At 44.2% G+C, this 121,896-nt stretch overlaps 1 protein-coding gene across 1 annotated transcript; it reads right to left on the bottom strand.

Moving 5' to 3' along the window:
• Positions 1-24,469: 24,469 nt before the first annotated feature.
• On the bottom strand, positions 24,470-60,713 carry fam20ca (FAM20C golgi associated secretory pathway kinase a). Its single transcript, XM_084570962.1, has 10 exons — positions 59,446-60,713; positions 58,627-58,811; positions 55,174-55,252; positions 31,636-31,728; positions 29,052-29,167; positions 27,709-27,889; positions 27,501-27,610; positions 27,276-27,357; positions 27,110-27,169; positions 24,470-26,900 (listed from the first exon to the last, which is right to left on the bottom strand). The coding sequence occupies exons 1-10, from the start codon at positions 59,994-59,996 to the stop codon at positions 26,642-26,644; spliced, it is 1,716 nt and encodes a 571-aa protein (XP_084427088.1). The 5' UTR covers positions 59,997-60,713; the 3' UTR covers positions 24,470-26,641.
• Between the last annotated feature and the right edge of the window lie 61,183 nt (positions 60,714-121,896).

Here is a 121,896-nt window from a genome sequence, read left to right as displayed (position 1 = left end):
TAACGAGCCTGTTTTTGGACAGGTAACCACTGCACCACTGTACTGCCCATCTCAAGAAGCATACAACTGAAATACTCACATTTTAAATTGTCCCTAAACATCTTATTCTGACTTTTTGGCGGATTAGCAGTTGTTATGGCAAATAGATCATGGAGCAATGGTAACGTTCATTTTGGATGTGTGTTTTGATCCACCTGATGCACTGGTTTGGTCTCCACCACCTCGTGAACAAAGCAAAACAAAAACACCACGAAGTCGAAGGGAACAAGACAGGTGTTATTCATGGGTGGGTGCATCGCGACAAGTGACACACAGGTAGCCCTGCCTTCCGCTGTTAGCGTAAAATAATTTTACATGAAACATTCTACACGAGCAAATCTACTGTACTCACTGTATTTACCTGACAGTTGCTCCCTCAACGACTGTCTGTCCCCTTGTCTCTCTTGCCTACTCTGTGAGACTGCACAAAGCCTCAAACAATCATTCTGTCCTGAACGCGTGCAAGAAGGCAAGGGGGAAAGGGAGAGGGGGGAGAGAGAGCTGTCAGCCACTCTGGCTAACCGTCTAATAGGTTGCCATACTGAACTGACATTTGAAGGCAACGGGAGCATTAGTCCTGAAATGAAAAAAAAAAAAAAAAGGACGGGAGAGGGAGAGGGAGAGAAATTGGCTATGCAGCAAGTGTGCCATGCAGTCGGCAGCCTTTATCAATGCATCTGTCTATCCATCCGCACCACACGGCCTCATCTCCTCTGTGATCTCCTCACGCCATCCCTTACCCCCCGCCCCCCCTCTCTCGCTCTCTCTCCCCCTCTCTAGCCCAGAGAGAAGACAGGGGAAGGACACAGATGAAAGGAAGAAACCCAGTCTGGAGAGAGCCAGGGAGGCCCGAGCGAGCACTAAAAATGGATTGAAAGTAAGGGGAACAGAGCAAATGGGTAAGAGCAAAGGTAGAGGGAATCTTAAATGTTCAATTTGCGGCCTTTCCCGCTGCTGGCAGATGTGTGAGGCTGGGGAAAGACAGATAAACAGGCAGCAAGATGGTCATCAAGAAAAGCCAGATGCATGGACAGGCATGCAGAGAGACAGCCATACGGACAGGCAGACGGGCGAGAAATAGGCGGGATGTCTCGCATATTCTCCTCTCTGACAGCAGCCATTTACGAAGTGGAGTGACACCAAAGACTTGAACCTCTCACTGTCCTTTTACCCTCAATTCATCTTGTGTCATTTGCCAGTTCTTTTTTTTTTTTTGAGTCTAGTACTGTTTCAGAGCTCCCATTTCAATCTATTGTCAGCCATCTAAGGTAATTTACTTTATATTGCTCCACGACCGTGAACTGAGGGAAAAACTGCATTTCTGAGTTGGTGTTGGGTCGGTTACAAGCACTGAATGGCTTCTGGAGCTGAAAAATCATTCTGGTGAAAGTAGGGGACACCGTTTTAGGGGTCCCAAGGCAAACATTTCCAGTTAACAGTTAATTAACATTATAGAAAAAAAGTATTGTCCAAATGATCTTATTTTCCCCCTCTGGCGTCCTATAAAACGACCAGCAAAACCCTAGAAATGGCAGACACGGTGTGTATTAGGTACCTTATTTGACTGGTTATTAATTGTTAATACTTTAAGTACCCAAGTAGTTGCATGTCTTGCCTGTTGACAAGCTGTGCCGCTGCTTTATGCTCCTGGCTATCACGCTAACTTGGCAATGCTACATGCTGTAGCTAACCGGGAGCAGCGCCGCAAGCAATACAACTGCAACCTCAACGTTTGTTTGCGTCAGACTACACGTCTATTTACCAAAAACAAAATTACCAAAGTCACGTGAGACCATGCTCATTGGTTTGTGGGATGGGGCAAGAAGGTAAACACAGATGGAAGTCCAAATATGAAGAAGACAACAAACTCCTTTGCTTGTCCAGATCAGAGCTCAATTCACTCTATGTCTGGCTGCTATGGGCAGCTGTTGGTTTCACTTATCTGCCTCCCAGTATCCCGCAAACAAACTGATCCAGATTTCAAATAACAGTTTTGAACATGCCCTCTGTCAAACATACACCGATCAACATTATGACCACCTTCCTAATATTGTGTAGGTCTCCCTTGAGCCTCCAAAACAGTTCTGTCTCATCAGAGAGTGGACGTGGGCCTTCTGAGGGCGTCCTGTGGTGTCTGGGAACAGAATGTTGGGTCCTATTGAGGGGAAGGGTCTCTGTGGATCAGGCTTGTTCCAGTGCATCCCACAGATACTTGATCAGTTCGGGATCTAGTGAATTTGGAGGCCAGGTCAACACCTTGTGCAGTTCTTCATGTTTTCTGAGTTGTTCCTAAACTGCTGCTGCCATCAAGGAGTGTCATTGCTATGGGGTGGGGGTGCCTGGTCTGGTCTAGGTGGGTGCTACATGTCTAAGTAACATCCACACGAATGACAGATCCAAAAGTTTCCCAGCAGAACATTGTATTGCCCCAAGATGGTCAATGTTATTTACTTCTCCTGTCAGTGGTTTTAGTGTTGTGGTGGATTGGTGTATAGTATGAATGAACGCCTCAAGATGGACTTCTGAACTGTTGGGCTAATTAAGCTAATTGAAATGTGGTTTGGCTTTTCCTGTTGAACAGCATTCATGGAAAACATGTTGGCTAATTCATGTGGAACAAAAGGGCAGAACAATTTAAAACTGACTACTTATAATCAGGAAATGTTAACATTTTCGACATTAAGAATTTACTGCGATGAGCTCGCATCAAACGGCAAATCTCAGCGTGCAGCCCGGCCACGGTGAGGATGCAAAAATAACTAAACCGTTGTGCATGAACGAGCAGTTATCCATGATGTCTCAAAGTCATACAGAACCCATTTGGGCATGCCTCATGCCTCGATTGTGAACTGATATTATATTGAACAACTGGGAGGTCATTACCACATCCAGAAAACTCAAGCATTCATACAAAGTCTTGATTGACATGCAAATGTAAATAGCCTGACCTTTGCAAAAAAAATAATGTTGTTCCCCCCGTGTATGTTTGTAGTGGTCCAACTGCCACTTATGCTGTAATTAATTGTCAATGATTGTCTTAGGAAGAGAATGCAAACTCTAATTTCCCCATTCCCACCTGCCCCGGGCTATAATTATTGCTCCCCGACTCAGACGTACAAACGCACACAACCCTGCAGAATGGTGTGAGTGTGCGGCTGGCGTTAGGTGGACAGACAAACAGACAGATAGTATATGCAGCAGCGTCGCCTGAGATTTTGATAATTAAGTTTGTAATAAAGTAGAAGAGGCAGAGTGCGTTTAAGTGCGGTGCGGACGTGTGTGTGTGTCACCCAAGTGAGCACTCGTCTCCGGCTTCATGCGTACGTCCGCACATTCGCGCGTTTGTGCAGGGGCCGCAAAAAGTTCACACATCTGCATGCGCGCGAATGTGCCTATAAATCTGCGGCCGCGCGAGGGGCGGTACGTGCATGTGTGCGGGGAGGTGATAAGCACCTGAGCCCCCGAGGCAGCCTTCAGATTTCCCCTCACGTCCTCGGCGAAATCAGCCCAATCACTGCACTGTCATCTGGCTGCCACCAGAGAGGAGCCTGCGCCGCATACTGACAAGCTCATTTGCCTAGCAGTGCACACACACACGCACAAGCACACGCCCAGTAGGCCTTCCACTTTCTCCCAAAATTGAGTTCAAACTAAACCACGGTGGGAGCCATTTGTTGGATTATATATATATATATATATATATATATATATACACATATATATATTTTTTTGCATCAGAGGAAATGCCCCCATCTGCTTTCAGAGCCAAACTGAAGCGTTATTGTTCGTGAAAAGGATGAGGCCCGAGTGCCAGCTAAACGCTCTAACCCCAAACACATCATCAAATATAACTTAATACTGTTCAGATAAATGCCCTTGCCTGTATGAGTTGCATTAATAATTTATCCATTGGGAAATGCGGGGGAGGTTGTGCATTGATTTTAAACAACTGACACGATTCTGTTAGTATTATTACCACGTTGAGAAACTTAAATGAGGAAATAAAAAAAAAAAAACCTTCAGACCTACGGGGAAAAACACAAGATATTCTTCCACTACCAGGTAAGACGGTTTAACTCTTTATCAGCATTAACCGTGGTCTCGGGTGTTTTTCGAGGGGAGAGGGGGGTTTATTAGCAGTTTACTCAGCACAGATACACAAACCACAAGCGCACATGACATAGTCACAGGCAGCAGGCTAACACATTCTCAGACACAAACACACGGAGCGCGGCGTGACATCCCCGTGACCTCGAAACGTCCCCAAAGCAAAACAGCAGAGCACGTTAATGACTGAAGGATGCGAGGCTCGTCGTGTTATCGTTTCTGGGAGGTCGCAGGTGTGTGCGCGCGGTATGGGAAGACAAAACAAGGCGAATATAAATATGAATCCTGCATGTGTTTATTTCCTCTGTGCGTCGTTACCGTACATGCACGGTGGCAGAAGCCGCGCAGAGCTGCTGTTCTCCCGTCAGTGCGATTAGAGGGGTGCGCTATTATAATACGGTGAGAGATGAGAGGTGGTGAGAACAGAGGGAGGGAGAGATCGGGGTTATGGGGAAAGATGTTCAAGGGAAACGGAGGAGTAGAGGGAGGGATTCTTGAAAGAGCCGGGCAGACACATTCAGTATTTTTCTCTCTCTCTCTCTCGCACACACAAACATCCACGCATGCCCAAGGGTACGGCGAGGTCATTCCAGCCCCAGCTAGCCCGCACGCCGCCGTCAAAGTTTCGGTCTCAAATGACACACACACACACGCTTCACCTTGCCTCCCCTTCCCAACTCCGAAGGAGGCCCGTCTCCCGTTTGACGAGATGTTTCCATGACAACAGCAACAGCAGCCGGCAACCCCCATGGGTTCGTTTACATATTCAAGTGCAACGGCGTAGTTGAATTACAGCCGGAAATTGAATGGCTCAATCAATAGAGTGGCTGTGAGGGGAGGGGGGAGAGGTGCGTAATGGATGGACGGATGGAAGGAAGGAAGGAAGGAAGGGAGGGAGGGAGGACAGACAGAGGAGGAGGAGGAGGAGGCAGAGGAGGAGGAAGAGGAGGAGGGAGTGTTAGCTGATGGGAAAGGGAGACGCAGATGATGCAATGGGCCTTCATTTTGTGTACAGCCGTGTGCGCGCGAGCGTGTGTGTCTGTCAGTGCTTGCCCCCCTTTTTTCGGACGACCCATTTTTATTGTCCTTCAGTGTTTAAAAGGAACCTAAAATGGATTGTGAAGCGTTTGTGTGGTTTTGTGTGTATGTGTGTGTATGTGTGTGTGTGTGTGTGTGGTGGCAGAGACAGCTGTCATCTCGCCGCCAAAGCCGGCAGACATTCAACTGCGCCCGACCATCTCCGCGCTGCACACACACACGCGCAATCACGCCCACCCCAGACACACAGACACACACACTTACGTGCATCGAGCGTACATAATGAAGGCGAACGCGCTCACACTGGAAGGGACATGAAGGGGAGAAAAATAAAGACAATGAAACAGAATGCAGTCTCCACGGAACGCTTTTTGGACCATTCAGCGTAGTCATTTTTAACCCTCAAGTCATGTCGTCTAATCTACGTTTAGCACCTGTTAGGCAACGCAACAATACAGCATGAGATGGAAGAAACGTAGACGTAACAGTACCGTGAATTTTCAGCTGTTTAAATGTCTGAATATGTCATATGTTTAATTTATTTTCCAGATCTGATTCCATCGTTTGAGCTGTCTGAATCACTAGATATGTTTACGTCAGTGAAGCTTCTCATTCATTCAGGTGATGGTATTTCCTAAAAAGCAAAGCTGAAACAGGCAACGGGACTGTTGCGTTTTCTTGAAGATGTTTCGCCACTCATCCAAGTAGCTACTTCAGCTCTACGCAACTTGTGTGGACGAATTCCTCCCATCCAAGGTGAGCATCCGGTGACCCTACTGGTGTGAGTTGCAGATGTTCCTAAGGAAACCCCAACTCCCCACCAGTCATTTAGGACTGAAGCAGATAGTTACAGGAGTGGTGAAAGTCTTAAAGAAACTTTGTTTTGCTTTGTTGTTTTTGGATATCTTAGGGCCACTGTTGATGTTATGTTTTAAGGAAATGTGCTTTTTGAATGAAGTCACCACCTAGTGATGTTAGCAACCTGCAATGATTGGTTGCAAGTAGTAATCGCAATCTACAAAGCTTGCAATCAACAGAAATCCTCCTTATAAATCTCCTATATTATAGTGCCAGTCACTGTACACTCATTTTCTTTAACCCCGACTTTGGCGGTATACGAATCGAAGCTGCTGCAATCCTGCTCTAATTTCAATCATTTGAAAAAAAAAAAGAGGATGACACAGTAATCACCATCTGCACAACAAGCGCCCTGGCCCCTGCTCTCCTCTGCTGACCGCGCTGGATTCACCGGGGACGCGATACCCGTGGCCCACTTCCTCAAAGGCGGCCTGCTCTCCCCGCTCCAGTGCACGTTCAAGACTACGTTAGCGCCGGTGAGCCACTTGGAAAGTGGATCAATCACGGTTTTATTATGACGAGCGAGCGAGGGCGGGCGCTGTAGAAAAGTAAATGGCTCCGCATTATGCAGCGCAATAACTTTTCATATCGGGAGACGGCCGCGAGAGGCTAGCAGCACAATAAGGTGTTTACATAAACATAAAAGGGAGGATGCTGACTGTGGAGTTCTGGTGGATTAGCGCGTTGCAATAGCGAGTTTGTGTTTATGCTATCTGCTGTATGAATAACCTTTAGATGTGCTTTTGCTGGTGCACGCTTGCCGATGTGTGCGCACATTTCCCTTTGACTTTTGATGTTTACAGATGCGTCCCTGTGCAAATAATCTACGTCTGGTGCAGTGGTGTGAGGGAATGCTGGGCCGAAAGGCTGTTATCGGCAGTCGCTGTGACAATGGAGCCCCAGTGGTCACAGGGACGGAGGACGGAAGGAGGGCTAGAGAGGGACTAGAGAGGAGGAGAGAGAGCAAGATGGAGGAGGAGGAGGGGGTGCGGGGTAAGGTCTGCTGGAGGAATCAGCGATGGGGAAAATGGATGGAGGGGGTGGGGGCACTAATGGCCCGCAGACACAGCTGACTGCAGACACCCAAGGACAGAGAGACGGAAACAGCGAGAGACAGACAGTAAGAGTGAGAGAGAGGACGAGAGAGAGGGAGAGAGAGAGAGAGAGAGAGACCGAGGCAATGGGGGTTGTAAAGATGATAAAAATAGAGTGAGGGGAGGCGCAAGGGAGGCGTCTCGTCATCGCCAGAGACGAAGGAGGGAAGGTTATTTTCTTGTCATGCGTTTTGCATCTGTTTGCCTGGCGTGGTAAACACACACACACACACACACACACAAACACACACCCAAACAAACACAGGGAGGCTGCTGCCGTCCATGTCAATGAATTATCCATGGAACAATGGCAGCTCTTCCTAATAATAAACATAAATGAGGGGCACAAAGATGGAGGGCTGAGGCTAAAACGGCATGAAATTCTCTTGATTGCCTTCAGTTCCAAACACTCGCGACAATTATTTCCATTTAATTAGAGGATCTCCGGTTATCCTTCAATATTTTCCTTGATGTGTACCAAAAAAAATAAAATAAAATCATTAATCAGAATGTATTTCCTACATTACCCATAACCCCTGAATCTCTCTCTCTCGCCATTGCACCTCAGCTGTTAACCTTGACGGTGACATTATGCACGCTGAATACATTAACGGGGATGTGTGCGCGTGTCTGTGTGTGAGCGTGTGGCTGCCTGAATGAGACGGGAATATGCAATCATGCGTCATAACCGAAAGTGAGAAGGGGGCGGAGAGGGGAAGAGTGATAAAAAAGAACAGACCCAGTAATGAAGTGTAATGGGGAGCGGGGTGGGGGGTGAAGGGGGGTGGGGGGAGCGAGGGGAGCGTGCCGAAAAGGGAGGCGATTGGTGTTAGACTAGCAGATGTGAGCCGAAGATCGAAAAAGGCGGAAGGGGAAGAAGGGAGGGAGAAGGGAAAGAGGCAGGGACGAGAGGGAGGAGGTGTGGTGTAGGATGCTGAGGGAGCAGGGGGCAGAATAATGGAAGGAGCGAAACAGAGCAGAAAACTGAAAAAGAGGAAGAGAGGGAGAGAGAGGGAGCGAGGGAGGGAGAGACGTCTGAGCACGAGGAATAAGTGGAGAGCATAAAGAGGAGCAGGGGGAGAGAGAGAGATGGGGAACGGAAGAGGCTCGGAGAAGCAGTGAAAGATGGAGGCTCTGAGGGAGAAGATAAAGAGAGAGTGAGATGGGGATAACTCAAAGGAGGAGGGGAAGTGGCAGCAAAGCAGAAAGCCATATTGAAAGACGGAGCTGTTACGGCGAAGAGGAGGTACAAAGACGGATGAAAAGAAATGCAAGGGGAAAGAAGGGAGATGTCAGGAGAGAGAGAGAGAGACAGAGAGAGGGATATGAAAGGATGACAAAACGTCCACTTCCTCTTCTTCCTGAGAGGGCACAGGCTTCACGTCTTGAAAAAAACATAACTCATTGCTCATGTGATGCTGTGTGTTTTGGTGTTTGCGCCGGACTCGTTGACACCGACAAGATTAACTAATATCGCCAGCATTGTCCTTGAAACACACATCTGACGCTCATCTGCGCTCCCTCCTCTGTCCAAGCCTTTATTAATCGTGTGTGTGTGTGTGTTTGTGTGTGTGTGTGTGTGTGTTCGCGGCCGTCAAAACCACATGAATAAATATGGCCACGGAGATAGCCCAGGGTTTGTTGACTGCTCTGATGTTTAAATTTGTGCAGCGGCTTCTCCCAGCAAAGCCAGTGACTCACTCACTCGCAGGCTAACGCGCTAAAAGCAACGCTGGGGTAAAACTATTCTAATTTAATACGGAGGGGGGGGGGGGGGGCGCGCTTAGGTGGCGGTGATTTGCGGCCAGCCCGAGCTAATTCCTCCCCCCGAGACGGCTGCGGCGGTTGTTTTTCAGCAGGATCAAGGATGCGCTAGACTGCTAGACGTGGCTTCATGCTAATAACATTGACACAGATTTTGATATTAGCTAGCCGGGCTAATGCAGGCTGATGCATTCCCCCTTGCCTCTGTGTTATCCAGCTAGGATAAGTGTGTAGCTTCCTGTCTGAGTCACCAAGATTTCATTACAGATCCTCCTGGATGTACAAACCCCCCTCCTTCCCTTTCATTCAACCCGTTTTGCTCTTTGCCCCTTTTCCAACCAGTTATTTTTTTCTCAGTACGCACTGCTATGTAGCCTACGGCTGCAGGTGAGAGCCTCTGTGTGGATGTGTGTGCGCTTGTCGGCATGGATTGGTGAGCATGGGCGTGTTGGCAAATGAGCGCCTGTAAATTCCAGACCCGTGTTTCTCCACGGTAAGGAGCGACGCGGTTGAGCGAAGCCGGAGGCCGATCTTGATTCTTGCACATGCGTGCAGGTACAAACATTAGGGCGAATGCTAATTCTCACACACAAACGCGGACATGCATGCGTGCACCAAGTGGTATATCGCGGTGTTACAGATGGCTTCTTTGCAGCCCAGCTGTGCTACGCGCATGTTTGCCTCGGTGTGCTTGTGCATGTATGTGTGCGCGCCATGTGATTGATTACTATTCTTATTCTCTCCCAGGTGCTTCCACTGTTCAGCAGCCTTCACTCCATTTCCCCCTTTCTTTCTCTTTTTTCCTTCCTTCTTTGTGGAAACGCTCAACGCTCATGGTTTTATCTCCACCAAAGAGGCGATAGGTATAATAAGGCAATATTGTTGCTCAGAATAGCCTGGCAGTTCCATTCTCGGCATTCATTATGTTACGCTCAACATAGCGGAAATACACCCTAACAAGTGCGATAATTGATGATATCAAATTATAATTTAATTTCAAATTTTGGCTCCGGCTTTATCCCTCATCTGAGCCTCAGGTGACTTTGTGTTTTGCGAGAGTGAATTTGCGGGCGCATGTGTGCGCTTTCATCCCGGCTACCATGGCTACAGATAGGCCCGTCGATAGACATCTGAGAGAGGGGTCATTAGCATCTCCCTCATGTTTTGCTCTGCATGAGAACATCAGCAATTAGCCACATCCCAGCTACGCCCCCTGCTCACGCTGCTGTCTGGGAGACTGAGCACCGCACCTTGGGACGTGGCTATCGTCTAGATCACAAGGCAACGTGAAGTCCATCTCTGACGTCTGTGCCATGATTGTTTTGTCCGTGTTTGTGTTGTTTTCGCTTGGTGTTTTGTCCTTTCTCTGGAACTCTTCGGCTGATTTAGCGCAGCCCACCGCGTGAGTTGTGTTGGGCCCAGCTTCTGAGAGCACTTTTTTTGTTTTGTGCGGAGGCTCGACTGTTAGTTGCTAGCTTTTGACGTGCGTTTGACGTCTTGAGTGTGTGTATGTGTGTGTGTGGGGGGGGGGGTTGCATATGTGAATGTATCCAAGGTGATGGGCCAGCTCCTACAATAACATTCTGATAAAAAAAAACTCCTCTGCCCCCGCACTACACCCACCTCCGCAATGCCGCAACCTCTTTCTCAGAGACGCAGAGAGAGAATAGAGGAGAGAGGAGAAAGCAAACAGAGAGAGAGAGATAAGAGTAGGAAAGCAAACAGAGAGAGAGAACAGGGGATGAAATGCTGAGAGGTACTGAGCAACAAACAAAAATAGCGATGGAGGAAGAGACACAGTTGGAAAACAAACTGAAGGAGTGTTAGGCAGAATGACTCCAATATCGCAGCCCTTTTGACATTGTCTGCCATCCACATACCAGTGCACCCCAACACCCACCTAACAGTCCTCCTGTCACCACAGCAACACCTAGATGTCTGGGCCCACCGGCGTGCCTGCGTGCCCACTGTACCCAGATTTGGCATCGGGCCTGCACCCTGATCGCACAAGCAGTGCGGCGTTCATTCACTTCAGCGGCCCGGCTGGTCTGTCTGCGTGGCACCGGTTGCTATGGAAGCTAATTCACAGGAGGAGAACTCACTTTTTGACCGCGACACCGAGCCAATCAAGCAAAACATATATGTGCATGCAGGCACATGCACATGCATGTAAGCAAACACAAAATGTGCAACCTGGCAACAGTGCTGCCAGAATATGGGGTGGGGGTAATGCACTCAGCAGGGGCCGAGATGAGGATCCTGATTGTGACATCGCCATGATAGAAATTAAGGTTTTGCAAATTTGAAATTTGTTGTGCTGTAATTGGTCGGGGACATTTTTATTTATTAATGTTTGTGCACCTGAGCTATGGTATGTTACCCATTGACCCTTATCCTGCTGTTTCAATGGAAGAAGGCATATCTACTTGAATTTCTTTAGTTGTGTAGGTCTCCTTTGTGTCTCCAAAACAGTTGACTCATCAGAGAATGGACATGGGCCTTATGAGGGTGTCCTGTGGTGTCTGGCACAGAATGTTGTTATTGGGGGCCTTAGGGTCCTATGGGTTGAGGGGAGGGACCTCTGTGGATCATCCCACAGATACTTGATCAGTTTGGGATCTAGTGAATTTGGAGGCCAGGTCAACACCTTGTGTTGTCTTTTATGTTTTTTTAGTTGTTCCTAAAACGTTTTTGTGTGTGTGCCTGTGTCAGGCTGCGTCCTGCTGGGGATGGCTGCTGCCATCAAGCAGTGTCATTGCTATGGGGTCGGGGTCCCTGGTCTGGTCTAGGTGGGTGGTACATGTCTAAGTAACATCCACATGAATGCCAGGTCCAAAAGTTTAGTTTCTAAAATATAGTTTTATAGTTTTAAATCATATGGGAAAAATATTATTTCATAAGGAATCTGTGTTTTAAGACATTTCGGAACAAATATTGGATGCAGTTAGGTTATCTTTTAGGTTGCATGTTTGTGATGTGCATTACTTGGAATGAAATCAGAGTTAGACTGACAGTCTGCTACTGTACATCTTAATTTTAGTCTTACACCCACAACGAACACCTACACACACTCATATGCACATGCCTGTTCACAATACACTCAACGGCTTGACATATGAGCATGCCCCCACAGTCTATACTAAGAAATGTAGCTCAGGTGTGATCATGAGTTCTACTATCTTTCTGCAAGTCTTCTTCTGTCATTGCCATAAATTTAGCAATAATATCAGCAGCATAATTAAACTGCCAAAACAGTAAAGAAACAAAACTGTACTCATCTGCATGAGAATCCTTTTCAGGCTGCGGCATCTGAATGTGTGCGTGTTTTGTGTAGCATGTCATGTTCAGTAACACTTCTCCCTCTTGGTTCCTTCATCTCCCTCTTCACTTTTCCTCAGCCTAGCATTATGTAACTCCGGCAGCTGTTTGAAGGCGCAGGAGGAGGATAGAAAACTTTTCAAAGTACCGCTGATGCCGTGTGATCAGCACACAGACGAGGAACCGGTGACAGTTTCTAGCTCCGGCGCGATCCTTGACGGTTGCCTGGTCCTATTGCGCACGCTTCCTGTGAGCTCTAATGGTTGTTATTTCCTCCTCTCTGTTTCTCCCACATAACGTATGGAAAACAATCTCGGTGTCTGACTCATAGCTGTTTCTCCATTTTGTTCAGATTTTCCACATGGCATTGTGATTTCCATTTGGGTTTCTCTGTTCCAAAACTGTTTTATTCTCTCCCTGTGCATCCCCCTGATGCATTTGCCTGACTCTTTATTTGTTTCCTTCTCTTTGCCTCTCTTCTTAGTTTCTCCATCTGCCTCTCTGCCATCCCTATTCACTCCTTTCAGCAGGATAAAAACCTATCCAGTTGCCTGCCTAATTTGTTTATTTCTTCCTAATTTATTTTCTTTCCCTGTATAAGACATCAAAACTGCAGCAGAACTCATTTAGCTGAACACGCACATGAGCAACCCTAACCCTAACCCAGTCCTTTAAAATGCACCACATTCGCAACAGCTGTGCGGGCGAATAAAACTTTGCCCCGCAATTGCACACTCATCCAAAAAGAGCCAAAAAACTTAATAATAAAGTTAATAATGAGCTGATATCAGTTCTCCATGCTTGCAAAACGGAGAGTGGGCTTGAAGTCAGTGTAGTCGGGAGCATAATCACCCAAACCCTGGCTGATGTTGAGTGAAAGCCCTGATCATGCATTTTGCCAGCGACGCCGCATATCAACAGCACTGTTAGTCTCTGCTGTTAACAGCACACATACCTGGGCTCGTTCTCACAGGAGCAGTGAATTTTTTAATTTCAATATTTTACAATTGCAAAACAGTGGTATTCTCCTAACAAGGTGTGAGTCTCAGAGAGCACATAAACACAACTTGATGAAAAAACAAAAAAATAAATCATTCATCTGGACCTAAAGTGTCTGGGAGACCTCACACTCGCGCGTGCACTGTGTGGATAGAAGCAAATGTGCTCGTTACTGATCTTTTACAAGTCCTATTTAGTCGCCCCTAATGAGGCAAGTGATCGAATGCACTTCAGTGACGAAAGATGTCACCCACTGCCCTTGTTTCCGCCTCTCTGTCTGTCAGCAGCACCGTTGCAAAGCAGTGGTTTGTTGCAGCAACACTGGAATAGCACGATAAAGTGCAGAACACAGAGAAGAGAAGAGAAGAAAAAGGGATAAGGAGAGAGAAAATATGAGATGATGTGGATGAGGAAGGGAATGAGAGGACAGATGAGAGGAGAGAGGAGGAAGTGGATGAGAGACACGAAGGACAGTTGATGAACTGCACGGGGTTGGACACCAGCCAGATCCCTTTAATGAGCAAAGTGCTGCACCCAGCACCTCGCACCTAATTACACGCACAAACACTCTTTCTTTCATGCACACACACACACACACACGCAGAATCCTTATTTTTGCCTTCCCTACGCTGCAGCATCCCACCATCCAGCACTAAGTACTCCCTCCAGATCAAACAAGCAGCTCGCAGTAACCAGCATACAGATGAGCCTTCCCTCTTCCCGCCTCTTCTCCCCCTCCTCTCTCTCTCCCTCTCGCTCTCCTCCTCTCATCACATCCCCTGTCTTCTCTCTCCCCTGCAGTAACCTCTTGCTCTTCCTCTGCCCCATCCCCCTCTTCCTACCCCCATCCATCTCTATCTCTGATGTTCCTCGCCCTCGCAGGGGGGAATGCATCAGGCGTCGCCCGACAAACACACTGCGCCGCCGCTGTCCCGGCTAGTCCAATAATAAAAAAAATAATAAAAATCTGCATTAGGGCCCGAGCGCAGGCTAGACACACACTGACACGTATGAATGCACACACGCAGTTGTGCACGCGAGGAGCGACTGTGTGTAATCAGATCTAGGTTAGCTGCCGTTGTACGCTGTTCGCCGGAACAGCGTGTACCCGCCCTGTCACACTGAACCCAAGCTGAGCGACTGGAAATACGCGGTGTGTGAGGTCTGATGATGCTAAGTGTAGAAGCAGGGAAGATGAGAGGCAAAAAAAATTGGAGTCTGCATTAGAGTTGTATGTAGGCGTCAGGTAAGGTCGCACTCCATGTGTTAACGCCTTTGTGAGCATGCAGGCTTTACCACATGTACGTGTCCGCAATAATCCGGGCAGGTATAGGAAATTCTGTTTGATGCAACAAATTTTCAGACAACGGAGACAAAGTGGTACAAATTGTGCCATTTGCTAACTGCAACTAAACACCTGTAGAATTAGGCACACATAAAACCCTGGATTACAATTTACCAGGGTCCTTAGATCTTGAATAACCCCGATTTTGCATTTGTGTGGCAAATTGCAGATAAAAGGGCAACTGCGCTAAGGTGGCTAGCTTCCAGGGAAGCTATATGTGTGAGACAGTGCGAGTAGGGAACTAAGCAGGGCCTCACATCCCATATTTGCCCCTGCATCCCTTAGCGGGTCATTCAGTCCATCCGGTTCATGCTATGTTGCCGAGGTGCTGTTGAATAAAAAAACAAAACAAAGCAAAAAAAGCCCGCCGTCTCAGATATGTAACAAAAATCACAACAGCAGCGATTTAAGGAAGATTCGCGGCTATTTATAGAAGGAAACACGAACTGCCACTCAGTGTGAATACAAATGACACGCTATGAGTCATAGGTGGAGAGTCCACATTCATTAGCTGACAGTGTGTGTGTGTCTGTGCTTCCAGTGATGGTGCTATAGTCTGGTTGCTTTTAATGAGGGACAAACATTCTCTGTCTCTAACTCTCTCTCTGTCTGCCTAATAACCCCCCCATAGTAAATAACCATGAGCCTCCAGGGCAATTAGGTCGGCACTTGGGGCTTACAGTGAGTTGCTTGGAAACTCAGGGGCACACGTGTGGCGCAAACTGAAAGCATAAACGTCTAGTTAAAAAAAACTAACTCAGAATAACTCAGATAATAATAGGATACAAACGAAGGGGCTGATCAACAAGGTTAAAAGAAAGTAAGACCATTACACGGCTTTCCTGTTTCTTAAGGTTTTGTTTCTTGTTGCAGCCTTTATCCCGCTTTCCCCCCTCTCCTCCCCTCGACCTCACATATTTGTTGTGGTCCGGGAGAGACGGAGAGGGGAAGGAAGACAGACAGAGAGAAACAAGGGAAGGAGAAAGACTCAGAGGGAAGCGTTCACCTTTCATTTCACCACAACAATGAGTTGCCAATTTCAGTACGCCCTTTACTGACCATCACACACACACACACACACACACACAAACACACACACACACACACACAGAAACCTGCTCTCCACACGCCTCCCAATCTCCATGATAATCGACTTCCTTTCATTGTGTTGCATCATGCAGGAAACCCACTGTTGGGCTGAATATGAGTGTGTGAAGGAGAAAACGTCAGAGGAAAAGGAGTACAAACTTCACTTTCTCGTCTCTGTAGCGGTGATTTGTGTATCTGAGCTACGCTGCCTCACTGTGTCTTGTCTGTTTCTTTTGACTACAGAACCCATTCCTTTTAGACACATGCACACAGACATAACTCAAAACACATTCTGCAACAGATATTTGTAGCCGTAGATATTTTGAACTTTTATTATAATTGTGTGTGCGATTGTGGAGGTGTATCTTTGAGTTACACCAATCAGGCATAACATTATGACCTCCTTCCTAACATTGTGTAGGTCTCCCTTGTGTCTCCAAAACAGTTGTGACTCATCAGAAAATGGACATGGGTCTTCTGAGGGTGTCCTGTGGTGTCTGGCAACATAATGTTGTTAATGGGGGCCTTTGGGTCCTATGGGTTGAGGGGAGGGGCCTCTGTGGATCATCCCACAGATACTTGATCAGTTTGGGATCTAGTCAATTTGGAGGCCAGGTCAACACCTTTTGTTGTTTTTCATGTTTTTTGAGTTGTCATTGCTATGGGGTGGGGGTGCCTGGTCTGGTCTAGGTGGGTGGTACATGTCTAAGTAACATCCACATGAATGCCAGGTCCAAAAGTTTCCCAGCAGAACACTGAATTGTGACAAGATGGTCAATGTCATTTACTTATGGCTGATCGGTGTACAGCTTGTGTTACTATATTTGTGAGGATCTTCCATTGACATAATGCTTCCATTGACCCTAATCTTTACCATAACCCAGTTGTAACCTTTACCCTAAGGGTTAGGCCTAACTCTAATACTAACCCAGAAAATAGGACCCCATAACGACAAAATGTCCCCATAGCGTGAGTGCTCCAAGAAACACTGGTCCCCACAACTTCATATAAACAAGACCACACACATATACACACCTTATCCTGGTGCAAGTGTTTATGTGTTGACAGCAGCCACGCCGCTGCACCGCTATAGGAGCTCAGCCACTCATCTTCCATTCATATATTCTTCCTGCTCCTCAGTTCTTATCGCCGTCCCTCTCCCGCTCTATCATTCTCTTATTCTTACTTTTGTGCGCACATTGCCGCTATCTTTCCAGGCGCACGCACACACACACACGCAGGCCACAGCCGCTTTCTATCTCACCTCTGTTTTCTCTCCCTGACACCTCTCTACACCCTCTGAGCGTTATCTTTGTCATTACCCCTCCTCCCTGTTGCTCTCTCTCTCTCTCTCTCTCACACACACACACACACACCGTGCACAAACACTCATGCATGAACACATATTGCCGTCTTTCTCCACCTCCCCCTTGCTTTATTTACTCTTCCTCTCTCTCTCTCTGTCACACACCTCTCTCTCTCTATCTCTCTCTCTCAGCCCTCCTCCCTTCCTCCCTCCCGTCCTCTCTCACTCTCAATCCATCTCCCTCTATCTCCCTCTCTCATCCGCTCTCCCCCTCTCCTCAAGGCTGTTGGTAGCATCACATTCAGTCAGCAGTGACACTGCAGTCTTAGTGCATCTTTAAATGGCACGCTGTGGCAAAGCCGCCTCTGAAGTGAGCCCGTGCAGCATGTTACATGCGAAAACGCACGCCCTCACGCACGTACGGGACCTGTACGCATCCTGGGACGGAGCAAATGAAGCAACGTCGCACTAAAAATAACATGTGAACTTTAGTTGCACTGAAAACATGCAAGCGAAATAAAAAAAAAAATACACAAATAGAGGTAGAATAACGAAACCATATACCACAAATAAACACAGATTACAAGATGTCTTCATCTCTGGTTTGATAATATTAATATTTGTGTTTGTGTGCAAGTGTGTGTGCGTGCATTTCAGTTTTCTCCTTATGCAATAGGTAGAGTAAACAGCGTGCTATGACACGCCACCGCTCAGACATAGTGTCCCGTTATAAGACTACGCAGCACATCCTCAGGCTCGCAACGCTGAACGCAGCAAGGGAGGAAAAAGACAAACAAGCCCCCCCCCCCCCATGTATCCCATGTGTTCTGACAGGAGACGCAGTTTTGTTTTGGACTCTGATTTGTTTTTCCTTGCTGCTGCTGTTTGGACAGATGCTGGTTGGAAAACAGGGTTGAGGCAGGTGTTGGGAGTGTGTGTGTTTTTGTGTTTCTGTGCGTGTGTGTGTGTGTGTGTGTGGGAGGCAAATGTTCTTCCCCTACGAAAGAACACCCAGCAAATGAAAATAGCACGCAGTCCCATGAGAGATCCTGCTCTCCCCTGTTCGGCATGCACGCGCAGACCTACACACACACAGGCACACACACACACACACACACCCCCTTTTTGCCATTCCCCCTTTTGCTCTCACTTCCATCTGCACTGTGCTCCTGTCCAACTTGCCTTACAAGAGAAACAAATGACGGGAAAAGCAAGGTACCTGTGTTAGGGGTCGGCCGTTCCCTCCTCTTTTTGTTGTCCCTCCAATTCCCCTCCTGTTCAGCTGGTCTGAGCTGAGGCGAGCTGAACTGAGCCGTACAGCGTACAGCGGTGAGGCTCAATCCTTTTACCCTGCGATGCTGAAAATGGCACCAGCTCCCTGATAGCGGCAGTCTGCCTGCCTCTCTCTCCTCTCGCTCTCTCTCTCTCTCTCTCTCTCTCTCCCCCCCCCTCTCTTGCTCTCTAGCTTGCCTCCCTCATCTGCTTGTCTGCTGCCATGTTGAGTGCACGTAGGGCGAGGGGCGGGCTGCAAGGAAGGGAGGGGAGGGGAGGAGGGAGGAGGATGATGATGGTGGTGGAGGAGAGGGGAAGGAGAGAGTGAGGGGGGGACTCAGGGGGATAAGAAAGCAATTAGAAGACAGCCCCTCTTCCTTCCAGTCGGGGATGTATAATGGAATTAGCTTGAGGTGGGGAGGGCGGGGGGCGGCGGCGGTGGTGGTGGGTTACGGTGGGAGGTGAGGGGAGGGGTGTTGGGGTGCCTCGTCCGGCAGCCTCTGCTGGGCAGTGTAGCAGCCTGTCCGACAGCCACCGCTCTCTCAGATGTGTGTGTGTGTGTGACGAAGAGAAGATGGGGGTGCTATCCTGGAGTGATTGCCATTGCCCTCTGTGTGTGTAGGGGTGTATGTGTGTGTGTGTGTCAGGCCTAAAAAGAGCTGAGGCAGAGAGAGAGAAGGAGAGAGAGAGAGAGTATGAAGGAGAGGAATGGTTGAGCTGTGGGACCACCTGCTCCTTCTCTCTCTCTCTCTCTCTCTCTCTCTCTCTCTCTCTCTCTCTTGCACTCAGAAGCACCCTGCAGGAGAGAAAAAGGGCGAACGGCAGCTTCAAAGCCTTCTCTATCTCAGGTTTTGCTCTCCCTCCTTCACCCCTCCCTCTCTTGCTCCATCTCTCCCTTCTCTCTCCGGCTGAGTGGGTGGCGAGCGAGCTGCATGTGTGTCTGGGAAGACAACGGTGTGTGCGTGTGTGTGTGTGTGTGTGTGTGTGTGCAAAGGAGGAGAGAGGGAGAGAGAATTTAACACGCACTTTCCAGCGTGCGTCCGTGTTTGTTCCGTCGTGTCCTTCTTTTTCTTTATCTTGTTCGGCTTAGATGTGTCCCCCTCTCTCTCTCTTCCTCTCCCTCTGCTGTTTGTTATTAGTGTCTGCCGTGTGCCTGCGCGTTAAGGCGCGTTTTGTGTGTTTACCCGTGTATGAAAAGAGGCGACCGAAATCCCAGTGTGAGAGACAGTGATAGGAAAAAGATGCTCCGGCGCGCGTGTTTGTGTTTATGGGGAAATTAGATAACGAGAGAAAAAGAGAAAGAGAGAGAGAGAGAAGAAAAAGTGTGTTTGCTCCCACGTGAAAGTGGGTCTGCGTGCGTGCGTGTGAACGAGAGAATGGTCTTTTGATGGAGAGGGGCTGAGCCAGGCGCTGCATGGGGGAGATATGTGCATGCGTGTGTCGCCGATTGTGCCATGAATGAAAATAAGGAGAGATGGAGGGGAGGGCGAGGAGGAGGGGGAGGAGGAGGAGGAGGAGGAGGAGGGGGGAGTGGGACTGTGGCTCTCCTCCTCCCATTCAGCCACCTCCTCCTCTCTCTCCCTCTCTCTCCCTCTCTCTCTCTCTCTCTCTCTCTCATCCTCCTCTTGTTGAGTGACAGATGAGGGGCTGAGCAGCTTGCCCGGGCGCGCGTCAATAATTAGCATCCTCTCCTGTTGTTTCCGTGTTCGCGCAAAGAGGAAGCGCTTGCCGCAGCGCACCGAGCAGCCCATCTCGGTCATTCTCCTGTGCATCCAAGGGTGTTTCATATACGCGCGACGCCCCCTCCTCCTTCATCCTCCCCTCCTTGTATGTGTATATATTTATATATATATATATTTCGCGCGCTGTGCAATTACGGCAATGGCCCGTGATTGCTCCAGGCACGCAAGACGCACACGCCAGGGTGGACAGGCGAGGAGAAGACGCTTTTCTTTTTTTCTTTTTTTTCTTCACACGTTCATAAACAAATTCGTCCAAGTGCGCATTTGCAGTCAGGGAGCCGCACGCGAACGCACACACGCGCAGAGGTTCAAGGGCGATTGATTTGGAGTTTAATTTCTCTCCCCGGTGAAGGATGCGCCTCCGTCTGACCTTGACGACAGACAGGGGGAGTTTTGTCTCTGTCGCCAGGCTCGATCGCTCGGGACTCTCTCTCTCTCTCCCTCACCCTCTCTCTCCCTCTCTCTCTCCCTCTCTCCATTTCCCTTTCTCGCGCAGCATCGTCACCTGAAAATGTCAAAATCTTTCATGTGCTATTATAAATGAACGCTTTCCATCTGCTTTCTAATTATAGCCGGCATAAGGCCGTTCCTAATTTTAGCTGCAGCCGCGAAATAGTCGCCTTTTTAATAATTCATGAGTTCAGACACGGAGCCCGCTCCTACTGGCACGCGTAATGCCAGACTGTTGCTCAGCCGACTGCAACAAAAATAAATAAATAAAACAAGGTGGTCAGGCCCGCTGTTTAAAGTGGAACAATGCACCGTTTCCTCGGACGTGACAGTGGCATTAAGCTTGTAAACTTCCCCGCAGCGTGGGGCCGTAAAAGCAATCTGACTCACCGTCGCCTCCGGGGAAAGTAAGGGATGGAGACTTAGTCTGACACCCCCCGCTCGGTTTGGCCTGAGCAGAGGAGACCACGTCGGTCATATTTGAAGGAGATGTGTTGATTCGACAGATTGGAGATGAGGAGCCACCCCCCCCCCCCCCCCCCCCAACCAGATGCACGTAGCCAATCTGTGTGTGCGGCCACGTGATCGCGCCCGTGTGCCCAAATCGCTCCAGTGCAGCTATCCTCTGCGGGGCGTCTTTGTCTTGATCAATGCGGATCTGAGTGAAGCGTGATTTTGCCTACAGCGCAGACATCAGCCGAGATGTACCGGGGTTAAAAACAATTGCCTCTGATAAAAAAAAAAAAAAAAAAGCGTCTCTCATCTCACCTCGATCTGACGCGCATGCACGTCTGTTTCTGGGTGCACCTTTCAGGGGGGTGTGCCTGGATGTAGTTTGTTTTTATACGAAGTGTGTTTTCCATTCTGATAGTGCCTGTGTAATAGATAACAACAAGTGTGTCCACACCATTCAGCAGCTCATCCCTCAACATATTCACATGTATTTTTGGTGATTTCATTTCTGCAATCAAGCAGTCCATATGATGCATATTTAATTACTTTATCGCCATCACCTAGACCCACATGTATCCTTTTTGCTGCTCATTAAATAGTTAAAAAGTTTTCCAAGAAAGATCTATACCAATTTTAAGACATAATTCAAGCTTACCGATCGGGGTCCAGGAGAGGTGTAAGGGTCAGGGTCGCCGAGGACTCACCCACACACACCTTGGATCAATGGGAAGCAAGACAGGATGGGGGGTTGCTCTCTGTTGCCATAGAGACGGGAGGACAGTGGCATTGTATACTGTTGCTAGGCAGGAGAGAGGCTGCCTCTGAGCGAGGTGAGAAAACGTGGGGTGGTCTTCCGATGTGGGTAAAACGGCAAGGGAAGGGGCAGAGAGAGAGATACAGAGAGGGTTATCAAGGATACTGTTAAAAATCCTGCTTGGGATATATATTGTGTGGTCAGTTGGACTAAAATTATCTTCAGTTTAGTTTATGAACGTGTGCCACAACAACTGAAATCAACAAACACGCGTCAGAAGTCGAACATATTATCGCATGTAAACACAAAACTTTTATTTGTCTTGTGATTCTCGGAGGAATTGATAGCAAACGTTTAGAATTGCACCATCTAGCGGCGGTGCTGATTAATGCAACAACACGGTGGACTTTCACACGTTACAGTTCTCTTTTTTTTCCCCCCCACATGGCATCTTTTTTCCTTCACGTGCCCCTTCTTTTACCCCCCCCCCCCCCAACACACACACACACACACACACACACACACACAATTTTTCTACAACAAATGAGCTTTTGTTTTGTTTTTTAAATCGTCACAGACGATTAACTTTTTTTTTCAAGTTAAGTGAAGGCGGTGAAAAATGCCCCAGTCGTTGCTTGTAAATGAAAGTCCATCACTTCGAGGTATGATTCGCCTGCACTAGCTCTTATTCTGAACAGCAAACAGCGTCCTAATTGTGGTAAAAATAAATAAATAAATAAACGTGAACAACTCCAACGCGAGTCTTTACTGCCACCTAGTGGACTTTGGGAGAAACAAATTCTTTAATTGAGGTGGTTTTGATAGATTGAACACTCGCGCCCTCTCCTGGTGAATAATATGGTTTTATTTAGGTAAAATTAAACCAGATGAGATTAGATTAGATTAGATTAAACACATTGCCATTGCGTGTAGTGGGAGATAGTACGAAATGCAGTTTGGTGCAAATTAACCTTATAATAGGGAAATCACAATATATAGCATCATTTTTAATATAACAGTATAACATAGCAGTCCTGCTGTACATTTAACTTCATGAAAGTTACTCATAAATAAATAAATGATATGTGTATGTAATGCATAATAATGACTGCATTGCCAAGAAGTTATGGTCCTTCCTCTGATATCTCCACCACTAAACTACTGAACAGCTGATATCACAGCAAGAAGACAAAGTAGCCCTGAGGGCTCTAAACATGTCATCTGACCTCAAAGCTACCTGGGAAGTTCAAAGTTGTCTTCACCTCCCCCATCCCTGGGACTGCCCACCGGTTTGACCCAGGAGAACATCTCGGCGCTGTCCGTGGTCCCAGTCCCCCACTGGGCTGCCTGTGGCGCACCGGCGACAGTGTAGCGTGATTTCAGCACCACGGACAGCGCCGCTGAAGACGCAGCCACCGTTCGAGTAGCACCACGGACAGCGTTAAACAATGACAGGGTCCCCCCCGGTGCTCCTTCAGCACCGCAGACAGCGCCACGTGTTCCTCTGCCGTGCGGATATGCAATTTAATATTTGTCGTCTTTGGTGTGAGCACTGTATCGCTCTATTTCTAATGAGCCTACTATCAAATTATGTGACCTTCAGGGCATTAAACATTTATTTTGATGCCGTTTTATTTCACCTGCTTACAATTAACATGACTTGAAATTTGAAATTAAAAGCAGGAATTAAACAACGTTGTAAAGAAGGAGAGCATCAGTTAAGTTACAAAGAAGTTTATTGGTTGGCTGAGGGATGAGAGGGGCGGAGGGGACAAGTTCAGACGGCTCGAAGGCAAAGGATGAGAGGGGTCGAAAAGAAGGGTTGAGAGGAATCAAAGCGAAGGGATGAGAGGGAGTTTAAAGATTGTGTTCAGATGCAGAGTAACCCAGGGAGTGAGACTCGGGGTGTGGAAGTCTCAGGAAGCCTTGGCTGCTTGTACCCCTGGTTTCTGTTTCACTTACCCGTGAAGGTCTATCAGACCCCTCTCCCTCAGTTAGTCTCAGTTCTCACCGTCCCACCGTCTAATTTCTCTATTTCCCTTTCCCCCTTTTTCATTGCAGGGACCAGTGGGATGTTTCCTGAGACGTGCCCCCACCTTGTGTCTCACTCCCTCGGTTCCTCATCCATCTCCATATTCGGACACTCTCATCCCTTCCCTTTGACTCCTTTGATTCCTTTTAATCGTCCCCTCAACCCTTCTCATCCCTACCTTGCATCAATTAAGGCATGACCTTTGTGAGTGAGGTGCTTCTCAAGTGATCACGTTTGTTATTTTTGTAAAATTTCATTCATTCATTCATCTTCTGTAACCCCTTATTCCTGTTAAGGGTCGCAGGGTCTGCTGGAGGGCTAACACAGAGAGACAGACAACCACTCACACTCACATGCACACTTATGGTCAATTTAGAATCACCAATGAACCTAACCAGCATGTCTTTGGACGGTGGGAGGAAGCTGGAGTACCTGGAGAGAACCCACGCAGACACAGGGAGAACATGCAAACTCCACACAGAAAGGACCCAGTCGGCCCATGGATTCCAACCCGGGACCTTCTCGCTGTGAGGCATCAGTGCTAGCCACCCCGCCACTGTGCTGCCCTTTTGTAAAATTGTAGAAGCACGTTTCATTTTAAACCAGAGCAGCTCATACTGAATCTCATACTGTATATATACAGTACATGTAGTTATATTTTGTGTGCAAGCTGCATGTGGTGATTGACATGTCGTTCGGTTCCTTAAATGATCACGCTGAAGGCTGCGCTTTCTCTGCAGCTGGACAGGCTCGAGAGAACAATCTGAAACAAAACTTTCATCTGCAGAGAGCTGACGATCCTCCCCCGCTCGCGTGCACAACCTCTGCGGCCACCTGCAAGACACCGAGCGATGCGTCCTCACTTTTGCTTTTATTGCACACTTTAATCGCTTGGTAAACATAACTTCACAGTAACAATGCGAGAGCAGAGAACAGAGGCAAATCACTGTGCAGTGCAGCTTGGTAGATCTTCAAACTATTTATAGGTATTTACATTGAACACGTGAAAATCGAGGGACAGTGCCCGTGGTTATCCCTGTGGTTCGACGAGGCCTTTAACCCCTGTTGTCACCCTCAAGCACTCCTCACACTTGAGACCACTCAGACTTTACACCGCTTGTAGCTTTGTGAATCCTGTCCATACTGCCAACCCATAAACATTCAAGTACTGTATTTCTGTCATTGCACAGTTACTGGGTTAGCCAATGCACAGGACTCTTATTAGGAAACAGAAAATTGCACTGGCACCAAAATCAAACAGCTTTTTTTTTCTTTTTTATCGTCTGAACACAAAAAAAAAAATAGCATTCAAAAGAACACCAATTTTAAATAGTATTAAAATATTAAAGTTTCTAAGGTAGATAGTTCTCAATGTATAAAGCAACATGAAGCCAAACCAGAGCCTAAACGTTACAAAACCACTGCCATTGTTTGTGAATAAATAGAAATTCGGGCGTGAAACCAAAACAAATGAAACGATACATATGCTAACAATTTGCATTATGTAAACTTTGAAATGATATCATAGCAAAAAATGCTTCAACAATATTTAATTTGAATCAGATGACACACCGATGTATCAGTGTGACCTTCGGTCTTTGCACTGAGAGTGTTTTTGGCTTGGTCCGTGTTATTTTAGTGTTGTTCTGTTGCCCTGCGTGTAGCGCAAGCTAGACTTTCAGGGAACAGCGGAAGTACTACTAATGATATGAAAGATATAAAGCTGAACTAAGGCTAAGTGAAAGTACTGTTTGAACTGCAGTCAGTGGTGATCCTAAGGTAGGTCCCAAGCAAAGGCGTATGCACTAGTTCCATAAACAAGTGTCCAAATTAAACTTAATGAACACAGGCATCTGGGGGGCCCTCAGTCTCTTTTCACCGGGCCCCAAACAATTGACTCTCTGCCGGGCTTCCGATTGGTCGGCTGACCTCCAACCAGAGGGAACCTATGTTATTGTTGCAAGGTTAGACAAACATTACCATAAGGAATCATTGTAGATATAGTTAGCATTGAAACTTGTAGGTTTGATTTTTCAAATATGTGAAAAACCTTCAGTCAACAAGTGTGGAAATAAAATAACTATGTAAAAACTGAATGTCCGTTAGCATGGTTAGCTCGCGCGTCTGTTATCGCAGCTTTTCCACATTTCCTATGGGAATCGACCTCCTCATTACTATTGTTTAACTAAGCAACAGTTACATAGAAAGTTACGACTTAACAAAGAGCAGGGGCCCTCTGGTTGGGCCCCTACAGACCAGCCAGAGGGCCAACAAATGGTCAATTGCAAGGTTTGCTGTTCCTGACGGCGCACCCCTGCCTAAAGTGTGATACACACTCCGATTTCCGCTGTGCACGAGAATGTAATAACATTTGACTCTCCTGAAGTCTGTGCCAAGACAAAAAAAAAGCTTATAAAGACAGACTATAAACTGCCGTATAATCCTGGACGTAGTCTGTTCCGATCTTTGTGACATTCAATAAGAACGTTGAATTCTGACATGTTTTACAAAAAAGAAAACAAAACGTCATACAGTTTCTCAACCTCTCCATACATTGCGATAACCGGTAAAGCTTTTTGTCTGACCACTGTGTACGTTCCAGTTTGGTTATGTAGTAATATAATAAAACACACAAAACATACCGATAGCCTCCATATTCAGAACGGGACATGATCTGAACACAGCAGTGGTTCCTTTGTGTCTTATACAACATCTGATAAAACTAAAATACATCTGTAACAAATACAAAGTCTCTGTCTAAGCACAGTCTCGTGTGGCATCCGTAGAGAGTTTCTTCTATATGAACACTTAAAAGCAATTTCCATAGAGGCAATGATGGCAAGTCTTGGAATTCACTGAATTCAGCTTGATATCAGAAGTGGGATTATCCGGCGCAATCCCATCGGTTGAACAGCCACGCGTGTGGTCCATTAGCTATGCGTCACAGGTGGCTCTCGTCGCCCCCTCAGGCCTCGGCCTCACTACCTGTGGCCCGGGCCCCTGTGGGTGGACGTGTCGCCGACTAGGTCCTCCTCCACGACGTTGACGTAGCCCTCCTTCTCTACGCAGCCTCTCAGGACCTGCAGCACCAGTCGGAGCCTGCGGTCCATGGCCTGCAGGTGAGGCTGGATGAGAACGGGGGACAGGCGGTCGCGCAGCAGAGACTCCTCCATCAGGGAGCTCAGCTGGTACTCCTCTTTGGCGAGCAGCTGGAGACGCAGGAAAGTGGACTTCCTCACCCTTAAAACAGAAAAATAGTTGTATTTGTGAGCCACAGACCATATAATATCTCATCTGTAGATATAAATAGTGCATTTCATGGCAATCTGGCCTGAGATTGTTGAGAAATGCTCCTTTTAGCTAGCGTCTTTTGAAGGGTATGCACTGTAGACCTCCTTTGCGACCTGAAGCTAGCAAGGCTAGCATTCATGGACAACCAAAAGTCTAACCTGCAGCACTGGCTGAGAGGGACCAGGATGGACATCTCATCATGGGAGTGTTTTCCAAACCTATGAGGGTGGAGGTAAAGATCTAAGAGTGAGTTATCACAGTTATGGACTCTGGTATATTTATTCCTCAGTCACCGTAAGGGCCCAAGTAGTTAAATGCCTTTACCCTCTTCCGTTATCAAGGTGAATGATGAAGGTGTCGTTTCCAAACTTCTCAAACGTCTCATAATGATGGCGATCCATGTTACCTGCACAAGGTGAGAGGAAATCTAAAATTCAACTGCTCAATAATGCATCTATGTAGACATGGACAAGACTGTCTGCTGACGTTCAAACCGAGCAACTGAACTGTCCGCTAAGTATGTCTGTTAATACTTTCTTTTCCTCTCACCCATTAAAAAGTCAAAGATGGTCATATCCATGACGTCTAGCAGTCGAGTGCCGCGGTCATACGGGGGCGTCTGTTTCACCTCATCGCAGTAATCTGGATCCACCTCCCACCTGAGGACAGCGTATAAAAATGATTCATGAACTTAGCCTGAGACGCTCGTTGTCGTCATCGCTGACCATTTAAATTGAACGCCCCGCGGTTCACTTACTCCGCTTTCTTGCGCTTGTGGTAGGAGCGTCTCCAGGGGTTCCTCCAGGTCTTGCGTTTGGCCAGGTTCAGGTCTGGCAGGAAGGCGGCCAGGGAGCCCTCGATCTGGTCCGGTTTGCCGCACAGAGCGTGCTCGGTGGAGCAGTAGTAGGAGCACTCGCCGTAGAAGCAGATGTTGTTGGCTGACGAGAGAAGAGGGGAGACGCTGATGTTGAAACCAATGATGCCAATGTCTTTCAAGAAATCTATCTGTGTGTATCTTCATCGTTTTCAGAACTTCAACATCGGAAAAATATGTGAAAGATATGAAAGAAATTAAAACTACTGGAGAAAATATATATTACCGGAAAATGATAGAGTACAACTGTATATGGGGTCATTCATCAAATAGGTGGCATTTGCTTGTTGTAACTCTCCAAATTCAAACTTCATTTTTAACCTTTTTTTCAACACTGACTGTAAAACACACACATTTAAAACACAAATTGTGTTTTGTCCAGTCTCAGGCAACCTTGCAGTGTTTTTTCAAGATGTCTGAGCAGAAGGTGGTGGCATTTTCCTCAGACCTGTTGCCAAAACGTGCATGTCTTTTTAAAAGGTGTGTTAAAAAGTGATGTTTTCCCCTCTTTTAAAGACATTTAAAATGAATATCTCTTATTTTAAAGAAATTGCTGCTTACATGTTGAAATAATTGCTATTTATGAACACAAAGAGACAAAAAACTTTAGTTTAATCAGTGTTTTTTTAATAAATGATGGACCAAATAAAATTCTGAATAAATGAAAAAGAAAAGGTGTATTTTAAGTAAGAGTTTTTTAAAGAAAAAAATCTATTAAGAGCAAAGGATAGAGACATACCAATGCACAAAAAATAATATTTTTAAAACATCTGCAACTTAAATATATTACGTTTAATCACTCCCTTGTTGTTGACTATTTTGGTTTTATATGCTTTAATTCTACTATTTTTATTTATTTTTATGATTGATATATGTCCTATCAACCCATTTAATTCGTTTACCACTAAGCCTTTGACTGTCTAATGTCTTACAGTGCCACCATGTGGATGGTTTTGCTATGACTCTGTAATAATATTTCTTATTATAAGAAGTCCTAAAATACGCTCTAGGCATTTCCTTTGCCTTGAAGATCAGACCAGGTCATTATAACTCAGACTACCCTCAGCTACGGTGCATAACCCACTCTGTACATAGCCCAGTTTACTTGAAGCAGAAATGCCTATTAATGTCTGTTACTACTGTATAAGCCAATAAGATATGGTTATTCTGAGCTGGGTGTAAGATGCAGCCAAGTATCTACATCACTCTCTGCCAGGAGGCTCTACCTGGCGAAATGAAGAAGGTCCTCCACAGCTTCTTATCCCGCGTCACATCTCTGATCTCCCTCGTCATGTTGACAAGTCGCCCCGCCACTGGAGGCACTCTCCGGAAGTCAAGGATCCTGCAAAGACAAGAGGGAGAGACGTAAGGCGATCGCTCAATATCTAAACACAGGCGGCCGGACTGCCGGCCAGATTAATATAGCTGCGCCGTTTATATGAAGCAGTGAAGCAGTTCTGTTTGACATTTTCAGATTTGCTTTATTTTTACTCTGAACAGTTGAACATACAAAAGACATTCAGTCTCCCACTCGTTCCCCCATGGTGCACCGAGGAGTGGTAAGTGTTTCCAGCCAAGCAGGAGAGGACTGAATCCTGAGCAGCTGCTCTGTTTGTATGAACTGCTCCGGACTTCTTCTACTTCCCTGATTTTATAATAAGCTTTGATATACACCGATCAGCCACAACATTAAAACCTCTGACAGGAGAAGTAAATAACATTGGCCATCTTGTGACAATACAATGTTCTGATGGGAGACTTCTGGACCTGGCATTTGTGTGGTTATTACTTAGACATGTACCACCCACCTAGACCAGACAAGGCACCCCCACCCCATAGCAATGACACTCCTTGATGGCAGCAGCCATCCCTAGCAGGACTGGCACAGGTACACACTCAAAAACAGTTTAAGAACAACTAAAAAAATATGAAGAACAGCACAAGGTGTTGACCTGGCCTCCAAATTCACTAGATCCCAAACTGATGGGATGATCCACAGAGGCCCCTCCCCTCAACCCATAGGACCCGAAGGCCCCCCACTAACAACATTGTGTTGCCAGACACCACAGGACACCCTCAGAAGGCACATGTCCATTCTCTGATGAGTCACAACTGTTTTGGAGGCACAAGGGAGACCTACACAATATTAGGAAGGTGGTCATAATGTTATGCCTGATCGGTGTAAATCAACTACAAACCTTCATGTTAAGAGATAAATGGATGTGAGGATTATACATTATGAGTCCCATGAGCTAAAACTTTTGTTCCAGTAAAGACGGTTCTGCCATTGAGCACTGATATAACTTAAACAGTGACAAAGACATCTGCATTTGTTTAAAAGAAAAAGCTTTTATTGCGAAATCGTGCGCCGCAGCGCAAGAGAAACACCGAGATACTGTTCTTCACAGAAAAATAATACTTAGAGATTTCCAGTCCAACCTGCCAGTAACCGGATCTGCATGTATTAATAATCCTTCACACTGAATTCTGTCTGCTCGTGTGATTGGCACCAAAAGCAACACATACTTGAAACGTGCGCCCGTTTCTGAGCAAAAAAAACAAGGACGGAGCTGGCGTGTGTTTTGCACAAGCTCCCAAATATATACACAAAATTTGCAACTGCTTAATCTTGATCTCTTCCAACGCTTCACTCGCCGGCCAAAAACTTTCACTCTCTCTCTCTCTATCCATTTCTGTCTCCTCTTCCCTGTCTTTCTTTCTTTTCTTACTCTCCTATGCCAGAACACTATACCTATTCAGCCCCTGTTTAGTCTGTCTCACTGTATGTTTGCTATCCAAGTGACCCTAACCCATTTGAGACTAAAACCAAGCCGCCTGGGAGCAGGCAGACACACAGACAGACTGGCTGAGTGGAACAGGGTTGGAGAAACTTTAGCCTACAGAGGACGGCATTCAGGAGCTGCAAACTGCACTGTCACGTCGGGCCGTGGCGACAAAAGAGCACCTGTATGTGTGTGCCTGTCACACACCCCGGAGTCACGAGGAGTTCACAACAGATGGCAAGATAGTGCACAGGCCGAGAACGGGGGATCCAAAAAAAAAAACCTCCTGAGATTTAGAAGTAATTACTGGAAAGCAGCGGCGTTACCTCCTCCCTGGAATCTTCTGGATATTTTGGTGCGTTTCATCAGAGCCCTCCAGAAGTAGCGCTCAAATTAAAAGAAAGTTTTGGCCGAGCAAAACAACCTCCTACGCCGCATTCCTTGTTCAACGCGAAGTAATAAAATAGCTCACGCTCGACTCCAGAGGCTGCCATGGTTGGGCAATCTGACTGTAATTCATGGTGCACGCAAGCTAAAAACAAACCGCTCTTTAGGGGTAACATGGGAACCTCTTTGCAGCACTAAAACCGTGTTCTGGTGGTAATGGCGAGCCCGTGATATTCTGTTTGTCTCCGTCGTCCTGCCCACGCAAACCATGCGCCGCTGACCTCATCTAGGCGGCGTGTTTGTGAGCATGAGATCCGAAGCATCTCTATATTTCCGTTTATCATCTTCCGCCAGGATCCCGAATGATCATATTTGACGCCTCACGTCCTCAGAGTCCAAGGATCACGCTGAAATCAGTATACTCGGCTGCAAATAGAGGAGACAATCCCTAATCCCCTGTATACTTAATCCCATTCAGATTTTCACAGTTTAGGTCCATTGTGGCACGCCTCCTGTTCACAATGGGGTAAAAAGCGTCGCCATTGGCGCGGCGCGAACCCACGTGGGTGACCTCTTCCTGGAAGAGCACTCAGAGAGGAAAAAAATAACTTAGAGGCGGGGGAAAGGCGGTGACACTCACCTGTCCAAGTGAAAAGCAGCGACCTCCGAGTTGTGCCTCTCAAAGTCGGAGAAGTAGAAGAAGTCCGGAGGCGTTTCTTGCTCCCTGGTCTGCCTGGAAGACAGTGATGAATACAACATTAAACATAACAGATGGAACCCTTTTTTTTTTCAGTGTGATCCATCCCTTTCTTTTTTGACGTGTTTGTGTTGAGATGGTAGAACCGAGGGGGAGTATGTTAATAGCTCTGAACAAAGCTCATTGCAAAGAAATGTGCGTAAACCTTCATTGACCTCCTGAGAGACGAGAAAGCTGAAAATGTGAACTCAGACATCTTGGGGCTCTTCTCTTGAGCACCGATTCACCAGGAAGCGGAGGATCTTATTATTATTATGTGTTTTAATTCTAATTGTGCATCCTTTTTTAAATTTGTGACGTTCCTGCAGGGTGAAACAACATATCAGCATCTGCATTCCTTCTTTCTAGCACAGAACCAGAAGCAGGAGACCAAAGCCCGAGTGGACGAGACTGTTCCTCCCTGCAAACACACAATCGGACGCCCATTTCTGGGAGATGCCAACCGAGCCGTGGATTTGAGTCAGGAAATCCGAGAACCTTCTTTGTCTGTGTCTGCGCCTTTCTCCCCGACTGTCTGCTCACCGGTTTTGCAGCCACATATTATATCTCCTTTTTTACTCAATTGCTTTTGCGTTCTTTCACTCGCACATCCGCTCTGTGTGTGTTGTGATACCGTGTATCGGCACAACAGGCAACAAACTGCACCGTAGCTCTTCTTTCTCACGCTCAGCTAAACCACACACACATCATGCTGCCACTTGCTGTATCGCCTCCTCATCTGCCCTCCCTTATCTTTCCTCCCCTCCTCCTCCTCCTCCTCCCCCTCCTCCTCTCCATTAGTGCAGATTGGACTTGAGGGTGGAGCGGTCCCTCTCCCTCTCCTCTCCTCCTCCCATTTCCTCGAGCAGCCAGAGCCCTGACAACAGAAAATGACCTGTCCTCCCATTCTTTCACGTGTCAGCGGAGCGGCTATTTACCCATAAATCATTTTCCTGCCACTGCAATCCTTTCTTTCCCACCCAGAGCAAAGGAAGCGGTGTTTTGATTTTTAAAGGAGCAGGGCCGGGGGGATAAAAGGCACTGCGCGGATGGAGGGTGGAGCTGAATAAATAGCAGCAAGGGCCCTTGTTTTTTGTTTTTTTTTAAAAGGTGACCTTACGAGCGATATCGCTGAAAGCACCTGTGACGCACCTTGTTATCATTCAGATAAACTGTGATTATGGTTATCGTAGATAATCAGCGTGGCTTTAAAGGCTTGGGAAGTGGGACACTGTTAAGTTCTGACACTGAGATATTTAATTTCTTAATGTTCTACCATGAGCTGAAGTTACTTTTTTGCACTATAAGTCATAAAAGCTGTCAGGTGAAGTTCATATCGTCTCTCTGCAATCAATGAGGAACTCATTTGTCTTGTGACCACATATGGTGTTTCTCCCCCGGGTTACAGATTTCGTTGCCATGGTCACCACGATGCAAAATGCAATTTCCTGTCAGGGAGAAGCCCCTAAGAATTTTGAATGCGGGCAATGACCGGGTTGCTGATGTGAAAAACCATGACACACACACACACACACACACACACAAAAAAACACACACGCGCGCGTGCATGCTTTGCAAAATGACACATTTCCCCTCAGATATGTATGTACCCTTTATCACGGAGTGTCCTTGATAATAATAATAATAAAAAAAAGCTCTTTATCTGAAGTAGATTAGGCTCCCGTATGCAGTTCAGCAGGATCTGAGCGCGTGTGTGTGTGAAGTGATGAAGCCGAGCTGCTCGCCTATGTGGACCCAGTTTGCGCTGACTTGGCAGATTTAATGCTCCTCCGTGAGCCCAGACCTGCACAGTGGAGGGTTATATTAGAGAAGGACGCGAGGGGGGAGGAGGGGAACAGAATAACAGCTGTGACCCAGACTCCGCAGACACACTCGTCTTTTCTCTCTCTCTCTCTCTCTCTTTCTCCCTCCCCCTCTCTTCATCTCTTTCATACACATAAATTTTACTTTACGGAAAAAAAAAAAAAAAAAAAAACGCCCCACAAGGTTAGTATTGCATGAAAACTAGATCACAAACAACCAGGACGAGAATACATGTGGGTGACAGAAAGGTGGAAGCAGAATGGGGATCACCTGCAGGTCAACTTCTGGAATCAAGAGGAAATAAACTATTTTCTGGTGAGTGAAGATGAAACAGTATTTTTTTTTCCCCCCAACCATGTAGCACTGATTTGTTAAAGCACAAGGGCAGTCTGGTGTGATTCAGTCTCACTATCAATGGACAAAATGGACCAAAGCTACAGTCAGAGTTAAGTCCACCCAGTTCTCAGCATGTCAGGCTTTTTCACAGAATCTTTTCGCACGTCGTTATAATTACTTGAATAACCCATATTCGTGTTTAAGACTGCTGTTTTGAAGTACTTACTGGAATTCAAGGCTACCAATTTATTGCAAATTGCCAGAGTAACAACAAATAGTTGTCTCTAAAAGTAAAAGAAGAAATAATTTACACCAAAAAAATTAGCTAAAATGAATTCCAAGTCACAGAAGCAGGAAAAAAAACTATGTTTGTCAAAAGACCTACAGGAGGACCTCATAAAGCAGAATCAGAATATGAAGAACACTAAATAAGCAAAGACTTACTGACTTGTTGCACTGCGCTGTTGATTGAAAAGCCTACAAACACAATACAATAGTCTGCTTTATAGCGAGATGGAGTTAGAAAGGAAATATTTGTGAGAAGTTGCCAATATGACGTCTTTTTTCTGCCGCAAGAACTGCATTATAGGCATCATGCGTGTCTGAAATACTGGGACATTTTAAAGGGGAACTACTGTTTTTTACAACCTGGACCTTATTTCTGGCATAAAATACGATTGTTTACTCAACCATATAACTTTTGTGTAATTTGCAGTCGTTCGGGAGATATTTAGATCAGAGTATATCCATATAGTGGGAGTGACTGGGGCACTGAAACACAGCCTCTAAATAACACATTATCTGCTGCGAAACTCATTAATTTCACCAATATTTTGTTATGATATGCTAGTGCTATTCCTCGTTGAGTCTGGAGTTAGCTGTTATCATCATCTGGGGTCTGTAGATTGAGATTTGAATTTTGAATGCCAGATAATGCATTATTTAGAGGCTGCTTTTCGGTGCCCCAATCACTCCCACTATATGGACATACGCTGATCTAATTATCTCCCGAACGACTGCAAATTACACAAAAGTTATATGGGTGAGTAAACAATCGTATTTTATGCCAGAAATAAGGTCCAGGTTGTAAACAACAGTAGTTCTCCTTTAAAGAAGAATGCAATGCTGTCAGTGCGTTAACTGAAGCTTGGTATGTGTCAGACTTTCCAGTAAGACAAGCGGCTCCTGTAGGCAAACGATGAGCCGGAAGCTTTTGCATATGATTTGTAAAATAACAAAAATAGAGGCATTGAGTACGGCTAAAGGGGTTGAACAAAGGTGCTTATGAGTCTATCAGAAAGCTCACTATTATATTCTTAAAACTCATTCAGTCTTCTTTGACTTTACCAAGGTTTTAGTTGAACACCAGAGTGTCATTCAGGTTAAAGCAGTTGAGTCATTTTTAATTGTGACTGTGGGGTACGCTCCCACTGACACAGTAATGACATCGTAATGCTGATCCAACAGCGGGAGAGAAAGGCAGGGAGGGGCTCAGGGGAGATCTGACATCTACTAATCCGAAGAAGATTTCGCCACCCCCCGCTGGCACGCTCCTTTGTCTCTGTCTGGCTTTTGTCCTGCGCTGTGTGCCGGCGGGTGGCTGAGGAGACACAAGTAAGAGGCCTGGATAAATGTTGGGGACCTGAGCAATGTTTTTGTCAGACTTTGAAAGGTCATTAGGATCCCTGTCCTCTCTTTTTCGAATTTTCCTATTGGCTTTCCAGCTTCAAGCAGAACGAAAATATATCAAGAAAGGCCAAGAAAACAATAGAAAGAAGATGTAAGAATGGCAGACCTTTCTTAGTGTTTTCTAACGTGGTCTGATTTATCAATTGTGTGGTTACCGTTAGTTAAATCAAATTCACTCCTGCATGCCTCACCCTATCTGACATCTTCTCTCTATGAATCCCTCCTCCACTCATTTTTCTCCCAACTTATTATTTGTTTTGTCCATAAAACGTTTCACAAATGCATCCTATCTCTGACATCCCTCCTGTTTTCCCTCCCCTCCTGAAGAAAACAGCTTGATGAACAAACATCACCAGATTCTACAGTATATATTTTTCCTCTCTCTCTCGCGAGTTTGGTGTGTGTTTTCAAAGCAGCTGCATTACAGTAAGCTTTATTCGCGGTGAGAGTAGTCCACAGGGAACCTTTTTAGGGGCTCTGCATTTTGGAGGAAAACAAGCGATTAGCGTGATGTATTCAGGACTCTCTGTCGATAAATGGCACTTTGTTGAGCACTCACGCCGCCTCTCCAGGTGACAGGCAGGTGGAGGGATGGAGGACTGGAATGAAAGATTGGGAGATAAAACCTCTTCAGCCCGGTGATTTGAGTTGGAGTGTGCTTGTCTTTCTGCGGCACCGCATGTAGAAAGTGCTATATCTGGGAGAAAACTGTCAAGGCTGTGCGCACGCACTTGAGTTCACATCTGTAAACAGCAGCTTACTCTGCGGGTATATATATATACAATTTTGCTTGCATTTCTGGCTCAGTGTCTGCTTATTTTTCTTCTTCAACATCCAACTGGCATCGGAGAGGGATCTGAGAACCCGGCCCAGGGCCCTAAGGTAGCTGTCTAGATTGAATTTCAAATCAGCCTTACACAAGTTGTGTTCTAGCCTCAGCTATTTTCAACACGGAGGGTGAGACACTGCCAGGAGGGGAAGGCGAGTCATCTGCATGTGTGGGAAGCGGTATGGGCGATATTATCATAAGAATGCGAAGAAAAAAAAAATTGAAGAAGATGGATGATGGCCTGAGCCAGTGCTTTGATTTCAAAGTTATTAGATACTCGTGTGGTGGGAGAATTAAAATGCAGACTGAGGAAGATTATCAGTGATCTGCATAGCATATATGTGCAGGTCTAATGCAAGTTTGGAAGTATAAATATCTGTTCACTGAGTTCTTATTGTGTTTTGCATGAAATTAATTATTAGAGATTTTAGTACCACAATGAAGCTGAAGTTTTTGCACACAAAACTATAAACTGTTAAAGGGGAACTAACGTTTTTTTTACAACCTGGACCTTATTTCTGGCATATACAGTGGCAAGAAAAAGTATGTGAACCTTTTGGAATTTCATGGTTTTCTGAATAAATTTGTCATAAAATGTGATCTGATCTTCATCTAAGTCAAGGGTATTGACAAACATAATGTGTCTCAAATAATTACACAAAAAAAAATCTGATCTTTCATGTCTTTATTGAGAACAACCAAAAAAAAACTCATAGTGCTTGTGGAAAAAGTATGTGAACCCTTGAGTTAATGACCTCAAAAAACTTAATTGGAGTCAGGTTTTAGCACACCTGGAGTCTCATTAAGATAATAAGTTTGGAGGTGTGGACTACAGCTACTTTGACTGATAAAAACCCCTCAAACTTTTGGAGTTTGGTCTGCACAAGAAGAACACGCTTATGTGAGCCATGCCTCGCCAAAAAGAGCTTTCAGAGGATCTACGATCAAGAATTACTGATTTACATAAAGCTGGCAAGGGTTACAAAGTTATTTCAAAGACTTTAGAAATTCACCAGTCTACAGTTAGGCAAACAATCTACAAATGGAGACACTTTGGGACTGTTGCTACTCTACCAAGAAGTGGGCGCCCAGTCAAAATGACACCAAGAGCACAACGAAGACTCATTAATGAGGTAAAGAAACAAACCCGAATGACAGCCAAAGATTTGAAGGCATCATTGAAACTTGCTAACATCTCTGTTCATGAGTCTACAATACGTAAAACACTGAACAAGCAGGGCATCCACGGCAGGACACCACGAAGGAAGCCCCTGCTTACTAAAAAGAACATTGCTGCACGCCTGAAGTTTGCAAAAGAGCACATTGACACTCCACAGCGGTATTGGCAAAATGTTTTGTGGACTGATGAAACTAAGATTGAACTTTTTGGAAAAAACACACAGCACTACATCTGGCGTAGAAAGGGCACGGCATATCATCATGAAAACATCATCCCAACCGTAAAGTATGGTGGAGGAAACATCATGATTTGGGCCTGCTTTGCTGCATCAGGGCCTGGCCAGCTTGTAATCATTGAGGGGAAGATGAATTCCCAAATATATCAAACAATTCTTCAGGATAACGTAAGAAAGTCTGTACGTCAGCTGAAACTGTGTAGAAGGTGGGTGATGCAACAGGACAACGACCCAAAACACCGGAGCAAGTCCACAACAGAATGGCTTCTGAAAAACAAAATCCGCCTTTTGGAGTGGCCAAGTCAGAGCCCAGACCTCAACCCAATAGAGATGCTATGGATTGACTTGAAAAGGGCCATACACATGAGATGTCCAAAGAATATGACAGAGCTAAAGCAGTTCTGCCAGGAAGAATGGGCTAAAATTCCTCCTCATCCAGTTGTCTATTACAGTCAGCACAAGTTGTTCAAGCTAAATCATAGTCAACACACTAATCAAGACGAGAATACGCTTTCTAAATAAGGGCTACACTGCATAAATCGTATAGCCTGGAAGCCAGTCTGAAGCTTCCCCTCGTACTAAACTTTATTGGGGAAATTTTGCCATTGAGTTGCTCTGATTGGAATCCATCATCCTAGGACTTCACGTACTGATGAACAGAAGATCTACAGTGACACACTTGTGAGTGGCACTTCTTTAGCGACTCTATTTATAACCACCACCACCATTTTGCTCAAGTTAAAGCATATTGCAGACACGTTGACTGGACTTCTCACTATGCGGCATTCTTCTCCTCTCCTTTTATTTGTGCCTTTCTATGCCCTTCATTTAAACCAACAGTAAATATGTATTACTATTCTTTGTAGTCTCCATAAATGTTAATATTGAGATGCCTACTCTCATGCAATGCGTGTGCATCCTTGTGTATGTGCATAAATAATAATTGATAAATAATAATGATAAATAGGGGTAAAAAAGTAACCAGCACACTGCAGTATGCATTAAATGCAGTTATACTGTGGTACAATGCAAAGTGTTGAAATAATGAAGAAAGTAACAAGGGGTCAAAGGTTAGTGTAATCCCTTTAGTGTGACATTCATACACTGTGTTATGTTCTCTATCTTCCAATTATCCCTTTCAGTTGATCTCCCCTCCTTCCTCCCGGTCCAGATATGTCCCTCATTCTTTCATGCGTGTCTGACCTTCTGTCCGCGGCGAGAGCTGCAAGCAGAAACCGAGGCCCAGAATTTAGAATATAAATACAGGGCTTTGGTTGAAGCTGCATAGCTGTGGGCTAGGTCACTATCTGTGACCACCAGAGCTCTCTGGCAGCCCTTGAGGTAGATGACAGAAGCCCTCAGAACCAGAGTAAACTGTGTCTCTTAGTGAGTTCCTGTGTGCGTTTGTGTGCGTGCGCACGAGGTTGAGTCACAACCAAGAGTCAGAGAGAACAAGCGTGCCTATCCAACTGTCTCATCTGGCCAGATGGCTGCAAGTCTCTGTTTGTATTTGTCAGGGATCAGGCCGTGGCTTATAAGTTTGCAAAGGCCTGCTGCTCTCTAACTGCCCTCTGTTTATACAGTCGAACAAGGCAGAATAGACACAGACCCGGAAATAAAACTAGACGTTGGCGTCAATATCTCAATATACGGACAATATACTTTTTTTTAGTAAGGTTTGCCTGCTTCATTATCTGCCTGCTGTTTGGTCGAACTGCACTGGAAGCTTCAATCTTGGTCTAAACCTTTATTGGTCAGAATGCATTGACAGTTTCAATGTAAACTGAAAACACCAGAGAGAGCAGAGGCTCATCATCAGTATGTGTTATCCATCTCTATATCCCAGCAAGAACCACAATCTTCTTCCTACAACGGTACTATCTATCTGTTGTAGGTGTCTGTTATTGTTTCCCTAACCTTATTTAGAAATAGCACGCACAACGTATCGTGCTGGCCGGAGAGTTCCGGTTTGTACACGTGAGTTGCGAGCAGCAGTCTCGCTGCGAGGCTTGCACCTAAATTCCTTCTCGTTGCCGCAGGCTGTTTTTAGCCGCTCCAAATCAGCGGACGGTGGAATCGCGCTGCGGAAGTATCCGAGGAGAACGAGGATCGCTGGTGTGGAAAGACGGCCGCAGACTCAACCACGTTTCTCTCGCGACTGTCAGTTCACTTTTCTGACAGCCCAAGACCACGCTCTGTGAAAGGGGGGCCACAGAGAACGTAGATCCGCTCTCTCAGGTGAGATTTAAAGCGAGCTCCCCTTTAGCCTTTGAATATTAAAGTGAACACTAAGTCCCGCAGCTGCATCTTTCTGGACAGTGAAGCTCGAACATGCAAATTAATTAATTTAAAAATGACAACTTTAATTGGCGAGGAGCATAAAAAGAGCATTTACGTGGTTCAGGTTTTGCAAGATGCAGCAAGTCAGGCCATCGTATATATATATATATACCCTAAAAATTCCCACTGCTGTTAGAGTGGATGATAAATCTACACTGATCAGACATAACATTATGACCATCCTTCTGAGGGTGTCCTGTGGTGTCTGGCAACAGAATGTTGTTAGTGGGGGCCTTTGGGTCCTATGGGTTGAGGGGAGGGTCCTCTGTGGATCAGGCTTGTTCCACAGAGGATCAGTTTTGGATCTAGTGAATCTGGAGGCCAGGTCAACACCTTGTGCTGTTTTTCATGCTTTTTGAGTCGTTCCTAAACCATTTTTGTGCGTGGACCCGTGTCAGGCTGCATCCTGCTGGGGATGGCTGCTGGGTGGGGTGACTAAGTAGCAACCACACGAATGCTAGCAGAACCTCGTATAGTTACAAGATGGTAAATGTTATTTCTTACACACTAGCGAAAACCAATGCACTAAATCCATTCATGGCGGTTCTAATGTTCAATTTATGCTGAAACAGCGTCAGAAAGGTGGTTATTCAACTGTGTGATCAAGTTGGAGGATAGTTTGTGGTGCTGCTAAACTGTTATTTAGCCTAGCCCATTGACTGAAATGTGGTGGCCGAGATAATACAAACACCACACAGTATACCATAATACAATTTAAAACTGCAGACCCCAAAATGAGAAATGAGTTTCCTCTCTGGCGAGTGAGTTGATGTGACAGCTATGTGAATCTCATTTTTTATTTTTATTTTTCTGTCTCAGTGTCCTCCCTGCTGCGCATTACACCATTTCTGAAACTTAATTGACTGGCATGACACACTCAGCCCCGTTCCCCTGGGCTTACGGTGTCAGTGAAAGCCCGGCGTCTAAAGAGCTGGAATGACAGTGAAGAAGCAGAATTATATCTGGGCCTTTTGGGATCCCATCTCCGCCGCTTCCCGTATCTTAAAGGGCTCCCAGAGTCCCCTCAGGCGCGAGCGTGTTTGGAATAAGTATGAAAGACCTGGAACTCTTAATAGTATCCCTATGTTATTTCAGTTTCCACAAAGCTATAGTTTGGTGAATGCATTAGTGCTTTTCCTTTTTAAAACAGCGTGTACTGCAAGCTAAAAATGGTCTGGACCACACTAAAGGCCGTGCATCACTTTTGCGGGGAGAATCTAAACGTGCCAACTAATTGTAGATTTTACTAACATCCTACGAAATTGACAGCACGCTCAGAGCAGATTTATGGGAATTAAATTCAGCGTGTCTCTTTAATCGGATTGGTAGGAGATTAATAAAAGTAATGCACAGTCACAATAGAATTATTAAAAAAAAGTGTGGGTTTTGATGGCTGCAGCGTGGCAGCGACGTGCGTTTGCTACAGGTTCGCAGATTGGCACAATGTGGCTGCTTCTAAGTACGCAACACATGTTGTATGTGTATTCACCAGGGGGATTATACACTCAGAGGATGGGACAGGTCTTTATGCGTATGGTTACATTTTGTCTTGTCTCTGTCTCCCTCTCCCTCTCCCTCTCCCACACTATCACCCACAGCAAACGCACATTGGCTTATCCTCAACAATCAGGAGTGTTCTGGCAACGCAGCGGCACTTCCTCGTATTTACATATCCATCCACAGCGGATTAACTGCCTTCAATAGCGCGAGTCTGAGGCGATTCTTCTCTATTCATGACAGGCTTTTCGCAGAATGTGAAGTATGAATTATGCAGGGGGCGCGCACAAACAGCAAGGTTAGCCTCGGGTCAGCCGCGATTAAATGTCAAAAAGCACAAGCTCGGGGATGTTTGGGACAATAAGCTTCGAAATGCGCCCCCTTGCCAAAACATTAGGTAGACTAGTGAAAGCGAATGCACTCTAATGTAACAGTAAATCCTCCTTCATGACTGTTTTAATGTTCTGTTAACGTTGGAAGAGTGTAAAGTCTCATTTAAAGTACCGCGGGAGGTAGATGGCGTAACCTACACACGTAGCCTACGCCGGTGCAAATTTCGCCAAAGACGAGTCCTACAAATGTTTGTGTCTCCGAACCTCCTCAGTTAACCGTTCCTCCACGTGCTCCATCTTTATTTATTCAAAACAATCAGTTCAAAAAATGCAGAGGCTGAGAAGCAGCCAGAAATACTAAAGCGGAAGTACGCTACTACCAAGCGGTCCAATCACACCTCTTGCGGTCTGCGTCGCTGTGATGTGTAGTTACATTTCCGTCAGGCTACAGCATTAGGGCCTGCATAGGATCTGGGTTGACACTGTAGCTGTGGCATCAGGTGTAATTCAACTGTATGATCATTCTGGCGGATGCAATTTGTGGTGCTGTTAAACTTTCTTGATATAAACACTAAAATACTTCTGTTATTTAGCCTATTCCACTTTCCAAAATGGGGTTGTTAAAATAATAGAAACATGTGTTGATGGCAACGCCACAAACCAGAACAAATGTTCTGGCAACGGGAGCGCCTTCTGGAGTATGTCGACACTGCAGCCTGAGAAAGCGTGCCTTTCCCCTGCAGCATTCCTGCGCAGACTTTCTACATTTTTGGACGGCGGTTCCAAAAACCACCTGTTCCAGAAAAGTGTCCAGCGCTTTGACAGCTACACCAAACTGCATCTGTATCAGGAAATCCACCGTGAAATGATTTATGCGAAAGATTCGCTAGGAAATGAGTTCACTACGAGCACCGGGGATTACTTTCGCTCGTCACACCGCCGTGAGTATCGCACCCAATCACCCGAAAAAGTGCCGGACATCCACTGAGGGGAGGTCAGTCCCTCCGCAATCTACTCCAGCAGGAAATTCCTTCGGAAAGCCTCGACCAGTTGTCTCTATCCCTCACAGCTCCAGGAATTGTGAAGGAAGGAGGGGGAGTGAGGACGTAAAGGGACTAAAAACTTCAAAGAACCAAAGGCTAGATCTGAACCTAATAATGTGGGAAAAAAGTGTAAAAGGCACCCACCTTGACACTCGGTCTTACCGAGGAAACAGAAGATCAGCAAACTCTGCAAAGGCCTACATTACTTTTATAATGAAAACAAACTGTATACCTTTTAGCTCGCTGGGATCGATGGGGATTTCAAGAGCTTTCCGTGCATGCGTGGGCGCACACGTTTTTGTTTATGTAAGCAACACAAAATCAATGAGTATTATACCACAAGTCTTCATCTCACAGGGGCTACTGATTAACAAGCCCCGGCATTCAGTATGAAATGTGAGCCGAAGCTGTTGAGACGAGTGGGAAAAATCCTGGACTGAGCGCGGCGGTAAGGTGCAGAATCTGCTGGGTTAGCAGAAAGTAGCCCCTGTTCTCTGAGCGGGATTTGGGGATGGATACAAAGAGTTGGAGTTACACTTTAGAGTATCTCCTATCAGTTCAAGTTCCCACAGATTTTCCTCTGTCGTCGGGAGCATGATGGGAAAATGAAAGGGTGGAAACTGCCATGCCTTGGCTTCGCACGCATACGGTTTAATTAAAATCGTCTCATTGCAGGACCGTGGCGTGTTTCCTCCCAGTCACAACATAAATTTGAGGTAATTGAAGATTATATTAAAAAAAAAATCTCTGATCATGTTCCACACTTGGGAGAAAGTTCAAAGCAGGTTCCTCGGCTGAAAACTGCCAGGCGGCCGGGCCAGAACGAGCTGAGCGCAGAGGAGGCGGAAACTTAAACACAGCGTTCACCGAAATCACATAAACGGCGAACCTTTCCCGAGACGCTCCGAGAACAGGTCCGTCCTCTAAAAGTAGCGTGGGGCCCGAACCATTAGGAATTCACTTGATTATCGCCATAGCTGCTGAGCAGTAAACACCGATTAGAGAGCATTATGTTAAATCGTGGGAAGCATTAATTTTTCAGGCTCGCTGCCTGCCAGTAAACACACTCACACCAGTCTCGGCTGGGACACGCGGCGAGCCTGTAGAAGTTAATTGGATTGCCTAAACGTTTTGGACATCCATTATCTTTGCATCTGCGACAGCGATTCCCGACATGTCTCACCCAAAACAATCCTATTATGGCGGCAGAAAGATAAGTAACACACACACACTTTTTTCACTCCGTCTCCGGTTACATGCAATTGCTCATTTCTGCCAATCTCCATAAAAAAAAAAAAAAAAAAGGGTGCAAAGTTAGCGCAGAGCCAAAACAGCCACATTAATGGGAACTACACCAGGCTGAAGTAAGCCAAAAATGATCCTTTAAGGGGCTCCCGCTGTAAAGCAGCCAGCCGTGTATCCACAAACACATCTCCATCCCGCTTCCCCTTCTTCCCCCTCCTCCCCCCTTCAGATTTTCTTTTCCTGAAGGACATTGTGGCTGCCGGCCAGTCACTCCCTTCCCCATCTGTGTTTACTTAAACCGAACATGGACGCACCAGAAAAAAAGCGTCAGATGCAAACATGTGCGCACACACACGCGCACGCTAACAGCAGCAAATCCACAGAGAAACTTGTTTATTTTTTGACTGTCTCTTAAGACTTTAATATATAAGAGTTCACAGCAGCTTGGAAGACTTGGCACCATATCTCCTAATGAGACCAACGTGAGACTTGTTAAATTGCCATATTCCAGCAGTGCATGACTGACGACCACAGAGCATTTGATTTAGTAGCTCTGTCTGTCTTTTGGCTCCCTAATGAATCTGTTTATTAATTACCTACGGAGCTTTGGGGGAGTCACAACAACCTGTTCTCTTCAGCGCTAAAAGTTACAAGCTCCAGCAGCTCATCCATCACTGCATTTAACTCGGGGAGGGAACAGCTCAGTACGGGCAGGCTCTCGTTTGTTTTCCGCTTTTCTTCCGCTGGCCCAAAACGGGCCGCACGCCGCAGCACGAAACCCAACTAAACCCAAAGCCCCGATACCTCTCGCGAAGCAGCCAATCAAAACAGTCTATCCAGAAATCCATTTTGCGGGCGAGGCCCTCAAATCCAAGCAAAGAGTGTTTGTGCTTTGTTTTCTCCCACAGCTGAACTTTTCTATTTAGACCTGTCAACAGCCCTGTTGTGCTTAGCGGTTTGCGGTCAAATGCCGTTTCCTAAATAGAAACCATCTATCAGAGGCTAAGTGGTGGCTGAGAGATGTCATTGTGGTCATGAGTGGGTGACGGTGGCACAGGAGGAAGTGGTGAAAGCAAAAAAAAAAAAAGGGTTGTGTTTACCCTTGTGTAATAGCTAAGCGGGATGGAGCGAGTCCAACGCGATTGAGAGTTAAGTCGTGTGTGAAGCCAAGAATACATTTCTGAAATTTCTGTACATTCAAATTTTTGGGGAATCTGAGGAAATGAAAACGGTTAACCGCCTGGAATTTGGACATTGCACTGAAAGGGGCTGACAGTGCGAAGGAGAATGCAACTGAAAACATGCTCAGATGTAAAAAGGCAACTTATCTTCATCATTATAACCTATCACGAAGCACTGGCCGCGCATCATCAAAGCCTGAGAGACAGTCATATATTCTCACATGTTTTTATTTTCATTGCATTGCAAAAGAAATAGTTAAACTACGCTTTGGTTCAGGATATGTCACCAACGATCAGCTTGATTTCCAAGAAATTTTGGATTCCAGTGCAGCTGTCAACTGATAACTAATGCTGTTGGACATGAAGATGTGTTCAATGCAGGGAGAGTTTCATAGCTGTGCATGGCATTGCTACCGCGAAAAATAAATAAATAATACTTTACATTTGGGCACTGAAAATGAAACTCTACTCCGTCTGCATCTACTGTACGTTATATTGGGTCAGGCAGTTGTAAGTCATGCAGAGAAAGTTTAAAGGTTCCAGTATTTTGAGAACAATCTCCCCAGCAGCACCAGCAAAAAGCCTCCCTGCACCTCCAGCACAGAGACTCCTCTGTTTGCATCACTGCTGCAGAGAGCTCAAAAAAAAAAAAAGGACAAAAAAAAGGAAGGCAGGTTGGTGGGAGTGGAGGCGCACCCCAGGCAAACCCCTGGATCAGGTTCCTGCCTCCCTAGCCCCGTGATACCAGACCTGGCCACGACGGCCCCTCCCACATCCTGTAGTGACAATGGGAAAAGCGCGATAGAACCCCCCTCACCCTCCTCTGGTTTAATTGGTAGACAATGATTGCATTCTCCTGCCCCCCCTCCCCTGGCATCTGTCAGGGGGACAGAGGAGTCACGCACAGCCTAATTGCCACCTCGCACGGGACTGGCTTAGACAAGCACAGGCCTGGACCACAATGGACTTATTAACCTCTGAGCATGCTAGCACAAAAGGCCCAAGTTACAGCGCCACAATGCTCTCTCTGTCGAAGAACTGTTCTTTCATTCATTCGGCTCGGGGAGACTTTCAGGTGGACTGTGATAGATCTACCTGGGAAAGGTCGTTATCTAATGACAGCACTCAGTTTTGAGGGGTGGTGCAGTGCGTGTGGTCCCATTGTTTGAGGGCAACGGCTGATTTCGTGACAAAGTAAGAATGAAGCCTGTGTACTCATATTTGGACAAGACGCAAAGAAAACAGAAGTAGAATAGTTGGCACATAACAGCTTTTAGTGCCGCGGGGAGTTGATGTCTCACTGTCAAGATAAATTGCTATAATGCAAAAGACTCGCAATCCGCGTAATCATAGATTGTGGCTTCACCAAAGCTTTTAGTTGGCAAACAGCCTTTGAAAAGCTCCCTCAGCTAAATACAACTCTCCTGCAAGCTCATTTAAGTTTGGTGTAATTTTAGCAGCTACACCGACTCAAATTGCAATAAATATCCTCGCCATGAGAACAGGCATTATTTGGCAGGCTTCTTAAAAAGAAAAGCTCATTTGGGGGGTGTCTAGAATTCACCTCCTGGAGGGAAAGAAATCGTCAGCATTCCAGACAAATGCGGCAGCGACATTCCTATAGCGGGGAGCTCAGGAATTCCCCCCAGCCAGTACTTTCGGCTGTAATGATACGATGCGACGGCTGAACAACACAACCATGCAAGGCGGCGTCAAAGACGGGGTCAGGAGCCACGGCGAGCACGCATAACTGCGGCAATATGACAGACTTGGACGTGGAGTACCGGTCCAAACCACGCGGACGCGGGACACAAATGCACAAAAAAACAAAACACTTTGCTGGGGACAAACCTGACGATTTTCATCCTAAGTTTGTGGCGTGTGTCTGAGGACGGTTGTTGAAAACATGTTTTGACATTTCCAAACCACGAGCTCAGGACATTTTTTTATGTATTTGCTTTGCATAATCCAGCAGGTCCTCACTGCAAAGTTGCAAAATAATCTCCCCTGTATGCACCGTGAATACACTGACTAGCAAATGATAACTGAATTCTGCTGTTTAGGCTTGCCTTGATTAATTAAATACTAAATAAAATTCATTTTTTTCAGATGGCACTGTAGACATCGAGATAAGAGTGGAGATCTTAACATGTGGTCATGTTGCTGCAGAAGGGCATCACTCACATCACTAGTATCATCTCCCGCAACTCAGTCGGACTGCAATCACATTATGATCAGTCTCCTCGCAGCTCTGAGAGTGCATAAACACTTGTTAACCAGAGAGGGAAAACAAGAGTATCTAAAAATACAGAGCGGCGAGGCTCTGAACGGAGGCGAGTGACAAGCCGAGGATTAGTACTGCCTCAGCAAATCGAACAAACAAGTCCAAAAAGGATGCGCGGATGGGAGGTGGAGACGGAGAGGATGACAGACAGCGAGAAGGAGGAAGGGAGGAATGGTGTCGGGGGGGAAAAAAAAAAAAACCACCACTTCCTCAGCAGTTGACCTAGTAAAACATTCATGAGAGATGTGTTTATCTGAAGAGTACACGTGTGTGTGTGTGTGGAGTTGCTGTGATGAGGAGGTGAAGGCTTGGGAGTCTAAAATTAGACCGTCCTCTGTGTTTCGGTGTCTGCGCCGGGAGTGTGTGTGAGAGTGTACCTGTCAAAAAAAAAAAAAAAAAAAGAAAGTTATTCGAGATTTGAGATGTTGAGATGACACACGGGGGATGTTTGGCTGCCAGATGCTGCACTCCTGACCTCTACGAACATCAAGAGCAGGCGTCAAATCGAGACACGGACAGAAAGCATGAAAAGAAATGACTTCTTCAGAGTCATCCTGCAAAAGGAAACGAAAATGAGTCACTGCCAATCATGACAGATGTGAATGATATGAAATAACTGATTGCGGAACACCCCAAAAGTACTCCGAACGCACTCTGACGAGATAATCAGATAATAAGCAGGACACACATGAATGATTGACGCTTGAATTAGAATGCCTCGCGCTGAAATGCAGCCGCAGACTTTATTAGGACTTTGTTGACTCGAATTCTCTAAACTGCGTGCTAATGACTGGGCCGATGTGACAAAAAAACGCCCAGTGCAGCTGGTTTCATGGCTGTTAAAGCGCGGCGCTAATTAACCGGCTCATCTCGCAGGCTGGCGAGAGGTCGACGCATCACAGTGCCCACGCGCTGATTGCACCGGACACACATGCACAATCGCGTTGTTTGCAAAGCAATGCAACCGGCGTGTAACAGCGAGATTAGCGAGAATTTTATCAAGAGGTTTTCCTCACATCAAAGGATTTTGGAAACTTGGTGAGGAACCAGTTTTGAGAGCATCGGAGCCTGGAGCTGGGACGCGCAAAAGTAGTTGATAGAACAAATAAGGGGAAAGGAGGAGGAGAGGGGATAAAAGAGGAGCACGGAGAGGGGGTGTAAGATGAGCAATACTCAGTCCCATTAGAAGAGCTTAAAACAGCTTAAAGACCCACGGAGGGAGTCAGTAATGCTCCGAGCCTAAAGACGAGCTGTTGGGCCTGGCCCTCTCCAACCACCTGGCAGCTACAACAATACTCTATGAGAAACAGATGTAGTGGATGCCTGACACAGGGAATGCTGTGAGTAAAGAGACAATAAAATGGGATACTGTGTTTTCATACGCCATGAACCAGCAAGACAAAAACTAAGCTGATATAAAATAAATAGCAACTGACACATTCTTCGCATTTTCCAAATTCATCTCTTTCGTCGCTGAGTACTACAAGTGTTTTCAAAACCCATTTCGAATGCGTCTGTCTTAAAGGGGAACTACTGTTTTTTTACAACCTGGACCTTATTTCTGCCGTAAAATATGATCGTTTACTCACCCATATAAGTTTGTTGTTATTTGGAGTCCTTCGGAAGATATTTAGCTCCAGTGGAGCGCAGTGTATATCCATATAGTGGGAGTGACTGGGGCACCCGAAATGCAGCCTCTAAATAACACATTATCTGCCGCGAAACGCGTTCATTTCACCAATATTTTGTTATGATACGCTAGTGCTATTCCCCGTTGAGTCTGGAGTTACCTGTTATCATCATCCGGGGTCTGTAGATTGACCGACTAACTTCTGACCTGGATGATGTCATCTCTGAGCGCCACGTGCACCCGCGACGGTCGGCTTGTTTACCTGTAATTTGCTACTGCTAGTTTTTTGCAACATGCCTGAATATTTTTCCGATTCTGAGGTTGTGGACGACGACGTTGTTTATGATGGACGTCCTTACCGCATACGGAGGAGGAGCTTGTTGAAAGGAGGATGTGGAGGCAGAGAGAGGAACAGCTGGCCAAAGAACAACAAATGGCTGCACGTCCGTGAATAGATAACAGGTAACTCTGGACTCAACGGGAAATAGCACTAGCATACGATAACAAAATATTGGAGAAATGAACGAGTTTTGCGGCAGATAATGCGTTATTTAGAGGCTGCGTTTCGGTGCCCCAATCACTCCCACTATATGGATATATGCGGCGCTCCACTGGAGCTAAAGTTATATGGGTGAGTAAACGATCGAATTTTATGCCAGAAATAAGGTCCAGGTTGTAAAAAACAGTAATTCCCCTTTAAATCTAACACCGTCAACCAAAGAAATGTGCCAAATACACTTGTTTCCATTTTGAAACTGCACTATGCAATAATAGGTGGGCCGATTTCACAAGATTACCAAGAAAAAGAAGTGAATCACCTCGACGCAGATGTCATCCGACTCGAATCGTCAGTTGGTTTCATTGGGAAATGCTAGGCGACAGTTAGCGGTTCCTCTTTCTATGAGGCAGACAATACCTAGAGACACAGAGGTATGTGCTCTGAAATGATAGAACCCAAAACAAAACAAAAGAGAAAAAGACACATTTGAAAGAAGATACCTACTGGAAACACACACCTCGCTTGAACTTCATAGCCTCCTCCCACTCACGGGCAAACCACACCTGCTCCCTACAAATCGTCATTGATTTCAAGAGTCGGGTCAGACAAATTGCAAGAAAATTACAGAAACAGCTGAGAATTCTCTCCTCAGCCAAGCACCGTTCGAACCGAAAGGCAGATGAAGCCGCAAAATCACGCAGACAAAGTTTACATAACCTACGGGAAAGTGAAAAGACGGGCACGACAAGTCGGCCTGAACGTTCGAGGTCAGAATCACGACTGAAAACTCCATCGCGGGCTACAAACGAGGACGTTAACGCAAAGAGATTTGACAATTCATCACATTTAAAGTTCCTTCATGCGCTTCAAGGCTTTTCGACTTGTCACAGCGAAAATCATTAGGGGGAATGTTAAATGGTGAGCGGCCGGGAGTGAACGAGCTCCTTTTCTATTGCGCGCGCAGGGCCGTCATCATTCTCCGGGTAATATACCCACGACTCTAAGTGAGCGGCTGCAGCTGCTGCTTGGCTCGCTGCTGGAAGATTCTTTTCCACTACCAGTCGCGGGTGATGAAGGCTGCACAAACTCAATAACCCCCACAGAGTCCTTCTCTTTGCAGCCTGTGAGCGTCTATAAGGGTGTGTGCGCCGCAGCTGTGCGAACAGCTGTCCGTAGTAACATGGTTCATCTGTATTCGTGCGCACGTCCAAAGATGAGTTCAGGCAGCACCTCGTGAAAGTATGTCCATCTTATGAGAGCCAGCAGCGATTTTATGGCCCTCGTGGGAGCATTTGCGTGAAACACTTGACTACCAGAGAAGTTTTTTTTTTTTAATTTATAGCCTTCCATGAACTGTAATATGGAAAAAGATGTCAGTATAACCATGGTGATTAGTTCAAGAGGGGGTTCTCTGAGGCTTTTCTTGCCGTGCAAATAATTACATGCTCATATTGTGAACATGCTCCCATACACAGTAGATGCATGCACTTGTTTACGCTTTAATGTCTCAACGTGTGCATGTAAATGTACTTGTGCTGCATTATTTAAGATTCTTTTCAATGGAAGGTTGGATCCTTTGAAGCTCAATGTGATTTGGCTCCTCTACATAACGCGAGGGCATCATTCTCCTTCTTCTCTGGATTCCCATCAGGAATTCTGCTCACGATCAAATCACGTGCGCAAGTCAACCTGTGGATGTGTTTTTGTTGTGATCTGATCTTCTCTTCTTGCAACGTGTGAGGACTTTTAAACGGTTGAATAGTTCTCGGCAGTGGGCGAACTCTCCGTCAAAACCCCTGTATGAACAGCACCCTTCTGCGCTTTGCAAGAGAACACGTAAATCCATAATGAAATCATTAATCTTTCATGATCGGATCAATAGCCAGGGCAGGAAGAGGGCTTTCTCCGGAGGTCATTAGGTGGCTTCGGCCCTAATGGAGATCTCCATCGGCTAAGGAGATCCATGGAGAAACGTCAGTCATAACCCAACTGCGGGGGCACAGTAGCTATGGTGAGGCCTCCGATGGACGTGCGGTTATAAAACAGCCTGCAGATGATAAAAACAAAACAGCCTCTTGGGTGTTGCAGCTATGAGGCTTCACAGCCAACCCCACTGGCTTTACGAGCGCTAGGAGCCAAAGCTTGTCAAAACTGATTCAGTACATGCAGATGAGTGCATATCTAGATTCCCCACGGTGTTAAGGGATAGGCATGTGTGCCCTACATATACTGTGCTATCGCACGTGTATTTATACGTAACGGATCGTGTACGTTAACTCTTGGCAGATCTGAGGCATGCACACAACAAACAAGGGCAATAAATGGAATTTGTGCTCTTCTTGCCATGCATAAACCATTATGAACTGCAAGACCAAGAACAAAATCAAACGGGGGAGGTGGAAACAGGCTTGTCAAACAGGATGTGATGGAGAAATTATTTTTTTTCCTTTGCATATCAGAGGCTTACACTTCCTCCTTCAAACCCTCAACACTCCATCTGACAAATCCAATTAGCATGGCACGAATAGCATGGTTCTGCGCGCACGCCGCAGCCAGGATCTTGGCAGGGAACGGGAGGGACGGGCGCAAGGGGATGAGGGCCAGGCAGGCAGACACAGGGATCTGGCGTGGAGGCTCCCCGCTCGGCCTGTGACCCGGCTCCAGCTGGAAGACCCAGTTCCTTGACAGGTTTGGCAGCACTAGTTCTCCCCAGCCCTCTTGACTATCGCTTCTTCTCATCTGCCTTCCAAAACTCAGGACCGCCTCTGTTCTCATGCCACTCTTGCCTCCTTCGACAGCCTTTGACCATTTTATCAGACGACCATCTGTTACTCCAAAATTTAGCTTAGTTTATTTTGTATATATTTTTTTAGCCTAAGAGAGCGATAGTGACACCATTAATGTTCCTCTCCGGTCTTACGCTTCAAATAGTTTTTACTTAGAGAATATTTGTGCATGTTTCATTGTCAGATTCAAAGTCTTAAATGCACATACAGTACGCCAAAAGAAGTTATTATTCGAGGGGGACAACAAGTTAGCTAAAAAGGCTAACCCATATTGCACCGCTAAAAATTGACTCGCCTTCTAATCCATTGTGGTCTTACACTCACCGAACACAATCAGGACTTAAATTAGACAACTAAAACAATGTTCCTAGAGCTGCACCCAGAAAACATCTTCAAGCTGTCAGCTTCCACAAAATCACGCCCATGGTAGAGTAGACATTTGCATTTGGCTCAAAGGAGGCCTGAAACCTAAAAAGGCTCTCTGAAGCGCCACTTGATGCTGCAACAACGGAGACAGGTGAACAAAAACAACGCAAACGCCAGAACGCACTGAACTACCGCACCCAGAGTGCACCACGGTTCTTAAAAACAAAAGTGGGACGCGTCGTTGCCGTGGCAGAGACACATAAAAACGTTGCGGCGCGCTTCGACAAAAGCAGAACAAAGGTGACTTAGCGACATAATGTCTCCTTCAGAAAACGGATATTTTTGCATTTCCGCTCCGAGGACCTTTTTTCGTAACGCATCTGTATCTGGAGACAGACGATTGTGACAACCAAAACAAGGAGCTTGAATAAAATGTGACAGGCTAAGTAAAGAGCTGCAGGAATCTGTGGCGTGTGATTCAGGAACTGACATGTAATTACTGTCAAAACAGTTCAATGACAGCAACTGAGAAAGACTGCATAACTTACATCTGCCGTAAGAAATCAGCACTCTTCTTTTGCTTTTTTGAAATTTGACAGACAGCGTAGTACGCCGCGATATACATGTTTGTCATTTCTGTTGAGTCAAATTCTATTTAAACACACTTTCAAATGAAGACACTTGACAGATTCTGATTGGTATTTTGCTCGACAAAACGGAATATGTAACAGGAAACCGCATGACTAATGCTAATGCAACAGCCTCAGAACCTCTCCATCTCTTTTTCTTTCACCCGCAACGCTGTCACACTTACACTCCACTCATTCCGCTCAAGCGTGCGCGCGTATTGGCCCGTGGTCCGCGCAGCCCGGAGCCACCCCCCCGAACTACTCGTCCAGTAATATCAGTTCAAATTAGCCCGCGAGGTCACACGCGAACCCGGAGAAATCTCGGCCCCTGTCCGACGCGGGTACGCTGAAGATGCCTGGTGGGTGTTGTTGTTGACTCGCGATGACAGTAGAAACTCTGGACTGTCACGTCCTCTGAGGCTAATTCTGCAAACAGCGCCTCATGTTCTGAAAGTCACTAACTTGATTGACCTTGGAACGGAAGGACACAGAACGATGAGTTGCTCAGATACGAGTGACTTTGAACTGACGCTGCTTTTGTTTTTTTGTGTGCGTATTGAGGGATAAAGCGTGACTGTAAAGGAAAAACGATGCAACCTTTCCATAAATCAGTCCTCTGGCAGCCTTTCCCAACATTTCAGCATTCAATTCCAAGACAATGTTGAATTAGCATGCCGGAAGCCCTTACCCTCACTCAACTTATGTGACTTTCTCTCGTGTGGTAATGGACCTGAAATAAAGAATCACCACAAACTGCACTAGTGCTGATGTCAAGTTGTGACACCTGAGTATGAGATTTCAAAAGCCTCAGTTGCCACACACCCTCTCTTGGACTGTCTTGATCACCTAACCTCCCTCACCCCCTCTCTCTCTCTTCCAGAATCTAATGTTCTCCATCAGGGCCCTCATGTAGAAACCATTCCACATTTCTTCGCAATCAAACCAGACTCCTGAGCAATTACTTCTGATTGCAGGCCAGTTGGCCCGGACACTGTTCATCCACGCTGGCATGGGATTTCATCGGCAAAACCCAGACAGCTGGGCAGGAGGGCATTGCTTTTTCGAGTGCAATGGGCCTCCGCCAGCATATACGCCTCCCCGAAGACGTCCTGATTATGGCTCAGTGCTCATTTTAATTAACACATAAGCCTGTTGATGTTAATTAAAAAGAAGGCGGACGGTTCCTCGTCAGACAAAGATCACACAAAGGGGAGAGCTGTGTAGATGAACACAAGACGTGGCGCAAGCAGAGCTTGGCACTTATTCACATGAGATTCCAAGTAGCCCTCTTGAAACATGTGAAATATAATTGGGGACATCAAACCAAGTGTATCAAACAGACAGTCGATGATGGTTATTTCATTGTTTAAATACGGATTTGTAAGCAATGCGTGTAAGACAGAGCCTGTTTTAACTCTAACAATGATGAAATAGCCAGATGATGGCCTAATATGTAAATGATGTTTACGCCGTAACAGCGTCGATGACTAATGCCGCCACTTCCTGTGTTTACTTACTTCATGGGCTTGAACAGCGCCTGTCCGTAGTTCTGGAAAGTCATGATCAGCTTCAGCTGGGTGCCTCCTGATTTCATCGCTAGGAGGGAGACAAACGAGATGCTGGATCACAATCTAAACAGTTTAAAGCACAAACACACACACATGTGCAGGCGCAAACAGATGAAGACACTCATGCTAATGCACAGCTGTTTCATTACAGTGGAAAGCCACGAATCTGCGCGAATTCATAACAGAGCTCCGACATCTGCTGACCAATTTACCGGAGACCGTACAATCAAAGGGAGATTGTGGCAGTTAGGAGCTGGGTGTGACTGAGTGCAGGAAAGAAAAAAAAAAAAAAAACGGCATGAAAAAGCATCTGCTGACAACTACACGACTAGTTCGATGTTTCACGGAGGGATGAACTTGAAGTGCACAGAAACGACATGCATCTCCATAACTACACGTGTGAGATCCACAAAAAGTTTCCCTCACTTTGAGCGAGCACATATAAAGTTCACAGAAACTACAGATAAGGCAAATATCACAGCACTGAGACGTCCATGGTTCAACTCCAGGTTCTGCCCCCATCACCACCTGCTACTATCATACGCACAGGCTAGATACTGAATCAAACCGAAAGTTCCTCTCCAAGCCTTCATGGGCTGCACACACTGCCTGTGACTTGCACACTTGACAGACCTCCTGCACCCAGGGACAGGAGCCGGGGGGCACGTGTCTCTGACTATCTATATGTCCACGGCACCTCCCAAAGGGTGACGGAGACTCACTGTGAGCTTCCTGCCCTCTCCGACTGGAACAAAGGGACCGCCAGGGCTGTCAAAATGCCTTGTGTTTCTGTCACAATGGACAGGCTTTCGGGGGATTTGCCCATTTATTACAGCGCATTAACTTGAGCATATTACACAACATGGCGCTTCTGTCTAACCCCAATATCAATATAAGCCCCTTGTAGTGGACCCGCTTACTGACTGGATTGCTGGCTGAGTATCTAGCCGCGCTCTACCCCCCCTCCCGCCCCCTGCGCAGAGATGTCTTCTGCCTTTATTGATTCTCTTGCTGCTCCTCTCAGAGTTCTCAAAGTCTCTTCCTCCCTTTTATTTCTTTTGTGTTTGTTTTTTTCCTTCCCCGCGTTCACGTTCTCTCCGTTCAGCTTCGCTCATCTCAATTCATCTTACTCAGTGCTGGCAAGCGCTCCCCATTCATCGTGACTCATTTTCAAAAGCTTTTGGATTTTACATACACTGTTGCACACAACCCCAGGTCAGCGCCTTTTCTTCGTGGCGGAGGATGGATTCTGAGTGAAATAAAAGCCAGGGAATACACTGAAAGCATTCAGGCCTGCACATGCGACAGATTTGCCGAAGCCAGGTCAAGTGGATAGCGGCCCGGAGTAATCTTTAAACTTGGTAGAGCTATACAGCGAGCGTAAAACCTTTGAGGGATTGCAAACGACTGAACTATGTTTTAATGCCATGACATTGACCCCATAAGCCACAATTCTCGAAGAACTGACCTCAATTCACTGCCCTGTGCCGCCCTTTATAAAATTTGGTTTCCTATCGAAAACTACAAAAGGTAATCCCTTGTAAAAACCCTCGCAAAGCTCGGCTGATTGTTTCCCTGGATTGTATCTCCGCTGGCATGCAACAGCACGTGGCTCGAACCACAGCAAACTCCGACAAGACCTTCCCCAGATTCTCCCATCTGCCTCTTGCGGCTGCGCTTGATCTAAGCATCTATCTGGCTCCCCCGTCTTCTTTCCCCACCCCTTCCCGCTCGCTGGCTCTTTCGGAAAAGGCTCCGGGCCTCACCCGCTACCGCTGGATCCCCCCCACCCCTCCCTCCCCGTGCCGCGATGATAAATCCATCTCGCTCTCACCTGTGCCACCTCACGGCAGTGTGAGTATGATTTATGAGTTTAGCTGATGACTGAATAAAAGGCCATCGCCAGGCCCAACAGAAAAGCAGACACAGAGGAGGGAAGAGAGAGAGAGAGAGAGAGAGAGAGAGGGGGGATGCAATACTGAGACAAAAATGCTGAAGAGGAGAGCTTTCCAGTGCTTTCTCTTTTTTTCCCATTTAAAGTGAGACAGATAAGTAGTAAGTGTGTTCACTAATTACGGGGCACAAATGCTGCAATGGTTTGCCTCCAGACACGCTCACACGAAACTGGCTTTTTCTGCAGACAGTGCTTTTATAGGTGTGTCTGGGCACAGGCTCATTATATGTGTGCATGCATTTTAAATAAATGGGACAAAAACACAATTAAATAAGGTGTTTTCTTTTTTTTCTGATCTGAATGATTGTGAGGCGCCTGCGGGACTACAAGTAATGAGACGGTAGACAAAGCTCCAGGGAAAGTGAATGTTTCTGATTACAAACTAATGCACAAAGAGATAAAATATATATATAATTGTATTTTTTTTTCATTTAGTATTGCTGATATACTAGAGAAAATGCCTTCAACAACACAAGTCGGTCTTGTAACAGACAAATCTTTTGCAAAAAATCTGTTTAAAAAAACAGATGATAGTCAAATATATAAGAAAAAATATTGAAATTTTTTCATTTCAATACATCCCAAAGCAGACAGTGTAATGTCTTGCTCAATCTATTACTTTTGTAAGGAAATTTGCAATCATTAATTGTCTGGTTAAAATGCAAAGCAGCTCCAAATGGCATTCGGACTGGTCAGACTCAACTCAAAACTCTTTCCATTTTTCTTGTGACATTGAAGTCACTCTGATGAAAAGTCCTGGTTCTACAGGTTAACTTATTCGGTTTCAGCAGAGACAATGATGCCATCGCGCTGCTTGTGACAGATAGCTCCCTCATACGCCGTCGCTCGCACATCATTTGATAAACAGTTTGTTATATCACGCACCAGAGGAAATAAAGCCGGCCAGACACAGGTGTACAGTACAAACTTGCAGGCGTGTGCAGATATGCAAATAAAGACAGAGACGCAGGCATTTGCAAACACACAAACTTGTGTTTCTACCTCTATGAGGTCATCCTATTTACATAAAACATTCCCTATCCTCTTACCATAACCCCAACCATCTCAAGTAAGTGCCTAACCTTAACCTAATGGTAACTTTGTAACCTTAGAACACAGTGTTAACGGGCTTTAAACCTCAAACAGGGTCTGGAAAAGTGGCCCCACAAAGTTAGTATTCTGTAAGAAACAACAACAACACACACCTTGTTATATAATACACAGAAGAGGATTCATTATATGATTCATGGTGCACCAGACAAGCCAGCTGCTTTTAACCAGTTTGGGTTTCTATCTCCACAAGTCAAATCATATCACATAAGACAGCTGTCAGGTTTTAAGTTAGTTTGCATGCTGGAGCTAGAGAGAGAGATAATTATCAGTACAGGCCCAGTACTTCACACACACACAGCTTGGTTACATGCATTAGGTCTCCCCGACTGACTCACCCACACTGGTGATCCTCTCTGTGACCAGGTCCTTCAGCAGGGCATCCAGCACAGGACTGTGTCTGGAGTACATCTCGTAGCGGTTGATCCCGATGTGGAAGCGCAGCCAGTTTGGGTAAGATTCTGCCGTCACCTCCGCAGTTGGAGAGAACTCGTCCTCGTCCTCGTTCCCCTCCTCATTGTGCCTAAAAAAAAAAAAAAAAAAAAAAAAAACAGGCAGACAATAGAAGCGATCCTTTGTCAAGAAGTTGTGGTGCAGTCTGATTGTTGCTATGTTCTGGCGTATAAAACTTTTAACGAACACAGCAGACTAGAGGCCCTCGCTATAATTTATACTGACAGAACTGGCCCAGAATGCCAGGCTACTTGTTAACAGATGGTTAAAATGCAACTTAACTGACTAGGGATAACCCATGAACATGTAAGTACATAAATAAATAAATATAAAAATCCAGCAGGATGATAAATCACGCCAAAACAGATAAGGTAGAAAAGATTGCATGACACAGGAGAGATGGGTGGATGCAGGAGATGAACTACTGAGGGAAAAAGAAGAGGCACAAAGTGATATATTGAGACAGGCAGATAGATAGATAGATAGATAGATAGATAGATAGATAGATAGATAGATAGATATCTGGGTGCAACTACTTCATTTGAAAGCAAATAAACAAAGTGAAATGTAATTATGGAGCTGACATGCAGGCCTAATCGTCTTTACTTTTGGTCTTTTTCTTGCACCACCTCCACCTCTAAAGCCCTCTGAAAGCTCCCTGCCTCATTATTAACCTTAAGTTTAATTCATTCTCATCAGCTTACCATCCTTGGTTCCCTGTTGCTCTGGGATAAAATCGGATGTCGGTGTTGACGTTAAACAAAGTGTCATCGTCGGTGAGGGGAGGAAGAGCAACCTTGTACAGGGGATGCTCGAACAGAGCAGACAGCCGGGAGACGCCGTGGGCAGAGACGGTCCGAACGCCGCTCGCGTCCCCGATGAGCGGCTTGTGGTCCCCCGCCCTCCCCGCCGCCGGTCTCGCCCTCCTCGACGACTCCGCTCGGACCCCGGCGGCTGTGATCTTTTCCAGGGAATGCGACGTGAGGTTGGAGCTCGGCTCGTTGCTGAAATCCTGCAGGATCCTCAGCGTGTGCTTGTTAGGCCAGCCCGCTTCGGCCGCCGTCCTGGCGCGCTGCTTCCCCCAGCCCTGCGACTCTCCGCCCGGGTGGTGAGCGCACTGGCAGCCGCCGTCCCCGCCGTCCGACCCCGCCGCTCGCTTCTCGAGTTTGGGCAGCAAGTCTATCATAATGTGCATGGTGCACGCAACCAGGAACACCATGAGTATCAGCACTCTGAATTTGCGAAACAGGATCATGTTTAGCCTCGTTTTTTTTTTTTTCTTTACACGGAGAAAGCTTTGAGCGCAGCGCACCTTACGGCACCGACATTGATGTCAACAGTGTTATGCGATGGCAAGGCAGAGATATGAGTTTGGAGATTCTCTGGGATCATTGCACACACAACAAGACCCAGCCTATGTTAAAAACTCCATGATACGCGCTGTCAAACAATATTTACACGAGTCCCAGATCTTCATTATCAGACAAGTGGTCACACCAACACATTGTGAAAACAGGACACTTCAGCGGCGGCGGCTCAAGAAGTGCTTTTCATTCATTGCGTTGCTGAACAGGATACAGTGTCAGGAGGAAGGAAGAATCTCTGAGAAGAGGCAACAAAAGAAACAGGGTTCCGGTTAAAGGCGTCGATATTCTTCCTCAAACCTGCTTCCTTGTATCTCATCCAGCCCGGAGTGACATGCCAAATGTCTTCTGGGGGGGCAAAAAAGTAACCTGAGAGATTGATGTAACCTAGTCCACAAAGCACAGTCTTCCTTGTATTTTGGATAAATTCCCAATCACAAAAGGGAATCCGTATAAAACACTGCCTAACAGGTGATCCAGTGCGAGATGCTTGGATGCTGCCCCGCTCCTTGACAAAGCCTCCGCCGCCTGCGAGCCTCGCTGAAGTCAAGCGAAAGACTTGGCTGGCAGGTGCGGGGATCCTGGTTGTGATTTGTCCTCTCAACGCAGCCTTGTCCTCCTTCCAAGTGTTCATCCAGGGTGGGTGTGTTAAATATTTTGATCGAAGCCCTCTGAGCCCAGCCTCGGTGGCGTCATGAGGAAGAGATTGGCTGCGTCCGCACATACAAATAGCGCTGGTGACATAAAAGCCGAGCGTCGGGGATGAAAAGCTGCGAGCTGAAAGCCTTTAAGGCTGCAACGGACGTGTCCGCCACAAGAGGGCGTTGGCACAGCCTTAACCATAGAGTGGGTAGACTGATATGTCTTGCGAGGGACAACGTGTAAGTAGTCCTTCTGTATGCTCCTCTTCAAGGTGCACAATAGCCTGTTAGTTCTCCAAGTGGGCCGAGGGGTCCTCGAGGATGAGCCAAGGGGTCACCAGCACAATGAGGAATCGCTGAAATTCACGAGAGGCATTATGAATAGGCTGTACACTCCACAGACTGTTATGTTGGCACATAAATTAGAATTTCTTTAAGAAAACTCTGGAAGAGTGCTACGTGGTCTATTTATGTGAGTCTGAAAGTGTTTGGGGGCTTAATGGGTAGACCACATTGCAGAAAAAAATCAACCATTTTAATACAGTTTTTCAATGCCGCTTGAAAGTTTTTGAGTGCCTCTGAATTTTCTCTATAGGAATGATTCACGTAGGTAACGGTGGGTTTTCACACAAGTTCTGAAAGTAGAAAAAGAGAACCCACTAAAACATGATGAAACCAAATGATTATGTTCATTCATTATATATCTGTAAGTTGCAAAATCCTTGTTTTCAGAATCTGGCATGACAGGAAACTAAATATTTCCAGTAACTGCTGAACAGTCTTCAGACACCAGACACCAGATGGACATATTTTTCTTTTTCTTTATGGGGAGCACTGGCTTTGCCACTTAATAACACTCCAATATTGGCTCATTTTTCATTGGTTTCATTGGGATCTCTGTCTACTTTCTAGACTTTTGTGCAGAAATGTAGAAAATTAAGCTGGAGAGCAAATTAGCCAGTTGAATAGGAGAAAATATAATTTAGATAGCCAATGGGAGGTCATCATCATACATATATATATTTCTTACTATGCAGCATACGCAGACTAACATGGATTTGGAAATGTTCTCATGGCCACCACATGTGGAGTCCAAGCATGAAGTCATGATTAATTGTTTCTCTGTTTTGGTCTCCACCAACCTCTGGGGACAAAAGAAATCAAAATTCAAAATATGTTACATCATAGAACTTGTAAAACCTAGATTGCACACATTAGACAATTGATTTATTGGAATAAAAGTGTTTAAACTTATCAGGGGTGCATTGCTCTATAACGTGGTGCTGTACCCATCCCACATGTGTGTCTTCAACCTTACACGTTTAACTGAGTCATGCGTTGTACACCTTCACATGGCAGTTTAGACAGTGACTATTTTCGGGCCTTGATTCATTTAATTTTAATCAAAGGGTTGTTTGCTGCCCACGAACAGGAGTTCCGCTGCCATGGACATCTCGAAACACACCCGCCTACCTCCTGAGAGACTATTTTAGAGTTTGCTGACAAAGTGAAACACACCTTTCATTTAAGCTGCGGGGGGACGAAACGTTTGAAGCAATTACCGCAGCTGACACGGAATTTTCACTGAATGAAACAAAGAACTTTTTGAGAGCCATAGAGTTTGTTCAAGTTGCCAAGCGCTAGCGATAAAAATAAATAAATAAAAGGTTTGTCACAAAGCAGATATAAGATCCTTGTCCCCCGATGGAGCAAGTGATGTCTCCAGCTCAGTTGCATAACACAAAGTAATAAAATGAACAAATTATACATATATGTTTTGCTCATGTGTGCACGCTGTACAAGCCTCGCCCAGTTGGAAGGGCTCCACTTGGCTTCTGCTCCTCCTCCCAGAGGCACTGAGTTGGAGTTCAAGCCACTGCCAGATTTGTGCATCTAAATAAAACAGGATCTTAGAGCTAACAAGCAAACAAATTGTTCTCCCAAAGGCGAGCCTGCTGTCCTAATTCATCTCATGCTCCAAACAAAACAAACTGGCACGCACAGGCACGTTAGAATCCGCTAATGCTAAAATTACAACTAGATTCAGACCGCGTGCCATTTTCATCTAACAGCATGTGGTATCATAATTACAACAAAATAACAAAAAAAAAGGTAACGTCTCCATTGGACCTGAAGAAAAAAACAAAAATGGTTTGTTTTTGTTTTTTTGTGATGTGGATTTAGATTAACTAATTTCAGTACAGCTAAGAATGGATAGAGTTTGGACTTTTTTTTAATAAAACTTTGTTATAAATCTGATATAATCTTGGAGATATTGAATGAGCTGTTTAAACAATACTGGAACAACAATGCTATCCAGGCAGTTATTTGACAAGCTAACAAGTCACAGCTGCCTGATGCATTTATGCATCACATTAGAGTTTCTTTTTTTAATATGTTATTAAAAGAAAGGGATGAATAAACGACTCAAAATCCTTCAGGTGTATCATAGAAACACAGAAAACAAGTTTCACTTTTTTCACAGAGATGAAAACTAATAAGCCATCGCCACGGCAATAACAACACGTGGTAAGATATACTCTTAAAATATAGGTATGATATTAAACGTTCAGAAAGTGTGACATATGATAGAAATTAACAACTTTTTTTAATCATTTTTTTTTTTACATTTTCACATTTTTGGTTAAGAAATATATTTTACGGCTTTAATATTACCTTTTTAATTTCATCTCAAGCAAATATGGAAGTAGCATTTTCAGGTTACACGGCTCATATTTTTGGCTTCCAGATCATATTTCCCAGGGCAGTTTCTCTGCGTCTAATTTACTTTCTTCTCCGATGAAAGAAATAAGTCAACTTTGACCCAAAAAAGTAAGTAAAGTAAGTGACTGAGGATCGAGTAGTTCTGCATCATACTGACTCAAAGTCTTAGCTGAAGCTGGTGTTCTATCATTTTCATTAGCCTTAGGTATTAAAGAATGAATCACCTTATGTTTAAAAATCTTAAAATGAAGGAAAGGTAAGAGAGGGGGGATATAAGTATATATATATATATATATATATATATATATATATATATATGTATATGTATATATATATATATATATATATATAAAAAATAATCATTGCATACTGGATTCTGGTCTGGTTTTGGCCCGAGTATTTTCTGTCTGTCTGAATGTTTGACCCGAGGGCTCGTCTGTTCCTCAGGTTGGAAGCAGACTTTGCCAAGTTTAACTCACTAAACCAGTCTATGCGAGTCATACTTATATAACAATGCAGACTGACAACCTTAGCAGTAGATTAAGGCAAAATACAGGGCCGCTTAAAAATTATTTTCAATCCCATACTTTTCTACATTTCTGCATAAAAATGACACAAAACAACCTCAGATTTTCACACAAGTCCTGAAACCAGACAAATAGAACCCAAAACAAGCAAGTAAAACGGGAATATTATGCTTTATTTAAGAAAGTGAGCCAATATTACATATCTGTGAGGCGCAAAAGTAATTAGTTAATGTCAAGGCTGTCTTTTCAGAAGTGTTTCCAATCAGTGTGAAGAGGCTCAGGTTTCAACACATCTTTTTGGAAGTGTATGATGGCATGGACAAAGGAGCTTTCTGAGGACCTCAGAAAGCTCTGGAAAAATTGCTTGGTTGGTTGACCAACAGAGATCACTCCAAAAGCAAGACGCATAATAGCACGAGAGGTCACAAAGGAACCCAGGGTAACTTCTTAGCAACTAAAAGCATCTCTCATAGTGGCTGTTGTTAACGTTCATGAATCCACCACCAGGACGACACTGATGAACAATGGTGTGCAGGGCAGAGTGGGAAGGAAAAAAGCCACCACTCTCCAAAAGGAACATTTCCTCCTGTCTGCTGTCTGGTAAACATCATGCGAACAAGCCAGAAGACTACTTGTAAAAAGTTTTGTGGACAGATGAGACAAAAGTAGAATTGCTTGGTTTAAACGAGAGGCAAACAACACTGCATTCCAGAATCAGAACATCATCCCGTCCATGAAACGTGGGGGTGGTAATGTCCTTGTTTGGGCCTGTTTTTTTTTTTTTGCTGCATCTGGGCCAGGACGGCTTGTCATCATTGATGGACAAATGATTTCTAGATTACCAGCGATATCTGAAAGAAAATGTCAGAACATCTGTCTATGAGCTGAATCTTAAGAGAAACTGCGTATATGCAGCAAGACAACAAACCCAAGGTCGTTCAACAAAAGAATGCTTGAAGAAAAATTAATTTTTTGGACTAGCCAAGTCAAAGTCCTTACCTTAACCCAATAGAAATGTCATAGAAGGACCTGAAGCAAGCAGTTCATTTGAGGCAACCAAGCCGCTGTAGACGACTAATTGGAAGTTACCGGAAACGTTTAGTTGCTGGTTTTGCTTGCTTACATTTGTATCTCACAGATATGTTCAAATGATTGATGTTCCTGAATAAACAAACACAAAAGCATGATATTTCTGTTTTATTTGCTTGATCTAATTGCCTGCTTTCAGGACTGCACTGTACTTTTAAGCAACACTGTATTTTTCTGATCCAATTAATCTCCAATCCAATTAGACTCGTAAAATCTTTCTAGAAAGCGAACATACTGTGTACGTGTGTTTTTTTTCCACAAGGTCGTATGAAAGGACATAAGACGAACCAGCTCTTGGGAAGTTTTATGAGCCTGATGATGTGTTAACAGCTAACTTCAGGATGAGGGATGAACGGTACGGCACATGCCACAGGTATAGAAGTTATAATTGGAGACTAATGTGATCAGGTAATAGCACTAAAAATGTTTTGACAAATGGCTTGTCATTGGGCGATGGTGGCAGGGTACAATAAAGGAAGGTGTGGTTGAGGGAGTGAAAATGGAGTGACAAAAAATGAGTGTGAGGGTAGGCGCTGAGTAATGACACATTTATTCACTTGACTGCGAACAAGCCGAAAATGGGGACTTCTTTGGGGACACAATGTGTGAAAAGGGCCCATTATTGACTGAAGCCATCTGTAGTTTAGGCTGAAATAATTCCACCTTCTAACCAGTGAAGGGACGTTTTTCTCAGTTAAAACTATTTTGTCGCAACTCTACAGTCGTAGCGTATGGATTAACAATTTAAAATTGTAAATTATTACACGCTTTCAGTGTCAATTATTGCACAACCATGCAAAATAGAGCATGGTGAATACAGCAATGTTACGGGTCATACTCCCTTTAAAAGTGTAATAGGGATTTCAATATGAGGCATCAGTCTGGTACACGGACTTTATTAGTCTTTCATTTGGACTCTCTGCTAATCACAGCATGACGCAGAGTTGGAATAATGAGACTACTGGCGTCAAGCGCGGCACTACAGTGGCCCTGCTGCGTTGATCTCTTTATCTCAAAGACTCAAAGAGCATGGGGATTTAAAATTTGATGACAGGGGTGCGACCTTGAAGTAAAGGCACAGAAAGGATTGTTATGTATGTTTAATGTGATCTGGTGCTTGGATAACCTATGCTTAAAAGGCACCACCTTTCCATCTATCATCAGAGAGCTCAGGTGGTGAACTCTAATCTGACAATCATTCACTGACAAAGTAGTTTGCACTTTTGTATTGGTCAAGGTCCCACTTCATACCACTATTTGTTGGTGTCCCCTATGGTCGCATTTAAACCACGGGCCAACTGAAGTTCCCTAGCAGTGTAAATGTGAGTGTTAATGTCTGTTTGGCATGTAATAGACTGATGGCTTTGTGTTAGTACGCCCACACTAAGGGGCATGCTGGGATAAGCTGGCTGCCCAAATGGCAGAGAGTCAGATGATGCAACATGACATACTGTAAGTGATAATCAGAGACAACACTCATGTTTACCAGTCCTTTTGGGAGACTACAGAGTAAAAGACACCAAAACTACAACAAATTGAAAACAGAGTTGTCTTTTGTCTCGGGGTGCAACAGAGTTGGGGGATTTGGGTTAGGTTTGGGGACAAAGGGTTAGGGTTAGGGTTAGGGAAACCCTATACTGACTCTTTATTTCTATATAAATAATGATCCATCTCTCCTGCATATTATGTTAATATATATTTCATTTGTTAAGTAGGAATACAACATGACATTGGTTTGACACAGACAAAAATACTCAGGGCTTGAAATGAGACAGTCTTTGACTACCCTACCCTTTTGACTACACTAAAGTAATACTGCCCTTCCTAGCTTTAGTATTTGAACACCAAGGCCTGCACATCTGCCATCCATTCTGACCACCATCCCTAAATGAAGACATTACCTTCTATATCATCTTTATCACCCTTTCTTGCATTGACCAGTCAAGAGGGAGTGAGAGACAGAGAAAGAGGCACAAGGCAGGAGGAACAATAAAAGTCAATTTAAGGGAAGGAACTTACAAGGCAAACTAAAGGGTGCTGCATACTGTGGTGCGGGGTATATCCAAATAGGGTCCAACCACAGCAAATTCAACCAGGGAAATCTGGCAGGGAAACCAAGGACCTGTGACACTGGCAAAGGAACGCTGCAGGTAACTGTTAAAGAGATATAAATAGGACTTTGCTGTATATCCACTCAAGGAACTAATCAGAAGACAAGAACATGGTTGAAACCAATAAGGGCGGAGAAGACAATCACAAAGGCGGGAAGCATAAGGGCAGGAGGTAAAACACAGGTAATTCTAGATCTAGATGCTTGCAAATTGTACGATGGGTCTGCGACACCTTTAAGTGGAGCCTCGCTTATTGTGAGAAATCAGAGAGATCAGAGTCTCCCGATTGAACATCTTGAACATCTTGAACTCCCATTGTTGGGGTCCGACAGTTACCCGACTAATTACCGTTAGATGCAACTGAAAGAGGAGCGGGCTCAGAACTGAGTGGGCCGCATCCTGTTACAGCTCTGATTGTTTTGGCGTGTCTGATTTGTCCTCTTGGCATGTGAGTGTGTGTGTGTTTTTTCCTGTGTGTGAATGTGAAGGCCTGTTTTTGTGGCACTGGTCTCCAATAACAAAAGAGTTAGTGAATTTAGCCAGAGCAGACAGCCGGTGCCCTCTATTAAGCAGCGAACAAAAGAATAATGAGCACAAGGTGAAAAGAATATGTCGGCAATTTCCATACAACTTGCTGGTTATTATGCTTATCACAGAAACCTGTTTTAACGCGCTTGCACTTGAGGACGTGGAAGAAAAGTGATTCGTTGTTGTAGCAACTTCGGCTCTTCATTCACAATGCGCATTGTTAACAAGAAAATAACAATTGCTGAAAATCATATTCAGTGGCTCGGATGGTTACATTAACACCTCGTCTGAAGCTACAACGAGAACGCACTAACACTGAAAGACAACAGGCGTATGACCACTCGGCGTGGCAGAGCAGAGTCTTACATTTGAACAGGGTTATTGGTAAGCTCGGTTGCAGTGGTAATATGCTGTCATATTAGCTCGCTGGATGTCAGAGTGTGATGCCTCAGAGGGAGATCCCGGGCTCCATCTCCTGCAGCGGGGCTGAAGCCGGATCACTGTTCAACCAAACAAAAGTAATGCGCATGAGTGAGTAATGATGATATTGTTAGCGAGGTGTCACTTCCAATAATGCATGTTTGGGAAATTGCCGTTAGCGTGCCATACAAAAGCCTCAGAGTCACAGCATTTTGTTTTTGCCTTGGTTTTTTTGGATAATGCGGGAGGGAAGTCCATTCTATAAAGGGAAATGATGAATCGCTCCCAATGGCCGATAAACAAATTGATGCTAAATCAATGTCCATGTGGGATAATTAATGGATTAGTGCAGCGAACTGGGTGCAGTTCCGATATCGTGGGCTTCTAACAAAGGTCACGGAGGTCACATATAAGTTAGCGGTTGAGATTTCAAGGCAGAGGACCATGAGGATTCAAATAATGCAGTGCTGTGTATTTTTGTGCTATTGGTTTCTTTTAACCGTGACCCAATCCATAACTAAAGGGTTGTTTGGCCATTTTACATACTTCATTGAAATGATGAGGCCCTATATCAAAATACTGATATTTAACCACAAATTTCTGTGCATTAGTGCTGATTATTGTTACTTTTTTGTTTTTCTGTTTCAATAGTGATTTTCAGAAGGCACAGACAGATTGTGTGTCTGAAAGTGCTGCTGTTTGCCCAAGAAGCTTTGTTTCCCATCTAATTTGGAGGTTTTTTGACATCCATTAGCCACTTTAGGCTCTGGAAAATGCATGTCACTTATCGGGTAGACAAAAACTGGAAGTTGATGCTGTTCAGGCTAAAAACAAAGTGTAGTGGGTTATAAATTGATTAGAATTCACCCTCTTGGGGTTGTGAATGTTAACAAAAACACAGGAAAATTCAATTGTTAGCTTTATGTTACCTTAATTAAGTAAAAATGAATACGAGGGTACCAGAAGCAGAAGTGGATGTACCGACCAACGGACTAACTGACCAACAAAAGTAAATTGAAACTATGCTCAGCCTCTCTCTGGGATCAGATAAGCTGCAGATGGTTTTACCTGCAGTGACAGGTTGGCGTGACATTCTGTGGGTCATTTCAACGACCCGGAGATAGCTGCTATGATGATGTGGCATCCTCTCGAGCGCTTTAAGTGTTCGTGCAGGATGTGTCTGCAGCGGGGTAGCCGCTGGATCTCACCTCCTCCTCTAGGCTCTGGGTGATTTAACAAGCCATTTGTTACGCAAGAGCTTGGCATGGCTCTGATACTACCGCCGTGTCCCTCGTGGGCCACATCCTGTTACTGCTCTGCTCCCACTCGCTTGTTGACACATAGGTCATTGCCGGGCGTCGGCTGTGCCTCCGAAAATCCAGACATAAAAAGACATGGCAGACTCGCGGATATAAGAAAACATACACACAGAGCTCAGCTTGTCAAGCGAGTAACGGGGAAGCATTCCTTTTTTTTGTTTTTACAGTGCCAGCGTGTGTGTGTGTGTGCATGTGAGATGGTTGCTCTCCAGCTTGTGGGATATGTTGTGTTTGGCCATGACTTTTCATCCTGGAAGCCCATAATTAGCCCGAGCCGGATGCTGCCATGGAAGGATGAGGTTAAGGAGTGGGAGAGAGCGGCCTGTTTTGGTTGGTGGTTTCCATGATGGGGAGAGTTGAGGCTTAATTACAGGAGTGACACCCCCGGCCGGACCTCGATGACACATTTCCTTTGATTAGAGGAAATGACCGGTATCGACTGTAAGAGGAGTCGTGTTTAATTGCATTAGAATAATTGCTTATTGATGGCTGAGGTGAGCCCCGTCCTTGATGACGGGGCTGAAGCGTGTCAGGTGTAAAACTTGCACACGCCACAGAGCTCAGAGTTGGTTAACCCTCTAAAGTCACAGCCAGTAGCATTCGCTGGCATGTTCTGACACAGATGACCAGGTGTAAAAGTAATTATCCTCTATTTTTTTTACCAAAAACCTGAAGTGTAACTCAATCCGCTTCGTATCTCCATTTGACAGCTGTCCCACACAATTATTCTCCACACACCGGCTCAGCTTCCTCCAGGTTTCTGATACCAATTAGGTGTGAATTTAACGTGTGATCAATATAATTCGCGGTGACCTTCGGGTCCCCTCAAGCAAAGGTCGAAGGATATTTGAAGTTGCCATGTCAGGGCCGGCCCACCCTTGCACGATCGGTTCATCGATCTCTCACCTTCTTCTCGAGATATATAAAGAAAATCTTTTGCTATCTTGTGCACTATGTGCATTTTGCTGACTCTGCTGTTGCTCATAATATTTATTATGCTACACATTTGTTTTGTACTGAGCACCAGAAAAACTACTTGTACTTTATCTTTAAAGGGGAACTACTGTTTTTTACAACCTGGACCTTATTTCTAGCATAAAATACGATTGTTTACTCACCCATATAACTTCTGAGTCATTTGCACTCGTTCAGGAGATAATTAGATCCGCGTATATACATAGAGTGGGAGTGACTGGGGCATTGAGACGCAGCCTCTAAATAACTCATTATCTGCCGCGAAACTCGTTCATTTCACCAATATTTTGTTATCGCATGCTAGTGCTAGTTTTTTGAAACATGGCTGAATATTTTTCCGATTATGAGGTTGTAGACGAACCATAGCAGTAGCAAAGTACAGGTACACGTTGCAGGTGCATGCAGCACTCAGAGATATCATTGTCCAGGTCAGAAGACATCACGGGGTCTGTAGGTCAATCTACAGACCCCGGATGATGATAACAGGTAACTCTGGACTCAAAGGGGAATAGCATTAGCGTATCATAACAAAATATACTGTAGGTGAAATTAAGATAATGCGTGATTTAGAGGCTGCGCTTCGGTGCCCCAGTCACTTCCACTATATGGATATACGCTGATCTAATTATCTCATGAACGAGTGCAAATGACACAAAAGTTACATGGGTGAGTAAACGATCGTATTTTATGCCAGAAATAAGGTCCAGGTTGTAAAAAACAGTAGTTCAGCTATAATACGCAGCAAAACAACAGAGAATAGAACATCCTGAGAGGAAAATTTTATGAGTATTCAGAGAGAACTGGAGATCTAGATGGTAATTGGGCTGTCGACAGCATCGTGTGTCCCCGTCTGCTTCACTTTCTTCTTTTCTGCAGAGTTTGGATCCTCATCTCTCAACGGCGGCGTTCTGAGCAAACCCAGACAGCCTTGATCTTCGGTCATGGACAGTGCTGCAGAAAGTTGCCCTGCTCCCAGGTCACTGTGGTCTGGAAGCCAACATGGGATCACTGAGCAAACAAGTGGTTTCAGTCAGAGGGCAGCTCAGGGCAGCCGACACAAGGGCGTGTGTTCGCATGGGTATGCGCTGCATGTGTGTGTGTGAGGGGGCACTGCCAACGAGTCCAAAAACTTTGGATGTGCCAACAGCGTCCTGTCTGCTGGAGCTTTTTAGAAAACAATGACTGCTCCATGTCGCAACTGTGGGAAAAAATGTTTGCATTATATGTTACGATTAAATGCCTAAAGTTGGTCTATGGGATTCTATGTGCTGGGAAGAAGGGCCGTTTAAGCACATCTCATCAACATAATTTTTCCAAAATTTCTACTGACAGGCATTAGTGTTCCGTATGAAACTGTCCTTCATGTATAGTCATGCTTATATTTTTACAATGGCAACAGACAAAATGAGCTCGGCGTTACAAAGTGAACACGCAATGTAAAGAGACAGGATGATTTTGATGTAATCAGCTTAAGTATGATACTGCCAACTTCTGGATTCACTATATGATGGCTTATTTACATAATGGGTGTCCTCAAACAAATGTAATCATTTCAGATTATATCAATCCGTGTGTCTGGCTTTTAAGGGAAAATTCCACCTCAAGATACGATTCTAATGTAGCACGCCGTCAATGTGACAGGAAGGGATGAGTAGAAGCGTTGTCTCATGTGCAGAGGTTTTAAATTCTGACAGCTGTGCTGGAATTGCCTCCACAAATTTCCGTCTTTTTTTGTATCAGATTTTACTGAAAGAAGGAAAGAAAAGATGATAAAACTACAATTAATTATTGGTCTTAAATGAACAACAACCTTAACTAAGTGGTTTAGGTTGGATTTTCAGATTTCACTATGAGTCCAATCCATCTCCCTTGAGGCATTTGGTTCTCCATGCAGTAAATATCAAGACCTGGCAGCCTATTCGACATCCTCCCTCAGCCAAAATGTCCCGAGCCAACTTTTGACTCTCTTATTGCTTGTCTTCATAAAACCATAGGTCTCAATGGACCACAGCAAGCTGTTAATCATATGTACAAGCTTCCCTCAAGGGAATTCGTCCATTCTTTGACCAGCTTACAGCACTGTTGTGGCGCTTCTTCAGGTTTCAGGAGGTTCCACTTTAAAAAAGGAATGAAAATAGATTTTTAGAGCAGGTTGTGACTGAAGTCTCATCCAGCAATATATCAGTGTTTACACCTGAGCCACTGTTCCACAGGGGTGAGCACAAAATAACCAGGACAGAGCCCAAATTCAATCTAAAGATAAGTAATATAAAATAATAATAATAAAAAAAGATAATTTTAATGGAATAAATTGGAATAAATGTATGTAAATGTGCAGTATACTGAATGGTATGTGATCAAATATGGCAACATGTGAACACTTATTTAATAATAGACTGTAGTTTAACTTTTATTGAGCAACTCGGCTAAATAGTGGGTTGAATATTTTTGTGGCCAGTAAAATGTATTTAATTTGCTTAGACTTGAACACATTGCTCCACAATTTTAAGACCGTACACACAGTTTTATGTCTTCAGTTAGTACTGGGAGTTCTTATTGTTCGTTGCCACATTTGTCAAGACATACACAGCTGGTGAGCATGTTAACAAGGAGGGAGACAAGGCTCAATGTTTCCTTATTGTTTTCTGCAAACATTTCACAAATTAATAAATGAATAAGAGGTTCTTAATTGCAGGCCTTGTTTTAACTGTGATCAGTTGCATTTCTTTGTTCTGGTGGGCCCCAGGCAAAAGCATACATCCTCACTCCCCACTCCCTCCTGGCTTGATCTTCTGTTGGTAGACAAAGAGAACCCCTAGGGTGGTTGTGGAGTATTGTCGAAGCACTGTAGGTGCCAAAGCTTTTAGTGTGGGTCATGGTTGTCGTTGCTAATTATTAAAATTATTGTTATTTTTATTCATTTATTTTTTACAGAGCCTGAAACAATGGTTTGGCTTAGTTTGCCTGTCCAGTCCATAGACTGTACAAAGAAGGACGTGGAACTACTCTTCAAAAGTGAAGTCAAAGCAAGTAGAGCTCCCCCTGGTGACTGTCTGCAGTATAGGTCATAAGCTCCGCCCCCTCCATGTTAGTGGGCGGGACTTGGACCAAACTAAAACCCTAAAATACACGTCAAATACATTTTTTATTCAAGGAAGTTTCTGTCAAATTAGGTAGTTAATATAATACTGATGAATGTTCAGGTGTCAATTCTTTGAATAAGCTGAGTTTTAGTTACATAATGGTGACTACCAGTTGCCATGCCAACCACTCTGTGGCACTGAGAGCTGTAAAAAAAAATAAAAATAATAATAATAAAAATCTAAAATAAGTACAGTTTATAATCCAACATTTCCTTATTATTGGTAGAGCAGAGCATAGTAGTAATTAAACGAAAACGCGAGTGAGTCTGGTGGAAGTGCTCATCAAGTGGTCATCGATGTCGCGGCTCGGCGTCACCACCATAGGACGGTACTGCGAAGACTCTGGCTCCAAACTCGCAAGATGGCGCTGCCCGTATCCCCGGGAAAATAGCATCAGTTTGGCCAATGCAAGGAAGTGGCGATACATTGTCCGTATTTATACAGTGTATGGTCCAGACGACACACCCCTGACTGTTATTTTTTGATAAACTTATCTGTGAGCAAATTCTATTGACACTGCCTGACCGTAATAGTCACTTAAACACGCTGTAGTAATGCAAGATCAGGCGTCTGGGCCTCTATTCCCATAAATGTGTCGCATGTCTTACAGTCTTTTGGCTGCGTACATGAAAAAAGGTTCACCTATGATAGCGGTACTGGCTAAAAGCCAATGGTGCAGTAACCTATGCTATCACCTCATATCAAGATATACATGGGTTATTCATCGTTAATATTTCATAAGTGTCTGCATGTTATCCATATTTTATGTATAAGATTAAATAATGGAGTATAATGTTATCAAATGGCTTTATGCAACTTGCTGAGAAAGTGTGAAATGCCCTCTGCCCCTCAGATTTCCTACAAAAATCCAGCCCCAAATGCTTTTATTTCCCAGCACCCTAGGCTGCCCTTATGCTCTGTGTCTCATCCCTGCTATCCTGTTGCCTTTGGCGCGGAGCTGAATGAGCTGTACTAATGTTTCTCTGGTCCACCGGGAGTATATTTGATAGACTGCACAAAGAGGCAGACCATAAAAAAAATTAAAAAAATGTGTTTGTGGTGCACTCTGGCAGTGGAGATCTTTAAATGGACGGATATTGAACAAAAGAGTGTTTCATGACATTTTGGGAAAAATGTGAAGTTATCTTTAAGAAGAAGTAGAAAAAACGAAACAGGGGAAGATAGAAAATGACAAGATTTCCAGTAAACGCTGGCCTCCTCCGTTTGTTCAGCTCACCAGACACTTAAACAGCGCTGGAAGGCACGCTAAATTGTATTTTATTTTTTTTTTTAAACAGGAAGGTCTTCAATGAGTCTAATTAGCATTTATAGATTCACTGAGGAACTTGATTACAGCTTTTAAAGTCTGCAGCTGGTCATTATGCTAATCTGAAAGCCTTCAGTGTGTACTTATACTGCCCGGCCAAACAATATGTGATGTTTCATGATGGGGGGAATAAGGCGTGAGTGAACTAAGCACTCTTTAACTAAAAAAACAAAACAAAACAAAACAAAACAAAAAAAACATGTTTCTTTGCTATGGGACGGACCCTTCTGTCTGAGCCCATAGCCAAGAGTCAGGAGTTAATGATTAACTGTGAGATCACTGTGTGAAGGGTTAGCTGATAACAGAAGCAACTAAACTGGAATATATAGGCATTATTTTTAAATCAAAACTGTTTAAGGCTTAAGCATTGCAAAAAAACACAAGTAGCAAAAATATTGAATGAATAGGTGATTCACTATAAAAAAGTATAATGCTTAAAGGGGAACTACTGTTTTTTACAACCTGGACCTTATTTCTGGCACAAAATATGACCGTTTACTCACCCATATAACTTTGGTGTCATTTGGAGTTGTTCGGATGATATATAGATCCACGTATATCCATATAGTGGGAGTGACTGGGGCACCGAAGCGCAGCCTCTAAATAACACATTATCTCTCGTTCATTTCACCAATATATTGTTATGATACGCTAGTGTTATTCCCCTGTTGAGTCCGGAGTTACCGTTATCATCATCTGGGGTCTGTAGATTGACCTACCAACTTCTGACCTGGATGATGTCATCTCTGAGCGCCACGCGCACCCAGCGTGGCTTGTTTACCTGTAATTTGCTACTGCTAGTTTTTTGCAACATGGCTGAATATTTTTCCGATTCTGAGGTTGTGGATGATGACTTTGTTTATGAATGACGTCCTTACCGTTTTGAGCCAGAGTGTATGGATGAGGAGCTCGTTGAAAGTAGGATGCGGAGGCAGAGAGAGGAACAGCTGGCCAAAGAACAACAAACCATGTCCGTGAATAGATAACAGGTAACTCCGGACTCAAAGGGGAATAGCACTAGCATATCATAACAAAATATTGGTGAAAAGAACAAGTTTCGCGGCAGATAATGCGTTATTTAGAGGCTGTGTTTCGGTGCCCCAGTCACTCCCACTATATGAATATATGCTGATCTAAATATCTGACGAACGACTCCAAATAACACCAAAGTTATATGGGTGACTAAACGATCGTATTTTATGCCAGAAATAAGGTCCAGGATGTAAAAAAAACAGTAGTTCCCCTTTAACTGGCCTCTGCTGTGGCCTCCTAACAGTTCCTATCCTTTGGTCACACTCCACATTCATTTTGACTTTGGTCTGTTAAAGCAGCGGCCCACAGAACAAGGTCGAACACGCACCGTGAATATGTCTTCACCTCAGGCTAATTTATTTAATTCTTAAACAAGATGTGCATGACAGACAATTCATTTTCTGCGTAAACAAGTTACCGGGTTGTTTCCTGGGGTTGTTTGGCCGCCTCTTTGTCGGGGGCCTGCACATCATTAATAATGCTGTCCAACAGCCTCTGCTGAGGGAATTAACAGAAAAACGGTGAAAATTAGTGTGGGTGTGTAACAAGTGGACTGGATCATGTGTGCTTTGCGTGTGTGCTGGGCTTCAGGTGGAGAGTTTGTGCACATTTTCATTGTGCTGCACCTCCAGAAACACGCGCCTTTGTGTCCTCCTGAATGTCACTTGAGCGCCACGGATCGCGTGCACCCCCCACGCCGTAGATAATGAGCATATTAATATGTACAAACCCACCCAGGTTAATGCTCGCCGGGCTCTTCAATTTCACGGCCCAGTCTCAGGTTGAAGCGTCAGTAGGCTGTGGTTTCCCTTTATCAGACGAAGAAAGAAAAATATAGTTATGAATTATTGAACAGATGCATGAGTGACACTCTGGCTGATGAAATAGGAAACCGGGGGAAAAAAAAGAAAGAACAAAAATTGTTACAGTGAAGTTGATTGATGCCAAAGACAACTTCAGGGGTTCAGGGGTTGATGTTGAAGAATACTGACACGAAATATGGCTACAGGGGTTGTGGGGGTGTGGACAAAATTGCTGAAATTGCACTTCAGTGCTCTATTTTATCCTTTTCCAGGTGATCCATCAGAGGTGAAATCTTACCTCAATAGCTTTGAATCTGACTCATGATATCCATTTGACAGGTGAACTCATCTCTTTTGTTTCTCCCACCATTGCTCAGGGAAGACAAACCGTGTCTTGAAACAGATTAAGTAGAGAAGCTCGCCGCGGATATTTGTCAGCCATTTAACGTCAAAGAACATTTTCGGCTAAAAGTCATCGCAAATGTCAGTCAGATAAAGCAGCTCACATCCATCGGAGTTCCTGTCAGACAGTGTGATCAGACTAAATGGTGGAAAGAGGCAGGAGGAGGGATTTTAAGAGAGTGTGTGTGTGTTTGTGTGTGTCTGCGTTATCTTGTCTGGGTCTGTCCTGATTTTATGGTATGTCTGCATCTTCCCTGAAGCTGAGACCCAGACATATTTCATATCTTTTATTGCCGTTTTAAATCAGATGTCAACACAGGCTGTATTTTAACCACATCATCAGCGGGAGATGCACATGTTTTTATCTGTGTCTCTACTGCGAGGTTTCGACATGATTCAGTTTCTCGTTGAACAACAATGCAGGAATTTTCTTCTGACAAATGTTCAAACGTATTGACGGCAGCATTCGCTTCACAAGTTTGGCGGTTATGGTTTCAGGTGAAGGCCTGCTTTGATTTACAGTCTCTGCTTTGTATTATCCTGACTTCTCCTACTAGAAAAATGTTTACAGATATTTTTCACATTTGTTTTCACCCAAAGTCGAGACGAAAGCGTTCAGCGTGAATAGGTTTGAAGAGCTGGAGCAATGTCAACCGAAAGCAAATTATTTGGACTCGAAAATAAAAGCTTTTGAATCCCTATGCCTACATTTGAGAAAGTGATGTTTTTCATGGTTTCAGAAATTCTTATCATTCATTTGCTCCACTTTTAGATTATTAAATGGATGACTGCAAAAGGAGTGTGTCATCGTCAGCCCCACAATCTATTGCTAACTAATTAGTTTCTATTGAGAACAACAGTTGAAACAGAGGAGAACTTCGCAGTTTAATGAGATATATTATCGGTCTATAGATTGAGAGACAAATATTTCCTTTACCCTCCAAAGAATATTAGCCCTCAGCACTTTTCACATGTTGTTCACTAACAAAGACAACACCTTAAATGCATCAAGGAAGTTGGGAAATTAGTAGACAGGACGTGAGTGGAATGGATGGAGGGATGAAAGGGGTTAAAGGGATGGGATGAAGGCATAGAATGCGTAAACGGATGGTAGAGGAATCTAAGGACTGAGACTCAGGTTGTGGACACATTTCAAAAAGCATCACCTCTTTGTCTTCCTGGGTCTTGTAATGAAAGGTGGAAGAAGAAGAAAAGGAAAGAGAGGGATGAGGAGGATGGGGGTTGAAAATCGAGGCCAACAGAGAGGGGCAGGGATTAGACACACCTTTATAGGTAAGGACGGGAAATAGAATGACATGGGTTGTGGTCTTGTCCCTGAACTGAATTTATAATAAAGTTCATTTGTTAGAGCTGCATCATACATTTGAGAAAATTCCGATTCACGACCAAAACAGTTTTAAATAAAAGGTATAATATTTTTGAGTACACACCGACATTGTCACCTGAATAAAAGTGTTTTTCAAGCGTGAACAACTTCAGTCCGTGAGTCAGAGTCCTGGCTGAATTCCTCCCAGTACAACGTCCCAAATTAGGAAACACAAACAAAAACAAAGTTTGTCCGGAACATCAATGGTGATGTCAGTACTTTCCATTACTACACAGATGTTTAGAGCAGCCAGACTTCACAGCTGGTGTGCAGCGTACAGTATGAGAACAACAAAGTTGAGGGAGATATTTTCACTTAAAAGTAACCACACTAAAGCTTGACTGCAGCTGTGGTATGAGGTTGGCATGAGGTTGTGGATGACTGAGTCAGCATTTAAAGTAAGAAAGTAAATAGCTGCATTATGTAGGTGTAACAGATCTGAAAATGGCTAGACTGTGTCAAATGGCATTCAAATACATACAGTAAAACAACACCAAGAATCTCCAGGGCAGTGTGTCCAGCATTTCAATAGCTGCTGAAGGATAGTGGGAAATCGGCTCTTTGAATGCACACATGGGGTATTTGTATTGGTTTGCAACAGGTTATACGCATTGACTTGACTATGGCTCATTGTAAAGCAATTTCATACATAGATAAGTACAACAGTTGATATGATAAGTAAAATATACTTAGCTGGTCCTACTGCACGTTTCTGGACAGAGATCTCAAACTTCCCAAGTTTCTGGGCCACAACTCCAAGTGTTCCAGTTAACACAGGGATCATTGTTGCCTTTGACTTCCACACCTTTTCCAGTTCACCTCCACCTTCTTTCAGTATTCAGTATTTCTCAAGCTTCTCATGTTCCATCTTCCTGACGTTGCTATCACTTTGGATTGCTGCTGTATCAAGACAGCCCTCTTCGATTTTCTGGCATCTGCCAGTGGTACATATCTTGCAGGGTACCTTGCTCTTCCTTTCGTGCTCCTCGGGTTTCTCCTGGCCAAGCTATTCACTAAGCAATGCATCAGTGAGGGCCATCTTCCTGATACTCACTAGACGTCAATGAAAGTCATTGCACTCAGTGCATTGGGAAGAGCTTCCTGGTCAGGATATTAGTACCCTTTATCAGCTCATCACAGAAGCGGGCTATGTAATTACCAGAAGGGTGTAGGTGTTCATAGCCCAGATCTTGTTCTTCACTTTCAGCTGAGTTTTCAGGACTTTCCTTACTCTCTGTAGGTATTTTGCAGTGTTCCTTGAGGCATTTTCATGGTTCCCATTTGTTTGTGGGATTCCAGTGTCTCCATGTTCTCCATGGCTCTCCATGTTGCCTCGATCTTGGCCTCCAAGGTCTTTCTCCATGGAAGATACATCCTCCTTATGACTGATGTTCTGGTTATTTCTGGTAGGATTGATGATGTTGACCTTTTGTCCCGGTTCCCCCTTGCCATAGCACTTGTGTTGTACCTTAGCAATCTCTAGTTGTGACAGCAGTTGCCATTTATAGATGTTGGAACACTAAACTACAAGTTTAATGTCTAGATGTTAGGTTTCCATAGGTACCACATCCTCTGCACGTAACCCTTCTCACTGGGGTCACTTGTGTAGAAGCATTCAAACAATTCCCTATTTAGTCTTATCCATGAATACATAGTTATTTTTTCCAGAAGCCGACTTGTCATCAGGTTGCCCTGGTTCCCCAACGCCTGACGCAGACCTTGCTGACCCAGGCGATGTCTATCTCGTAGGGAATAATGTAATGTTTAGGTGTAAATGTAATTTCACTGTAATCACTATAATTCTCACTTAATTCTTACTATAATAATAAGGTTCACTATGTACTAATTATATCAACAAAAACAAGTGTATTTATTTGTCATTGGTGGTTGTTTTGGTGCTCATATGCTTTATATGCTCAAATTGTAGGCGGCAGTGGGCGGTTGTTCTTCCTCCTACACTTATGAAGAATAGATTTTGTCTGCTATGTCTTGTATGCCACACTTTGATTCCTCCATCCAACATTACTTCCACATATGAAAAGATCTTCTGGGTTCGTGAAGTGGTAAATGGTCTTACATTCAAACGTAGTTTTTCTACCTATTGGTACTCAAAGTGCTACACAGTCACAATGACACATCTACCCACTCATTGAGACAAGCACACACACATCACACACCAGTGCCAAGCACTGGGAGCAGTGTGAGGTTCAGCGTCTTTCTTGGCATGTGGTCCATGTAATGTACTATTTGCAGTACACAGCTGCTGTTTACAGTGAAAGCAGCTGCACACGTATCATCATTATAAGAGAAAAGCAAAAAGATAAATTAGCAACAAACAAATGACGACGAGAACAAGATGCCACATGCAAGAATAAAACATTACGCATAGTTGATGCAAAAAAAAAAAAGAGATTTAAAAGATATTGATTTGGTGATTGAGCTTCATAGGCAGGTTCTTCTAGAGTAAACTCTAGGTGGTAGAGTTCCCCTTTAGTCTTAAATCTTGAGATACTGATCAACAACTTCCCCAATACTGATACAAAAAAATGGTCAAATCTTGGAAATATCTTTTAGATGATGATAACAAGACAGGACAAGCTTGCAGAGGCCAGAATTAACACACACATCACCAGTGGTTGAGACAGTAACAACCACATATGGCTTGATCTGGGCATGCAGCCTTTCAGTGTTGTCTTGACAAAGAAAAAAAATTAAAAACTCAAGCCTAATATTTACAAATGCTTAGATAGATATATTATAAAGATATATTTGAAACTGTGTTGTGTATCCATAGGCTCCTCGGCCAAAAGGTCAGCTTCCTCCTCAGGTTTCGATTGTGGCAACTTAAATCAGACCAACTGCAACCAGTTTACAGTATGTTCATATTCCGTCAAGTGGACGCCGATGATCAACATGGTAACTGGTCTCTTGGGTGCACGTTAACGTTTCTCAAAACGCATTTGCACATCTGAGTATGCATTTGCAAGTCTTGTTTTGCATCTGCAAATCTCAGTTTGCAGTGGTCAAATACAATCCTGATTTCCACGCTACATTATAGATACTATGTCGTCTTCATCGTATTATACGTGGTCATTTTGCCACAATCTGCAATCAATCAAAAACTGAAATAATAATATCAGTAATAATATCCTCATGTGCCAATCTACAGCTCAAAGCATCAACGTGTACCGCCGCTAGCACTGACCTTTTGGGAACCTCTTTTCTAGCACACGTATTTTACACTTCAAAGTAAGCAGCTAAATTATTCCAATTAGGCCCGCAGCGCTGTTCTGGTTGCACCAATCTGCTGATGAAAGAACTTACCGAGCCTATCATAAAACTTGCTGCAGTTGTGCATTATGCATATTCATTAGACTGTTTTGGGAGAAGCTGTTTTGGGTCTTTGCAGACACATTCTCAGAAGTTATGAGGATTTTTTGCTGTTTTACCAGCAGTTGTCAACATGCATGTCGGATAAGGATAAAATGTATGTCTTGCAGATGTTCATCATGCAACAAAGGTTTGGTACTATAATTCAAACATAAAGTAAAGCTATTCCTTCCCTTACACACTTAAAAAGACACTCTTGTGAAATGAAATCTTTGGAGCACAAACAGGACTAATATGTGGCACCAATCAGTGTCGTAAGGTAATATGTAATATTATATGCCCAGATGGAAAGTTATTAGAAGTGTTATACTCCTCATTGAGTATAACGCTGCGAAGCTCAGGTTGAAATGAAGCGTGTACTGTCCACTCTAGTAGGAAAGGTATCATTGCTACAGTACTGGCTCTGCCGTCATCCAGTGAGCATTTCATCTGGCTTTGAAGGAGCAGAACCGAGAGAATTATGCAGGAGAAAATTGCAGATAAAGGCTATTATGTCCGCTATAATATCCATTTCCCAAACAATAATGTCGGGAAAGGGAAAGTAATGAGAGCAGAGCAGTATTATCCACCATCTGCTCTCTTCAACCGCTCCGGCCGTCTCTTCTCTCTAGACTGCTTTTTATTTACTCTACCTGGCAAATATTCTCTCTCATTTTCCACACCCCCAGATCAAGTTATAACCCCCCTACATTTTCCCATGCATACTCTGCGCTCAATGATCTATTCTCACAGAGACTTTCTGAATTGTCCGGCCGTTATTCAGCACAGCGGAATACCTCATGCATGCAGTCATGTGGAAAATCCATTGAAATCATTGGCTTTCTGAAATGTTTTGACAAACAAACATTTGATCCTTTGGTGATATGAAATTGATATTTTGTTTTCTAGAATTGACATAAAAATAGGTTTCCAGATTAGATGCCAATGATTAGAACCTCCTTTGGGAGGGATGGGTGTATCCTGTCATATCTAAACGGTTAACATCGGGGTCATGTGGTCACTTTCATATCGAAATGTGTAGTGTCATCGTGCCAAGATCTAAATATGCTCTCTGAGGCTTTCAGAAAAAAAGCGTGTTGGATGCCTATTGGCCTTTCAATGGACTTGAAAGCTCTCCAAATTGTTTAAAAAAAAAGAATTCATTTCCAGTGACTGCCAGTTTGTCCAGATCTGGCCTCCCCATCAAATTCAGCTCATGAGCGGATTATTTGATGCGAATGAAATTGCCAAGAAGCAAGAAGAAAATTCCATCACAGAATCTCTAGGCAACTCTAAAAGCAAATACTACGCCTTTTGGAACAGGCCCGGTGTGTGTTGTGCCCTGGAATGACAAATCATAGTCTTAGTCGAGTCTTTTGGCTACAGCAACATATCTAGCAGAGACCAAGGACAGATTTGGTGTTGCTTTGCAGGGACATGGCAGCTGGAAGTCACACCATATCAAATAGTGCTTTAAAAACAATCTGAGCCCATCCTTCCAAAATACTGAAGTTGAACCCGAAGTGGACCCTTCAGTGCACGAGCAAATCCACCACCGAATGGCTCAAAAGTAAGAAAGGGAGAGTTATGAAATATCCCAGTCAAAGCCCAGATTTGAATCCCATTGAAACTTTGCGGGAGGATTTGAAACTGTACATGCAAGCTAATCCATCTCTGAACTGATGGAAGAGTGATGCAAAATTAGAGCAAGCTGATACTGGAGACGGGTAGACAATTATGCAACATGACTTGAAGAAGTTACTCCTGTTAAGTGGGGCAACGGTCATTTCTGAGGCCAACAAAGAACTTTCCGCAATTCAATAGGACATCTGTTGATATCATGACTGAAAAAGCAAATTTTTGGTTTGGGCTGTTGTTATTTATGTACTGTATTTCACCTTTGTTATCTGTAAGGAATTTACATTAACCTGTCTTTTCTCCTCGTGTGCACAGAATCCCCAAGGTTTTCTACTGCCAACAATGTGTGTGAACGGATCAATGAGCGGTAGACCATGTGGCCCGGATATACTCTATAGCTCTGCCTGCTAATGCAATAAGAAGGTTTGGAAGTGCAGTCCACTTACCATTTAGACAGGACGAAGAGTCTGCCGACATGCTAGCTGTTCTTTGTGATCGTTATTATGGTGCAGCGCTAATGTGCTTTAAGCTAAATGTTTACACTGGCATGCTAACGTGTTCACGCTCACCCCGAGGAGGCATTTCAACTTATCCATTAGTTGTTCAGACGTTTCTCTCGAAACCACTGTGTCAACCTCACGGTAGCACTTGAGGGAAGGTCAGGCCAAAATTGTTAGGGTTAGCCCTCTGGGGACCACGAATGTCTGCCCAAAAATCTGGTGTTAATTAACTCTTTGGAAGAATGTTAAACTAAACTGGATTTGATCTATTTTTCAAAAGGTTTATGTGGCAGTTGTTCAGGATGCAGTGTTTATGATTTTGTGGCCAGAAGGGACCATGAATTTTGTTGGGCAAAGCTGAAAGTGTCTGCAAAAGGAATTAAAACTGACGAATGCGAACGCAAGGAAAGCCGTGTGACACTCCATGTCACGCTGTTTAGGTAAAATGCTTTTATGGACTATGTCACTTTCAAAGTTTCGTATTTTAAACGCTTTAATTCATGTAATTTCACCGCCCATTCCCTCCTCTAAAAGCATTAAATGTTGGCTGTTGAGTGGGAACACCAGCACTTAGGGTGCCCTGCTGTCTCACCTCTGTGGAGAAGAAGGCGCTGTGACATTTAGGCCTCCGTGTTCTGCAGGCCCGGGACCAGCTGTGAAAGCCAGCCAGGGAGAGTAGCTGAATGAGGGGTGGAAATGCCAGCAATCAGTCATGTGGTACATCGCAACCACGCTGTTTTATTGTCAGTGAGTAGGAGAGACTTCCTGATCTCAAGCTCAGAAACAACTTCTTGTTCTTGATTTTCTGAGCTGATGCAAAACCCCGTCTTCGCCCAGCACAAAATAATTGTTACAATGACAAATTATTCCCAAAATAGAAGGTGGAAAATGTTGCATCTAAGTGTAATGGAGTTTTCATAATTACATTTCTCCTTCCATGCAACCTACACAGGAAATTAAGGAAACAGTGACTTACTCATGTACTGCTTTTTCTTCTTCTTTTCCTTTACAGTGGCCACTGTCCAAGAACAGTCACGGTGGTTTCTGAGCAACCCAGTTTGGACAGAGCCACTGAGGGGAAATCCACGCTTTACCACAGCTGACCACACACACCCACTCGTCTGAATTCCACAGCTTGACCTCAAGCACACATCAAGTCAACACAAACTTGCGACTGCAAGTCACACAGGCGGACGCAAACGGGACCGACCTGCCGCCCACACGGCCCCAGATACTCAAGGCTTTCATTAAGCCCCGTAAAAGTCTAAACATACACATAGTCGTGCAACAGGTCCCTGTATGCACACACACACGAGTTTATACGGACAGAAATTAACTTCATGCATCCTGATCCAAAAACACAATGTACAGTAAATGGTATATTGTGTGAATATGTGCTATATACTGTATATGCCACAATCCCAGTGACCATGATCATGCAGATTCTGTCATTCTGTTCTGCTCTCATGAACACTGTCCCCACTTGCGCAACAGACACCACAGCGTCTATATTTATGTCATTTCTCATTTTAAACATTGACGTTCACATTGTCCACATTGCAGCAGCTATACTAGAAACTGCATATTAGAGTCACAACAGTGAAGTGAATAACACTGATGATCTCGTTTTGAGGTCATGTTCTTCAAGGAAACCTGGGTCCTGACATTTACTTGGATGGTCATTTGGTATGTGCCGTCACCTGAACATCATTGAACAGCACCTCCATGACAACGGCAAGAGGGTATTCCTTGTATCCGTGTGCCATGTGCAATGCATGGCCACCCAGCCATCCGTATGATGCAAAACAAAGCAAGATTCATTAGACCAGGCCACCTTCCTTCATTACGTTATGGTCTGATGCATCCACTCCAATTGTGCGTGCTTTTGGCAATGGACGGGCTCATCTTCCCATCAAAGCTAGCATTAACTGTTTTAGCAAGTGACAGCAGCTAGTCTGCGAAATAGGACCATGTGGGCCGGCCTTCACTCCCTACATGCATCAGCGAGTCTCGATCAACCAACATACTGTTGCCGGATCACCGCTTTTCCTTCCTTGAACCACTCTAGATGACTACTGCAGGCTGGGATCACGCCACAAGAGCTACAGTTTTGGAGAAGCTCTGACCAAAGATGCTCGAATCCCTCAACTTGTTCATTCTGACACTTCAGTTTTGAGATCAATTGCTGGCAAATATACCCCACCCAGGGATAGGTGCCACGGTAATAAGACCAGTGGTCCTAATGTTATGGCTCATCAGAGTATATATAAATATATAAACAGTAACTATTTTTGAGTTGTGGTTCAGTGACAGAGCCTAATCTGTGTATTCTGCTCTCCCATCTGTGGGCTTCACACCTTCCCTCCATGCAGACATTTCTTCCACCCGACTGAAGACATTAATGCTGTTATCACAGCTGAAGTGTTTTGCACTCCTGGAAAAAAAACGCGTCCTCACCGTGATCCTCCTTCCGACCCCCTCCCCAAACTTCATCCTTCATTCCAGTTTTTGAGCAGCGCTCTCCCCTGTGCATCTTTGACGGGGAGCAATTTGCACGCGATTCGGGAATGTGATGAACGATGACAAAAATGTTGCGGGCTGAGACAGGGGCTAATGCGTATTCATTTCATTGAGTAGCGTTGCTTGGCAAAGCCACTGTAGCGCGTACACAGGGTAATGGTTTGACAAATCAGATCTGTCAGACTATCAACACTTGCCACTTCTCTTTCCAGCGCAGGTAAAGAGGGAGCTAAACGGAGGAGAGAGGGAGAATGAATACCTCAATTGGAGCAGAAGAGAATATTGGAGATTTGTTGTACAGATATTAAACTATTTAAAGACCAGCACATGTTACTATAAAATGGATTTTTTTTGTGAAGGGTGTGATTTTATTTAAGTGTGATAGAAGAGATTTGTTTTTCTATCATTTTATTTCCTGATTTGAATGAAAAGAACAAATCTGATTTCATCCAGGAAAAACTATGTGTTGTCAAGGCCTAAGTCAAGATATGTGAGATATCAACTCTCTTCCCAGTTCATTATGATAAAATGATCTTCAGTATAATCTTCAAATAGTTGCAGTGATAAAGGGCTTCCTATTACATTTAGCCTCTATAGTGAAGCAATTAAAATGGGACACACTTGGTCGGTTTTGAAACCGAATTATTCGAAAGCTGGAAAGAATGGAGCTCCTGTGGAGGAGGCTATATTTGGCCACCTCAGCATTTCCTTTGGCGCAGCAGCAGCAGCAGTTCGGCACGCTGAGTCCTTTGAGAGCCTAAGCGCTCTCTGTGACACGTCTGTATCTGTACGTAGCCCGCAGACATTAAATCAAGACATCTGCCTCGACATAAGCTCGTGTGACTGTAGCTTAGGTAGTCGTACATTACAGTATTTACAGTAGATGCTCCAGTAAAGCGTTAAATAAGTATTTTTCAACATGGATAAATAAGTGGAAAGAGATACGGTCTGCACTATACTGTGCACTTTTGCCTACACTGTAATGGAAGTTTAATTCAAGTAGTTTTGAACTGAAAATAATGATTTCAAAGACGAGGAGCTGAGCGACTGAATGCTCTGAAACCCATGGTGGTCATTCGGGTGGGTGGTGCAATAGGTTGGGTGGCTGAGGAGGATCTGACAGTACAGAAGGTGTATTATGGAAGCATTTCAGACAGATATGATGGAGCTTGGTTGTGAAGGGCCTTGAAGGTAAGTAGCAGGATCTTGTATTCAATACGGGATTTTATTGGAAGCTGCTGAAGAACTGGGGTGATGTGATCCACGGAGGGCGATGACGTGAGCTTCAGCGTTTTGGACCATTTAAAGTGTATGTATACATTTGGAGGGTAAACCAAAAAGAACAGAGCTGCAGTAGCCGATTCGTGACGAGGGCGTGGACAACAATGTGCTAGGGATGGGCGAAGTGGGCTGATGCTGCGGAGGTGGAATTAAGCGGACTGAGTCACGTTGTTGATGTGGGTTTCCAGAGGTAGAGTGCTGCCAAGGATGACACCCAGAATCTTAATCTGAGGGGACAGTAGTACAGTGGAGTTGTTGATGCTTAGTGAGAAACTGCTAACTTTTGCTAGAATGGACTTGACGAGCAGGACTTGTTTTATTTCTGTAAGAAGTTGCATGAGAACTAGATTTCAGTAAAAGGAAAAGTGAAAAATCACTTTTTAAATTTGGCAGGAAGTCGACCAGAGGAGTAAAGGTCAGGTTCTGTCATCTGGTGGCATCAAGTGACCTTTTGAGAATTCAGCAGCTACTTTTTGTGGGAAAGGATTGGCAACGCTGCCTCTGCAATAACTATTTAACATCAAAGGTTGAAGGAAAAAAAAAAGCTAATGAGTAATGCGGGGCCTTGAAAAACACATTTAAGATCCTTTTTATGATTTAAGAAATAGCAGCCATTCTAAAAAGAATAACTCCATTGGTCTGTTGTTGGTATGCTTTGCCCTGATTACTTTTCTTCAAGGTCCTCACATCAAAAAGTTATACAATGATCTCTCAAACATGACATGTCTTCTTGGGTGAAAGCTATCGGGAAGAATGGAACGGGAGCTTAATCACTGTAAACTGAATGCCTCGAACGACTGGGTGCGATAAAGTTTTAAGTGCCTACGCATGTAGCCTACGCCAATGTGAGCCACTTATACTTGTGCGCTCGTCAGTCTAGCTCGCTCTGTAAAAACGCCACCCTAACTTTTTTGCCAATTTGTTAATTTGTTTGTTTCTGCTTCACTTTCTACTTCCTGCTTCACATTCAACAACGGCGTCTGAAACGTTTGCTGAAATTTCACGGAACTTTCGCTAAAGGTGAGCCGTACAAATGTTTGTACCCGTGAACCTCCTCAGTCAGTCTTTCTTGGGTGTGTGCCATCTTTATTGATCCAAAACAATCAAGTCAAAAATTGTGGAGATGGAGAAGTAGCTGGAAATGCTAAAGCGGAAATACGCTACTGCCAAGCGGACCGATAACAGCTCTTGCGGTCTACAAGACCACCGTTACGCGCAGTTACATTTTTGGGGAGGTAGCTACGGCATTGGTTTCTACTTGCTCCATTGGGAAATGATCCTGCCCTGTCAAAGAACTGCCGTGCCAGTCAAGTAGTACGGGCGGGCTTTATGCTGTCATCCGAGCACAGTGGAGTTGAATTTCTTTACAACTAAATGGCTCTGATTGGTTGTAGGACTACTCAGGGGCAGATCCTGTCACAGTCCGATCCATCTGTGATGTTGTTCAGGCTGGAAAAAATGGCTAAAATAGCCCTCTCAAACAAAGTTGACGTAAGGCTGAAAACTGGAATGTTTTTGTGCACATTTATAACGTGGGGTCAGGGTATTTTGAGCATTTCCTTATTCTTTGTTAGAAAACATCTGTGGAGCAAGGACTGAGACGGAAAGCAAGGCCAAGTTAATTAACATGAACAAAATTCTCCCCGATGATAACAGTGCTGTATTGTGAATGGCATTTTTGTGGCACTGCAGCCAGAAAGTGACAATAGGATTTCAAGCTTCAAAATACCTACATACATTCAGCTAGTCAGAGGTGTAAAAGAAATATCACCCAGGTGGACTGGCCCAAGGCCGGGTGGTGGGTTGGGGTCGGTGACGGCGTGAGGCAGCCTGAATGAAAGGCACGCAGACAGGACGGATGAGACGGACAGGGCCAATGAGAAGCGTTATGGATTTTTTGACCACCCACCATCGGTATGCCCAATGGTCAGCACATCACTGCAACCAGTGTAACGACAGGCTGAGCAATTGGTTTGCTGCTTGACGTGAAATGAACAGGATCAATGAGCTTTATTTGAGCTTTATTTTTCTCTGTCATGTAGTAGGAGAGTGAAGTGAACATGTTTGGTGCAGAAAAGGCTATCGACCAAATAATAATTTATCAAGCAGATACAAATTAATAATCACGATTGCCACTTGTGGCCTTATATCAGGATCAAAAACACCAACACAAACACGTTTAGGTGGGCCAGAGTTTCTGTCAGTCCACAGTACGAGACAAAAAAGACTGGTCTTATGCAGGAGCTTTACTGGGACCTGGTGTAACTGACAGACCATGGAATCAATATAACTGTGCGCCATGTCAGATTAGATTTAGCTTGCGTTGCTCTGACCAATTTGTAATGTTCTGGTTCTATTGTATGAGCACACAAATGATCATTTGGATCTCCAGCGAAGTGTGCAAAATCCCAAATGTTGCTGGTGGATAAAAATGTCAATCGTAATAAACATCTACATCTCCGTATAATGCTTTTTTTTTGTACCATGTAATATAGCTTTCCGGCTGTTGTTATGAACGTAGTGCTAAGAACTACATTTAGAACCAATTATACTGAGTATGTCAAATGTCAAGTTGATGGTAAAGCTAAACTAATAAAGTAGGTGTTTTATAGTGTCTTAGATCATTTGGAATTGCAGTCAATTTGCTAAAATATATCTATCTCTTACAGAAGATGCAAGTAGCTGAGGCCGACCAGTCCCAGTCCTTATGGTGTCCACGTGATGTCTCTGTAGCCCCTGAATTTCTGATTTGTAGTCACAATAAGGTGGATGTTTGGTAGAACCGCGGAGCCTTCTTGTGTAGCCACCACTCCATCTCATTGTAAGAGGATAAATCCAGCCTCTGCTGAGACAACAAGATCAAAGACTGAAAAGTCACCGCGCCGATTTCAGGGCTACAAAGGCATCTGGAGCTGATGACTAATAGTCTCTACAGACAGAGAGCTGCCGGTGAGAGGAGAGGACACTTGCGATGGCCTTGTTAACGCAACAAAAGGGCACCGTGAACCTCAGCACAGTGCAACCTTTTCAGGCTCTTGTTAAAAACCTGAAGCCGGCGGATACGGGCGAGGTGAGGAACGCGGCGAATGCACCACTGTGGACTGCAGTGGTAACATGATAAAATGACCAGCAGGTGAACGGTCGTGGTTTGTGGACAGAGCCTTCAGAATAAGTGACGCCTTCCATCAGATTTACTCATCTTTCTCCTCCCTCCGTGTATTCTCATCTGTCTTCATGAGGCACAAAAGGTAATTGATTATATTTGAGCAACACAAGCTCATATTCAATCACTGCCAGATCCTGACCTTTGGAGTGTGAAACACTTAGCTGTGCTAATTCTGCCACCATCCAAGCAGTGTTTCATTCAGAGGCCTGGTAGTCCTCCGCCACCAGGCAATAATGGGTTATCTGCTTAGGCCGCTAAATGAGGTGTAAAATGAAACAGAACATGGTTTGTTTTCCATATTTTATTGAGTAAAAGGCAGCTGTGTTTGCTTAATGAATCTCGGTTTCTCTGGCCGCTGCTGTCTCGACCGCCTGAAGGTAAGTCAACATTTGTTTTAGGGCATGGTTGATTAATGGGATGTGCAGGTGTCGGTTCAACATTTTTAGTGTTTATAATTACTTTAGCATTAAAAAGCCCCCAATATGTTTCATTATCGATGATGTTTTGTAAGAGAACAAGTGTTGGTGAATTTTAATAAACCATCTCCCGTTGAGTGTTAGTTTTGTAATTCGAAGCTCACATCTAAAAGTCATTTGGTATTTCAATGCATGCTTCTTGCCCCTCACCAGTACAGCAGTCACTATGGGCAAGTGTGACCAAGCTGGGCTGTAAAAAAATCCAATATACTGAATGTGCGATCTGTTTAGTGCTTGAGTTCAATGGGCAACGACTGTTTTTTTTTTCTTTTATATTTCAAATGCTGTCTTGCTGAGAGAGAGAGAGAAAAAAAAAAAAGAGAAACACCTTCTGTGTTTTCTGAGGTGGGATTTCCTTACACAAGAGTGAAAGCTTCCAACAAATTGCCAATGTGGGCTGGTGACATGTTGAAAAGAAACAAGTATGCTTCTCACCTGATATGTGAACCCTGGTTTTTTGCGGATGACTGTAACTCAGCCTGGTTGCCTGGAAGAGAAAGGAGACATGGTTTGCTTTCCTGGAAAAACAGCAAAAACAGGCTCCGCTTTGCTGTCGAACATGAACATCTACTGCATTTCGTCATGAATGATGCATGGTGCGTGGCCATGAATGTGGAAATAACATGCAGAATGAAGACTACTCACAAACCTAGAAAACCAATTGTTTTGGAGGTTTCATTTTGTGACTGGGAAAGCGTCATCGCGTTATTGGGATCAAATAATTCCAAGGAGTACTCAAATCAATATGTATAGTAAGTATAGGATTTGCAGGGATTTCCGGGTTGCTTGATAGGATCACACTACAATACACACAGATTATTTGGTAATATTTCCAGGGATTTAGACACCAGGGCTGCACAGAGTAACGCAACAAATGTATTAGGTCACAGGTGAAAGAAAGAATTGTAGAGAGACACTATGAGGAAGTTTTAAACATATTTATTATTATTCCAGACAGGAACTCATTTAACCATTATGTTGTTTGAAGGGTAGGTATCATAATTAGATTCCCACTCTGGAACACAATGCAATTACTTCGCAGGAGGAGAAGTGCATCGCTATCATATTCACGAAGCACATTCAAGACAGGAACTCATCACCGTCATATTTCATAGTGCAAGACGTCGCAGTCGCATTTCAGATGTAGAAACACCATCAGCACATTCTGGGAAAAAGACACTTCATATCACGTTCTTGAGGAGAACTCATGGCATTGCAATTGCGGGAGGGAACGTGTTGGACGTATATGTGGACTCGCTACACCCAGCAGCTGGGTGCTTAGGGAGCCGGCAGAGTCTTGTTCTTGATGCTGAAATAGCAAAAATCTTTGCAAGAGATTTTCTTGACCTTGTAATCTGATTTTTTTTTAGGAGCCCAATCGAGTCGCACCGGTAATACATGTCAATTTAGCTTGGTCACAAATGGGTTGCAGCTTCTCAAAGGAGCAATTGCTACAGATATAATGATTCACTGTGTGTGGAATGATTCTACCATTAGTCGTCCTGTAATATAAAAGCCTCGGGTGTTTCCGTGCTTACACCTGTCAGGTACAGGTGTAAACGTTCCCACAGTTACATCAGGTCAGTGCGCCCGGTAAACCGAATGTCATGTCGAGAAGTGTCTCAGTGCTGATTGCTTTTTACTTCTATATAAATTTGCTACACCCAATGTCCTTAGTAATGTTGAGGAAATAAAAGACTATGGTTTGGTTTTGACACAAGCAGGTGGGTTAATAAGTGGAGTATGATTTTTTTTTTTTCCCCAGATAAAATAAATACTCAATCATTCTGTTTCTCAGCTTTATTCAAATAGATTATTCAAATCGGACAGAGTGGATTTTGAAGTGTGGTCCAACCTTGAAGAGTGATTCAACAGTATTAGGAACTTCTGCTTGAAGCTGTGACAGGCATTGTTGAAAGAAAAGCAGAAAGAGCTGATCTGGAGTCAATTTTGCATTGAGCTCTACAAATTTCATATTTTTTAAATATAAAACCTATAAATCTTCAAAATGTTGACATTGGAAGTATATGCAGTCATCCAGATCCTTCCTATTGGAAGTATTTAATGTTCAACGTGTCCTTCTAGATCCCCAAACTAACTATAATCGATTTTGTGAGAAACATTCACTGATATTCCCACCCATGCTCATAACCCTAACCCTAAATTGGCCGTAGGTGTGCATGTGAGTGAATGGTTGTCTTTCTATCTGTGTTAGCCCTGAGATAGACTGGCAACCTGTCCAGGGTGTACCTCGTCTCTCGCCCAATGACAGCTGGGACAGGCACCCCGCGACCCAGTCCAATCGGGAGAGACCTTCTTTTGAGTGAACATGAGAAAAATGAGAAACCCATCCACGATATCATCAAGATTTGAGGGGGGAGAAGCTAAGGCTGTCGTTAATATAGGGAAAAGGAACGGGATCCGGACACTGGTAGTGGAGATAAGATGAGAAGGGAGAAGGCTGGAGCTGTGGTTGCGAGGAGGAATGGTATTTGGTGAGCTGGGCAGAGGCACAGCTTGTAAACAGGCAAGAAACTTGGGGCCCTAGGCGAGTAGGGCGGCCCCCGGGGCTGACAAACTTCCATAGTGCTAATTTTTCAATCATAAAAGGAGACCTTTCTAAGGGGTCCTCAGCTGCACACCCAGTACTCTTACATGTCAGGTGTGGATAGATAGATCTATGTTAGCCAACCCAGGTACTTGTAGGTCTGAACCACCTCTACACACTCCCGATTGATGGTTCCAGGCTGCAGGGGGGGCCTGGACCTCTGGAAATCCACTACCATCTCCTTGGTTTTAGCTTTATTGATCAGACGGTGGTTCGCTCCGCGCCATGAGACGAAGTTGTTCACCAGATTCTTGTACTCCTGCTCTTGTCCATCATTGCTACACCCCAGGTGGGACTGTGAATGGTTGAACTTTCTGACTTTATCCAAACATTAAAGACCCACTGCTTCGGTATGACTACTGCTTCTGCTGCTTGCACGGAAAAAAAAACTGCACCATTGATTTCAATTTGCAGTGTTTCAACCAAAACTACATCTCAAGAATGTGACTCAAAACCCACTCAATCACTCTGACAGCGTTCCTTGTTTCTTTCCAGCTAAAGTGTATATTGACATTGACAGCTCAAAAAAAAAGTGTCAAGCCCTCTGTCAAAATGATGAAAACTAACACAGCTGCTCTCCCCTCTCGCTGTCTCTGGACTACAAGGGAGACAAGGACGTCGAGACACTGAATGTGCAAAATTTACCCAAAGAGAACGCACTGTAAGAATTAATATTTTCCACTCACAACCTACTATCACCCCCAGAAAGAGCGACGTCAGACGTTTCTAAAGAGAAGATGCTATCATTTGGCTCTGCAGTACTGTTGCTGGTGCCTTGCATAAGTAAAAAACCCAGAGTTGGCTTATTTTTGTCCGTCTATTTACAAAGTGCTATCACCGGGGAGGAGAGCATAATTCAACTGGGACAAACAAAGTACGGTTTAGGGCTATGCAGGCAATCACCTGCTTCCCAGTACCTATTATCCCCACGAGGAACCTGCACGGCTCCTCTAAATGCCTCCCAGCAGCACCGCTCTCCAACTGGCTCCCATATTTCTGCTCCACTGGACGATAAAATAAAATCCTCCCAGCTGCACACACGTATACGCACTCATGTACACACAGATATAGTGCTTTCAAGGAGGGATTTACAATTAAAGGCACTCCTCTTGCTGAATGCAAAACCCGGCTCTTGAGTGATCTATTGCTGACAGGCAGCGCCCGGGGTCTATGGCATGGATTCTTTCTGTCCGTTGCTTACACTGAGATAAATAAAAGCTTTTACAAATTCGCAATGATAATATGATCGAATAATATATTTTCCGTTATTAAAAACAATGAGCTTCGCGCTATAGCCATGCTCCATTGATCCACCATTGATAAAAGAAAAGGTCCTATCATTAGAAACCTGTTTGGAACATTGGTCACCATCACAAGAACCTTATTGATATTGATTTTCCCTCCGGCTCACGGGGTGACTGCAAACGGGTCTGAACACAGCAGTCACGTACCGCAGGCTCTGCCTTAAACAAGGCTGGAATTGAGCAAACACGCTTTGCAAGAGCGCGCGAGTGTGGCCAATTACTTTCGGCGACCAGGAGACGCGGGCCGGAGGAAAACCTTGTTTGTGTGACAAACATCAAGCGGCGTTATCGGGTGGTGGAACATGGTGGATTTCAGCGAAAAGGAAAAAAAAAAAAGAATCCCATCAGCTCCACTTGCTCCCCCTTTTCAAGCAGCTGAAAGTTGTTGTTTTTTTTTCCCCCCAGTGGTTCTGAGAGGAGAATGGAGCTTCTTGTTAGAGGGAGGTAAAGAGCACTAAAGCACAATTATAAAGCATCTAAGTTGGCTGCCATGGGAAGCTTGCTGTCTGCTGACCTGATTAAAATAGCCGTTTATTTTAACCACTGTCCTGTTACAAGTGCACAAAGATCAAATACTGAAAGTACTGACTTCAGTAATGACAGCCTCTCTTAAAGAAAATCATATTTTACAGAAACTAAGCGAAAAGGCCGCTGTGTTATGGCTCTCTTAATGTAGACAAATGTGAAGTTAAAAAACAAAAGGGCCTTTGCGTTTGTGCTTGTCTCTAAGGGTTTTGTGCTTGTGTAAACTTGTATAAACCACATTTAAATGCATTCATACAGAACTGAATTGCTGTTAAAAAAGGAGAAAAAAGAAGAAAGGCACCCATGGCAACTGTTTTGCTCATATAATTTGTTGACTAGACACTGCGGCTAGTTTCTGTTGTTATAATGTTTTTCCCTTTTTCAGTAGCTGGTACTGTACATGTCACAACGCCAAATGTTTTCCCCGTGTTCTCTCCATCTGAGCCCTCTCATCTCCCCGGAGTGTGAGCCCCATCCAGTGAAATATTTAAATCATCATCAGTTAGTGGCTCTTCATCCGCAACTTGTGTTCCGCTTGCGCTTGTAGCCTTAAACAGAATCAAAGCGCTCTTTGTTTTCTCTTGAGTGGCAGATAAATTCATGAAGTAGATAAAGGCCAAAAGCCCCACTAGCTGCGCAGCTTTGTTTGAGTGCTTGTGACATGTTTTGCAATGTGTTTACCGATACTGCTTTATATCTTCGCTGAGGTGCTCCAGTGGTGGAAAACTGTTTTGTATGAATGCCAGTGAATGAAGTGTTTTGAACAGAATAACAAGAGGTTGGAGTTAAAGTTAAAGTCGAAATGACTTTGCTAGTTCTTTCGTTGTTTTTTTTTCCATCCTTGAATCGACTCAGCGACATCTTTATTTTGCCATTGTATCACATGTTAAGTGTCACATTTTAAGAGGTCCTCAGCACGGATAACACACTGCGGTAAAATGAAGGAAATATTTTACTTGCTCTCAGTCCATTTTCATGGACCGTGATCTCACACTGTGACAGTTTCAACAGGTCTACTTTTCAGCTGCAGAACCACAATTAACAGGTCAACTAGTGGGTTTTTAAAGCTCAGGTCAATATACAATTCACAAGCTTTGTACTGCACACTGTGTGAGTATTTTGTCTTACGTATAACACAAGCAAGGAAGGAGGTTGTTCAACAGTATGATGATTTTGGTAGATGTATTTTGTGCGGTTAAACTGAACTGAATAAAACACACTGTTAAAGGGGAACTACTGTTTTTTACAATCTGGACCTTATTTCTGGCATAAAATATGATCATTTTCTCACCCATATAACTTTGATGTTATGTGGAGTTGATTGTCAGATATTTAGATCTGCATATATCTATATAGCAGGAGTGACTGGGGCACCGAAACGCAGCCTCTAAATAACGCATTATCTGCCGAAACGCGCTCATTTCACGAAATATTTTGTTATGATATGCTAGTGCTATTTCCCGTTTAGTCCGGAGTTACCTGTTATCATCATCCAGGGTCTGTAGCTTGACCTGATAACCTCTGACCTGGATGATGTCATCTCTGAGCGCCACGCGCACCCCATGCGGTTTGTTTACCTGTAATTTGCTACTGCTAGTTTTTTGCAACATTGCTAAATATTTTTTCCGAGTCTGAGGTTGTGGACGACGACTTTGTTTATGATGGACGTCCTTACCGTTTTGAGCCAGAGCATACAGATGAGGAGCTGCAGGTCCCCGAATAGAGAACAGGTAACTCCGGACTCAACGGGGAATAGCACTAGCGTATCACAACAAAATATTGGTGAAATGAACGAGTTTCGCGGCAGATAAAGCGTTATTTAGAGGCTGTGTTTCGGTGCCCCAGTCACTCCCACTATATGGATATACGCGGCGCTCCGCTGGAACTAAATATCTTCCGAAGGAATAAAACTTACACCAAAGTTATATGGGTGAGTAAACAATCGTATTTTATGCCAGAAATAAGGTCTAGGTTGTAAAAAACAGTAGTTCCCCTTTAAATTGGAATGCATTTAATATTTTTTTCACTAGTATACCTAATGAACTTGCAAGTAAGTGTATAATCATACAGTATAAGTATAAACTGTGAGATCTTTATACCATGTGGGATGAACTGAAAAGGATATACAGTACCACATGTAAGCATTTGCACTCTTTTTTTTGTGCAGAAATGACTCAAAATATCAGCAGACTTTCACACATGCCCTAAAAGTAAACCAAAAGAATCCAATCAAACAAATGAAACTAAATTATTATATGTGTGCATTTATTTATTCAAGATAATTAATCATTTGTACGTGTCTGTGAGTTGCAAAAGTATGTGAACCCTTGTTTTTTTTTAGAATCTGCTGTGAACCCCCTGTGCAGCAATAACGTTGACTAAATGTTTCCGGTCACTGCTGTTCCGTCATCTACAGCAGTTTGTCTACTTTCGAGACCAGAAATTCCTTGTGTTTTCGATAGACGAAGCACAGGTACAGAGACAATGAAATGCAATTAGCGTCTAACCGAAAGTGCAAAGAAGGTATTATTTCCAAAAGGTGCAGGTATATGCAGAAGTGATAGCACTATAGCTAAGTGGTGCTATGTCCTACAGCATCTACACAGATGGAGAGGTACGTATTGCTGTGCTACAGCGTTTAAGAAAAATGCATCGATCTCACAGTCTCGCTCCCCAGCAGCCTCCTCCTCGTGAAGGAGACAACAACCTCCATGTGACCACCCACTCAGGAAGATTGCCAGAGGATAGTTTTGTAATCATGTCAGCATAGTGCAGCTTAGTTTTGATGTACCATAAAGCCATTATTTCTATGGGGCTGATAGGGACTTAATTAGAAACATAATGAATCCGCTGCACATCTGACAAGCCTAATTAGGCCTGACTGAAAAGTGGGGATAATTGGGTTTTCAGATCAGGCCCTCAGAACATCGACCCAGACCCTCTTCCTGACCCTCCGTGCAGGTCCCCAGGTCCCTCGGCTGCTTACGCCAACCAGAGGAGATAGACGGTCAGCGTATTGTTACAGGAAGCAGAGGGCTATCTCGCCATGTTGACTGTCTCGTTTGGGGCTCGCCTTGTGTATCTGTTGTGAGCTTTGTGATCCATGGAAGCTCCTCTGATGCCCTTTATAATCTCATTAAACCCATTGTCTCGAGCTTATGGCTCACTCACTGGGGGAAAGGAACAAAAGAGCCGTCTGGCTGCTGGAGCAGAGCAGACAGCGGTGGTTCAGGTGGGTTTTCCAAAGGGAGTCTAAGCTTATCAATCAAGCTGATAGCACACTGCTATTACGTTAATGCACGCTGAATTAAACCTTGAATTCTACTTCTTCTTTACAATGTATGCTTTATATTGTAATTGGACTTCATCACTCTGGGATTCATTTAAGTGTTTATTGCCTTTTTGAATGCACACCGATCAGGCACAACATTATGACCACCTTTCCAATAATATGAAGGCCTCCCTTGTGCCTCCAAAACACTTCTGACTCATCAGAGACTTGACTTTGGCCTTCTGAGGGTGTCCTGTGATGTCTGGCAACAGACTGTTGGCCTTTGGGTTGAGGGGAGGGGCCTCTGTGGATCATCCCACAGATACTTGATCAGTTTGGGATCCAGAGAACTTGGAGGCCAGGTCAACACCTTGTCTTGTCAGACTGCATCCTGCTGGTAACGGCTGCTGCCATCAAGGAGTGTCATTGCCATGGGGTGGGGGCTCCTGGTCTGGTGTCTAGGTGGGTGGTACATGTCTAAGTAACATCCACACGAATGCCAAAAATGTCCAAAAGTTTCCCAGGAGAACACTGTATTGTCACAACATGTTCAATATTATTCACTTCCCCTGTCAGTGGTTTTAATGTTATGCCTGATTGGTGTGTGTCATTCATGAATAATGCTTTTGGTGATCAGAGCAGACAGGGCCATGCACAGCCATAGAGTGCTGTGAACCTATCAACCAGAGCAATTGTTTAACAAATAGAAGGCACTTTATTTGACATTCAGGCTGGACTGTAATTACAAAGAGAGAGAGAGAGAGAGAGAGAACTGACAAACTGACAATGGCAAGTGTGGTTGTGAAGGCTCAGACTTGATATTCTAAAAACAACAAAGGCAGCCAGACAGACACAGGTGAAAAGGGGAAATGTCCAGGCTCACAAGGGGACAAAGAGACAGACAGCACTTACTGTTTGAGGAGGACGATAGCCTCGTCAACAATAGAAGTCAGATAATCACAGCTGCCTAGGTGACAGCACGGCATGATTAACACTAATGACCCTACACTTTATGAGCCTCTACAACGACAATTAGTCCTCCCACTCTCTTCCTCCTTCTCCTCCTCTCTCTGGGGCAGTGAAGTTAACCCATACCTCCCTCACTGCTTCTTTTTGATATTTATTTTTATTGTAGTCCAGCTTTCTGCCTCTGATCAATTTACTGCCCTCTGTTTGCTTTTGGAAAGGATTTGCAGCAGTTCATCTACCTCTGTATCCGCAAATGTCATTCGTGTTATGCTCAAGAGTGATTTTCTCTCCCATCTTGGAGGACGTCTAGCAGATAATTCGTGGTCAATTATATGTGATAGGTTACCCAGTGAGGTGATGTCCCTTTAAGGTGCAGCTGACATGTGATTGATCATATGGTCGCTGAGTGATGTCTTGAGAGTATATGATCACCAGTCCCACCATTACTACAGGGGCCCGGCGGGTACAACGCATTTCTGTGCGGTCAACATCAAAATAAAATGCAATGGGTCGTCAAGTTTTAGTCATTGGAAGATAACCATAAAACTCGCTGTGATCGCAATAAATGTCCTCTGCTTTACCTTCATTTGTTGAAAAAGAGGTTTTTAAAACATCCTTAGTTTTATACACAGACTCACAAGAAATGAATGGTTAGTACCTTCCAATTCACATGATATAGTTAACCTTTTCTGTAAAATTACTGTTGAAAGACGTCCAAGCAATCACCCTCTGTGAATTACACACACATATAAATGGTTCAAAAAATACCATAGTGTATTTATAAGAGTCTATGTGAATGTGGCCACCTTATTAGGTATTCCTGTTCTACTGATCATTAGTATTAGTAAAAGTATCCAATCCATCCAGTCGCATGGCGGCAATGTGTCATGGTCAAGCTGAACTGCTGGAGTTCCAGCTGAACATCAGAGGAGGGCAGAAAGGTGATTAAAGTGTCTTTGAGCGTGGCATGGTTGTTGGTGCCAGACAGACTGGTCCAGGTATTTGAGAAGCTTCTGATCCACTGGGAATTTTTTATGTGTTAACCGAATATTTTCCGTCATTGACCGTTTTTTTAAAACTGTGACGGAAAAATCTGAAGGCCATCTGTCATTTTGACAGATTACAATTCACACCCCTGACCACTTGGTGGCGAGTGACCTTGTTAATTGACTCTTCGCAGTTTGCATTCCAAACATCGCAGAACTTTTATCTGTGCACGATTTCCTGGTACACCGATTATACTGATGCACATGTCAGAGCTCGGCTAGCCATAGACATATATACAATATATTTGTATATATGTCTATGCGGCTAACGGCTACCAAAATGGAGGAATTGGATGAAAGCACGTTGCTAGGACTGATGAGTTTTAGTGCAAAGTAAAAGAGTTAGCATACCACCGATGCACTTCAACCCTACGGTACCGGCTAAGAGCTGTTAGCGCTAGCAGTCCCGATCCGAGTACGGACAAGACGTGTCGGCAGCCCAAACTTTTTTTTTCCTACCATTTAAAGTCAATACTGTCAATACTGAAAGAGTACTTAAAGTTAATGAAATTTTAATGAAAATTAAATGCTACTGAATTGCATTATTATCATGTTAAAAAATTAAAGTGACGGGTAAAAATAGATTAGGATGGGATTTTTATGACCCTGTCAGTCAAAATGACCGACAACGAAAAAGTCTTGCGCAAACTCTGGTGCAAACCATCTCTAGGGTTTTACAGAGAGCGGTCTGATTAAGAGCTAGAGGTCAGAGGAGAACAGGCGGACCGGTTTGAGCTGAAAGAAACGCAGCAAGTGCACAGAAGAGCATCTCTAAATGTGCAACGCATCGAACCTCGAAGACAGAAGGGCTGCAGTAGCAGAAGACCACACTGAACGCCACTCTGTCAGCTATGAAACCGAGGTCACGGTTCGCAAGGGTGCACCAAAATTGGACGGTGGACGATTGGAAAAACTCTGCCTGGTCTGATGAGTCTTGATTTCTGCTGCAACAGAACCCCAACCCTGCAACATTCACATGGTAGGGTCAGAATTTGCTGTACAGTTACCTAACCCTTTATGACCACAGTGTACCCATCATCTGATGGCTACTTCCAGAAGGTTATCGCACCATGTCACCAAGCTAAAATCGTGTCAGACTGGTGAAAACTTGTTCACTGTTCTGAAATGGCCTCCACAGTAACCAGATCTCAGTCCAACGCAGCACCTTTGCAATGGGAGATTTCTCATGACACTGAAAATAGGACTAAATAACTATTAGCTCTAAATTGTGAGTCAACATAGCTTTGAACGGCAGATAAAATCTTTTGTTGAAGTGTTATCTAAGTCACCAGCAATGTGATATGCTCACGGTAATTCTAGCTTTTACAGCATGCTGTGAATTTTATCACCAGGTCTTCTGTCGATTTAAACACTTTTCATGTTTTTGTTTCACCTTGTGTAAGGGGCTGATACCCCGTGGCTGATAAGGCCTGGTAAATGAGATCAAAGTCTCATTTTCTTCTGTTATTTGTGGTAATTTTAGTGGGCACTCTTCATGTGAATTACGTATTTCTACACTAACAACACGCTGTTGCCAGACAACACAGGACACCTTCAGAGGGCCCGTGTCCATTCTCTGATGAGTCAGAACTGTTGTTATGTACATAATATTAGGCGGGTGGATCCCACCTATCCCAGCTGCCACTGAGGAAGAGGCAGAGTACAGCACACCCTGGACAGATTGCAGGGCTTACGCAGAAAAACGAACGCTCACATGCAAGAAACAAGAAAGTCTTTGGACTGCGGGCGGAAGCGGGAGTACCCAGAACATGCAAACTCTGCACGGAAAGGCCCCATCAGACCAGAGGGTTCTTTGCTGTGAGCCAGTTGAAGGGAGTTGCAGCAATAGCTGTCTGGAAATAATAATAGTGTAGTAGTGTAGCCTCTGCAGCCTGCACCAACACTCAACATTGGTGTCTTTTAAATCTTGTCATAGCTGTTCCCTATATGAATAACGTGGTTAATATTCTAACCACATAGCAAATAAAGCTTAACCCACGACATATTTGCCTAACACCAGTTTTTTTTTTTAACTTTGCTGATCCACCTTGATGCCTTTACTTCTGGTAGATCAAAACAACCTCTCAGCACAAATACACTCCTGCCCCACCCCCCTTCCCAACCAGAAAGTACAGTGGTTTTGTATCCTACAACTCCCCAGTGTTCACAGGCTCTCTAGCTCTCAGAACTAATCCCCGTGTCGGGCCCACATGCCAATAGATCTGTGGCGCATGGGAGCTCCAATAATGACTTGCAGCCAAACCCACAGTGCCAGACCTGAGCTTCTAACACCATGTAATTAGCAGCATATTGACTATCTCAGACACCTAGGCTGTGCACGTTGAAGAATGGCTCCAATTTATCTCATGCTCTCAAGACCGCACTGTATTTGGGGACGTGACAAGTGTGCATTTGTTGCGCAGGGGGAACGGCGTTAAGTAGTAGGTTTATTAACTGTGTGAGGCTGCTTCTGTGCGTTTCAGAAAAGGCAGTTCATACATGTTTGTCAGCTCTACCTGCAGCTTGAATCGGAGGGACCAAGAAAATGTCCCGGCGGGTGGAAAAACAAAACTGCCTGGCAAATGAACTCAGAGGCAGAGGCCAGCCTGAAGCTAATCAATATCACTTCGCCTTTTCTTGGCTGTGAGAAACGTGTGTTTATATGTTGATTTGTAAACTGTGTCTATGGATTAACTTTGGGTCTTATATGGATTTATCCTGTATGCCCATTTTCCGTGAAAGGAGCCAGCGTCCCTCTTATATTAAAAGAAACTCCAGAAGCCTCCATGGCTGACTCGTTGGGGAATTCCTGTCTTAAACCTCCCGAAAAGACCACACACTCAATCTAACTTGAAATGGTGGTAAGACTACTTTCATTAAAGAGAAATGTGGCAGTACCTTCTGCTGGCAGGGACCAATGAGTCTGGGAGCGTAGCTGTTCCACTGGGAGTCCTCAGAATCTGCTGCATTAAAAAAAAAATCAAAAGCATAATCAAGAATTATTTGTGGTGATAACAAACTCAGATCCCAAGAGGTCGACGCTTTTACAAAGCATTCCGACGGCGTCTGTCAGGCTAAGTTGCCACACAGGCGTCTTCATGCCACAGCGGGCTCCGTGATGAAGGAAGGAAGCGGTACCGACACATATCCTCCCGCTGTCGTGTTCACCCTTACATATTCAGGAGCGCCGCCATAACAGCACAATGCATGTGCATCCGTGCATCCATGTGCATCTGTGTAGGATTGCATTTCCATTTCTGTTTTCACTGGTGTTCTCAGTGTGGGCCTGTGTGAACCGTGCAGGGCACGACACCACCACTGTGATAGCGCATCTTCAGAATACTAAACATTTCATGCCTTATATAACGCGAGCCGTCTAACATACTCTGTTCAAAAGGGGCTCAGAAGTCAGAAGTCGTGACCACGCGGTGTGCAGTGAGTTCAAACTCCCCACTGCCCTGTAACGCTTCTTGGAAACTGAGGCACACCACGTTAGCCAGTAGTTCTTTTCTCACGTCTCAGCTTTTTCGTTTCGCAACCAACTTCGAGTCGTTCGCCTCCACAGTGAACATTAACTACAATCAATCCGGCTTTATTTTAACTGATTGCACGCTGGCGGAGGAAAAAGCCCACAAAATAAACATGGTGATTATCGTTTAATAAAGGGACGGAACATTTATTGTTCATAAAACAGCATGTCGCGCAGCATGCCGCAAACTGCCAGGAATGCTTTGTGTCACAGTCATTGTGCGCACTTTGTGGGCGCCTGTGTGAACAGGGAGTGAGAAGGAAAAAAAAAAGATTGATAAATACATTTAATAACGCAGACTTATTCAGAGACTGGACTAAAGTCTAAAGCACCGTCTTCTTAGCAGTCAGGGCTCAACCCCAGTCAACAGTCATTTGTTTGGCGGCATGCGTCAATGGCAGTTATCTGGAGCGAGCATGGCGCCATTCGGGGTGATTTTAAAGATGCACATGAGGATTTTGAAACTGTGTTTTCAAGACAAATGCATCTGTGTTTTTATTACAACAATTTAACACGCAACAGGTGATAAAATGTTCAAACTGTGAGCTGTGCCTAGCATTAACTATGGTAATGCGCAATAGCGGTGGTATTAGGGTGGATGCATGCACAATTAAACTGTTCTTTCCCATGTGTTGATTATTTTATATTGAACTTAATTATAATTTCTTTTAAATATATTATACACTGACTTGCTAATTCATTTGCTAGCGAAATGATTGCATTCTAATATAACAGTCCTGTCTAGTTCAGTTAATGCTGGAACAGAGTAAGAAAGGAGGTAACTCGTCTGTGTGATCATTTTGGAGGATGCAGTTTGTGGTGCAGTTAAACTGGATTGATTTAAAAACAAAAGTGTTTCTGTTTTTTTAGCCTAGCCCACTGACATAATATAATGGGTTTGTCAAAATAATAGAAACACGTGTCGGTGCAGCACAACTCAGTTCAATAGTACTACAACCCGACAGCTGATCAACAAAAGCTGAATGCCAAAATCTTAATGAGGCTAAGATTTAGTGCAGGACTGTTATATTAGAATTGCATTGCATTCATTTTCTCTAGTGCACCTCGTAAACGGAGGTCCAGAGGGTGCCTGCCATCGTCGGTTTCTGCAAGATACACATTTAAGTTGTGTTGTGCGCTGGGGAGGCAGCACTAAGAAGGAGGGCACCTCGCGGCCGGGCAAACTGATACACAGGGCGGGCTGTGGGGTAGCGGCAGAGCTGGAGTCCCTGACATCGGTGGCAGAGGCAAGGACCTTGAACAAACACCCTCTGCACGACACCATAGTCAGGCAGAGAAGCTCGTCCAGTGACAGGCTGCTGTCTCTGTCCTGCTCCACTGACAGGTTGGGGAAGTCGTTTGTCCCTCAGGAACCAACTGGACTGTGGTCATTGCTGCTATACAGGAGTCCCACATGGCCGTAATGCTGTTTCCATGTAGCCATTCACAAGTTGATCGACACGCAGCTCGCCTTTACACCCCACTCCTAATATTTAGTCCACGGCCTTACGTGGTTTGTGCGCATATGCACTGAAATACAGTATGGTGAACAACCCTGCTAAGTCTTGTCTGTGTCTTTTACCGTCCGGAAGAGGGAGATCATTCATTTCGACCACAGTCGCCCGGATTTGCAACCAACGCCCAAGTCGAGCGTGAAGCACACTTAAAAGTCTATCACTGTGAAGTTCATACGCTGCTTAAGAAGCATCACCCTTTTTTATTTTTTATTTTAAAACCTCCCTTCTCTGCGGTAATGAGTCAAAGTTCCTAATCCAGCTTTCTTCCTCACAGTGAACCCCCTATCTTCTTGGAGCACAACGGAGCCGAGCTGAAATATAAATGAGCCGGGGCTGCCTGCTGCTGCTGCCGCATTTGATGCGCTCTTGTGACAGGGAGGCTAAATTAATTTCTCCTCCTTTTCCATAACTGTGGGCAGCTTGAAAGATAAATGACCGCTGAGACAGTGGGTGGAATGCGAACAGTACTTTTTATTTTTTTTATCTGTAGTTACTAGGCAAACAAAATGACATTGGCGTGGGGTAGTTACGGGTCAGAGTGAAGGGGTGTGACGGATTTGGAAACATGTGAACTTGCCTGCAGGGAGGTACTACATAATCCTGCAAACTAGGTACCCAGCAGGCCTGATTGAACCGGGGTTTCAGTTATTTCAGTGTACATGTACACACTCAGCTGTGCGCTTGTGTGCCCGGAGAGCCACTGGGAGACAGGAACTAATGATATAAGCGTGTGACTGCCCTGTGTGGCACGGGTTGACACGAACATTTAAGCGAACATGAACATGTTTAACCAGGGTGAGTGTGTGTGTGTCTCCAAACAGGAGTCCCGCATGGCCGGACTGCTAAGTGGAACAGAAGAGTTAATGGGATATTTATCAAGTGAGGACACTCAGCCGAAGACAAGGAGAAATAAACAAGCTTGTCTGACCGGGGCATCCTTGGCTATTATGATAAACAAGCACATTATTTGCAAGTCTAATGACCACTAGATGAAATGTTCCAAGCTATACCCTTCAGGAGCATCGGTGGCATACTTACGGCTTTATTGTGCAGGTGAGAGGGCCCATAGCAAACTGATAGAGAGGATTTAAAAACATATATTTATATATTTTGAGGAGAAAATAATTACTTTTGCATTATTTATAAATGTTTGCACTTAAACGCTTTACATCCTGAGGAGTGGCTTTGAACATGCAAATTTGACAAGGCTTCTGTCGTGCTGTTTTTCCAACACTCCAAGCGCCGGTGGCTTGCCAAGTATCGATCAGCACACAATATCTACTTACGGACGACTCCTACGTTTTGCATCCAGTCCCGTCTCTGCATCTGGCTTCCCTAATTTCGTTCGACGGCGAACCCGACGGGAGTTTTAAGAGAACGGGAGATCGGCAGCACCGAGATGCTCTAGGACTCCAAAAGCACCACGCTGCATTTTAATGCAGCGACGGAGCTAGAAACGCTGTGTGAGTTATGGATCGTTGGAGTGTAGTCAAAGAAGAATTCAAGGAAGCAAACTTTATACAGAAACCTTATAAAAATAGAAATGAGCCGAACCTCTTTGCTGTGAATTTAAACAACCTGAAAAGTTTTCTTGAGGTTGAACGTAGAAGGCCGTGTAGCTTTAGACACAAAATGATCCATTTGAGGTATTAGCCAACTCATGTTTAACCCTGATCAACAAAGGTAAGTGATAATTCTCCATTACCACATTGGGCCCAGTGGTCAAACACATTAGCTTAGCTCATTAGGCAGTTAAAATGCTAAATCCAATTTCATGGGTCACCAGTAGCCGCCTGTGGACACAACCAGCTGTAAGCGTAATTGATTCAGTGCACACAAACATGACCTTTGACTCTCATCGCCGGCTGTTAACTAAACTTAACAGTGATCCTTTCGAATATCTGCTGCAGTGCAAACTAATTAGGACAAGGTCAGTGGTGATGACTAAAAGCTGACTATCACAGTACAGTTTATATAAAAACCAAAGCTGTTATTTTCCAGCACAACATAGTGCATGGACAGTTATGGCCGGGCTGTTTGTTGGACCCTTCACAACCTTGTGCTGGTACAAAAAAATGAATAGCTCATAAATGGCAGTGCTTGAGAATCGCCCACATCCTAATTTTCAGCTTCAACATGTAGAGATGGAAAAGGTCAAGTAGCTTCCTTAACCGTTGCCGTGTTGCAAGCAGAAAGAGCCTCCCCTCCTTCCCTTTTCAGCCCTCCTCCTTCATGACCACTTAACACGTACTTCAATTTTTACTTGGTAATTTCTCTTCTCCTCCGAGGAGTGGCAATTGATTTGCATTCAGACGGTACACAATGAAAACATTCAGATTCTGATGGATTTTTCAGCAGGACTTTATTAAATTTCACGCAATTGTGCCTTAATGCGTTCTCCGAGAGCTGCCGACATTCCGAACGTCGAACATCGGTTTGACTGTAAATCTTTCTTCTGAGAGGAGTGCTGGGGCCAGGGCGGTAAACATCTGTCACTGCGTTAAAAAGGAAGGAATTAATTACATTTACAGGAAATGTTAACACTGTCCATGAAACAAACGTCGTATGCGCCGTGGCTGACACTGTGGAAGTTTCATTCCGTGCTCATCTCCATTCAGACTCAAACAGTGATTTAGAAATTAATGTCCTTCAGTTGAAACTGAATTTGAGTGGGCCTTGCCCGGCACATACTTAGCGAATCTGGCATTTGTTCCTGACAGCATTGGAGGCGACAGCTCATCTAGAAGCTCCTGCAACGGGAAGAAAATGTGGTACTCCATGCATTGCCAACCACATTTCTCCAGTAGGGACAACAGTGACAGTTAACAGGTTTAATGGAAACATACACCGATCAGGCATAACATTATGACAGGTGAAGTGAATGTCATTGATTGAGTCTCTTCATCACGGCACCTGTCAGTGGGAGGAATATAACAGTCAGTGAGTGAACATTTTGTCCTCAAAGTTGATATGTTAGAAGCAGGAAAAATGGGCAACCATAAGGATTTGAGGATTGAGTTTGACATGGGCCAAATGGTGATGTCCAGACGACTAGGTCATTTCCAAAACTGCAGCTATTTTAGGGTGTTCAGTGGTCAGTAACTACCTAAAATGGTCCAAGGATGGGACAGTGGTGAATCAGCAGCAGTGTCATGGGCAGCCAAGGTTCACTGATGTACATGCAGAGCAAAGGCTGCTCCATGTGGTCCGATCCAACATACGAGCTACTCTAGTGCAAATTGCTGAAGAAGCTAATGTCGGTTCTGATAGAAAGGTGTCAGAATATGCAGTGCATCACAGTTTGTTGCATATGGGGCTGCATAGCTGCAGACCAGTCTGGGTGACCATGCTGACCCCTGTCCATAGCCAAAAGTGCCAAGAATGTGAGCATCAGAATGCACTATGGGAAGAAGGCAAGCCCTCGGAGGCAGTGTGATGTTTTGGGCAATGTTCTGCTTGGATACTTTGGGTTCTGCCATCCACGTGGATGTTACTTTGACACGTACCACCTACACAAGCGCTGTTGCAGACCATATACACCCCATTCATGGAAACAGTATTCCCTGATGGCTGTGGCCTTTTTCAGCAGGATAATCCACCATGCCACAAATCAAAAAATGCTTCAGGAATGGTTTGAGGGGCACAAGAACAAGTTTGAGGTGTTGACTCCAAATTCCCCAGATCTCAATCCAGTCGAGCATCTGTTGGATATGCTCGACAAACTAGTCTGATCCATGGAGGGGAAGAAAGGATAGAAGAAAGGATGAATGGATGTGGAGAGGGATTCGGTAGGCTAGGGAGTGGCTGAAGTGTGGCCCTGCTCCCAACAAACCTCGGTTTACTAGTTAACTTCATTTAAGTATGAACAGCCACAGAGAGGTTCAAATATTACTCTGCATTGGAGAGTGAATAAAAGATGTCATGAAATGTTTTACTTTGGGATCTATATCTAAATGTTTGCATCAGTTTTGGTTTGAGCTTTGGCATCTCTGTCTCAGTTTAGTAAAATATTTCCACTGGTATAAATTACCCACCGAGGCAGACAAACCAATGCGCCCAACGAGGTAACATGGAAAGAGATCTGAGAGAACGGATGCGATGAATCTGCGACATGAACATAAAGTCTGTGTATCACAGTAATAAAAAAAAAAAGTTGGGATGTGCACAAACAAAAGTTTATTGTGACGACGCCAGGGTTTTATTTATGGGTGTCTCTCTGCACTCAATGTGTCATTCACTGTCTGCAGAGACAGGGAACGGTGTTGACAATGACATGTCAATCATTACGCGTGTCGCCTTGAAAGACAAGGTGAGGCATTCCCTCTAGGGACAAATAGTTTTTAGGATTGATGTGTAGTTTGACATTTTATTGCATTATACCGCGCACTACAGAAAGACAGAGCTTGAGAAACTGGGAGTGTAGAATGTCACGGACGGTCTTTCTTTGTTTTCCCTTGTCTCGCAGTTTTTCTTTGCAAATCCTTTGGTACATGCATCTTGTTGGATGTTTTGTATGTGTGCATGACACAGAAAACATAATAAAAAGATTATGAAGCGGAAATGTGGAGGGAGAAGCAGGACAACAAAGAGAGAGCCTGGGAGAAATGGCATTAGAGTGAAAGGGGAGGCGAAGGATAAAAGGGAGCTGGAGTTCCTGCTGGCAGCTTGGTCTTGTTGTTGCGTGGTCAGTCCATTCCCCCCGTCTGAGTGATGCCGTATTAAGAGGCTGTCAGAACAAGTCAGTTTCCACCAGATCAACTTGCAAGTACACCACTTAAGGACCTATATAAATAATCCACTGCCTCTCTTGTGCATTGCATTGTGACGGCTGTCATTACTGACATATGCAATAAGCACAGCTCAAAGGGCACAGACTGTTGTAATATACAGCAACTGATGATTACCCGCTAGAAAGTGGCTCTGGAACCCATCACTACCAAACAACAACATGACTCCAGCGTCATCGGGGATAAAAAAACTCAGCATGAGCGTGACAGGAAACAAGAAAATCATGTAAAATTGGATGGTTGAAAGGAAAAATAATAGTATTAAATTGTCATTAAACATAATCACCAAGGGGATAGGCTTTGGCCACAGTATTTGAACAAAGAAAGTGAAATAATTAGAACAGATGTATAAAGCAAGAAGTAGAGGTTCTCCGATCAGCCTTTTTGCAGCTGATCGCCAATGGCCAATCACAGTTAATGGACTGATCTGGAGCCGCTTCAATAAAGGACTCATTTCGACTCATGTATATGCACAGAATACGGTTCCAACGAGAGGAAATAAATCACTACAATGTGTTTTTTTATATATATATATATATAAATCAGTTTCTTAAGAATACTGCACCTGGATAGTTGTAAAACACAAAATGCGTAAAAAATAAAGCCCAGCAAGCCTTATGGAATCAAATAAATGTTATTATATGATTTCTTTTATATTTAAATATAAAATGCGTACAGGACGGCAAGTTTGTAAATTAATGTAATTCAAGTCTGTCCACTTTGATGGACGGCTGGCTCTGATAGGCTGATGTTCAACCACGATGATGCTGAGCTGCTGACGCCGGCATGCATAGCATGCAAGGAGCCAGTTCGTGGTTCTTTCTCTAGGGTGGGGTTATTACAGCAGGAACATACAGAAACTCTGTAAAATACAGCTCTGCGTGATAACAAAGCAACAGGTAAGCCACTGGCATTAACGTGACGAGCGAAACTGAGCTCCAGATCTCAGCACATATGGCAGGTCTGGTTCGAGAGCAAGAGACACGCGTAAAATGTCACGTAGGTGGGAGTCACTTAGTCTTGATCTCAGGCGGCCCTTTTTCAAGTTCATAACTGAGAAAGCCTGATCACAAAAGTATGTGGAGCCAAACGAGCTTAACATTTTCTTCGCAAATGTGCGCATCTCTGGAAACCTGACCTTATCCAGCTGCCGGCAAAAAGGCGCGAGAGAGAGATGCTGGCGTCGGCTGCGGCATTCGCTGTCACACTGAGGCTCAATCAGCTCCACCTGCAGCTGAGGTGGAGCCTCATCGGGGTCCACGGTGAGGGGAGAGGAGAATATCAACACGTCCCTTTCGATCGCGGCAAAAACCCGAAAGCCACTTCATTGCTTGCTTTGGTGGTGTTTTCATCGGACTGGCTAAGTTGTCCTGGAGTTGCTTTAGTTTTTGAGCTTGGTTGCTCTCGGATAGCTCGTCGTAAGTATGGCAGTTGAGAGACATCTGTTGACGCTGCCTCCATGAGTTCAGAAAAGGAACTGCATGCTTAATTTGAAAAATAATATATTTTTAGACAAAACGCAGGGGCCACATAAAATCCGACCTCGGGCCATGATGGGACCTCACAATGCAGGCCACCTATCTGGGGGTATGGCCGGTATTTTTAGGTGGAATACCGGCCGATAAATAAACCAGAATGGCCTTTCATCAATGGCCTATGTTCCGAAAGGAATACAAAGGCCTAAGTAAGTAAGTAAGTATGACATGAACACAGCATAGACATTCTAAATGTTACCATTGATATAAATATAACAAACTTGCTAAAATACAGCTAATACAATAGGAAAATGTAAATCGCAGACCACTTTATGGCCTGCTGACAAATCTGAGTAGATCATTCCATCTCCTTTTTCTGCCCAACGTTTGGTCAGAACCAACTCCTGTGGGCTGGTGTGTGCTCAGCTGCCTGCTGCATTTAAAATCAAAGTCAGGAAAGCGGTGAAATTTAACCTTAAAAATAAACCTTTGGGCTCAAAACAACCCAATAAACTAAACAATGAAATCAAAGACGACTAAACACTCGAGTTTTATTTTTATGACAATTAAATCTTTCATCACTTAACTGAGCCGTTTCACATCGTACATACTCCGGTGACAGGGGTCTGCTGTTGTAGATCCACAAACAAACTGACTGTAGCTGCTTCATAGCCAGAACGTGAGTACATCTACTAGCTGCTAGCTGCTGCATCCAGCTAGAATCAGCAAGAAAAGGGCAACAGGGAAACCACCAGTTTCTCAAAAAAGTATTCCTCTGTCAAGGACACGTAAATGTTAGGGGTAGTTTTGGGGTAGGCCTCTCAATCACACTGCTGCATTAGGGACATGGTCACATTTAGTATTTGCATGTCCAGTCTAAGCAGTTTGCGTGTGCGTGCATCTTTTCAAAGTATGTTTGTGTGTGCAGGAGCGCTCCGGCGGTTGTAGTCATAGCAGAGGTGGGTGTGCGCTGGTGTGGTGCCTGACAAGAAGACATTTAAGATTAAACACCCAGGGGCCAATGGGGTTTAGTAGTCAGCCGTTCTGGGGACTCTACAGCTCTTTTTCAGTTTTGCAGTGTTGCACGTACTGGAAATTATTCATGACTTATGTAGAGGAGTGTGTTAGAAACACTTTTAGAATCATTAGAACTGCTGACAATTAAATCTTTCATTGTCTTTTCTGAATGCCTTCAGCCGACGTTTATATAACGTATCTTTTTACAGAGGTTTTATGTAGGCCAAGAGCTTGTGGCCTTGATGTTCTCAAGTGAAAATAAGATATGAAAACCAAAAGATAGCTCTTACCCGCCGCTAGAGTATATTCCTGGCAGCCCCTCCAGAGCTTTTGACACGTTTTGATTGACTTGCTCTCACATATCAACTACGTGATTACTTCTCACTGAAGGGTCAGACATGGTTAACCTCTTTCACACTGTGCACAAAAGAGGATAATTTCAGCTTGTATTCTCTGATATCGCTAACTCCGTTTCGACCCCGTGCGTGACAGTGAACGGGATAGCGAGGACAAAGATGAGATGAGATTCAGAGTCTGGTTTTGTTTGAGAGGCTACATAAAGAGCTGGTTGGCTGTTAAACCCTGTCGTCCTAATTACCAGAACACACTGAGAGAAGAGAAAACTGGACCTTTGTGTTCGGCTGCGTTAGAATGGAGGCTGTGACCGTAGATGTGACAGAGCCGGTGAATGCTTTGTTGGTGCTGTGGGAAGTGTGGTTCATCGAGTGATGTTCTTGAGTTAAACGCAGTTTATACCCATGCAGGTCATGGATGGCATAACCTACGCGTGTCGCCTACACCGGTGCAAGCCATTTATACTTGTGTGCTGCACTTGAGGCAGGGAATCCAAGAACTCAAATTCAAAAGCAGGTAAGAACTAAAACCAAGACCAAACTAAGGAAGACCAAGAAGCACGAGTACAAGTCTAACTGGTCAGAGGTAACGTAACATCCGAGTGAGCTTGCAGATGACACGACAGAGGGCAAAGGGAATGGCAGAGCTATATAAACACGTGGGCAGAGGGATTACGAGACACAGGTGGAACTAAAGAGGGCGGAACACACAAGGAGAAACCAATGAAACAATCAGAGGGGGAAAATACTAGACAGGAAACACCAAAGAACGAAATAAAACAGGAAACTCAAAGAACAGGTTCACAGGAAATATACAAAACAGAACCATGACACTACCAAGCAGACCAAACACAGATCTTGTGGTTTGCGTCGCCGTTGCACGTACTTACATTTCTGGAGGTGCACGTCAGGCTGTGGTGTTAGGGTCTGTGTACGTCTGGGCTGGGCAAATTGACGCAGAAGCATAAACCGCGCATTACACAGATCATATTTTTATGATATTTTGGTGAATTCATGAACATGTATTTGCGATGTTGCGGTGTATTTGAGAGAAATGTATAAATCACACTAAATTGAAATGTATTTATCATGCCTTTGCAGTCACATTTCACTGACTTACGATTTTTGACACAAATTTCTTCAGTAGCCTACCTTAAGTACTCAATCATTTCAGGTTACTGTATATCAAACTGCAGATATTTGAATCACAGTTTATTTTAGAAGACTTGCATGTACCTGTGCCCTTGCTCACTGATTAGCTTTGGGAGCTTTACCAAAGTGTTTGTATCTTGACTATTTCCGGAACAGACAGGGTGATAAGGGGCAAGTCCCGGAAGAGTTTAGGTGAGAATGTGCTACAGTCCTGTGCATAAAGCACTGTGAACCCCCCATTTCCTGATTCATTTTTTTTGTCCGGCCCTACAACTAAATTTAACATAAAACAAAGTCCGACTTAACACAAAATGCGACTCATGTAACTTCTATTGGTATTTTTTGCCGGCAAAATGTTAGCTAACACCTAACGGTGCTAACAAGTGGTCTCCCTTTGTCTACAAGCTAGTTGTGCCACCATCATTGCCAGTAACTAAAGACAAGTCTCTGATATTGCTGTGGTGGAACATTCACTTGCAGAAGTCTTTGCAGAACAGCCACATAGTAAGTAGTCCTTTTAAGGTCCTTCCACAGCATCTCAACTTTGACTATAGGCCAATCCAGAACTTAATTTTCTTCCTTTTGCAACGTTCAGAGGCTAGCGTTTCTGCACGGGATTGCAGTCTTGCTGCATAACCCAACTTGAAAGTGAGCTTCTTCTCATAGACTAACGACCTGGCTTTCTCCTTCAGAGTTTTCTGTCAGAGAGCAGAATTTATGTTTCCCCACGTCTATGGTAAGTTGCCCTGGCAAGAGAGAGGAGGTGTGCGCATCCCTAGATGTTTTTCTTGGATCTTTTTTTTTGACCTTGTGGATGAGTCATCGCACGCTCCGCATTAATATTTGGAAGGCAAACCACTTCTAGGAATGTTCTTCATCTGCAAATATTGTCTCTCGCTCTGGACCTGTAAAGTCCAATATGTGTTCTTATCTTCTGGAATTTCGTTCACCTTTTAGTCAACTTCATTCTTTTTAAATGGCCTGTTTAAGCGCTGATTTGAATGAATGTGATCTAGTCCAGCTGCAGTCACTTATACAACGGCCTTTGCATGCAGTTTAGTAATTAACAATTTATAAATTGTCAAATCAAATATATTTTTTAACAGAAAATTAAAGGGGGAGAATTGTAAAGTTGCTTCTACTGAAAGCAAGACTAAACAGAGTTATACGCATTAAATGTATAACCCAATGTTCATGCAGTGAAATTAATATGTTTTTAGATGTAATAAATGTCAATTATAACAATTGTGCTTCATGGACTATATATCACAGCATGTTGCCACCTGCCATGTATCGAAAATACAATTATACTTTTAAATTTTTATCATTTAAACCAATATTTTAACAATTCCCAGATAACACATTTTTTTGTAATTTTATTTTAATATCTGTTGACCTCAGATCATGACTGGAAACAGGATTTCTTACTATGAAATAGTTTCAAAGTTAAATGCCAATTTTGCCAATTACACTGTGAAAACATGGGGTTCCTAATTAAGCTTTTTTGTAACACTGAGATAAAGTAATTATTTGCATATGGCAACACCATGCAATAGAGGGTTAAGGAGGCAAATACTTTTCACTAGAGCCCACTGGACATGTGAAACAGATCTAGTAGTTATTTTTTTGTAATATAGCACACAAAAACAGGCTTTGACACAGGTGACATAATGACATTGATACTAGTCTAAAATACTTCTCTTTAGATGATGACAATTACAAACAGGTCAGGTTCTCACTAAATAAAAGAAGTGGAGAATATGTATTACATAGACATGTGTTAACCTCTAATGGTTATTCTGTGGCTTGTGGACAGTGGAGGTTACGCTTCTTGTGGATCTCTCATTTCGGTGTGCACTTGAAATATTCCTGCCTTAGCCTCATATATGATACGGATACATACTTCATATACATCTTTTTCATCTGTATCGTCCGGCTTTTGTTCATTAATATGAAAAGATTTTTTCACAATAAGGACGCTGGGAATCTAAAGGCTGATTTAAAAAAGCAATATGAGCTTAACAAGCTGAATACCAATGTTACTAACTTCATTCCGGGCTTAGAAGTGATTCATTTCATATGACTTGATAATGCCCATTTGTAGTCAGAACAAAGCCTGGGCAGCTAATAAAACATTAATATCGGCTAATACAAGATTATTCTGCTTACACCGAGCCACGTTCGGAATTCAAATCGGAGAAATTCCATTTGGATGAATTCTCTCGGCCTTTTACACAGCCTGTGTTTCTCAACTCTGATACACTCATCTTCTTTTTGTCAGTGGCTGTATCACAATCGGCATGCGACGCTCCCATGTTGGATCTGTCCTTTCTGAGCCTGTACAGTTCGAACAAACTGTGCTGAGGCATTTGAATTTAAATGTGATACTATAAGCAAATTACAGGGAGAAATGGGCGAATAATTGGGGAACCACCTCACTGGTACCCGTATAATATAATTGTAATGGAGGGATGTAATTGTATTTAGCAGGAAATCTGCACAGCTGCATGCTTCTCCTCTGTGCTCCTTTCGCCTTGTGCCAAGTCTCCATTGCTTACAGTTACGTATTCCTACCTAAATGTCATGCACACTTCTCCATGATACCTCATACATTCGTACATTATGCCAGCAATGACTCACCTCGACTAGAACTGCTATTCTATCAGTTTCATGCCCCTGTGTTTATTCTTATAACGGCAACTTTATGAGAAACCTGTAAACCCGCAACATGTTCCCACAATGAATATTTCTAGCGTGGGTTTGATCAATTCTTTTTATACATTGTCAAGCTCTCATGTATCATGCATTACCTATATCTTGCACTCTTGTTTATATCCTCTTTATATGCTGCATGTATGAATGAGTCTAGTTTCCTCTGTTGCTTTCTTCTGCCCCTCTACTCCCTTCTCGTTCGTCTCTTTTTCGGTTTCTCTACCCCGCAGGCCTCAAGCAGATGGGTCCCCCCATATGAGCTGGGTTCTGTTTAGTGTGTCTTCCAGTTAAAAGGGAGCTTTTTCATTGCCACCGTCGCCTTAGTTTTTGGCTCTGGGGCTTTCAGACTGCCTCTGCCCCGGAGGTTTCATAAAATCAGACATGCTGAAAACACCGGCATTATTTTTCATTCAAATAGAGGTCACACTTTTAGAGCTCTCTTCAACGGAATATGGTGCTTCAACATATATAATTTTTGTCCTAAGCTGCTGCTGTCTCAGCACGAATCTTTAACTGTGGACACACTTCTATGCCACTATTTGAAAGAGGCGTAGATTAACCCAAAAATCCATGCTCATTACAGTGTTGAGTTCCACTGACAGCGCTTTTAACCAGACATTACAACTACCCATGGTCATATCAGTCGTAAGAGAAATTTGTCATTTTAGTATGCACTCGCTTGCCAACACAATAGGTACACTAGAGAAAACAAATGCATTCTAATATAAAGTACCTGCTGTAAATCCTGTTTCATAACTGTTGTAAAGTTCAGTTTATGTTGAAACAGAATAACAAGAGTGTTAAATCACCTCTATGATCATTTTGGAGGATGTAGTTTGTGGTGCTGTTAAAACTGGATTAAATTAAACGCACAAATTAGATCCTAAATAGGATTTGCTGTACTTTCAAAATGAAGTACAACACAGTACAATTCATAGACAGAAGTGCAGACCCCAAAATGAAAACAGTAGAATCGACAGCTCTCTCAGTTCTTTTAAGCACATACCGTAACTTTCATGACAAAGACTTAGTGCAGGGCGGTGTGGGTGTCAGTTGTTCACACGAACACATTTCAAAGTACCATGGGATCTTGTCTTTCTTGTTGCAAAGGAATTGCCACAAAATAAAGTTTGCTTTCACACCGACTAATACACAGCCTCAGAGTGCAGTTTGGTTAAAGCGAAGACAACAACCCCAAAACAAAACAGTGTGCTCAAAAGCAAACTGTGAAATGTGCCCCGAAACTTGTTTAGATCTAAAGGGGGGAAAAAATGCTCAGTGTTGTTGCAGGGGAGGCAATTTCAATCCGCTTTGGAACTGTTAAATGTTTCATAGCTAACACAATTTTCCAGAGAATAGATGCACTAATGAGGAACAACTGAAATTAAAGCCCTCCAACAGACAAGAGAGACAGCAAACAATGAAGAGCCTCTTTCGGGAGAATACCCCAGAGAGGCTTCAACGGCAGCTTCAGTGAAGGAACAGAGTTTGTCCTCTCCACATAGGGCATATAATCTAACGGGGGAGGGGTGGATGTAATGTACAATGTTTTCCACAGTGAACTGTTTAAACTGAATAACGTTTTTTAATATGTGACTTCACCTGAGCTGATCTCTATCATACTTAAAACCCCATAACTTGAGAGGATGACTGGGGCTCAGTAGGTAGAGCGAGTCACCACATGTTGAAGTGTCCTTGAATAATGACACGTCTACCCACTCTTTCGCACCCACTACCCATTCGTCCACACAAGTGCACACACTTTGACGCCAAGCATTGTTTTAAGTCGGTACAAGCACTAAACCTCAAATTGCTGCCATTGCTTGGCACCATAGACATTACAAAAATGGACGCCGAGCTGGTCCACAAAAGTGAATCCAAAGCAAGTAGAGCTCCCTCTGGTGACTGGCAACAGTACAGGTCATTGTTGAATTTCTTACAACAAAATGGCTCTTTTCAACCACGGGTATCAGTTGAAACATGCATCATAATGAAATCCCAATGGCGTGTTATCAGACACAGATATTCTGAGAAGAACTGAGTACGGCTATGCCAGGCTAGCAAGACCATTTTAAATCCTGCCCGTCAAGCTCTTGACGTTTGCAGATGACACCACCCTCATCGGGCTCATCTCTGAGGCCGTCTACGGACTGAAGATTGACCACCTGGTGACTTGGTGTGGCCGTAACAATGTGGAGGTGAACGCTGCCAAGACAGTGGAGATGATCGTGGATTACAGAAAGAACACAGTGCAACATCAGTGCCCTAATCCAAAAAGCACAGCAGAGGATGCACTTCCTGCGGCAGCTGAAGAAATCTAACCTGCCAAAGACAATGATGGTGCACTTCTACACCGCCGTCATTGAGTCCATCCTCACAAACTCCATCAGTATGGTGCAGCCTCTGCTAAGGACAAGAGCAGACTGCAGTATGTCATTTGCTCTGCAGAGAAGGTGATTGGCGTGCAGCTAAGATTGTGCCTGATCCCTCTCACCCTGGACACAGACTATTTAATAGACTCCCCTCTGGCAGACGGCTGCGATCTGTCGAGTGCAGGACCACTCGCATGGCAAACAGTTTTTTCCCATCCGCAGTGCACCTGCTGAACAATGCCGGGCCCCCCGTCCCCAGATGAACACATTAAACCCTCCACCATCCCAATGTAAATGTTCCCATCGTTCTATATTCTGTTGTTTGGGTTGCTAGTAATATGCACGCCAAGAGTGAAGTCGAAGAAAAGTGAAGAAAAGTTCCCGCTTTATTAGTGAAGTTTTATTTGTTTATTGCAGCCCACAGTTGATCAGGCTTATTAGTATTGTGCGTTGGCAAATACACTTCATAATACTCCTACCTCTCATAGTAGTTGGAAACTAGAAGAAAAATTGTGGAGTGCCATAAAAAAAAAAAGTTATACTTACTTCTTTCTCTTTGTATAACAAAACTGAAATTGCTCTATTACCTCATTATTGTGGCATAATTCAAAATGTGTTGCATCTTAAAACAGAATTAAGGTGAAATTTAAAAATGGTGAAGGCATGGATGCCCACAAGTTTTCATAGAATGTGTTGAACCCAGCCGACAGAAAAATATTTTGCCCTTCAAACAGCTTATCTAAACACGACGGAATATGGAGTCTCATCCATACAAAAGCTCGGAATTGATTTTTGCTCACGTAAATGTTAGAGGTTAACCCGACAAACACTGTATTGAATATTTACTGGTGCGCCACGAGGTCCTCGGCATTAAAAGACATTTCATCCCAGGTAGCTCCACGCCGCGAAGGCGAGACGCACCTGTGCTGGTTGAAAGGGGTGAACAGAACGAAAGGGAGAGGGGCTATGGAGAGCATGTGTCCTCCACAGTGTAAATGTCAAGCTATCAGGGATGCGTTTCAAGCTCGGAAGGCCATTAAAGATTCCCTTTTTTGCAGCTGTCCCCAAAAGAGGCATTTTAAAGTAAATGCTCTTGCACTGCCACTGCGCTTGCACACACACACACACACACACACAACATGGCTTATTTACTCTGATCTCCAATATTCTTTTCCAGACAGGAACTGTATAAATAATGAGCCCGTGATATGTGAGACGAAGGTATTACGTGGATGTGTGGGCTGCAGGGGGATATGAAATGAAAATATTGAATGTCAGATATCTGATAAAGAGGTGGCCCAATCTTTTCTTCTTTCTTTTTTAATATACAGAGACACACTGGCGTAGTCACCATCATTGTCTTTAGAGCAAGCTGATTGCTGCACATTGAATATGAAAACTAGACTTAACTTCCCATATGTAAAAGTGGATGTGGCATACAATCTGTGTAACTTTTCTTTCCTTTTATGGAAAACTATTTATTGTACAGAAATTCACTACAACGCCTCACCTTCAGTGTGTCTCAGGAGGATCTCTGACTACTGCCGGAAGTTAAAATTTGGATCTGTTGGATTATTCCCCAGGGAACTTCATAAACCAGCATGTGTACCTAATGAGAACATGCCACTCGTTCTTCTGCTGCATTGACCCATTAAATGTTCAAACTGATCAATGAGTCATAGCGGCAACAGGGGTGTAAAACAGGAGATGTGTGACAAGTGTACGGGAAAATGACGCACCTCTAGAGTATGTGACTCACCACTGAGTGTTGTGTGC

Source organism: Chelon labrosus (assembly GCF_963514085.1).
Source record: "Chelon labrosus genome assembly, chromosome: 21".
Lineage (NCBI taxonomy): Eukaryota > Metazoa > Chordata > Actinopteri > Mugiliformes > Mugilidae > Chelon > Chelon labrosus.
The sequence above is the reverse complement of the archived record's forward strand: the minus strand, read 5'-3'. Positions and strand labels throughout refer to the sequence as shown.

Excerpts from the sequence above, each read along its gene's own strand:
- fam20ca (XM_084570962.1), bottom strand. The coding sequence starts at position 59,996 with ATGATCCTGTTTCGCAAATTCAGAGTGCTGATACTCATGGTGTTCCTG. Across the intron at positions 27,170-27,275 it reads CACCTTGATAACGGAAGAGG|GTTTGGAAAACACTCCCATG; the intron begins GTAAAGGCATTT and ends CCACCCTCATAG. Across the intron at positions 26,901-27,109 it reads CCTCTCAGCCAGTGCTGCAG|GGTGAGGAAGTCCACTTTCC; the intron begins GTTAGACTTTTG and ends TTCTGTTTTAAG.